The sequence below is a fragment of the Pongo abelii genome, chromosome 13 (assembly GCF_028885655.2).
Source record: "Pongo abelii isolate AG06213 chromosome 13, NHGRI_mPonAbe1-v2.0_pri, whole genome shotgun sequence".
NCBI classification, from domain to species: Eukaryota; Metazoa; Chordata; class Mammalia; order Primates; family Hominidae; genus Pongo; species Pongo abelii.
This window is the reverse complement of record NC_071998.2, coordinates 127,565,252-127,687,147: the sequence shown is the minus strand read 5'-3', so window position 1 is coordinate 127,687,147 and position 121,896 is coordinate 127,565,252. Positions and strand designations below refer to the sequence as shown.

General features: G+C 58.3%; 3 protein-coding genes across 21 annotated transcripts; all 3 read left to right on the top strand.

Annotated features, from left to right (window-relative positions):
• The first annotated feature begins 3,519 nt into the window (after nucleotides 1–3,519).
• On the top strand, nucleotides 3,520–56,676 carry CCDC187 (coiled-coil domain containing 187). Of its 16 annotated transcripts, none has more exons than XM_054520913.2 (27): nucleotides 3,526–3,957; nucleotides 4,352–4,833; nucleotides 7,542–7,640; nucleotides 10,040–10,147; nucleotides 15,055–15,189; nucleotides 15,710–16,869; nucleotides 17,302–17,396; nucleotides 20,921–21,546; nucleotides 22,028–22,121; nucleotides 25,909–26,021; nucleotides 30,654–30,730; nucleotides 31,081–31,188; nucleotides 32,361–32,482; nucleotides 32,616–32,707; nucleotides 39,160–39,236; nucleotides 39,768–39,901; nucleotides 41,196–41,283; nucleotides 43,377–43,553; nucleotides 44,795–44,946; nucleotides 47,266–47,411; nucleotides 48,081–48,166; nucleotides 48,457–48,526; nucleotides 50,610–50,746; nucleotides 51,128–51,240; nucleotides 51,716–51,792; nucleotides 52,316–52,684; nucleotides 53,222–56,676. In XM_054520913.2, the coding sequence occupies exons 1-27, from the start codon at nucleotides 3,815–3,817 to the stop codon at nucleotides 54,637–54,639; spliced, it is 6,498 nt and encodes a 2,165-aa protein (XP_054376888.2). In that variant the 5' UTR covers nucleotides 3,526–3,814; the 3' UTR covers nucleotides 54,640–56,676. The 16 variants fall into 16 exon arrangements, with proteins under 16 accessions (XP_054376895.2, XP_054376888.2, XP_054376894.2 ...); XM_054520919.2 differs by having other exon boundaries at nucleotides 32,358–32,482; nucleotides 39,774–39,901; nucleotides 51,131–51,240; XM_054520917.2 differs by having other exon boundaries at nucleotides 32,358–32,482; nucleotides 39,774–39,901.
• A 4,113-nt stretch (nucleotides 56,677–60,789) lies between these two features.
• Nucleotides 60,790–100,458, top strand: QSOX2 (quiescin sulfhydryl oxidase 2). 2 transcript variants are annotated; one of them, XM_009245029.4, is made up of 12 exons: nucleotides 60,790–61,156; nucleotides 79,740–79,840; nucleotides 81,739–81,787; nucleotides 82,525–82,630; nucleotides 82,784–82,874; nucleotides 84,705–84,850; nucleotides 87,308–87,442; nucleotides 87,664–87,793; nucleotides 89,732–89,854; nucleotides 91,166–91,316; nucleotides 95,010–95,198; nucleotides 97,183–100,458. In XM_009245029.4, exons 1-12 carry the CDS (start codon nucleotides 60,829–60,831, stop codon nucleotides 97,728–97,730), a joined length of 2,097 nt encoding a protein of 698 aa, XP_009243304.2. In that variant the 5' UTR covers nucleotides 60,790–60,828; the 3' UTR covers nucleotides 97,731–100,458. The 2 variants fall into 2 exon arrangements, with proteins under 2 accessions (XP_009243304.2, XP_054376886.2); XM_054520911.2 differs by lacking the exon at nucleotides 60,790–61,156 and adding an exon at nucleotides 70,536–71,359.
• A 1,172-nt stretch (nucleotides 100,459–101,630) lies between these two features.
• Nucleotides 101,631–110,624, top strand: LHX3 (LIM homeobox 3). Of its 3 annotated transcripts, none has more exons than XM_024252750.3 (6): nucleotides 101,631–101,874; nucleotides 106,045–106,216; nucleotides 106,987–107,189; nucleotides 107,811–107,962; nucleotides 108,050–108,218; nucleotides 109,135–110,624. In XM_024252750.3, the coding sequence occupies exons 1-6, from the start codon at nucleotides 101,796–101,798 to the stop codon at nucleotides 109,551–109,553; spliced, it is 1,194 nt and encodes a 397-aa protein (XP_024108518.1). In that variant the 5' UTR covers nucleotides 101,631–101,795; the 3' UTR covers nucleotides 109,554–110,624. The 3 variants fall into 3 exon arrangements, with proteins under 3 accessions (XP_024108518.1, XP_054376885.1, XP_002820429.1); XM_054520910.2 differs by lacking the exon at nucleotides 101,631–101,874 and adding an exon at nucleotides 102,321–102,912; XM_002820383.4 differs by lacking the exon at nucleotides 101,631–101,874 and adding an exon at nucleotides 103,743–103,836 and having other exon boundaries at nucleotides 109,135–110,616.
• The last annotated feature ends 11,272 nt before the right edge of the window (nucleotides 110,625–121,896 follow it).

The window sequence follows — 121,896 nt, the reverse complement described above, 5'->3', positions numbered from 1 at the left end:
CTGTGTGTGTTGTGTGATCTGTGTGGTATGTCTGTGTGTTGTGTGTGGTGTATGTCTGTGTGGTGTGTGTAAGATGTGTGTGTTGTGCATTGTGTATGGCATGTGGTGTGTGTGTTGTGTGTCTCTGTGTGTGATGTGTGTTTGTGTGTTGTGTGTGTTGTGTGGTGTGGTGTGTGTCTGGTGTGTGTTGTATGTCTGTATTGTGTGTGCTGTGTGTATGGTGTGTGTTGTGTGTGGTGCATGCAGTGTGTGTGTGCTTTGTGTGTGGTGTGCATGTTGTGTGTGCTTTGTTGTGTGTGGTGTGTGTGTGCATGTGTATTGTGTGTGGTGCATGTAGTATGTGTGGTGTGTGTGTACTTTTATGTGTTGTGTGTGTGTCGTGTGTGTGTGTGCTGTGTGTTGTGTATCATGGGGAGGCATGTGCTTTTGGGTGTGCGGAGCCCACAGTGCCCAGGCATCCTCAACCCCTGCACGTCATTTCCCTGTACCTGGGTCACCCCTGGGAGCTGGTGCTGCTGGGAGGGCTTCTCCTGGGCCCTGGAAACCTGCCCTTTTCCTTTCCTGGGCGCCGAGCTGCCCTTTGAGAACAGAGGTGCCGTCTTGGTCCCTCCCTGGCCTCCTTTCTTCCCCCGCCCCAGCCCCAGGGTGAGCACTGCGTACTCCACATGTCTTCTGACCCCCAGGAGCCCTAGCAGCCAGGGCTGACTCTCCGCCCACTTTACAGAGGGGAGGACTCGTGCCCAGAGGGTTGAACGACTGGCCCGCCATCACCGGCCTCGGAGACAGCCGCGTGTCTGGGCCAGTCACAGCTCTTGGCCTCTGGGCCCCACCGTCGCTGGGAAGGGGAGGTGTGTGGCTGTGGGGGGTTTTCATCCCAGCCCCTCCCGGCCGCGGAGCCACCCCCATGCAGTGGCTCTGCGTGATGCTGGGACCCCAGGTGGCTGCTGCTCTTTTCTGGTCTTGGGGACATGGAGGGTGTGGGACGGCTTGGCACGCCCGGCCTTCTGACCCTGCTGGGACCCTGGACACATGACTTAGGCTGAGCCTCATCCCCTGGTTAAGTGGGGGTAGCACCTGCTTTTCTCTGGTGGGATTGCCCTGAGACGACGTAAGATAAGTCATCAAGCATTTGCCACGGCGCCCAGTGCACTGGGGGCCCTGGAACGCTCTTCCAGCGATAAGCATCTGCACGCCAGTGTGTGCCACGGGCAAGGCTACTTCCTGCCCCCAGGGGACCGTCCCCCCAGGGAGGGAGGCTCAGGAGGGGTGGCAGAGGTCCCAGGAGGGGAACTGCATGTGCCTCACTGAGCCGGACTGGAGCATGGTGGGCGGAGGTGGAGGGAGCAGTGTGGCTGCGGAGGGGCCAGGAGCCGAGGTGCAGGGTCTGAATGGGTACGGATCCAGTTAGGCCCGGAGTGGGGTGCGGATGTGGCTGGCTGGGCCTGGCTGCAGGGCTCCCGTGCTGCTGGGGACAGGGCGGGCCTGGCCTGCCCAGGGGATACCCCTTGACTCATGCTGCAGCCTCTGCCCAGTGGCCTTCTCGGAGCCTTGCTGCTCCTGCCCACCCCATGCAGAGTAGCCCCAAGCCTCATACCCCAGCAGGCGTGAGTCTCCTGGGGGCAGGGCAGGGGCGCCAGCCGGTGCAGGCTGTGAGCAGTCCCTGTGGCACGGACAACATCCGCAGAGGGTCCTGGACAGGTGGACCCGCCTTCGGGAGCTGACGTGTGTCTCCTGATTCAGAGCTGCGTCTAGAAGCCTCAGCTGGTGACCAGGCCAGGAAGGCAGACGCTCCACTGTGCCCCAGGGCGGGTGGGGAGGAGCAGGAAGGAAGCCGGTGGTGGGGGCGACTCGCAGGACGTCGCGATGCTCTGCTCACTGGGTTTGCTTTTCTGCTCCCAGGCATTTGCTGTCATGATCTTGTTCCTAGTCACAGCAATGCATTTCCATGGCTGTGCCGCTGCATTTATGATGCAGCTTCTTCCAGAGCCTCCAGGCAGCTGCTGAGTGGCTGGGTGGTTTTCCTGCTCATGGGAAAAAGGGAGCCACCAGACTTGGCCTCTTCTGCTCAGGAGGACCCTGCCCCTGTCCCTTTATGGGAGCAGGGCTGAGAGCCCAGGGCCACAGCTGATTTGGGAGCCTAAAGGCCTGGCAGGCAGGTGGCAACCCATCGGCAGGGGGGCGGCAACCCATCGGCAGGGGGGCCAGGCCTGTGCACCACTTGGATGGCCCTGGGGTGCAGAGGCTGCAGAGGAGTCCCCGGGCAGGGCGAGGCTCTGTAGGAATGGAAGGAGGCTGGAAGTGGAGCTGCCTTCTGGGTGCCTGAGAGCCGTCCAGGCTCCGAGGGTAGGGGGACCCTGTGGTCACACCACTGGTTCCCTGAAGCTTCCTGTAACATCCCAGACATGCTCCCCAGGGTGTAACAGCCCGAGGCTCATCCTTGTCCCTGCCTCATCACAGGAACGGGCTCATGCCCTGGCGCTAGGAGGGTGCAGACAGGCCAGGTGGGGTTGGAGGTGCCCACACCTCACATTACACGCAGGGCCTGCCTGTCCTTGGATGACTCCTCTCTGCTTCCCCTCCGAGGCTGCCGGCGACCAGGGCCCCGTTCGGCTTGGAACCTCCCCTGGGCCCCGTGCCTATGTGGGGCTGGGCTTGGGCGGCGTCTCCAGGCGTTTCCCTGGCGGTTCCAGAGGACAGGTTCCATAGAGTGAGCCTGGAGGAGAGCCCTCCATCCTTCAGGCCTTCCTAGATTTAAGAGGTCTTTTGCCGCAGACCCCCCTTCTCTGGGGCCACTTGGGAAGGGGCACCTTAAGGGACATTCCTGGAACAAATCTGTGCTCATGATCACTGCAGCTCCGTGCCACGGCCACCTCCCTCAGGGATGGACTCACCAGGGGCTCACAATGGTGAGCAGTGGGGAAGGGTCCCCAGGCTCCGAGGTGGCACTGCCAGTGGGGGTGGGGAAGGAGCTGGGAGGGAACTGGGATCTGAGTCCGAGTTCCCCCTCAGGGACTGCAGAGCCATGTCCTCCCCACTACACTGCCCTGTCACGGCCCCACTAGGATGTGCAGGGGCCGAGGAGGCCAGCGGGGGCTCCTGACCTGGGGCAGCACCTGGCATCTCTGCCACTGTCACTGTGGGCAAAGGGTGTCTTCTGGCCTGCACCAGGGTGAGCCCAGAAGCCAGCGCCCCTTCCCCTGCCCAGCCCCATGGAACTGAGAGATGGTGGCTGATGTGTTTCTGTTGGGATGTCTGGGCTGGGCCCCACAGCTGCTGGGACCTCTGTGCCTCAGACTGAATTGAGCCTGACCCTGACCTGGGGTTAGGCCCCGCCCCCACCAACCAGAAACTTGCCCAACACTGACCCCACAAGCCCAGTCCGGCCCCATTCCCTCCCTGCATGTCATTCTGGGCCTGGGCGGACTGGGTGGGGCGCCACTGAGAGCCCCATCAGGAGCTGAAGGCCAGAGGCTCTGTCGCTGAGTGACAAGGTTATTATGCTGTCACGGGGCCAGCCGGAACTCTCCCCCACCCCACCAAGAGACAGCTCATTAGGAAGGCTCCCAGCTGTGGCCAGCCCAGGGCCGGGCTGCCCACCGTGCCAGCCCAGTTTCAATGACCCACCTGAAGGTTTCCATCGTGGGCCACGGGACCTGCACAGGCGGGCATCCGGAGCCAGGCAGTGGCCAGCCCATCCCGGGCAGGGTCATAGGCGGGGCTGCAGGCCTCGAGGCTGTCATGTGAAGGCAGCAGCGACCCCAGGCAGGGCGGGCCAGGTTGGCCTTGCACCTGCTCTCCCCTCGGCCCTGCGGCCATGCCAACCCTGGTCGTGGGCACGCTGCCCACCTGCCTGGGGGACACACCTCAGCCCGGCCACAAGAACAGCCAGAGGCAGGGCCCCTTCTCCCATGGGGCCCCAGGGAGAGCAGCCGACTGGGAGGCTGTTGCCAAGCCCAGGTAGCATCTTCGTGGACTCAGGTGGGGGGCTGCACTGCTGACAGGTGCCATGCCTGCCCCTGGAGGCAGCGGCTCTGTGTGAGGTACAAGGGCGTGGGGTCAGAGTGCCGTACCTGCCTCTGCGCATGCCTTTGGGCAGGCAGCCCGGCCTCTCTGAGACTCAGTTTCTCCGTCTGTAAATCGGGCCGATCACATTACCTACCTCAGAGGGGTGTGGTCAGGGCTCGAGAGAGAATGCTGGGGCTGTCCTCAAGGTGGGGTGTATTCCAGGCCCTCCTCTCCACCTCCAGTCTGTGGAGCAGGAATGCCCGGGGAGGTGAGGCCAGTCTGAGCGGCTCTGCTCGGCACCTCTGCGCCTGCATGTCTGACCAGCATGTCTGCTGTTCCCTCCCAGGCTCCACGCACCTGCAGCTGAGGATGACGTGGCAGCCCTGAGGTGGCCCGGGCCCTCCCAGCAGCCGGACCCACCCTGGGCAGCTCCCCACGTGGTCGGGTCTGACGACCTCGAGGAGCCAGGCCCCTGCGGGAAGGCCTGTAGCCTGCCCATGTGGTCCACAGGCCCAGAGGCCAGGGATGGGGACAGCTCGGTGTCATCGGGCCGCCTCTCGTGCTCTTCGGGGGGCTACGAAGTGTGTGTGTCCTGGAAGGAGAGGCCGCCCCAGGTGTTGGGGCCCCAGCGGAGGCCCAGAAAGAGTGACCCGCGGCTGGAGCAGCTGAGAGACAAGATCCGGGCCCAGGCGTGGCAGCAGGGGAGCTGTGCGTCCCTGGGCACCTCAGCCCCCTCCAGCGCCTCCAGACTCCATAAAGCCTCCGCGCTGGCGCTTAGGAGGAAAACCCAAGAGGCAAAAAATCCCTCTCCAGCCCCTGAATGCTCAGGTCAGTGGCCGCTTTGCCAGAGAGGGGCAGGAGGGCTGCGAGGCTGTCGGGAGGGTGGAGAGCGGGCAGGATCGGGCTGTGCTGGACACGTGGTGGGGGCCAGCCGGGTGTATGCAGCGTGCCCCCGGGGTGAGGATTAGGAGTCATGAAGGGGTGCTTCTGAGCTGGGTCCATGATGAGTATCCCTCCCTGGAGACTGCAGGGGAGCGGTGGAGATGCTAGCGCCCAGGAGGGAGGGGCACACAGGGCCTGTGGCGCTGGAAGAGGGAGCCTGGTCCCTGGACCTAGAGTCTGTGCCTTTGTCCCTGTAGCCCTGGGGGGCTGCATGGTCGATTTGTGGGGACTTAGGTCAGGAGCACCCTAAAAAGTCAGCCTGGGATTTGGAAAGTCTGGCAGCTTCCCTCCTGCAGGGACACGGGGTAGGAGTGTCGTGGGGGGTCTTGTCCTTGGGAGGGTCAGGGGTGGGAGGGGTAACTAAAGAAGTTTGGAAACGGCTTCCCTGTTGGAGTGATGTTGAGAGCCAGTCCTGTGGATTCTCTGTGTCCAGGTATTTAACTCTTTTCCTAAGAAAACAGGGAAGATGTTTTCCTCCTTTATTTTATTTTATATTTATTTTTTATTTTTTTGAGATGGAGTCTCTCTCTGTCACCCAGGCTGGAGTGCAATGGTGCAATCTCATTGCAGGTTCAAGCAATTCTCCTGCCTCAGCCTCCTGAGTAGCTGGGATTACAGGCACCCGTCACCATGCCTGGCTAATTTTCGTATTTTTAGTAGAGATGGGGTTTCACCATGTTGGCCAGGCTGGCCTTGAAATCCTGACCTCGTGATCTGCCCGCCTTGGCCTCTCAAAGTGCTGGGATTATAGGTGTGAGCCACGGTGTCCAGCCTCCTCTATTTTTAAGATAACTTCTGATTAAAAAAATATGTAGTCCAGGAGCGGTGGCTGATGCCTGTAATCCCAGCACTTTGTGAAGCCGAGGCGGGCAGATCACAAGGTCAGGAGATCAAGACCATCCTGGCTAACACGGTAAAACCCCGTCTCTACTAAAAATACAAAAAAAAAACTAGCTGGGCATGGTGGCAAGCCCCTGTAGTCCCAGCTACTTGGGAGGCTGAAGCAGGAGAATGGAGTGAATCCAGGAGGCGGAGCTTGCAGTGAGCCGAGATTGCGCCACTGCACTCCAGCCTGGGTGACAGAGCCAGACTCCGTCTCAAAAAAAAAAAAAAAAAAAGTAACGTATGCATAACATAAAATGTACCATCTTAACCATTTTAAAGTGCACGATTCCGTGTCACTGAGCACATTCACAGTCCTGCAGCCACCACCCTCCGTCTCCAGAACTCTCCATCTTCCCAAACTGAAGCTCTGTGCCCATGAAACACTCACCCCCGTCCCCTCCCAGCCCCAGGACCCTTCGTCCTACTTCCTGTCTCTGTAGCTCTGACGACTCTGGGGACCTCATATCAGTGGAATCACATAGAATTTGTCCTTTTGTGACTTTGTTTTTTTAAGGTAGTGCATGTTTTCGTTGCGGGGAGAGGTATAATAAGCACAAAGAATGAATAAGATGGAATAAAAATCATTCCAATTCCCCATGTACCTTCCTCCCCCAAACTGCCTGAGCGAATACTTTGGGGTGCACCCCTCTAAGTCATTTGCAAGAACAGGAGTTGAAGCCCATACTGTGCAAGAACAGGAGTTGAAGCCCATACTGTGGTACCTCCTTCCTGGTGCTACGTGGTCCAGATCCCACCCAGGGCACAGCACGAGGGCGCGTAGGGACTGGCTCACCGCTGGTGGCTCAGTGGAGCCACTGCCAGAGGCGTTTCTGTGCGAGATGCCTGCGTCATGCCAAGCGCTGGTGCAGGTCCTGATGGGCCCCATTGGACGCATTCTCAGGCCTGGAACATTGGTCAGATGTGCTATTCAAAGGTTTTTGAGGCTGGGCATGGTGGCTCACGCCTGTAATCCCAGCACTTTGGGAGGCTGAGGTGGGCAGATCACCTGAGGTCAGGAGTTCGAGACCAGCCTGGCCAACATGGTGAAACCCCGTCTCTACTAAAAATACAAAAATTAGCCATGGGGCTGGGCGCAGTGGCTCACACCTGTAATCCCAGCACTTTGGGAGGCAGAGGTGGGCAGATCACTTAAGGTCAGGAGTTCAAGACCAGCCTGGCCAACATGGTGAAACCCCATCTCTACTAAAAATACAAAACATTAGCCAGGTGTTGTGGCAGGCGTCTGTAATCCCAGCTACTCGGGAGGCTGAGGTAGGAGAATCGCTTGAATCTGGGAGGTGGAGGTTGCAGTGAGCTGAGATCACACCACTGCACTCCAGCCTGGGTGACAGAGCTAGTTTCTGCCTCAGAAAAAAAAAAAAAAAAAAAGTATTTTGAAATACAAAAATTAGCCAAGCGTGGTGGCCGGCACCTGTAGGCCCAGCTACTCGGGAGGCTGAGGCAGGAGACTCTCTTGAACCCAGGAGGCAGAGGTTGCAGTGAACTAAGATCACGCCATTGCACTCCAGCTTGGGTGACAGAGTGAGACCCTGTCTGAAAGAAAAAAAGAAAGAAAGAAAGGAAAGAAAAAGAAAGAAAGAAAGAAAGAAAGAAAGGCACATGAGCTGCTGCCAAACTGGAACCTTTTCTTGGAAATTCTTTGTGGATCTCTCTTTTCACTCTGCCTTCTTCTTTTCACCCTGTTCCAGGTTTCAGCATCTTGAGTGCAGCTAAGCGCAAAGTTGAAGCCAAGGCATCCCGTGGCCAGGGGCGCAAGCTCTCCAGGGTCTCCCAGCACCAGGTTCCTGGTGAGCGGCTCTGTGGCCGGCTGCCCTGGTGCTCCGGGTTAGATGCTCAGGCCATGATGTGGGCAGCACATGCTGGGCCACCCTCACAGACAAAGACACTGAGGGTCAGGGAGGACCCCAACTAGAAAGAGGCCAAGGGGGGATTTGGAGCCAGACTGCCATTCTCTGGAGCCTGTGTTCTAACCCTCTGCCTCTCCAGTGGGGCAGGATCCAGGCAGGCCCTGCAGGGGAGGGGAGCTGAGCAGGGGCGTTTTTTGTTGTTGTTGTTGTTGTTGTTTGTTTGTTGTTTGTTTTTGCTGAGAGATCTCCTGCACAAAATAGGCAAGGAGTTTTCTGTGTGGCTGCATGCCAGCCACAGGGAGTGGGTCTGGGGCCCTCCAGGTCCCTGCCAGCTCCTGGGCTCGCTTTTCCGTCTTGTAGATGGGAGGCACTGCCCCCGCAGCCCACAGATGGGGAGACGCTGAACCGTTGGCGGGCTCCCAGGCCCGTGAGGAAGCGGCCGGGGCCAAGGCCCCACCAGGATTTTGCTCACTCATTTGCTCAACAAATAGGAGGAGTAGGATGGAGGGGGCAGGAGCTGCTGCTGGGGGCTGGAGGATGTGGCCTTCATCCCGGGCAATGGAAGCCATTAAGGTCTAGGCGGGGAATGGCTGTGAGCTGGGCTTGGGCAGACTCACTCTGCTGCCAGGGCAAAATGGATGCAGGAGGCTCTCTTGAGTCCGGAGAGAGGCAGACGCCAGCAAGATTCCTGAGGCCCAGAATGAAGGATGGGGAGCTTGGGAGCAGAGGCATTTCGGGCTCAGCACGGGGAATCATGTGCGTTTTCGTGGGGACAGTTGTTGCCCATGCCAGCGGTGCAGTGCCGGCCGGGTGGGTCCAGGTTGGTGGTTTCTCCATGAGGTCTGGTTGGGCAGCAGCCATAGGCAGGCATTTGGGTGTGTCCTTCCCATGTGGTGTGTGAGCCAGTGCAGATGAGGGCGGGGTCCAGGGCTGGTCCCTTGGAGAGCAGGGGACGGAGCCATCTCCCTGACCCCACAGTTGCCGGGGAACTCCTGTCCGTCCAGATCCGGTTCCGCCTGAGCCCTGTCGTCAGAGCCACTTTGTTCCTCCCTCCTCCGCCTTCCAGGGGGACCCCAAAGGCATCAGCTTGGTGACCACTCTCCCTGCCCCTGCCCCAGGTCAAGTTCAGGGTCCAGCAATGGGTCACTCAGGGACCTCAGCCACCCCATCCTATCGGTCACCAGCTCCTGGCAGCCTCGTTTTCATGCTCCGAGTTTGAGAACTCTCCAGAAGAAGGCATGGAGGAGGCCTTTTTTTAAGTGCCGAGTTCAGTGGGGCTAAGCACATTCATAGCACTGTGCAGCCATTGCCAGCCTCCATCTCTAGAACTTTCCATCTTCCCAAACTGAAGCTCTGTCCCCACTTACTCTCCATCCCTCTCCCCCAGCCCCTGGCACCTACCTTCCTACTTCCTGTCTCTAAGGACCTAGTGACTCTGGGGACCACATAGAGTGGGATCACAGTCCATGTCCCTTGCAGAGGCCCTGGCTCTTGAGGATCCTCCTGTCAGCAGAGTTGGGGCCTGGAAAACCAAGAGACAGGCCCAGCCTGGACCAAGTGGCGTTTGGAGGCCCAGACGCCTTTGGGCCAGGGTCCTCTTCTGTGGGTCCCCACCCATGGGGACAAGGCAGGTTCTCACATGGCGGCTTCCCAGATACGCCCCCACCCCAGCTGTGCAGAGACTAAAGGAAGTCAGAGGCAGGGAAAGATGACCAGCCAGCCTCCGGAGGCGGGCCCTCTCGGTGGCCGCTGCACTCGCTGCGGGACTTTGAACAAACTCCGCCCGCTCGGGCTCTCCATCTCCTCCCCATCAGCAGAGGGGTCCACCCCGTGCTGCCAAGGCACCCCAGGTCTTGCCCTCACTCCTCCTGGCCCTGGTCCCAGAGATGTTCAGTCCGGTCGCTGCCACTCTGTGCATTCACTTGGGGCCTGGCCTGTCCAGTCATTCATTCAGTCAGCGAACAGTCCTGAGTGCCCATGGCCCGGGCCCCCAGCTGGGTGCTGGATTCAGGGATGAGAAACTGGTTCATGTCCTCAGGACCTCTGGGCCTAGAGGGGAGGCCGCCAGACACTCGGGAGGGAATTTGAATAGGTATGCCTGCCTCTCTAGGGAGGAGTCCCCAGGCAGAGCACTGCAGGGGACGTGACAGTCAGACTGTGCCCTGTCCCCAGCGTTAGCTGCCCACCCTGGCTCTCGCCAACCAGGGAGCAGGACTGGCAATGTTTATGGCTCTAGGAACTGTGTTTGCACAGGACTCCAGGGTAGCCTCGTGGGGGGCCTGTGTGTCATTTTACTGCTCACCCTCCCTCCCTTCCTTCCTTTCTCTTCCTCACTGAAGTTCTAAGGGAAAAACCCAAAAGGGTCAAGAGCAGTTCTTGCAAAAGAGAGAAGACCCCCAAGTCGCCCTCCCCTGGAAGAGCGGCCAAAGACAAACACAAAGACGAAGGTAAGGTTTGCTATTTTGGGGCCCTGGCACACTAGGTGCATATGATCCTGGCACACTAGGTAGGCAGATGGCTTTCATTTCTGGGGCTGGGGCTGGGGCTGGGGCTGGGGCTGGGGCTGGGGCTGGCCAGCCGGACTGCCATGTGCACAGGGTCCTGCAGGGCACCTGGGATTGGCAGGCCCGGCTGGAGCGTCAGGGCTGGTGTCCCAGGCAACTGGTGACCTTGGCCACCACTGGAGCAGCAGGCGGTTCCTGTCTGGGCAGGGGCGTGTCCCTTGAGACAAAGTGAAAGTCCACCAAACACCAGGCACTATTGTCCTCTCAACACCCGGAGACTGGGCAAGTCTAAAAAAACCGAGCTGTTCAACCACACTGTAGCATGCACTGGCAGCTCACGGTACCCGCAGCTCACACCACCCGCAGCTCATGGCACCCATAGCTCAGGGCACACACACCCCATGGCACCCGCAGCTCAGGACACCCGCAGCTCACAGCACCTGCAGCCCAGGGCACCTGCAACTCATGGCACCCACAGCCTACGCCACCCACAGCTCACGCCACCTGCAGCTCACAGCTCTTCAGAGCAGTAACAGATACTGGCATGTGTGCACATGCAGTGGGCAGCTCAGGGCACGCTTGGCCGAGGGAGCCGTGCTTGCTTTCTTTCTCACACGGTCACATTTAATGAGCAAGCCCAGGGCATCTCCTTCCATCTACACACTTGGGGGTGGGAAAGGGTCTTCCGCAGACCCCACTCCCTCCAGTAGCTTGGGGACTTTGCGCAGGCACAGGGGGTGTGTGAGTCAGCCATGTGCTTGCGTTACGATTAATTTCATGCATGTTTCCCGGAGAGTCCAGTCAGGTAATCCTATGGGTGGATCCCAGTGGTCACAGAGGAATTTCTGATCCAGGCATCTCCCCACTGAGGACTGGGCAGAGGTGTCAGTGCCCTGCAGAGACCCAGCGGCCCAGCCCGGGCGTGGGTTTCAGAGCTTGCAGGGCGAACCTGACAGCGGCCCCTGCCCTTGAGCGGGTGGGTGGCAGGCAGAGTCCCTCCGGGGCTTCCTTCTGGGGCGTCTTCGAGGTCAGGGGAATGGCCAGTGCCTGCACTCTGTGGGCTCACTGCAGCCTCCTGGTTCCCCGCCGAGGTTGGCAGTCTTGCTCCCATTTTGTAGATGAGGCAACCAAGGTTCACAGAGTTTCCACAGCCTGCCCGGGGCTGCACAGAGGCAGAGCCTCCCACCCGTTCAGCCCGAGGCCGGTGCTCCTAACCTGGAAGCCCAGCCGTGTGCACCTGGGGCCACGCCTGGGCAGCTTGTCAAGGCCACCCTCCAGGCGTGGATTCTGGGGCCACCGAACCACGGGGTTTTGGAGACACCAGCAAGAGCCCCCCGGTGGAGTGAACGCCACCCACTAGGCCGAGATTGGCTTTGTGGGACCCTCACTCCAAGTGTGAGCAGTGCCAGCTCACCAGCCACTCCTGTGATGCTCCATGCCTCAGTTTCTCCACACTGCGTGCAATCACAGACCTGGGGCCGCGGGGAGGGGCACTGTGTGGCATGTGTTCTGTCCGTGCCCAGGTGCCTGAGCATCTGTCCCGTGTCATCAGTCGCCGGCCCCTCTGCTCCTAGGCAGAGCAGCAGCTTCCAGCCGAGAGTAAACGCCTCTGTGCCCACACCCAGGGAGGACACGCGGGCGAGGTGGGAGCTCAGCGGGGCCGTGGGGCCACCGTGTGCATTTAGCAGGGCCAGAGGCCGAGCAGGAGGGGAAGGCGATCTAGGGACCTGGGCACCAAGAAGGTTCCGGAAGGCCGTGGAAACATGCGTACAATATAACAATTTTCTGCATGATCACCCCCTCCCTCCCCCAGGTCTTTGGTTTGTCTTATTTTAATGGCTCAGTTGAAAAATGACCTGCTTTCTGCCTGACACTGGGTCAGAGGGCATGCCACCGGCCGCATTCATCATCGTAAGCACCGTGTCACCCTGACAGTGTTGACCATTAGTTTCTGTCAGTGACGAAGTCACAGCTGGGCTAAGGAGAGATGAGTTTCGGTTCAGAGGTCAGAGCCACAGGACTTGGGAATTGGATGAATTAGAAATTTGCTGTAGTTAACAAAAAATTAAATCACAATAGTTATAAAATATTCATCCATCCGGGCCAAAGGAAAATGAAGCCTGATATTTAATTTCAGATTATATCACCTCACTTTGCATTTTTTATCATAGATTAGGTCGGCCCCGGAACTTTGACAGGGCACTTGGGGACTTCATCCATTTCCACAGATTAAAAATCCTCTCGTAAAAAAATTAATTGCCATTAAACTGCTCAGCAGAAGAAAAAATGTGCCCATCAGGACCCATTTATCGAGCGGGACCCTCTGGCGGGCTAATGGGGAAGTGAGCGGCCAGCGATGGTGGGGCTGGGCAGGCAGGCAGGCAGCCCCTCCCCAGGCGGGTCCCTGGCCCAGCACCCCAGCGAGGGAGAGCAGCTGTAGGGACTAGGATGGAGAAACCCCACCGGGGCTCCCCTCCACACTGGGTCCCCCAAAACCCAGCTGTGGCCAGTTGGGTCACGCTGGCCTCAACTCCGGCCTTTGACACCACCCTGAGCCAGCGGAATCCTGACCCCCTTCCAGGCCTAACTCCCGCAATGATCGTGACTGCCCTTTCGTTCTTGTGGCCCTGTGGGAGGTGCTGTGAGATATGCACCCCATTTTACGGAGGGGGAAACTGAGGCATGGATAAGTGAATCACTTGCCTGAGGCCCATGGCTGGTGAGTGGCAGAGCCAGACTTAAACCCAGGTCTGAGACTCCTGAGACCACGCCCTAAACCTTCCTCTACCTCGGGGTCCTGTTCTAAACAGGGTGTGGCCTTAAGGGGTTCTGCCCTAAAGTGGGTGTGGGGCATGGCCTGGGTCCTGTCCTGGAGAGGCCATGGCTGTGGGAAGTCTGTCCTTGGGGACGTGGCTTTGGGAGGGCATGGCCTGGTGAGTGTGACCGTGTAGCCCATTCACCTTCCTGGAGAGGTAGCTTCAGGCCTGTGGCTGATGGCCAGGGGTCAGGGCAGTGTGAGGAGGGTGCCGTGTCTGGGGGGTGCTAGGGAAGTCCCTGACTCAGTCCACGAGCCTGCCCCTGGGTGCTCAGCTCTCTGGATGGTCCCTGCCCAAGGCACTCTCATTTGGCAGAAAGTCCCCCTTCATGGGGGCCAGGGTGAGCCCTGGCTGAGACACCACAGTGGCCTTGACCCCAGGCCACGGGGTGGAACCGCCCTGGGCTGGGCCTAAGGAAGGGGTGTAGGGGCCAGGGACCCATGGCATGTGTGGTGTTGGCCCTGCAGAGCCAGGTGGAATCAGCAGTGTGTGTGAGTGAATGTGAGACAGCACATAAGGGCGTGTGTATATGAGCATGTGAGTGTGTGAGAGCACATGTGAAGGTGTGTGTATTTGAGCGTGTGAGTGAATGTGTGTGTGAGAGCACATGAGGGAGTGTGTATATGAGCGTGTGAGACTGTGAGAGCACGTGAGGGCACGTGTATATGAGCGTGTGAGTGAATGTGTGTGAGAGCATGTGAGGGTGTGTGTGTATATGAGTGTGTGAGAGTGTGTGAGAGCACGTGAGGGCGTGTGTATATGAGTGTGAGTGTGTGTGCGAGAGCATGTGGGGGCGTATGTATATGAGCATATGAGTGTGAGTGTGTGGGAGAACACGTGAGGGAGTGTGTACGTGAGCATGTGAGTGTGTGTGGTTGTGTGTGAGCATGTAAGAGAGCATATGAGACTGTATGAATGTGTGTGAGAACATGAGTGTGTGGTAGTGTGTGTGAGTGTGAGAGCATGTATGTCTGTGTGAAAGTGTGTGAGAGGATGAGACCATGTGTGAGCACGTGTCAGTGTGAAGTGTGTGTGCATGTGTGAATGCATGAGTGAGCATGTGAGCATGTGAATGTGTGAGTATGTGTGACAGCACGTGCGAAGGCATGCGTGTGACAGTCTGTGAGCATGTGAGCGTGCAAGTGCCTGTCAGCATTGGAGTGCATGTGTGTGAGCCTGTGAGCACGTGAGGGAGTTGTGAGCATGTGTGTGGGAGCGTGTGTGTGGGCAAGTGTGTGACAGTGTGTGAGCATGTGAGTGTTTGTGAGTGAGCATGTGACCCCAGGGCTGGCCCTGCTTCTGGCCTTTGCCAGGGCCCTCACAGCTGGGCCCACGGGGCTGGCGGGGCTGGTGTTGGCATCGGTGGCCGTGAGCTGGGCTGTGAAGTGCCACCTGGATGAGCGCCACTCACTGTGTGATGCCGTTTGCACACGAAGGCTCGTTTGTACTCGGGACGTGGGGCCGTCTGCTGCCGCGATGCCCGGGACTCCCTGTCCTGCCAGCCGGGGAGCCTTCAGCTCTGCCCACCCATGTGACTGCTGGCTCTGCTGGCTTAAAAGCAGGTTAATCTCCTGTGGCTCTGCACACGTGGCCAGCGGTGACAGGACCTCCCGTGCTGCATGGAGCCCGATGTGCAGCGCAGAGCGGAGGACGCGGCTGCTGGCTCGCGGTTGTCACTCCAGCTGCTGCTGCTGCTCGGTGTTTCTTTCGCATGGGCTGTGTGCCCGGCCTGTGCTGAGAGCTTCACCGGCAGAGCTGTGGGGCAGGTCCTGTTGTCCACACTTTCCTGAAGAGGACTCTGAGGGTCAGGGAAGCCACCTGCCCATGGCCGCCCTGAGACTCGGCCTTGCCCTGTGCAGGCTGAGGGTCCCGCTCTGCCCAACACGGGCCTGGACGTGAGGGATACCTCCCGGTGCCTTCTGGGAGTGTTGAGGTGGCCTCCTGGAGCTGTGCAGAGCCACCAACCTCCCCGTCCGGGCCAGTGCCCAGAGGGCCATGGGGCGCCTGGCTGTGTGTATGTTTTCTCTGTTTAAGATTCGGAGCTGGTTGGTGTTTACGCCTGGAGAAAGGGACAAGCTCTGGTGAGGTCGCTGCTTGGGCCCCCTCCCGTCCTCCACAGGCACCATAGCAAGGATCCCTCGAGAGACCTGGCTCCCACCGTGGACTTAGGTACCTGTGCCTCTGCTATGGGCTCTGTCCTGCTCTGCTGTGGCATCTGGGGGCAGGCGCAGAGGAGGAGATACCCAGGCTCCAGGCCACCTGGAAGGAGGAGGTGTTGGCGCCTCTCACAGCAGCCTGCAAACATCCTCCAAACCTGCCACCCATTCAACTGGGGACTTCAGGCAATAAGTGTTTTCAAAGCCTAAGAAAAGGGTTTCTGTCCCTGGGAGGCTCCATCGCCAGTTCCCGGGGCAGGCAGGCTGCCAAGGCTCTCTCCTGGCAGGAAAGCAGGATGGGAGCCGGCAGGGGCTCCCCAGACACAGGCACCCTCCACCTGTGCTTGGCTACTGTGTGCAGAGCAGCGGCTCATCACACAGGCATGGTGCCCACCCTCAGAGGGCTTCTGCCCAGCAGGGACCTGAGGGCCTCCTTGCCGCCCCCACGCTCCTTGCCTCCAGCCCGGATGGAGGAGCTGGCTTTGCTCTCCCCTCCGCTCCCCTCCTCACCCCTGACCTTCCTGTCTTTGCAGGAGACAGCAAGAAAGTCATAGCTGCCGAGTGCTCACCGGTTTGTGCCCAGTTGCCCGATGCCACCTCTGCCCACAGTGACCAGCAGGTGTCTGGGAACACACCCAACCTGGCTTCCTTTGACCAGCCGGCGACCATCCAGACGGCCATGGCCATCCTACAAGACCTGCGCCAGCAAATCCAGGCTGGGCTGGAGCTGGCCCAGGCCCGCAAGGGAGGGCAAGAGCTCGGGCCGTCAAAGCGGAGGCTGCAGGACGTGGCAGGGAGGGGCCCCTGCAGGGACCCCAGTGCCCAGGGCTCCTTCTCTAAGAGTCCCTGGGCCGTGACGGAGAGGAAGCACTCCTCTTTAGAGAGGGCTAGGAGTTTCCACACCTGGGAGCCCTGGAGCTCCTCCACTGCACGGGAGTCCTGTCCGCAGACGGCCTGGGGGGCCCAAGGACAGGACCGCTCCTTCCAGAGGCCAGAGAGCCCCCATGAGAGGTTGGGCCACTTCTCCCAGCGGCCCTGGAGCGCATTGGCTGGGCAGGCCTGCAATCCACAGAGGGCCTCGGGGGCCCAAAGACAGGGCTCCTCCTCTCAGAGGCCTGGGAGCCCCCCTGAAAAGCGGAGCCCCCTCCCCCAGCAGCCCCGGAGTGCTGCAGCCACACAGCCCTGTCCACGGAGGGCCTGGACTGCCTGTGAAGACTCGGAGGCCCCTGGCCCCAGACTGTGGAACCCTCTGGAAAGGCCCAGTCCTCCAGCCCAGCGGCCCTGGAGCAGCTCCGGTGTGCAGAGGGCCGGCCCCCAGGGCAAGGGCAGAGGCATCGGCCCCCCTGCCTCGGCTGCCAAGCATGCCCTGCCAAGGCCCACCGGGAGCTTCCCTCAGAACCCACTTGGGAAGGTGAAAGACGCGCTGCGGCCCTGCCCCAAGTCCCGGGGGCTCCTGGGACCCTCGCACAGCTCCGAGTCCTTGCGGGAGTTCATGCGCCAGAAGGCGCAGGCCCGGCGGCGGCAGGCCCTGGAGGAGAAGGCCTCGGCCCTGCGCACACGGGAGCTGAGGAGCCGGAGGCTGCAGGAGGTCTACCGGCAGCAGAGGGAGGCCGTCCTCGGCAGGGCGGTCCCCGTGGTCTCCCGGACCACCCCTGGCATCGTGACCTTTGTCCCCAGTTCTGCACAGTCCGGGGTACGTGCCGGGGGTGGGTTGGGGGGACTCAGCTCAGCCATGGGCCCAAGGCTTAGGCGCTCAGGTGCTGCCTCCAGCCCCCTGGTGTCCTCCAAGGAGTGGGCGAGCAAGGGCTGCAGCTGGGGGCTGGGGACTTTGTGGTGTCGCTGCCACTGCCTGTAGAAAGCCAGCACTTCTGAGGATGCCTCCCTGGGGGAGGCCTTGGTGAGGTGCAGGGTCAGACCCAGGCGCCTTTTTCCCTGGGTGCAACGGGGCTCCGGAGGGACCCCCTTGCCTCTCACAGCCCCTGAATTGGGACCCCGATTCCTGCAAGGCTCTGGGGAAGCAGCCTGAGACCCCCAAGGGAGGTCAGGGCCTAGCTCTGAGGCTGACAGAATGCGGCGTGTGGTCTTCCCGAGCGGGGGGCTCTGATGGCATTGCCCTCTACTTTAGGGCCTGGAAGCCTCCGGAAGCCTGGAGTCCCCAGTGCTGGAGTGGAGCAAAGTGACCTCTGGCATGGTGCTGGGGGGCCAGGAAGCCCCAGGCAGGTGGGTGTGAAGGTGCGGGTGCTGCACGTGCCAGGTGGGGCCTTGGGTGGGGGGGGCCAAGAACAGTTCTGGATGCGTTCTTGGGTCCTCGTGACATTGCCTCATGACTGAGAGGCTCCTCAGGTGGGGCAGGCTCTGCCCTGCCCGCCACAGTGCCACCTGGCTGTTTGGAGGAGGCGGTCACCACTGTGCTTGTTCTCATGGAGCCAAGAGTCGCATCAAACTGAAATCCACCACGTTAAAGTGCACGTTCTGTGGCATTGAGCACCTTCACCGTGTGCTGTGCAACCATCACTTCTACTGAGTTCCGGAACATTCCATCTCCCCATGAGCCCCCACCCTCAGGAGGCAGCCCCTCTTGCAGCCCTTGTGGGGGGGCCATGGGGGTCTCCTTTCTGCCTCGACAGATTTGCCTATTCTTTTTTTTTTTTTTTGAGATGGAGTTTTGCTCTATTGCCCAGGCTAGAGTGCAATGGCACAATCTTGGCTCACTGCAACCTCCATCTCCCAGGTTCAAGTGATTCTCCTGCCTCAGCCTCCTGAGTAGCTGGCATTACAGGCACCTGCCACAACACCCGGCTAATTTTTTGTATTTTTAGTAGAGACGGGGTTTCACCACATTGGCCAGGCTAGTCTCGAACTCCCAACCTCAGGTGATCCACCTGCTTTGGCCTCCCAAAGTGCTGGGATTACAGGAGTGAGCCACTGCACCCCGCCCGGATTTGCCTATTCTTGACATTTTATCTAAATGGGATCACCAGGTACGGGTCTGGCTTCTCTCACTGAGGATAACGTTTTCCAGGCTCATCCATGTTGCAGCTTGAGTCAGAACTTCATTGAGTCTGTGGCTGAATAATGCCCGGCTGTGGGCAGGTGACCTTTTCTTCACAACCTCGTGGCCGATGGGTGCCCGGGCTCCACCTGCCGCTGCCGTGAACGGGTGCTGGCGCCTGCTTTGGCCCTTGAGCCGTTTCTCTTGGGTGCACGCCTGGGAGCGAATTGCATGGGCACGTGCACCTCTGTGTGCAGCTTTCTTGGGAACTTGCACCCTGTTATCCACAGCAGCCGCCCTGGTTCCCATCCCCCGGCCGGCGCAAGGGTCCCCATCTCCCCACTTCTTCGCAGCGCTTACTTTTCGGTTCTTTTCTGTGTTTCTGTTTTGCTTTGACTACCGTGTATTTTAATTTCTGGAGGCCCCTTCCCCAGGGGCATCGTGAATCACACTTGGGGTCTGAAGACCTCCCCCCACTTTGCTTGGGGGAGTTGCGCCTGGGTCTCACTACAGTTTCCAGCCTGGCTCTCGCCCAGGAAGGGCTGTGGAAGGCCCCAGCTTCAGGCCAGTGGCAAACACTCTCTGGCCTGGCCTCACGCTAGGCACCTGTGAGGAGCTCACGGCCAGGCCTCCTGCATGCCCTGGGTTCCAGTGGGCAGGGGGAGCTGTCTCAGAGGACAGGGAGGGGCTCCCACCCACCACAGCAACCCACCCTGGACTCCCTCAGGGCTGCCCCTGGCGTATCTTTGGCAGCTGGTGTTGGGGGCTTCAGGCTGGCCCCTGGGAGCTCAGCTCCCACCCCTCTCTGCAGGACCCGACCCCTCCCTCTGGCTCCTTTTAGCTCCATTTTGTCTTGAAGGCGCTCGTTTTGGGATTCCTTCCCAGGAGTCTGGGTCACAGGGCAGCCCAGGGGCTGCATCTGTCAATGTCCAGCAAGACAAGGACACAGGCCCCGAGTATGCCGCTGGGTGAGCCGTCCCATGCTGGCCCCACCGGGCCACCCCCTCCCCGAGGGCAGCCCCTCCCCCACTGGCCACCATCGGGCTCCGTTTGCTCGACAGCCTCCCGAGTAGCTGGCACTCGTCGTCTCAGGCAGCTGCAGGGCCTCATCTCACTTCATCATGTCCTTGTCCTTTTTTTTCCCCACCTAAAAAATTGTAGCCAGGCATGGTGGCTCCCACCTGTAATCCCAGCACTTTGGGAGGCTGAGGTGGGAGGATTGCTTGAGGCCAGGAGTTTGAGACCGGCCTGGACAACATAGTGAGACCCTATCTCTATTTTCTCCAGAACTCTTCATCTTCCCAAACTGAGACTCTGTCCCCATAAAACACTAACTCTCCATCTCCTCCCCAGCCCTTGGCAGCCACCGTTCTACTTCCTGTCTCTATGCATTTGCCTGTCCCAGGCCCTCATGTGAGCAGGAACACACCGTGTTTGTCCTTTTTGTTACGGAAACACCAGGGGTTTGGTCTCAGTCTTGCTGCTTGCCACACAGAAGGCCAATCGCGGAGACAATGAGTATTGTCAGGGAAGAGGCTTTAATTGGGTGCCGCAGCCGAGGAGATGGGGGCTCGGTCTCAAATCCAACTCCCTGACTGACTAAAGTTGGGGTCTTGCGTATCAGGGAAAGAATGCAGCTCTGTGCAGGAAACGGGAACTAGGGAAGGGTAAGGAAGCAAGCGTGATGAACGAGGAGTCTGGCGTCTCATTGTCCAGATGCGGTGATCTGGTGCGTTTCAGCTTCTTGATTCTATGTGGGAGGCCTGATGGTAGGTTTCCTGAGAAAGGAACTTAGGTAAGACAAATGAAACTTTCTCACGTGTTAAGACGGGCCAGGCTCATTTCTAAGTTTATTCAAAAGAAACCATGAAAACGTGAGTTCCAGGGGACCATTGGGCCAGTTTCATTTTGTGGCTTATTCTACCAAGGGTGATGTTGTAGCCTGCGTCGGAACGTCCTTCCTTTTGAGGGCTGAATACTATTCTGCCATGTCGGTGGACCTCATTTTGCTTCTCCGTTCGTCCCTCGATGGACACTGGGTGGTTTCCACCTTTTGGCTGTTGTGAATAAGGCTGCTGTGAACATGGGTGACGTCTTTGAGACTCTGACTTCAGCTCTTCTGGGTGTGTGGCCAGAGGCAGACTTGCCAGACCCGTGGTTGTTCTATGTTTGACCAAACTGCCTCTCGCTGTGGCAGCACTGTTTTACACCCCACCGGCAGTGCCCGGGATCCAATTCCTCTGTCCTCTCACTCACGCCTGGCCCTGTTCTTTGCGGCAGCTGTGTGGTCTGTTGTGTGGTTACCGTCACCGCTTCCCTGGTCCCTGCGGACAGACACTGGGTCGGTCACAGACGCTGCTGTGATGTTCAGTCCCTGAGGACAGACAGTAGGTCGGTCACAGACGCTGCTGTGATGCTCAGTCCCTGCGGACAGACAGTGGGTCGGTCACAGACGCTGCTGTGATGCTCAGTCCCTGAGGACAGACAGTAGGTCGGTCAGAGACGCTGCTGTGATGCTCAGTCCCTGCGGACAGACACTGGGTCGGTCACAGACGCTGCTGTGATGCTCAGTCCCTGAGGACAGACAGTGGGTCGGTCACAGATGCTGCTGTGATGCTCAGTCCCTGAGGACAGACAGTAGGTCGGTCACAGACGCTGCTGTGATGCTCACACCTGCAAAACACACGTGCTTTCCATGCCCTGCTGGGGCGACCAAGCCTGAGCTGATCTGTCCGTGTTTCTCTTCCTGCAGCTTCTGCCTGTGTTTGAACAGAGCCTGGAACCATGCTGAGACCCTAGAGTTCCCAGGGAAAGGGGGCCCCCAAGATGGCCGGGATGCCCCCGTGCTGCTGTCAGCCTCACCCTCTCTGGGATCCCTGGAGCTCCAGGACCTGACCACCCGTTACCTACCCCGGGGGCTGTGCATCTACCTGGACCCGAAGGAGGCTGAGCACCTGGGAACTTCCAGCTCCCTGCACCTCCAGCATAAGCAGGCACGGCTGCAGGCACTAGAGACCACAGCCAAAGTCCTCAAGCAGCGGGTCGATAGCCTCACCGCCAAGCTGCAGGGTGCTGAGGCGCCAGACACCGTCAGGGACCCAGCTGTGGGCCTGCTGCGCTCGCACCCCCACAGCCTACCTGCTGCCCCCACGCTCGCCGCCCCCACGCTCGCCGCCCCCACGCTCGCTGCCCAAGCCTGCCCTGGAGCCTTGGGGCCCAACGGGGACAGAGGGGCACCTGGGGAATGGGTGAGCGTGCAGCCCCAGCCCCTTCTCCCCCCAACCTACTTCCTGGATGGCGAGACACTGCCATGGGGCCCCAGCTGGGAGCAACAGCAGAGTGTGAGCCCGAGGGCCCGCCGCGAGAGCAAGCCCCGAGGTAGGCCGGCACCCGGGCCACGGTGACCACTGGGTGGCCAGGGGGTCCTGTGGGCTGGGAGGAAGGGGGACCCCATTTTCTCCCTGAGCCTTGGTTTCCTTCCTGGAAAGGGGGCTAGGAGGACAACAGTCCAGGGGGTCTGAGCAGCATAGTATACGTGGGCTTTCCCGCGTGGCGTGCGGTGTGTGTGGGCTCTTCCTTGTGGGACGTGTGAGCTCTCCTGTGTGGCACGTGGCACCCGCAGCAGCTGTTGCTCCTGTCTTGTTCTCTGGCCAGAGGAAGGGTGAGGCTGCTCCCGTGGCTCCTTCCCCGCTGCCTCCCTGCCGTTCCTCCAGCAGAGGGGCCTGAGGGCCCGGGAGGCTCCCACACCCCCACCCCTGTCAGGTGTGGCTCAGGCGCCTCTCCTGCTGTGGTGGCTTGGGTCCCCCGTCCCATGCTCCCAGCTGACCAGGGAGTGAAGCCAGGTGCCCCCTTCCCCAAGGTTTCCCAGAGGAGGAACACGTGGACGTGAAACTGGACAAAAGGCTGCAGAGAGGCGTGGCCCCCTTCCAGGCCCTCAGCCCCTCTGTGAGGAGGTAAGACCACCTGCCCGCCCGCCCGCCCGCCCACACTCAGGGGCTGCCTCTCACTTCACCCCCATGTGTCCCTGTCATGCTGGTCCAGAGGCTGTGGCCAGGGACCCGGAGCAGGTGGTGCTGGCCAGGGCGGGGAAGCCCCACGTCAGACACTCCCCCCACAAATGCCCCCTGAACTGGCTGCAGGCCTCGGGAAGGCCACTGGTGTAGCTCCCTCTCGCCTGCTGCTCCAGACTGAGTGCAGGGACAGTGACTCGGGCGGTCCTTGCCATCCGGGCCCGGTGACCCCACCTGAGCTCTCAGGGCCGCCCGTCCGTGGAGCCTCACACACCTTCTGGCTCCCATCCCCAGCACGGGCTGCAGCCTCCTCTGGGGCCATGTCACACAGGTACATCTGAAGCCCCTTCCCGGGGACACTGTGCCTGCCCCGCGCCCCCAGGCCCCTCTCAGCCCCAACTCCCTCCTCTCAGGGGAGCATCTGCCCTACCCCAGCGCCTGCAGCCCCAGTGAGCCCCAGGCTGAAGCAGAGCCCAGCAGGCTCGGTCCATGGGGCTTTGCAGGTGGAAACTGAGTTAGATGCTCGTGACAGAGGTTGCAGTGCACGAGGCGGTGGCTCCATCCCGAGCACCTAAGCCTCAGCAGCAGCTGTGGCCTTGAGTCCCTCCTGGGGATTTGTGAACACGTTTGGATCTCCTCTCCTGAAAAACCCCCCTCCACACCTGCCCCCCACCAAAAATCTTCCTCTGAGCCCACCACCTGCCCAGCCGGCCTCTCGCTCTTGCTGGGATGGGCCGGGATCCCTGTCCAGGGCCTCCTGGCCAGCAGTGCCTTCCTGGTCCCCACACCTCCCTGCACACTGCATACTGCCAGGCGTTCTTGGGCCACTCCCGGCCACTCTCACCCCTCTGTCCTTGACGGAAGCACCCTGGGTGAGGGACCCTGGCCTGACCTGAGCAACTGCTTCCCAGGCAGCCCCGGAACCCAGGCTCAAAAACTCGGCACCACGGGCGGGGCAGGCAGGAGGCCAGGCTGGCGGCCGTCTCTCGGGAAAGCCTCTGTGCATCCTCAACGCGTGGCCAGGTCCACTAGGGACACCTAGACATTGGCTCCCCGGATGCCAGGGCCTGGGTCATGCCACCCACCTCCACCAAGCTGTCCTCTGCTGGGTGGCCGAGGGCATGAGGGCAGACGCCACATGTAGCCCTAGGGTGGCAGTGGGCACCGCCGCAGAGGGGCTGTTGCTCAGAGTCCACGTGTTGGGGAAGGGGGTGCCCCTCCCCAAGCCCAACCTTCCCTCCTTTCCCCGCCCCTCCCCTCCCCTCCTGCTGGGACATTTCCTGGCCCAAGGTCTCCCCTGCCTATCCTTCCTAGGAAACCCCACCAGCTTCCTCTCCTGAAGCCCCCCCTTGCCCTCAGGGGATGGCGGGCTTGGTGCCTGTGCCAGGGCCTTTGGGTTGTGCCCCATCTCACTCCCAACCCCACCCGCTGCCCAGGCCCAGTCCAGCCCATGGAACTGAGCCATTGTGACCAGCAGAGGGCAGCATCGGGCCAGACCTCGCCTCTGTCACTGGCAATGCCCGGGACAACTTCTGCCCAGCCCTTGAGAAGGGGTGGGAAGGCGAAGGCGGTGAGAATTTTTGAAAAGGTTAATTTCAGTGCCCCAGGCTCCCGGGGGACCAGCTAGATCTGCCCCCGGGGCCAGACCCAGGCTGAGGTCTCAGCGTTCCTGGCACAGCCTGGGTCCAGCCAGAGGGGCAGAGGTGCGGCCCGGGCTCCCTGTGGCAATGGCACCCAGACATTCTCATCAGGGCCGGGCACTGGGCTGTGCCCTCCACCCCCACAGCCCTGCCGAGGCGGCGGAGCGACAGCAGGAGGCAGAATCATATTCATGAACCGTGGCCCGGAGGGACCCGGGCTGGTGGAGAGCAGGGATTAGGGAGAGGCTCAGAGGCTCGCTGGGCCCTCCCAAGGCTTCCGCCCCTGCTCGGGCAGCCAGGAAAGGGGCCTGTCCTGTCCATTGCCACTCACCACTTGAGGGGCTGGAACTTCAGGGCAGGCGCACACAGCCTCTGCTGGTTCCACCTGCTGCCATCTGGTGCGTTTCCCACGCTGAGCCTCTCGGGTGCCCCAGATCCCGGCTGGCTCTCAGACTGGTTTCTTTTTTGTTTGGTTTTGTTTTTATTTTTGAGATGGAGTCTTGCTCTGTCGCCCAGGCTGGAGTGCAATGGCTTGATCTCAGCTCGCTGCAACCTCCGCCTCCCAAGTTCAAGCGATTCTCCCACCTCAGCCTCCCCAGCAGCTGGGATTACAGGCACCCGCAACCATGCCCAGCTAATTTTTGTATTTTTAGTAGAGACGGGGTTTCACCATATTGGCCAGGCTGCTCTCGAACTCCTGACCTTGTGATCTGCCCACCTCAGCCTCCCAAAGTGCTGGGATTACAGGCATGAGCCACTGTGCCCGGCCTCAGACTGATTTCTGAGTTGGGGTGAGTCTGTCCCCTCTGTCCCATGGGAGCCCGGCACTCAGTGGTGGAGGCACTAGGGCTTCTAGCCACCCAGCCCGGGTTCCAGAACACTTCTCCAGGCCTGTGCTCCCAGGTGCCATGCAGCCTCTCACGGCCTGGACACACGTCCAGCTCCCCTGCAGCACCGGGAATGCGGGCGGGGGTTGGGAGGTGGGTCACCACCATCACCAGACCCTGCACAGCCCCTGCCCACAGCAGGTGTGAGACAAACACCTGTGGGCCCTGCGGGCTGCTGAGGGAGGGCGTGTCTACTCCCTGCCTGACAACCCCTGGGCCACAGGTGTGGGCAGCATCTTCAGCCACTCCAGTGGGTTCTGGGTCACTGTGTACCAGGAAGCACAGATGGGGGCCCTGATGACAAATGCAAAGTGAGGTGAGCCGTGATCACAGATGCAGGCTCAGCACACGCCCTGGATTCAGGCTCAGCACATGCCCCACCCACATGCCCCGGATGCAGCACAGGCTCCACCCACAAACCCGTCTCTCTGTGCACCCCAAAGACCCCTCATCCCAGTAGCGCTGCCTCCCCGTGCCTGGCAGCTCTCCCTCACCACTTGGCCACCTCTGGGAGAAAGGCCAGCGGCCACACCTGGCTCCTGGCTGTCAGCCTTGCGTGCTGGCCAGCCTGAGTGGGGGCAGGTGTGTGGGTCCAGCTGTACTTGCCTCCATGGTCACAGCCCGGGTGCTCCCCAGATAGGTTGCCCAGCAGTCTCCAGTGCCAGGCTTGAGCAGTGGGGTGAGGGTCACAGCTGATGCGTGACCCCGTTCTGCTCTGGGCCTGGTGGGCAGTGCCCTTAGTAGATGGCAGAGATGGTCCCGATGACCACGCCGGCTGGGGAGACTCTGATCTTGGCCCTGGGGACCAACGGTGGCCACGGAAGCTGACCGTGCACACCCCTGTTCCCCCTGGGGTCTGAGTGCAGAGCTCTGAGCAGCCAGGCTTGGCGCCAATGCTTCCCAGATGTGGGCTGGTGGCCTTACCTCAGCCCACGCCACCACACCGGGACACATGCTCAGGCCCCACCCGCTCACCCCTGCCTCCCGCTCACCCCTGCCTCCCAGCTCCCAGGCCTCAGGCCCTTCCCCTGCCAGGCTTTTGGCCCTTGGGTCCCACCCTGGGCACACTGTTGGGGGTCTGAGAGCTGCTCCAGGCCACAAGAGCCCAGGTTCCTGCTCAATGAGGGGCTGTCCCCCGGATCTCCCTGCCTCCTGTCTCCTCCACGGGCCTGGCCCTGCCACACGTCTGCCTGTGTCTTCTAGCTCACATGCGGGCCCAGCCACGCTGCACCCTATCTGGGGCTCCCTGCGACTGGAGGAGACGCCGTCGGTTGGAGGGGCAGACTCTGTGGCGCCCTGCACCCCCCGGAGCTGCGGTAAGGGCGACCCTGCGGACAGGCCCTGGGCTGGCTGGTCGGGTGGCCAGGGCATCTGCCGAGAACCCCTTCCACTGCCTAGCACTCAAGCTTGGCCCTACGGGGTAGAGAAATCCTTCTCCACGTGGAGAGCATCCACGCCTCGTTATTAAAGGTTTTGGAGGCTTTCGGGACCCTCTGCGTGCTCTGTGCTCACCACACCTGCGGTGATGGGCGCTTGGTGGATGAGACCCACGTGCTTATTTCACGACAGCCATGCCCTGTGCCGCTGTGCCCAGCCCACCTCCTAGGGCGCTTCCTTACAGTCCCATCAGCCCAGATTCGACTTTTTCTTCTGCTACTGAGGGTTTTCATCCTGGGTTTCCAACGAGCAGTGCCCACTGCCTGGTGCCCAAGGGACCCAGCAGCTGCTGAAGCCCTGGGCTTGAGGGCCTCGTGCTGGCGTGGGCTGCGCTGTGGGACCCTCCTGGCTGGGGGGCTTGGCAGGGCAGCTGGAGGGGCTGGTGCAGCCATGGGAACTGAGTGTGGGCTCAGAAGTGGGGGGCCCCCATTTGCTGCTTCATCGTTGTCTGTTGATTTTCTTCAGAAGAACAGGTTTTGAGCATTGGAGTAAAACACATTCATGTCTGGCTGGGGGAGAGATGGTGGGAGGGTGCATTCTGAGTGAATGGGGGCCCCATCCAACCCCTAACCCTGGATCACCACCCCAGAGCAGCCCCAGATACAACCTGCATCCTCCTTGGCTGGCAGCGGGGAGGCCTGAGGAAGGCCTGGGGGAGTGGGTGGAGCCCCAGGCGTTCCTGCTCTAGGGCCAGTGCCAGGGGAGGAGGAGGGTTCCAGTCCTGGGCTGTGGATGCCCATGGGCTGGGTTCAAAGCCTTGGGCTGCAGCCCTCCTGGAGGCTGCTTCCCTGCTGCAGGGGTGGGGGGCGGGCTCATCAAGTCCTCCCCAACTGACAGCGTCCTCCCAGGGCCCTGGAGCCACACCTTGCAGCTTCAGGGAAGCTGTTCTCTGTGGACCAGCAGAGAGGGTCCTGTGTGTGTGTGCACGTGCACGTGTGTGTGCATGCTTGCTTGTGTGTATGAAGGGGAGGGCCTGTTGGGCTCACACCTGGAGCCCTCTGAGGGAGGAAGGGTCTGCGTCTTCCCCACCCTGGCCCCTCCCCTGGGAGACTCTCCCAGTCTCCAGGGTGTGGGAGCCTCTGCAGCCCTGGTATGCACCTGCCCCTTCCTTCCACACACACCCTCTGAGCATCACTGCCTGCCTGGCACTGAGAGAGCAGGCCCCGGCCCTTACAGTGCCTGTGTTTCAGGGAAAGCGGGCAGTAAGAAGATGAGCAGGTGAGGATACACAGTGTGTGGGATCTGAGGCATGAGTGCCAAGGGGAGAATTCAACAGGAAGAGGCAGAAAGCGCATATGCCAGGGGGTGGGGTGGGGGGGCAGTTCAGAGCCAGGAAGGCCCCCGTGGGCCTCTGGCCTTGGTTGTTTATGCTGTCGTAACAGAATCCCAGAGATTGGATGATTTATAATGACCAGAAATGTATTGGCTCACAGTTCTGGAGTCTGGGAAGTCCAAGAACAAGATGCCAGTGTCTGGCGAGGGCCTTCTTGCTGCATCAACACAGAGAGAAAGGCAGGAGGGCAAGAGGGGGAGAGGGTGAGAAGGAGAGAGGATGAGAGGGGGTGGGACTCTTCCTTTTATAATGAACCTGCACCCACAATGATGGCACTCATCCATTCACGAGGGTGGAACCCTCATGGCTGAATCACCTCGTGGCTGAATTGCCGCCTCATGGCTGAATTGCCTTGTATTTCAACATGAGGAGGGACAAACGTTCAAACCATAGCACCACCTTTCCTCTCCCCAGAAAGTGCAGCCCAGGGAGGTGCAGCAAGCTTCCCAGGGTGCCCAGGGATGGGCTGGGATGGGGCTCTGTTCTCCCACTGCTGGATTTGCTGACCGCCCTTCCTGAAGGCTGGATGGGCAGGGGCTGGCTGCTGTGAGTCACAGACAGTTCCAATTGCTGCAGGACAGCCACCTCTTGGCCAGGATCTCCCCAGGAGGTGAGGTCAGAGTCAGGCTCTGCCTCATCCTTGGAAGGGGCAGCCTGAAGGGGCAGTTTTTACCCCTATACCTCATTCACCATCGTATGAGTGGAAGGTGCAGTAGCCCCAGGGGGACAGGCAACAGGAGTCTATTGGGTCTAGCTTTTATGACTGGAGGCAGCACTGTCTGAGAGAATCTTCTAGACATAAACACTTCCACCAGAGCTGTCCAATGGAACCTTCTAGACTTAAACACCCAGACCAGAGCTGTCCGGTGGAATCTTCTAGACTTAAACACCTAGACCAGAGCTGTCCAATGGTACCTTCTAGACTGAAACATGTAGACTAGCTCTGTCCAGTGGAACCTTCTAGACTTAAACAGACCAGAGCGGTCCAATGGAACCTTCTAGATTTAAACACCTAGACCAGAACTGTCCAATGGAAGCTTCTAGACTTAAATATATAGACTAGCTCTGTCCAGTGGAACTTTCTAGACTTAAACATGTACACCACACTGTCCACTAGAACCTTCTGCAATGACAGAAATGTTCCAGATTCTGAGTTGTACAATATGGTAGCCACCAGCCACATGTGGCTGTCAAGCCATGAAATGTGGCCAGTGTGACTGAAGAGTGGCATTTTATGTTTTATTTTCTGTTAATTTAAGTTTAAATGTAAACGGTGGGTGTGGCTGCCAGCCGCCATGTTGGACAGCAGGGCCCTGGCTCTCAAACTCCACAGCCCCCACCGAGGGCAGGGGTCCCGTCAGCCTCATTCTGGTTTGAGGCTGTGACTCCCCGGGACCCAAGCCACATGACTGAGAACGTAGCTAGTTAACATCATCACCACCAGCAGTGACCCCAGCTGCCATGTGCCAAGATCTGTCAAACTGTCCCATTGCATCCTCACAGCTACCAGGAACTTTGGGGTGGCACGTGGGGCTAGACTTTTGGGGCTCCTCACCCATTGCTAGAGGAGTCAGGGCACTCACTGGGATGACTCCTGCAGTCTCTGTCCAGCCAGGGCTGTGCCCAGCTCAGGTACAGCTCGCTTCCTCCTGGGTCACAGCTCAGAGCTCAGGAACAAACAGCTCATGTCCCCCCATGTCCCCTGATCTGTTGGGTGCTGACATGGCCGGTGATGACCAGGACTCCCCCTCCTCAGGCCACAGCTGGGAGATCTGTGGGGGCCGCAGGACTGTGGGGCTCCCAGGAGCCGGAGGGGCGTTTGGTGGGGCTGGGGCCCCTTCTCTGGCTTCAGCCTCTCTCAGGGCCATGAAACAAAAGCAAAGGATGGTTTCTTCCCTTTGCAAAAAAGGAATTTCAGCTCAGAACAGACGCCTGAACCCAAACCAAGAAGTGTAAGAGTGTCTTCACTTCCCATCATCACCAGTTAGATGGGGGCCACGGGGGTGACCCCGAATGCTCAGTGCACGCCAGGTGGCCAGGCGCCCCTGCTGCTCACCCTGTCTCGGTGCTTTGGGGCATCCTCTGCTGCTGTGGAAACGCCCAGGAACCGGCTTAGCTGTGGTTCATGGCTGAGCTGCTCCGTTCCGGGAAGGGGAGCAGTCCACTGGAGGAGCTGCTGGTTCTGGGACAGTCGGAGTGGGGATCCTGGTCTTGGCTCCGTCCATACACCAGCCAACAGTGACCAAGGCGCTCATCCACAAGCCATCACGAGGGCCCCACCATCTGCAGACCCCATTGCATGCAGCACCTCCTGGTGGCAGCCTCTGTGGGGCCAGGAGCTCCAACAGCGTTCAGAGTCAGAGCTGGGACTTGGGGCCACCAAGGAGAAAGGGAAGCCCCCTCCGCTGCTACTGGGGACTTCACTATCCAAGGAAGAGGCTGAGGTTTTCATACCCATGCTCTAGACCAATCCCAGAAATTCTAAGGAGAGCCCTGGACTTGTGCCATGTGCTTACGTCAGCACCCACTTACCCTATGAGCACCCATCCACCCCCTCAGCACCTGCCCGCCCCCTCAGCACCCACCCACCCCGTTCACACCCACCCCGTCATCACCCACCCACCCTGTCCACACCATCAGCAGCAGCTTCTGCCTGCTGAGTGCACAGCCAGCCTGTACCAAACTATCTCCTTGGACCCTCACACAAGGGAAGGAGGAACCTCTGTGTCCCCACTGGGTTCTGACTAACAAGTGATTTGTTCAAGGTCACATGGCAAATGCATGACAGACCCGGTCTGTCTGGAGGCAAAGCCCATGTCCTGGGCCTCCGCCCTCCCCACAGACTCCTGCCATCCATCCTGGAGTTGATCCTGGCCGGGGTCAGGCAGAGCCAGCCTTAGCGGGGATGAGGAGATGCAGCGGGTCTCCGTGTCCTTCTGTGGGGCTGCAGCCCTCCCAGCCCTTCCTCGACGTGCAGGGCAGGGGCTCTTGTTGATGGAGTTGATGCCAGCTGGGCTCAGGACTCAGGCCACCTGCACTCCTGGCGTCTGTGCCTCAGTTTCCCTGCTGGTGGAGAGGCTGTATTAACCCATCGTGCCATGGTGCACCAAGGCAGCGGCGAGGGGAGGCCAGGAGAGCGGCCTGGACCACTCAGCTGCCCCCCTCCATGGTTCCACAGGTCAGCAGGAGGACCCATGTGTGAGACGCCTTCCCAACACCCAGCAGAAGACCTCCAGCTTTCTGGATTCTCTGAAGGTTTGCCCAAGGCCGATGACAGCTGGGTCCCCTTTCTGCTAGGTGGTGAGCTGGGAGCAGCCTCTGTCTCCCAGAGGCCAAGCAGAAGTGGCACTAATGTGCAGGCTACAGAATTTAGAAACACGGTGGCCGGGTGAAGAGGGAGGGGAGCACGCAGGTGGGAGGAACAGACAGAGGGCACCTGGCCTTCCCGGGCTGATGGGGAAGCCCCTGGCAGGGAGAGAAAGTCGGTGGGCTGGAGGGAGGGGCCCTGCCCAGACATAGGATCCCTTGGAGTGACCCCCGAGGAAGGGGCCCACCCTCCCTGGCTGTGGGCAGCAGGAACCGTGAGCGGTGGGCTCTCCCTGCAGCTGGACCAGCAGAAGCGGGCGTTGGCCCTCCTTCGGCAGCAGGCGGAGCTGGAGGCCTGGGAGACGCAGCAGACCCTGGATGGGCTGCTCTTCAGGAGGCGGCTGGAGGTAGCGGCTGCTTGCCATAGGGGGAGCCCCTGTCTCTGCAGGAAGTTGGGTGGGAAGGTCAGTCACACTGGGCAGGAGTGCGGAGACTTCCATAGGAACAGTGGGCGCCCCTCGCCAAGAGGAGGCAAGCCAGAGGCTAGAGCTCCCTTTAAAGCAAAGTCTCTGTGCAGAAACAGGAGGTTTCAGCTACTTGTGTCCTGGGGACGCCGGCACTGGGGAGTGCCCCAGCGGGAATCAGAGCTGGGTCACAGATGGCCATTGGAGCCTCCCACCTGTCCGCTTCCCAGGCTTGGTAGGCCCCTGAGCCCTGGGCTCTCCATGGGAGCATGCGACCCAAAATGCATGTGGTGCTTACAACCCCGGCAGGTCTCTTGCCAGACGGGAAGGAGTTTAGTGTCTCCTGAGCCACCTCTGCCGGGCCATCCCGCGCCAACAGCGTCCCCTCCGATAGGCAGCTCCCACTGCCCGGGGTGGCTCAGCACCTGCCCCATGAGGGGACAATGTCACCCAGGCCTAGGAGTGGTGACCCTGGCAGGGGATTGATTGGGCGGCTGACGGCTGTGACCTGGCTGGAGGGGATAAACCTTCTGGAAGGTGGACCTTTCTTCCGTGTTTGGTTCAGGGGTCGATGGTGGGAAGTACATCCATGGTACATGTTGGGGGGCATCTCCAGGAGAGTGATGGAAGTGTGTGCGTGCGCGTGTGCACCTGTGTGTGCATATGGGAGTACACATACAGGCAGCCTCAGACCGACAGCAACACAGACATCCTGCCCCGCGTCCCTGCCTGTTCCCTCCCTGTTCCCTCCCTGCTCCCCGCATCACAGGCTTTGCTCCCCTCCTGTGCCTGCCCTCCCAGCACCCCTAGCCGGGACTGGAGCTGGGGTTTCCTTCCCACCTGTCTCCGTGCAGCTGGCCCCCCAGCTCCCACACCCTCCAGCCCTGGCTGGGCACTGGCCACCCCTGCTTCCTTGCAGTGGCCTCTCTGGGAGGCAGAAGGGGGCTGTCAGCCCCATTTGCAAGATGGACAGAGAGGCCCCTGAGGTTGGAGACTTGCCCAGCTTCAGGCTTCTCCCTGGGACTGGGCTTGGCCTGACCGCCCCGACCCAATGCCCACAGTTGTGGAGCCGCCTCCTGCGTTCTCTGCAACACACCTCCCACTCCTCACAGCAGCTGATAGAGAGACACTCGACCCAGGCCAGGCCAGAGGAGGCGTTGAAGCTGGAGCAGCCTCCGATTTGCAAGGACCGAGAGCCGACCACAGCCTCTCAGAGCACAGGGACGGCCACACCCAGGTGAGGTCGGGGGCTGGGGCTGGCCACCCCCTCCCAATGTGGAAATGCAGGTTGCGGAGTCTCTGGGCACAGGCAGTGGGGTGGGCACTGTGGGCACTGGTGCCGAGTCTCCCTGGCATGTCCTCATCTGTAGGTCACACCCGCCTCTGGACACAGATGCTGCCACGTCCTCCCAGGGTCCCGAGGACAGACCAGAGAGTGTGGTGGCCAAGCCAGCCTCTGCAGGTGACAGTGTCTTCAAAACCCCACCCAGGCCTGGAGGCAGGCAAAGCCCTCGGCCAGTGTGAACCCAAGAGGGGGGAACCGAGGCAGGTGCACAACAGGGAGGCCCAGAGGGCTACAGTGGCTGCCTAAGGCCATGCAGAGCGGAGCTGGGATCTGCAGCCAGGTCTGTCTGACTCTAGCACTCCCGTGACTGACCCTCGGGCAGCCCTAGCCCCTGGTATTCCTTGAGCCCGGGGAACTGGGTTAGACAGCTGGCGGACGCCATCTCCACCCACCCAGCCTGGGGGAGCTGAGTTGGGATCTCAGCAGGAAAGCTTCCCTAGAGCTGGGGGACCAGCCTGACACGAAGGGAGGTCCGCAGCCCAGGGAGGGTGAGCGCGGCAGCTCGGCCAGGTGAGCACAGGCTGCTGTCAGCCTTGCTCTGGGACAGAGGGTCTCAGCTCCTCTGAGCTGGCGTGACCCCAAGGCTGGCCTCCAGGTGGCTGCCATCTCCTGGAAGCCTGGGTACAACCTGTCTCAGCATCTTCGGGAACAGGAACCCTTCCCTGGTTCCAGGCCCGTTGATACGCCCACATCCACTCCTTTGAGTGGCTTTCCCTGGTGGGACAGCTCTCTGCACAGCCTCCCCAGCGTGGGCTGTGCAGAAACCTGGTCCAGACTCCCCTCCCGTGTGATGTGTGTCAGCAAACAAGGAAGGGTCTGCGTGCAGGTTGTAGAGATGGTGAGGCGAGACCACCACAAGGTGATTTTAGCCCTCAGTGTGATCATGGCAGATGCGGTGACTTCCCAGCTGGCCACAGTCGCCCCATCTCCAGGCTTGGCACCTGGTGTGCATTCCTAGTTTAACTTCATTGTGTTCACAAAACACATTTATGTGAACCTCATAATGTCCAGACTTGGGTTTTAGCCTGGAAGACAGTCTACGTCAGTGGGTGCTCCTTGAAAACAATGTCTATTCTGTTGTTGCTGGGGGCAGTGTCCTGTAGTATCACTTAGATCAAGTTGGTGGATCATGCTCTTCAAATATACTGCATCTTGGATTTTCTGCCTAACATTCCTATCGATGAATAAGAGACGGGTATTGAAATATCACATTGCAATTTGCCGAGTTCTCCTTGCAGTTCTATCCGGTTTTGCTTCATGTATTCTGAAGCTCTGACATCAGGCCCATAAACACTCAGGATTATTATGTGCTCTTGATGAACTGACCCCTCTATCATTATGCGATAATCCTCTTATCCGCAGCAGTATCCTTCACTTCAAAGGCTATTTTGTCTGATATTAATACAGCCACTCTGGCTCTCCTTCAACGGGTGTTTCATGGTATCTCCACTGCCATCCTTTTACTTTCCGTTTATTTGCATCTTTGTATTTGAAGTGTGTTTCTTACAGGCAGCATAGAGTTGGATCTTGCTTTAAAAAATCAATCTGGCAATCTCTGCCTTTTAATTGAGGTGCTTACACTATTCACATTGAACGTGACGACAGATGTGGTTAGGTTTGAGTCTCACCTGGTTATTTTTCTTTTGTTCTATCTGTCCTTTATTTTCTTCTTCCACTTAGTTTCTGCATCCCTTTGGATTAAGCAATGTTTTTTGTGATTCCATTTTATCTCCATTGTTGGCTCACTCTATTATTTTAGTGGCTGCTTTAGGATTTATAATAGTATATACAGTCAACCACTTCAGTTCTTCTTTCCTGGCCTTTAGGTTATTATTGTCACGAATTTTATTTTAAATGTTTTGTTTGTTTTTTGAGATGGGGGTCTCACTGTGTCACCCATGCTGGAGTACAGCGGTGAAATCTTGGCTCACTGCAACCTCTGCCTTCTGGGCTCAAGCAATCCTCCTTCCTCAGCCTCCCAAGTTGCTGGGACCACAGGCATGCACCACCACCCCAAGCTAATTTTTTTTTTTTTTTTTTTGAGGCGGAGTTTGCTCTTGTTGCCCAGGCTGGAGTGCAATGGTGCGATCTCGGCTCATTGCAACCTCCACCTCGCAGGTTCAAGCGATTCTCCTGCCTCAGCCTCCTGAGTAGCTGGGATTACAGGTGTGCACCACCATGCTCAACTAATTTTTGTATTTTTAGTAGAGACGCGGTTTCACCATGTTGGCTAGGCTGATCTCGAACTCCTGACCTCAGGTGATCCACCTGCCTCGATCTCCCAAAGTGCTGGGATTACAGGCGTGAGCCACCACACCCAGCCATTTTTGTATTTTTTGAAGAGATGGGGTTTTGCCATGTTTCCCAGGCTTATTTTAAATGTTTTATAAACTCTGTGATACATTGTTATCATTTTGTTTAAACAGCCAATTATCTTGTTAAAAGTTTTAAATAATATATGTGTTTATATTTACATCTGCACATAGTCGTCATTTCACCATTTCTGGTGCTCTCCATTGCTTCGGGTAGATGTAGATCTCTAACCCGCATCCTTTTCCTTCTGCTGGAAGGACTTCCCTTAGTATTTCTGGTGGTGCGTGTCTGCTGGTGTCTTTAGCTTTTGGATGTCTAAGGACACCTTCATCTCATCTCTGTTTTTGACTCTTTCCTGGACGTAGAATTCTAGGTGCGGTTTTTCCCTTTCAGTACTTTGAAGACATTGTTCCATTGTCTTCTTGCTTGCATTGTTTGTGACAAGAAATTGATTGCCATTCTTCCTGGTTCATCGGTACATCACCGTGTCTTTGTTTCTCTGGCTGCTTTTGACTTTCTCGGCCAGGCGCGGTGGCTCACGCCTGGAATCCCAGCACTTTGGGAGGCTGAGGCAGGCGGATCACGAGGTCAGGAGATCAAGACCATCCTGGCTAACATGGTGAAACCCCGTCTCTACTAAAAATACAAAAAATTAGCCGGATGCGGTGGCGGGCGCCTGTAGTCCCAGCTACTCGGGAGGCTGAGGCAGGAGAATGGCGTGAACCCAGGAGGCGGAGCTTGCAGTGAGCCGAGATCGCGCCACTGCGATAAAGAGAAAAAAAAAAAGACTTTCTCTTTGTTACTGGTTTTGAGCAATTTTATTATGATGTCCTGTGTTATTGTTATTCTTCATTTTTTTATTTTTGTTTTTTGAGACAGAGTCTTGCTCTGTCACCCAAGCTGGAGTGCAATGGCGCAATCTCGGCTCACTGCAACCTCTGTCTCTCAGGTTCAAGCGGTTCTTGTGCCTCAGCCTCCCAAGTATCTGGGATTACAGGCACCCGCCACCACACCTGGCTAATTTTTGTATTTTTGTAGAGACAGGATTTCACCATGTTGGCCAGGCTGGTCTTGAACTCCTGACCTGAGGTGATTTGCCCGCCTCAGCCTCCCAAAGTGCTGAGATTATAGGCAGAAGCCACTGCGCCCAGCCCATATTTCTTGTCTTTGGGGTTTGTTGAGATTCTTCGACCTGTGGATTTTTCATTTGCTTTATATTTGGAAATAGTTCAGCCACTATTTGTTCAAATATCTTTTTGCTCTCTTTCTCTCACCTCTCCTTCAGGGACTCCAATTATGTGGGCAGAAGATTACCCAGGTGCCGAGGCAAGAGACTGAAGGCACAAACTGTTTCAGTATAATAAAGAAAATGGCTAGAATAAGAATAGTTATAATACAAATTAGATATAGAGATGATCATGGACAATTATCAATTATCAGTATAAACATTATTAATCATTAGCTTTTAATATTACTCTGTTGCATTACAAATATAACCTAGGGATAACCGGCGGGTATAGCATCAGGTGCTGAAGGGACATTGTGAGAAGTGACCTAGAAGGCAAGAGGTGAGCCCTCTATCATGCCTGCATAAGGGCTGCTTGAGGGCGCCTTGGTCAAGCGGTAACGCCAGTGCCTGGGAAGGCACCCGTTACTTAGCAGACCGTGAAAGGGAGTCTCCTTTCCTTGCAGGAGTCAGGGAATGCTCTGCTCAACCAGCTTCTTGTGGAAGGCTGGATATTACCCAGGCCGGCCCGCAGTCATCCAGAGGCCTAAACCCCTCCCTGTGGTGCTTCAATAGTCACACTCCTCGTCCACTTTCGTGCTCCTCCCGTACTCCTGGTTCCTCTTTGGAGTTCGTAGTAGATAGCAGTAGAAGAAATAGTGAAAGTCTTAAAGTCTTTGATCTTTCTTACAGTGCATAGAAGAAAACGCTGACATATGCTGCCTTCCCTCTCTGCTTCGGCTACCTAAAAGAGAAGGGCCCCTGTCCCATGATCACGTGACTTGCCTGACCTTATCAATCACTTGGACGACTCAGCCTCCTTACCCTGACCCCTTGTCTTGTATACAATAAATATGAGCGTGCCCAGCCATTGGGGGCCACTACCTGTCTCTGCTTCTTGATGGTAGTGGTCCCCCGGGCCCAGCTGTTTTCTCTTTATCTCTTTGCCTTGTTTCTTTATTTCTTACGATCTTTCATCTCCGCATATGGGGAGAACACACGCTAAGCCCGGTAGGGCTGGACCTTACACAATTACACATGTATTAGGCCACTTGAAGTTGTGAGCTTACTAAAGCTCTTTGTATTCTTTTATTCTTTTTTCCTCTCTGTTTCCTTTTGGATAGTTTCTATTGCTATATCTTCCAGTTCGTTCATCTCTCCTTCTGCAGTGTCTAGTCTGCCCTTCATCCCATCCAGTGTGTTTTTCATCTCAAGTGTTTTAATTTTCATCAGTTTACACATTCCATTTGGATCTTGTCGTTTTATATCATCTGCGGCTCTACGTAACATCTTAAACATATGGGATACAGTTATGAAACTTACAATGTCCTTCTCTGCCAATCCTCACACCCACGTCAAGCCTGGGATAGTGTTAATAAATTATCCTGCTCATTATGGGTTGTGTTTTCTGGTTTTTTTGCATATCTTCTGGGCGCTGTGAATTTTACCTTGCTGAGTGCTAGATATTTTTGTATTCTTGTAAACATTCCTTTTTTTTTTTTTTTTTTCCTTTTGAGACAGTCTCACTCTGTTGCCAGGCTGGAGTGCAGTGGTGCAATCTCAGCTCACTGCAACCTCCACCACCCAGGTTCAAGCAATTCCCCTGCCTCAGCCTCCCGAGTAGCTGGGACTACAGGGGCCCGCCACCACGCCCAGCTAATTTTTTGTATTTTAGTAGAGACGGGGCTTCACCATGTTGGCCAGGATGGTCTCCATCTCCTGACCTCGTGATCCACCCACCTTGGCCTCCCAAAGTGCTGGGATTACAGGCATGAGCCGCCCTATAAACATTCTTAAGCTTTCTTTGGGACTGCAGTTATTTGGAAGTAATTTGGTCCTTTCAGATTTTGCGTTAATAGTGTGTTAGGCCGATCTGGATCAGTGCTCAGCCTGGGGCTAATCATTTCCGACAGTCAAGGCAAGAATGTTCTGTGTACACTGCCTGCCCAGTGACCTGGGAGTCCTGAGGTCCTCCAACCTGACTACTGGAAACAGGTGTCATTCCCAGGCTTCCAGTCCCCCGGAACGCTTCTGTCCCAGCATCTGGTAGCTTCTTGACACGCATTCATCCATCAGTTCTCTACTGAATACTCCAGGGGGACACTTCATAGATCTCAGAGGTCCTCTCTCTGTGCGACTCTCTCCTCTCTGACACTCTGCACCCACAAACTCCAGCTGCCTTGGTCCCCCCAGACTCTCTGCTGTCTCCTCTACCCAGAGAGTCCTCCAGCTCAGCCAGCTTCCCCTCCCTCACCATAGCCTGGCAACTCTCTCAGGCAGTGAGTGGTGAGCATCGCAGGTCTCACCTCCTTTGTTTTCTGTCTCTCAGGGATCACTGTGCTATGTTGCCTCAAGTCCAGTGTCTGGAAAACTGTTATTTCATATGTGTGTGTGAAAAAAAAAAAAAAATATATATATATATATATATGTATACACACACATATCTTTATATAAACACACATATGTGTGTGTGTATTTATGTGATTTTTTTAGTTGTTGCAGATGGGATGGTAAAGCCAAAATCCAGTCCCTTTTGCTCTGTCTTTGTGGGGAGGGAAAGTCCTTAAGGATCATTTTAAGTACAGGCTCCTTTTTCCATCACTCAGGAACAGAAGCATGGCCAGCAGAAGTCGGCAGCAGGTCAGCTACTTCAGCTGGGGATCTGGGCTCTGCTGTCACCTGCCAGCTCCTTGGTGCTAGACCCAGAACAGCCCTTTTCCCTCTCTGGGCCTCAGTCTCCCCTCCTGTAGAAGCGGAGCAGCTGGGCTGTCTCCCTGAGCTCCCTCTACTTTTGGTCTGGTCTTTCCCACGATCAGTAAGGTCACACACCAGAACTTCACATCAGGAGACTGCCTGTCCCTTCCCACGTGGTCTTGTGGAGTCTGCGTGAAGCCCTGTGTGTCCAGGATGGGATGGGGGCACTAAACTGCCCTAGACCTCCTACTTTTATGAGGCCCTCCGGTAGAAATGGCCCCTGACACGGGGCACTTAGACCCCCTACATGACCCAACCATGTCGTTTCCTTCCTCAGAGGTGGTGGGCCCTGACAGAGCCCTCTCCCAGCTGCCCCTGGCCAAGCTCTTCCCTCCGGACAACCCCATCCACCAGGTACGTGGAGAGGTCCCCTGGGGGAGAGGCACAATTTCAGGGCCCAGCACGGCCCTGGTAGTGGGCCCTGGACCCAACTGCCCCTCCACTAAGAAGGGCCAAGGCAGGTCCTGGGTTGGGAGGTTCTTCCGGCCATCGCATCACCCGGTCTTCCAGCTGACAGCTACCCAAGCCCGTTCCTCCCGCCCTGGGTGACAGAGGGGGGCAGGCATTTCAACATGGTGCTTTGGGCAGGGTTAGCCCCCGCCCAGGTTGTATATTTTAGGGCAGGTGGCCTGGGCTTCCTGGATCAGGGCTGGTCGTGAGGCCGAGATGACGAAGATCCTGCCCCCCCCGCCAGCTCACAGTCGGGGAAGCGGGGGCGGCATAGAGGGATGGGCGAGGCGGGCAGTCCAAGAGGGCTTCTCGGAGGCGGTGGCCTGTGCCAGGAGCGGACTAGAAGCTAGGCGGTGACGCGGCTCACCCTAGTGGAGCCCCGCGAGGCCCGAAAGCACCGAACCCAGAGCTTTAGGAGCCTTGGGCCGCTTCAAGCTGCAGATGCTGGAGCGGAGCCTGCGGGAGGAGGAGCTGCGAGCACAGCACCAGGCCGCGCTGCTGCGCCTGCGAGAGATGGCGCTCCAGGAGAAAACGCTCGCCGAGCTGGCCTGGCTGGAGCATCGACGAGGGTGAGCGCATGCGCCTGGAGCCTGCCCCGCCCTGTCGTAGCCCCGCCCCCTCCCCGGCGTCCGGGTCCCGCCCGTGGCCCCGACGGCGTTTTGAGAAACAAAAGGTACTGGTCCAAATAGTAGTAGGTGTTTGCTGAAACTTAGATAAGGCAGTAAAGTACCCAATACGCAAATAAGAAAATACCCCCATCGTTCCAAAGGTGACCTCTGAGATCATCTTTGTGCATCCTTTTTTTTGTTTTGTTTTGGTTTTTTTGAGACCGAGTTTCGCTCTTGTTGCCCAGGCTGGAGTGTAGTGGCGCGTGGCGCGATCTAGGCTCACTGCAACCTCCGCCTCCCAGTTTCAAGAGATTCTCCTGCCTCAGCCTCCCGAGTAGCTGGGACTACAGGCGTGCGCCACTAAGCCCAGCTAATTTTGTATTTTTGGTAGAGACGGGGTTTCTCCATGTTGGTCAGGCTGGTCTCGAACTCCCTACCTCAGGTGATCCGCCCGCCTCGGCCTCTCAAAGTGCCGGGATTACAGGCGTGAGCCACTACGCCCAGTTGCGGATACTCTGTTTTGGGGAGAAACACACATGGCTATTTCAACGTTGCAAATGGGCGGCACGTGCTGTTTTGTAACTTGCGTTTTCAATTTAAATGTCAGGAAAACCTTTCTGTGCCGTTGCCTAACCGTTATAACACACAGGGCGCACCGGCGTAGAGACAGGGCTGTAACTGCCTTCGCTTGTCCCGGATCTCCGGGCCTCTAGGTTGTCTCCAACGTTTTGCCATTATTAATGAAGATAGATCATTTCCTTAAGGTAAAACCTTAGAAGTGAATGACCGGGTCAGTGAGAATGCATTTGGAAGCCACATTGGTCTCGGGAAAGGTGATTCCAGTTAACATCCTCACCCGGTGTCTGAGCGGGCCAGGCTGAGCGTGTTTATTCCATGATGGGTGGGGGGGGGGGTGGTGGATGTGGATGACCCCCACCTCCCTCCCCAGAGGACCCACTGGCCTGGGCTGGGTCTTCAGGGTGGCAGGGGTGGCTCTCGGCCAGGCTTTATCTCTTTAGACCCAAAAATCAAAAGTGGCTGTGAGGGGTGGAAGAGTGACAGCTGGGGTTGGGGCCATCTGGCTACCCCAAGGCTGCCGAGCCTGTCCACGCACGGCTGCGTCCTCCCTGGTGCCCACACCTTGGGAGGGCATTCCAGGTTGATGTGGCCGACCAGGGCTGGCTGTGTCTGTGACTTTCTATATCTACTTGCACGGGCTGTCAAGATTGGCGGTGATGTTGCCACCTCCCCCCAGGTGCCTGGACAGCAAGAGGGACAGAGCTGTGCTGGCCGCGCTGGTGGAGAAGCAGCAGCAAGCCCTCAGCAGATTCGAGAAGGAGCAGGTGGGGCCAGCACAGGCCTGGTGGGTCGGGGTGGGTGGCTCACAGAGGCAGTCCTGTCATTTTCTTGCCTGGAATCTGAACATTCCCCAGCACCAGAGCTAAAGAATTCCCAAGCCCTTGCCACCCTCCAGGGCCATACAGGACCCTGCAGTATAGAAGGAGCGTCCACGGCCCAAGGGGGCATCACGGCCAGGGTGGAGCGTGGCCCTGTGGCCCTGGCTCCAGGCCAGGCTCAGCCTTTTGCTGGATGTCACCTCAAGCAAGTGGCTCTGTCTCTTGGAGCCTCGGTTTCCTCCTTGGAACTGGAGAATAATTGTGGTCTCTGTAAGCAGGGGGTTGGGAGAGTTTAGCGCAGCCAGCACTTACCAGGGGGGACGTGTGCCATGTACGACCTCAGAGGACTTTCCCGGCTGCCCCGAGCCCAGTTCCCTCATCTGAAAAATGAGAAGACTGATGTGCGCATGCATGGGGGCTGGGAGGGTGGCGCAGGTGAATCCCCAGCCGCGCTTGGCAGGGAGGGGTCTCCATCCATGGCTGCTCCTGCCTTCCTGCCATTGTTGTCACCAGGGCCTGGAAGAAGCAGACACCCAGGGAGAGTCGGTGCTGGGGGCACATGTGGAGGGGGGAAAAGCTGCCAGAGTCAGGGCTTTGCCTGAGGCAGAGAGCGAGGCTGAGGGGCAAGCCTGAGAGCCAGGACGAGGACCCTTGCCAGCCCCCACCCAGGTCACAGGCTCAAGGGCCCCACACAGGTCACGGCTGCTGTGCCCACATCCTCGCTTTAGTGCCCCCATGCTGTGGGGCAGGGGCTGGCGCTGACACCCTTGGTACAGATAAAGGAACCCCGGCTGGGCGAGGCGGTTCACACCTGTAATTCCAGCACTTTGGGAGGCCAAGATGGGAGGATCGCTTGAGCCCAGGAACGTGAGACAGGCCTGGACAACATAGCAAGACCCCGTCTCTACAAAAAATAAATCTGCCACTATAGGTGGCCAACGCCTGTAGTCCCAGCTATTTGGTGGACTGAGGTGGGAGGATTGCTTGAGCTCGGGAGGTCGAGGCTGCAGTGAGCTGAGATTGCACCACTGCACTCCAGCCTGGGCAATAGAGACCTTGTTTCAAAAAAAAAAAAAAAAAGCTGAGCTGTGGTGGGGGACTTACTTCGCCCAGGACCCTCTGCTGGGAAATGGGATCAGTGCAGAATCTTATATTGACTGGAAAGCCCCGGGATCCCCACCCCTGCCCTGGATGCCCTGTACATACTGCGACCTGGGGTGTCAGGCGTGGGGCATTCCAGGCAAGGGAGCTGGGGGCAGAGACCCAGGCTGCAGACCCACGCATGGGCCCTCTCGGATATGGAGAAACAGGAAAAGGCAGGTACCACAGAGAACAATGCAAGCCGGGGAAACAGAAGGGGCTTAGAAGAGGTCTGCTTGTCACACAGCAACGATGGGGCCTGGCAGAACAGGCCCTGCCCAGGGAGCCCAGGCGGGAGGAGCTGGAGCTGGCCGGGGTCAGGGACTCCCAGCCATAGCCAGGCTGCATGTCGTAGACAGAGACGCCGTGGTGGAGGTGGGGTCTGGGACCCCCCCCAGTGGGGCCATGGACCAGACACCCACTCGGCAGAGCCTCAGTTTCCCGTCTCACCAGTGAAGCTGCTGTCTCCCAGGGCGAGTGTGCAACGGTCCGGGCCTGGGCTCCGTGCAAGGTGGTTCCGAGGGTGCGTCCACCAGGGACGCTGTGGGGAACAGAGAGAATAGTCGTAAAGGAGTGACGGGGTGGGGGCACTGCTTGGAGCCTGGAGAGAGGGACGGCGAGGCCCAGCCAGCCTGTGCCAGCCCTGCATGGGCCCCAGGGAATGAGTACCTGCCTCCCTCCTGCCGCCTGCAGCTACCTCCTCCACCAAGCCCAGGGAAGCCCAAGGCCATGGGGGTATCCTGCCTGACAGGAGGGGCGGGCAAAGGCCAATTGGAGGGAAAGGGAGGCCTCCCAGTGCGAGGGCCAAGGCGTCCCCCCAGACACCCCTTCCCTTTTGTTGGCCTTTTCCCCTGCTGGCTCCGGGGTTATGCTGGCATCTGCTTCTTTGGCCTGCTCAGAGGGAAATCCAATACCTGAGACACACGCAGCTGTTCAGGCACCGAGACAGGAAGCTGCTTCTGCAGCGTCAGAGGGACGTCATCTCCATGCCAGGGCCTGCGGACACCCTCCCCATCCCGGGGCCCACAGACGATGTCCCAGTGCCTGAGCTGCAGGCCCGGGCCAAGCTGCAGCAGGTGGGTGCTCTCGCCTGGGCTGGGACTCAGCTGCAGAAATGTTGTCCCCTGGCCGCTTCCTGTGATCGTGCAAGTCCCTTGTAAAAATGCCTGTGGGCCGGGCGTGGTGGCTCACGCCTATAATCCCAGCACTTTGGGAGGCCGAGGCGGGTGGATCACGAGGTCAGGAGATCGAGACCATCCTGGCTAATACGGTGAAACCCCGTCTCTACTAAAAATGCAAAAAATTAGCCGGGCAAGGTGGCGGGCGCCCGTAGTCCCAGCTACTCGGGAGGCTGAGGCAGGAGAATGGCATGAACCCCAGGGGGGCGGAGACTGCAGTGAGCCGAGATTGTGCCACTGCACTCCAGCCTGGGCGACAGGGAGACTCTGTCTCAAAAAAAAAAATGCCTGTGGCCCCAGGCAGACTTGCTGGGGGGTGGGGTGGGTGGGGCAGATGGAGGGAGGGAGGGGCCACTGCTGGGGGGCTGAGGACGCTTCCTGGATGGGGTGGTCCTGGCCAGGCCCTAGAGCAGAGCCAGACTTCAGGTGGGGACAGCAGTGGATGGGGTGGGGAGGATAAGCAGGACTGGGGATCTCATGGGACCCAGGCAGGAAGAAGAGTGTGGCTGGGAGCTCCTTGGGGAGGCCAGCCCCTCGGGGACCCCAAGCAGCAGCTGCATAGTTGGAGGGAGGCTCCTGGCCCCCATGTCCACCAGCAGACGGAGTGAGGAAGCTGTGTGGACAAGGGGTGGGGGTCTGTCCCCAGGCAAGCCGTGTGCCTTCCCCACCTGCACGTCTCCTCTGTAAGGCAGGGACGGCCGCGGGTTCACCTGGAGGGCGGGGATGAGGACTGAATGATCTGAGCTCTCTGAAGCACCTGTGCGTCTCCTCTGTAAGGCAGGGACGGCAGCGGGTTCACCTGGAGGGCGGGGATGAGGACTGAATGATCTGAGCTCTCTGAAGCTGCAGGAGAGGGGACACCAGCAACCTGATTCCAGAGCTGGGCATGGGGGTCTCTGGCCAGCCTTGGGCAAAAACTCCTCATTCTGGGCCTCCCATCCATACCTCTCAGTGGAGGTGCAGGACCCCTGCTCAAATGAGAGGTCCTGTCTCAGCCTGGCACCCAGTGGGGAGCAAGCAGCCCCGGCACTGCACCAGCCCTGCCACAGCCACAGCCACGTGAAGCCCGGCACCAGCTTTTCTGAGGAGGAAATGGGCAGAGGCGGCCATGCCAGGCTCTCCTGCACCATTTCTCACAGGGTTCCAGCCCCAAAGTCAAGGCCACCTGGGAAGGAGGCTCAGAGACAAGCCAGCAGCCAGAGGCCTCCCTGTGTCCCCTGACCCCACGCAGGCCCAGCAGCCCCACCAGCCATCGTCCCCGGAGCAGCCCTGCAAGCTCGAAGGCCACGCGGTCAGTTGGTTGGTCTTACGGGGTTGGGGGTCGGGGTCCGGACCCTGATGTTCCTTTCCTGCCCCGGGCGGCCGGCGCTCACTCAGCCCCATCCCCACCTCTGCCTAGGAGGATGGAAGGGGGTGGGCATTGAGGGCACTGAGCGGGGGGGCCTGCTGGCCCAGTGGGTCTGGGCAGAAGCCGGAGCTGCCCGGGACCCATGGGAGGAGCCCCAGGAGCTGGCTGCACCTTCCCGGCTCTGCGGCGGCCGGAGTATGGCCACGGGGAGGGTCCCCTCTCAGTCTGTTTCCTCACCTGGGAAATAGGGACGGGGTACTCTCCCCCCCACAGCTACTGCAGGACGCGCAGTGGGGCATAGCCAGTGGATGGGCCTGGCTCAGGGGCCAGGGGTGGCACGTGTAGCCCTGGGAACCCACTCCCAGGGTGGCTGGGGGCTGTTCTGCCTGCTGGTGGCAGCTCAGCCTTCTCTGAGGCCTGGCCATGTGGCCGTTGGCTTTGGTTTGCAACAAAAGCGCCTCATTAAAGGGCACCAGGGCTCTGCCTGGACTGTCCCCATGGGGCAGGGGAGGGGGTGTGATGACCAGGGTCACCTGCCCGAGAGCCTGGCCGCTGCCCGAGAGCCTTGCCATGGGAGGAGCAGCTGTGTTTCCCATCAAGAGCCTCCGGGCTTCCTCATGCTAGGAACAGCTCTTCTTTCCGGGCTCAAAATGGCCCTGGAGGGCCAAGGAGGCCTTCTCTCCTTTGAGCTCAGGCCCCCGGGGCCGGCAGCCCTCAAGACTCTCATCACAGAACCCCTTGAAGCAGCAAGCGGGGGGCAGCGCAGACCCAGGGGAGCAGCCTTTGGAGGCCCCTGTCTGCCTGGGGGAGCGTCCTGTGGCTCTTTCCCAGCCCAGAGGGGCCTCTGCAGTGAGGGGAGTTGCTGACCACTTAGGCTCAGCCATTGGCTCTGTGGCTTCTCCTGAAGCTTTCAAATAAACTTAGGCACAGACTGATCTGTCATTCACATTGCTACCAATTGCCAGTCCCAGGAATCTCTGAAGAGGCTTCCAGGCCAAATACCGCCCCTTGGTCCCCAGGGTTTGCTTATAGGGCTGGAGGGGAGGGGCCGGTACACGTATGGTTGCAGACCTGGACCCCGGCATGGGGGTCAGCCCACCCTTCTGGCGGAGCGGTACACCCTATGCTCGGCTTGTCACACCAGCGATGTGTAGCCCTGTCCACAGCTAGAAAATAGAGAAAAGTGAGGTATTCACAGAGAAAACTTTGGCTCCCTGGGACCCCACCCATGAGAAGCTCGCCTGTGGTGTTTTGCTGGGGGTCCTGCCACACAGGAGCAGGTGCGCTTCCCTCCTTCATTGGTCGTGCGAGAGAAGCTCAGCTGCGAGCTGGGCGCCTTGGGGTCGGGGTGTGTCTGTGAGCTCCCAGGGGAGTGAGGGAGAAGCTGGACAGAGCAGATGGAGCTGCTGCGGGGTCCTGGCCTGAGACGCCGCGTGCCGAGGAGGGTGTAGGGGAGGAGAATGAATCCTTTAGGACATGGGAGTTCCTGTTCCCATTTTTATTCAGCCTCTTCTGTTTCTGGGGCGGCTGTGAGAGCACAGGGCCTTGGTCTGCTTTGCGGGCTGAGTGCTGGGCCCTGGGGGCACTGCCCTGTCTCCCTCCAGAGCCTGAGTGGGGCACACACTGGTGTCAAGGTGCCCTCCCAGTCCTGCCCCAGCGAGAGTGCGGGCTGCAGCCCCTCAGCCGCGTCTACCTTGGGATACAGGGTTTCCAGGCCCTTAGGGCCACCCTCCTCTGAACTTTCTGCTCACCCCTGACCATTTGTAAATCCGGGGGGAAATGCTCAGGGGCACCCTTGGGTGGGGGCAACAAGCTGTGCCCAGATGTGGCAGGTGCCCAGGGGAGAAAGGGAGGCAGACGACGTGTCGCCGGGCAGGCACCTGAGACAGCAGGAGTTTCCTTGCCACCCCAGCAGTGTGACCCAGGCAGAGTCAGATGGGGAGTGCCTGGAGGTCAGTGCAGGCCTGGGGTGGCACCGTGCTTCTCGGGGGCCCAGCATGTGCACCTGGGAGGGACAGTCCATCTCCAGGCAGAAGTCTCAAGGGGCCACACGCTGGGGAGACACAGGCCTCTCCCACCCACCTTGCCTGGGTGAGGGGGTCACAGTCCCGTCTTCTGCTTGGCCACCGACCACAGCCACCCCTGGATGTGACATGAGGTTGTTCCCAGGGAGAGGGTGCTGGTGGAGGTTGTGGCCAGGGCTGGACACCTGGGAAGGGGCAGCCGGGCGGGCGGTCACCTCCACTCTGCATGGCCGTGCAGCCCTCCCGCTGAGCAGCAGGATGTGATGCCGCTCCAGACAACCTCCGATGCAGATGGTCACCAGCATCCTCTGAGGCCAGCGTGGGGCGAGGACACACACGACCCCCGGGGCCCGCTGGTGAAGAGTGGCAGCCACGTCAGCCAAGGTAATGAGCAGCTGCGGCGACTGCCCAGGGTCAGACGGACGCTCATTCAGTGGGCCCTGGGCAGTGTGTGGTGGCATTAGGCCCAGGGTTAGGCAGGCCTGTGTTCTGGCCTGCTGTGCCCCCCCGTGACCGGGCCACCCCGGCCTCCCCGTGTCTGCGTCTCAGCGCAGCAGAGCACACAGTGGGTTTGCCAGCAGGTGGGCCACCCCGTGCACAGGCAGCCAGCATTCCCAAGATACAGAGCAAGGGGTGTGCCGGCCAGGAAACCACTCAGACAGGTTCTGTCTGGGAAGGGCTCCTCATGGGGTGGCTGCTCAGAGCCCCTGGGCCACGTGCAGGCCTCAGACTGTTGCCAGGCAGGTCCCAGAAACACAGGCCCACAGAGAGCCCCTGGCCAGGGCAGAAGGAGGATTCGGCAGGGCCTACCCTGTGCTTGTCTCAGAGGCTGCCTTTCCCAGGCTGGGGCTGAGCAGACCCTCAGGCCTCCAGGCAGCGGACAAGCAGGGCAGAGAGCTGGATGTGCCCCTAGGCCGTCCCTGTCTCCCTCGAGGTTAGCTTGTCCCCCCCTCGCCCCCACCCGGCAGCTCCATTCTGCCCCTGCCTCCTTCCTTCTCTTCCCTGTCTCAGTCTGTGGTTGCCGCTGGTGACTCCTGGGACTGTGTCTTTCAGAGCCTGGGGAGCAGCCTCGGGCCCCTCTGCTGGGCCTGCAGCATGTGAGCCCCCCGGATGGACAGCGGCTGGGCCCAGCCTTTCCCGTACGCACACTCCCTGGAAGCCCTTTCCCCAGCACCGCCTGTTTCAGGGACTGCCCCCTCTCTGTGACTTGATCTTCATCTTGGTTGGGGCCCCTTGGTTCCTGTGGCCGGTCCTTGGTTCCTGCAGTGGGTCCCTGTCTGTCCCCGCCTGTCCCCATCTGTCCCTGTCCGCCCCCGTCTGTCCCCATCCACCCCAGTCTGTCCCCATCTGTCCCCATCCATCCTGGTCTATCCCTTGGTGCCCTCCCTGCAGGGCCCTGTGCCATGTCCACTCCTGTCTCACCCCCCAGGCCGAGGAGGCGGAAGGGCACCTCCCCACAGCTCAGCGCAGGTCACGGGAGGCAAAGGAGCAGCCCCCAGGTAAGCACCCTGGAAACAGCACATGGGCCTCCACAGGGCTGGACGCTTCCCCCACATCCGGCAGAGCCTGTCCGAGGCTGGAGCTCAGCCACTGGACAAGGACGGAAAGCAAAGAAGATGGGCCCTGGTGGCCCCCTACCCTGGCCTCGGACCCCTTCACTGCAAGAAGAGTGGCCGGCTCCATCTCCTATCGGAGGTGACGCAGCGGCTCTTCTGGAGAAATTAAAAGTCATAACTGGCTGGGGTTGTTTTAATCGCAACTTCGTTCATCTAGGGCGGATTTTTAAGCGTTTGGAAGCCAGCACTGCCTGAGCGTCTTCAGCTGACAGAGGTTTTTGCACCGATAACATTTTTCTCTTTCCGAACCTTACACTTGGCTGGGGGCCTCCCCGAGAGCCAAGTCCCCAATTTGCAGGTGGGGCGGGAGCGGATGCACTCACAGTGTCAGGGAGCCCTGGTGGTGGATCTGATAGCCGCCGGCTGAAGAGTGGGGGGTTGTGTGCCCTGCGATGCCACCTCGGAGCTCCCTGGGTGCTGAATTCAGAAGGCCCCCACCCAGTGTCCATCCTCGGAAGCAGGGAGACTATGCCACCCAAGGGTCTGCCAGACTCGGGGGGTCCCTGCAGTTGGGGCCAGGGAGAGCAAACCTCAGGACAGACAGGTTGAGATGGGAAGAGATTAGAAGCACTTGTGGGGCTGCCCAGGAGAGCGTGGCTGGTGGGGCTCCCTGGAGAGGCCAGTGGCACTGGGAGGCAAAGTGAATACAGAGCGCTTTCCCTCTGCGTCCTGTGTCACCCCCGGGCCTGCACTGTTCAGGCTTCTGCGGCCACCGTGAAGCTTGCTTAGCCTGAAGCCTCCCTCGCCGCATGGCCACATGTACCAGCTGTCACCATTCGGGGGGCCAGCCAGGGGCCTGTACCCACCATGGGTCCTCGTTGCCTCTGGAGGTGGACTCGCTCGTTATGCCCACGCTGCAGAGGAGGAGCCTGAGGCCTGACTTATGTTCTCACGTGGTCTAGGGTTCACCCTGAGTCTGCCTGACTGCGGTGCCGGCCGCTCTCTGATCAAAAGACTGCGCTTGCAGGGGCTCCCTGGGTGACGCCCCACTGTGGTCACTGGGGTCGCCCAGGGCCATGGACAAGAGGGCAGGTGTTCCCATTGATGGAGCTTCCCCCTCCTTGGGCTTTAGCCAAACAGCTCTGGTTCCCTTAGCCAGGTGGCCTTGGCCCTCAGAGTCCCCTGACCCCACAGAACGAAAGTCTAGGCAGATGGAGGTGCGATGTGGGGGGGGCCTGGTGCTCCTGGGGAGGGCTCTGTGGTGGCCCCACCCGCCCCTTTGTCCCCCTTTGCGATCCCCTGGCAGTGCACTGGTGACCTTGCTGTGTCCGAGGCCTGCCCCCCACCGGCCCTCTGCGCCACCCCTGCCTCGCACCAGTGTCTGTTGGATGGCACCGAGGGGGAAGAACAAACTCTGGCAAAGGGTTTCCCCCAAGGGAGGGAAAGAGGCCTCTAAATTATTATTATTATTATTATTATTATTATTATTATTATTTTGAGACAAAGTCTCACGCTCTCCCAGGCTGGAGTGCAGTAGCGTGATCTTGGCTCACTGCGACCTCCACCTCCCGGGTTCAAGCAATTCTTTTGCCTCAGCCTCCTGAGTAGCTGGGATTATAGGCATCCACCACCACGCCCACCTAATTTTTGTATTTTTAGTAGAGATGGGGCTTCACTACATTGGCCAGGCTGGTCTCAAACTCCTGACCTTGTGATCCACCCACCTCGGCCTCCCAAAGTGCTGGGATTATAGGCGTGAGCCATCGCGCCCGGCCGGCTTCTGAATTCTAAACGAATTTTCTCTAAACTTTTGGCTGGGACTTCAATCACTAACTGTCCAATAACAGGATCATTTTAGGAGCAAACTACCATGTACGTTTCCGCCCTCATACTAACCAAGCACTGCAGAAAAGTGTACACCACTGTGAATTTTAAAATTTGTTTCATGTGGCTTCGGAATTCCTGGGAGCTGCTCCTGCTCCCTGCATCTGTCCCCACCAGTGCTGACAGTCCCTTTGCCCTCCAGGAGACCCTCAGACCAAGCCCGGCCCTTCCTTAGTGGGGAAGCCCCGGGCTCCGACAGACAGCCATGTGGGGAGCTTCGGGGAACGCAGCCGACGCTCCTGGGGCAGAGAAGGTCCTTGTGGCCCACAGGAAGCCAGCGTGAGTCGGGTGTGGCCGTGCACTTCCTGTGGGCTGTGTGGGGCCTGGCCTTGCTGTGTGGCCCTGAGGGGTCTCCTGGTCCGTCCCATGAGTGCCCCGGGGCCCTTCCCCCCAGATGCCTTCAGTTCTGAGGTTTGCCCGTTCTCTGGGTCTCACCTTAAGACTCAAGACCTGGGCAGAAAAACAGACTTTTTTCCCATGATGGCAGGGCCCAATGGGAGGAGGGGAATCTGGCGAGTGGGGGTCTCCACGGCCTTCTTTTGGGTGGTATTTGTTCCTTAACTGTGGTCACTGGAAGCACAGGGGCTCCATGCAGCTACGGGAGGTGGACAGAGACAGCGGCCACACCCCAACAGTGTCATTTCTGCAACGTGTCTCCAGCAGGTGGCTGAGGACAGCATGAATGAAGAGGGCTCAGAATTGGGGCTGGATTTTGCTGAGAACCCCGTGGAGGAGTCCCAGGAAACTGAGAGCTGGCGATCGGGGGAGCAGAGGTGTGGGGCTGAGCTCCCTGGAGCAGGGGTGGAGCCTGAGGCATGGAGATGGGTTCAGCCAGCACTCCCTGTCCCCCTGCTATAGGGACCCTCACTCTCTCCTGGCACACCTGTGCTGCCAGGGCACAGCTCTGCACCCACCCTGAGCCCTCCTGGGTCTGACCCACTTTGGGAAATAAAAATGTCACCCATGAATCAGCCCAAGGTCAGCAGAGGGGCTTCAAACCCCCTGGGAGTGGCAGCCCCACCCCTCTCTGCCACCTGATCCAGTGGGACTGAGACTGGATGCCCCCAAAGACAAGCCCTCGGGGAGCCCTTGCCCTCAGGGTCACTCAGGTGGTGGCAGAGGACTGGCTGGGATGTTTTTTGAGTGTGGGCTGTAGACTGAGCCAGGTGGGGTCGCCGACAGTGGGCCCTGGGGAAGAGGCCAGGAGGACCAGGATCCCCACAGGGTTCTCCACGAATGTGCTTGCAGGACGGAGGCCTGTCGGCAGGAGGTCCCCGGCGTCTCCTCCACCTGGCTGGAAGCTGCCCAGGCCGCTGCCTCCCCAGGTAATGCCCCAGATCCCAGCCCCTCCCTCAGCCATCGAGTCCCCACTAAGGGTCCCCCAAGGCCATTTCTACGTCAGAGCCAGCTTCTCCCCACAATACGCAGCCCCTGCCTTCCCCACTGCCTAGCTGGGGGGCTCTGCCCACGCACCTCCCCATCACAGGGTTGCCGGGGGAGGTGAGTGACGGTCAGGGATCCTCTGTCTGGATCCACCCACATCCCTAATGAAAATAAAACAAGGCAGAGCCAACCAGTCAGTCCTTGAACCACAGCTGCGGTGCTATGAGGCCGGGTGCCCGAGGCTCGGCAAGGTCCCTGGGCATGACTCATTGCGTGTGGGTGGGGGTAGGCGTGGTGAACCCCTGGGTTGGAATCACAAGGGTCGAACACGCTGGCACCCTCGACGCTTTTCCTGCCTCTGTTCAGGGTGTTTCTCTGTTCTGACCTCCTGGCTTTGGGGGTCGTGGGATATGCATGGGGTCCAGGGTGCAGAGGGTGACCACTGTTGATTGTCCCCTCTCTCAGCAGCTCCTGTGGTCCCTGAGGAGGCGGCGCCCCCGATCCTGCACCAGGGCAGTCCCCTTCTCCCCACCACCTCCTCCTGCAGTCCAGGCTCTGAGTCTGCTTCTGGAACCTGCTGGGGGCCTTCGGAAGAAGCCACGGTGTCATCCCACACCTCCCCAGCAGGCTCTGTGAGCAGCCTGTCATGTCCCTCTCTCTGGGAGTTCCAGAAAGCAGCGGCTACCCTGATCCAGCTTTCTGGGAGCTCCAGCTCTCTTCCCGGCTTGGAAGCTGAAGACTCCCCATACGAAGGTTTTAGCTGGCCTGGAGAGCTCTCTGCCCGACACTCCTCGGAGGAAGCTGGCCTGCCTTTGTCCTGGCGGCCAAACCAGGGTGAGCCTCGGCCTGGCAGTGCTCCTGGGGGTGGAGGACGGGTGACCTGGCAGAGGCCCCAGGGCCGCGGGACCGGCCCCCTGCGTGGCTCCTCCTTGGACAAGGCCGTGGCAGAAGGTTCAGTGCCAGAGCAAAGCCCAAAGGCAGGCTGGCTACTGCCTTTCCCAGACATCCCCTCTCCAAGGTCAGGGTCAGAGCTGTCAGAGGCCTCCAGCAAAGTTTGGGAGGAGGACAGCGAGGAGGATCTGCCAGAACCCTGTACCGGGGCCGAGCCAGCCTCGGGGAGCTCCCTGCCTGCAGGTGGCTCATTGGGCCTTGGAAGCCGCGTGGAGCCCCAGGTGGCTCCTCCCTCCCCACAGCCCGGGGAGGGGCGGGAAGCTTCTGGGACCAGCGAGAGCCTGAAGGGGGTGTCAGACAGAGGAGAAGCCCTCCAGGCACCCCCTGAGGCCGCCGGTGTGGTGTTCCCGCCCCAAATCTCTTCTGCCGGTGACTCGGACTCACTGCTGGTCTTTCCTTCGGGGACCTCTTCGAGTGAAGGGGCAGATTTCAGCAAAGGAGGAGAGACTTCTGGCTACCAGGAGGGAACCCGGGATGCTGACCTGCGTCCGTCCACCAAGAGCAAACTCCCGCACCTCATGCCAGAGCCTGAGACCCCGGTGACCCTGCAGGCTCCTCCCGGGGACCCGGGCAGGCTGGCACCCCCAGTAGCTGAAAGCCAGGCGCCTGGGCCTGGTGGGAATGGGGCCCCCACCGTCCTGGAGGAAGCCTGTCCTCCACTTGCCAGTGACGTCTTGACTGAGATCCTGTCTCCCGTGGACGAGTTGCTGTCCTACGGCAGTGCTGACCTCCCGTCCTCCATCCACAGGGAGGCCCCCCTACCCCCACCTCCTCCCACTCCCCAAGCACAGAGTGATGGCGAAGACACCAACCCATGCTCAGATGCCTTCCCTTCCCCGCCCTCGGGGCCCCTCGGGGAGGACACCGCCATCACCACCCAGGATTTGTCCTCCTTGTCTGAGGATAGTCTGCCGGAGGAACTGTTTCCTGGGCCCCAGGGGTCCGCGGGAACCCAGGAGTCAGGGCTCTGCCCAGGGGTGCCTGGACCAGGTGGAAGCCTTCAGGACCAGTTGGGTAGATGCAGTTCTGCAGCAGGGAATGAGACCGGAGGCAGCCAGTGGCCTGAACCTGTCAGCTGGCCAGGGCACCCGTCATGTGAGGGGTCAGGCAGTGCCCCTGGAGGGCTCCCAGGGCCATCAGTGCAGCCCCCAGCTCCATCCAGAGTGGACTCTGTGGCCAGGGAAGGTCTGTCAGGGCTGTTGGCAGCTGGTGATGCAGACATCATGATTGGCAGTCCATCGGAGGACCGGGCTCCTGTTTTGGGCACAGGGTTCTGGGCTGATGTCGCCTTTGAGGAGGTCTTGGGCAGTCGGGGAGAGCCCTGGGAAGGAGCACAGAGCTCTGGGTGTGCAGAGAGCCAGGGAGGGGCGGGGCAGCTCTTAGTGGGTCTGGATGAGCTCCTAGACACTGCTTCATCTGCGGCAGGGTCCCTGGGCAGCCGAGCCTGCTTGGCCAAGACCCCCACCAGGGGCCAAGACCCCAAAGAAATGCTGGGTAAAAGCAGGAAGGCAGCCACACCTCCATGTCCCTGGCTGGCAGCCCCGGCAGCCTCTCCCCCAGGCCAAGTGCCCTTGGCCGCCAGTGGAAAGTCTGGGTCCCTTGAGCATGCCGGTGAGGACGTCGAGGGAGGCCTGAGCTGCCAGCTAGAGGACCCACCCAGGCCCGAGGGCTCACTGGGCAGAAAGCCACTCCTGGAGACAGACTCAGGCCGCTGTACCCATCTCCCAGGTGTGGAGAGAGACCAGGCAGTGGACTTGGCCTCCAGGCGGCTCACCAGGAGGGTCCTGCGCGACTCCTTAGCAGCTGTCTCCACACGGGCCCCCAGGTGCAGCCCCTAGGGAGTGTTTTCTGGAACTACAGAGATGCACAGGCGTCCACGATGTCATTGTGAGCTGTGTGTGGCACACACATGCACACGTGGGAGTAAGAACCTAGAGGCCTGGACTTACCCAGGGTGGACCGGCCAGGCGGCCAGCTGTGCGGGACGGTCCCCTGGACCTTCCCAGGGTGGGCCGGGTGGGCGGCCGGCTCTGCGGGACGGTCACCTGAAGCCGGGCCCGGACTGCACACCTGCTTCTTCGCATCAAAGCCACGAAGAGGCATCCAAGAAAAGGCGTTGCAGCCCAGAGGCAAGAACAGTCGGAGTTGCCAAGAGCAGGAACCAGGACGGGGCAGAGCAGCGCCTATGCCAGGAACGGGGTCATGGGGATCGGCAAAGGCCAAGAGAGGAAGAGAGAACATTTGGGGGAAAGAAGAGCTGGGGTGGGCCCGGCTGGTGCTGACTCACACCCCTGAACCCTGCTTAGAAGTCAGGGGCATCTGCCTGCTTTGACTTTGGAGGCTCCCCCCCAACACCCAAACTGCCGGCACATGACGTGCAGCTGGGTGGACTGGGCATGGGTGTCTCACACCTAAGCTGCACAGACCAGAGGAAGCCGTAGCTCAAGGGCCCAAGGTCATTTCCCCACAGCCCGCACAGCCAGGGGCTTGTCCTTTGGGGGTCAGTGGCCCAAGGTCTCTTCTGGAACGTGCTCAGGACTTGCTGTGCCTGGAAGGTCAGGGCAGCCGATTTCTCCTGGTGCCATGGGCTTTTCTTTGCTTCCAGAGGATTCGCTGGGACCCCTGTAATTTCTCTGGGACCCTTTTGAATTTGAGGGTCTCTTCTTGAATGGGGAGTTGATGAGCAGCGTGTTGGCCTTAGGGACATCTGTGTCCCTGCACTGATCCCTCCAGGATGTGGCTTCTCCTGTCCAGGGCCTCAGGCCTCCTCCACTTTAAGAGAGGAGCACACTCCAGACTTTATGCATGCAGTCTGGTGGGCGGCATCACAAAGCTGGCCTGGCAAAGCCCTAAGATGCCAGGTCACAGGACACACGGAGCTGCCAGGGCCCTCTACCCCATAGCTCTGGTGAGAGACCCCAGGCCCCTTAGAACCTCTTTGGGCCCCCTGCCGTGAGGCAAGAGCCCCTCTCCAGACACCCCTTGCCGGGCAGCAGCTGGACCCAGCCTGCCTTCTCCAGCCCCGGGGCGGCTGCTCAGCCCCAGGTGCCGTTAACAATGGCCGGCCTGTGTCAGGGTCCCCATTCACCGTGTGCACAGGAAGCCCAGCTCGGGCCACGCATCTGATTTTGGGCCGGCTCCTGCCCAGCCCGCCTGAGAATGCAGAGGTTTGGATCCAGTGGGGAATGTGTTCCTGCTCCGTGCTCTCAATTTCAGAACAAACTTTGAGCTGAGCTACAGCTTTCTCATTGATCCCCTTCTAGTCCTCTGAACACATTAGTCTGTGATTTTTTATTTTTTTCCATTTATTGCTGACCCTTTTGGATTTATGAGGCTGTGTGAGAGGAATTACGTATTTCACACACACGCATCTGGCATGACGATAAATCTCCCCCACCGAAGCCCCGCAGATTTGCAGCGAATCTGATGGCTCCCCAGCTCGCCGCCACATGGTTGGTGCTGACGTGCGGTGCGATGCGGTGGCAGCTGCAGTCACAGCTGGAACCAGAGTGACTTTCCCTGGGAGCCCAGAAGGTGCCTCGCGTCGCTGGCAGGTGGCAGGGTGCCCTTGAAGGGGGCTGGTCGTGAGGAACGAAGGAAAACCTGGGCCAGGGCTTCCAAGGACAGCGGCCCTGGAGGGGGCTGGAGCCATCAGGTTACTCTGACTGCCGGAGAAAAAGCCGCTCCACCAGAGGTGTAAACACATTTAATCTCCCAACACGATGTATACAGAGTGGAGGGCTTTGGCATTCAGATATATTGACCGGGCGAGATGGTAATCCAAGGTTCCTCCCCTTCAAGGTCTCCTGCTGTACTTGCCTGGGCTCTGATCTGTCGTCACCGCTTGGGCCAATAAATCTTGATACCAGCCTCCAGAGAAGTCATTATCTTTCATAGAAAATGATTATTTCTCAGTTAAACCCTACATTTAATTTTCCCGTGATCTGTCTCTTTCAGCTTCCCTGCTTAACGGTTCCCTCCCGCATAAAATGCCCATGAATGTGTCCGCAGTGCTCCGAGTCCCAAATCATCAGAGAAACTTTACGAGTCCCTTTGATTCCCTGCCCTGCGTGGCCATCATGGCCACCCTCATAAAACACACATGAAGGCCGGGGGCCCTTTATGAAAGGTGGCGGCCACACACACTCTTGGGAAGCACAGCCTCCCTGCACCCAGGGGGCTGGGAGAGCTCACTCACTGCCCAGGAGGAGCAGGGTCCCTGCGGGTCATTTTCTCTGTACCCAGGGTCAAGCCTGGCCCGTTCATGCCCAGCAAAGCTCAGGCAGCTTTGGGGTCCTGGAAGAGTGTTGGCAGGTCCCACAGCCATCCCATGGCGCCTTGTCCCCTCATGGGAGCATCAGAGCTGGGAGCGGAGGATGGGATCACACACACCCCCTGACCCTGGCCCTGGCCCTGCCCCGGGGCTCCCAGCCGCCCTACCCCTGCCCGCCACTCACCATGTTCATCAGGCTGCAGCTGATACAGCACTGGCCACACTGGTGCTGGGAGCCAGCTCGGGCTCTGAGGCTGCCTGGGCCCTGCTCCACCTCTCCCTAGGGGTCTGGCAGGGAGCCCCTGCCCCCAGAGGTGCCTCCGTGTCCACAGTCCCTGGAGGGTGGCCACCCACCTCCTCATGGTATCCTAGTGAGGACATGGAGAATTGTTCCCTCAGGCACTGTCCCTGGCACATCGCCAGTGCTCAGGGGCTGGCACAGGTGTGCAGAATTTTTCCTCAGAAGTTTTCCCAAAATGGGTGGTGGTCGTAAGCAGCTGAGCCCTCCATGCCAAACTCCTGCTAAAGGGGGGAGACGTGGACGGCAGGGCCAGTCCTGGAGCCGGGGCCATTGAAATCCATCGGGCCTCATCTCTGCTCTCCTCATGTGGAAAGGGAGGCGGCTCAGAGCTGGGGTTCTGCCTTTGTCTCCAACGCAAGCATCGGAGTGGGCCCTCCTGGGTTCTGGGAGGCACGTGGGCCTGAGACCCTCCTCTCTGTCACATACATGCCATGTGCCCTTCACCTCACACAGTAGTCAGCCCTCTGAGCCTCAGTTTCTCCCTCTGTAAAACAGGAATATCAATACCTGTTCCACGATGGGCAGGCCTGGGCAAACCTGCCCCAAAGATGGAGGAGGCTGAGAGGCGGAAGAAAGAGGCTGACAAGTCCAGTTTCTCAGGAAGAAACATTTAGTAGGGACTTACAAATGGAAGCCACATCCGTGTCTCTGGAGGCACAGACAGACGGGATCCCGCCATCACCCCCAGGCCCAGGGCTTATCTGCCATAGGGGAGGCTGGTTTAGAAGCCACTTGCAGAAACCTGAAGCAGATAGCATCAGGGCTTTGTGCCCTAAGGGTGGGATTTACGGCAAGTACCTGCTCTACACAGGGAACAACAGATCAACTGGAAATCTTGGAGGCCTTCCCGGAATCAGGCTCATCAGGATCCAACACAGCAGATTAGGTCCAAGATGCTGCTGCCTCAGCCTGCACAGTGCCTTATCTCATCAGGTCTAAGATGTGATCTCCCTACATTTTGATCTCTTTGAAGCCAGAGCTATCTCTGTCAGGGCACCTGAAAATGGCCGCTGGCCGCGTGTGTTCTTGTTCCGTGGCACGCACGCTAACCGCGCCTGCGGTCACCTGGCCTTTGCCACAGCGACGTGCGATGCCTCTCCTGCAGGTCGGGGAGGGGGGCAGATTTCACGCAGGCTTTGGGCAGGATCTGGCTCAGCACAGACAGCGCTTACCTAGACTCCGAGATTCAATCCCAATCCCTTCCCCTCCCCCGCCCTGCCTTGGATAGGAGAAACTCTGGTTGTTTTGGGGTGTGGCCTCTAAGTGCTGGGCTGAGCTTGGTCCCAGGGGTGGCTCCGTTTCACCGAGCAGGTTTGGGGTGAAGTGTTGCCCCGATGTTCCGAATGTGCCCTTCCAGTTGGGCTCATGACGTCCTCTGTCTCAGCCAGATCAGGCTCCTTTCCTCCACTCCTTGTTCCCCTGCCACCTCGCTGCTGCTCCTTCTGGAGGCCTGGGGCTCGGCGTGTGGCCCTCCCCTCTGTCCCACAGCCTCCCCAGGGGACCTCAAGCAGCCTCAAGCTCTGAGCTCCAGACTCGACTCCCACTTCTAAACCCTGACCTGATACCTCCCTTAGAGGTTGAAAAGGCTGCTCAGATGTAACAGGTCCAAAGCAAACTCATGGCATCCTCCCCAGCATAGCTCTCCCATCTCGCCGCTGCAGGATTTAGTCTCAGCCGTAAGCAACCCCATTCCTCCGGTTGCTTTGGCCCAAACTCTGCGAATGTGACACCCTCTGCCTCCACCTAGGCTCGGCAGACCCCTCCACCAGCACTGCCTCTCACCCCTCCCCCAGAGTCCCTCTAGCTTGTGGAAGGAGGCGGCGGCCCCTCCCAGGTCCCCTGCTTCCCCTCCTGCCTCTCCTACTCTGCAACTAGAAGGGCAGAGCTGCATCCTTGCACCCATCCTCCTGTGGTCACCCCCACATTCAGCGTCAAAGTCCGAGTCTGAGGCCCAGGTTGTGAGAGCTCGGGCTCTCAGCTTTTCTTCCCTCCCACGCTTCCCCCAGCTTGCTCCGCTCCCACAAGGTCCGGCTCCTTGCTCTTCCTCCAGCATGCTCAGCACCCTTGTGCCCCAGGGCCTTTGCATGTGTGCCTCCTCCCTCACCTCCTTCTCCATTCGGGTCACCTTCTCAAAGACCTCCCCACCCTCCTGTGTACGGCAGCCCTGCTGGCACCTGCCTCCATGTCCGGCTTCATTGCTTTTCATAGCATGCGTTGGCTGCTTTACGTGTTGGTTTGTTTTGGGTCTGCCCAAATGCAGGCCAGGGGCACTGGGGGCTCGGTTTTGTTCTCGCTTTGTCTCCAGGGCTTGGCACAGAGCAGAAGCCAGGAAACGTGAGTGATGGAAGGAAACGTGAACGGAGGACGCAGGACGTGAGGAAAAGGGAGCAGATGCCTTGGCCAGGGGCCCTCTGGGGAGAATCCTCTGATCTGGGGTTAACCGTTGTTAGCAGCAAAACCTTTTAAACAAAATCTTACACAGAACCCCACAATACAGTTATCTATTTATTTTGAGACAAGGTCTCGCTCTGTCATCCAGGCTGGAGTGCAGTGGCAGAGTCACGGCTCACTGCAGCCTTGAGCTCCCAGGCTCAAGCCATCCTCCACCTTAGCCCCTCAAGTAGCTGGGACCACAGGTGTGCACCACCATGTCTGGCTTTTTTCTTTTTTTTAAGAGATGGGCTCTCGCTATGTTGCCCAGGCTCGCCCATTCCCTTGTTTTGTTTTGGTCACACAGTTCAGAGAAAATCTTGACATGTGTAAAAATTAGGAATAGGAACAAAAAAAAAATCAGGTGTCCTGTTCAATGAAGCAAAAAAGTCATATGATTTCATTTCCAAACAGTGAAGCTGCATTAGACTGGAACACCCTAAAAGGTAGCACACAACACATCTGACTTTGAGTGGATGTTTTGCTGCATTTTCTAAGCGTTCAAATATCATATTAAAAAGTCGAGGCTGGCTTGCAGACCCTCTGAAGCCCCAGGTGGGGTTGCCAAGTAAAAGAACCCCGGAATAGTTTTTTACGTCTAAGAATGTCTTGTTAAATTTGTATTTCAGGCATGGCACAGACCTAGGCTGAAAAACCAACTCACTGTTTGTCTGAAATTCACGTTGAACCTGGCGTCTTGGACTTCCATTTGCTAAACGTGGCCACCTGGCCCGGTTCAGGGAAGGGGTTTAGGGAACGCTTGGCGGGGCGGGGCGGGGCCTGGGCGGAGCCTGCCACGCCTGGGCGGGGAGATGGCGTCATCAGACCCTTGGGGGCGGGGCTGCCACGCATGGGCGCGGGCGGGGCCATACCGGCGGGGGCGGGGAGAGAGGGCGGGGTCAGATTGCGGGGGCGGGGCGGAACAGAGCTGGGCGCGCGGGGGCGGGGCCGGGGCCGGGCGCGCCGGCGCACGTGACGGTGGTTGCCAGGGTGAAAGTTCAGCGCGCTGGCGGCACTTCCAATATGGCGGCGGCCGGGGCGGAGGTGGCGCGCAGCCCGGGAATCGGAGCGGGACCTGCGCTGAGAGCCCGGCGCTCGCCCCCGCCGCGGGCCGCACGGCTGCCGCGGCTGCTAGTGCTGCTAGCGGCGGCGGCGGTGGGGCAGGGCGCGGGCGGTGCGGCGCGGCTGTACCGCGCGGGCGAGGACGCCGTGTGGGTGCTGGACAGCGGCAGCGTGCGCGGGGCCACCGCCAACAGCTCGGCCGCGTGGCTCGTGCAGTTCTACTCGTCGTGGTGTGGCCACTGCATCGGCTACGCGCCCACCTGGCGGGCCCTGGCCGGGGATGTGCGAGGTGAGGCGCGCCCCCGCGCGGGGACCCCCGACCCCTGGACCGCGGCCTTCCGGGACCCCTTGCGACCGCCCCAGAAGGCGGGTCCCGGGGCCCCTCCCCCGTTTTTCTTTCCTTACCGCAGAGCCAGCCCCTGCCCCACAGAGGCACCCGACTCGGACCAACCCTGGCCTTTCCAGGGGCAGGGGACTAAGCCAGCTGCTCCCCGTGTCTCCCCCAGTTAATCCCCGTTAGATCCTGACGAGTTGGGCTGTCCCAAGTCAAAATGAAACCATTCTCCCGCAGTCCTCACCGCACACTTGGGGATAGGGAAGCCCTCCCGTATCCCAGCTCTCAAAATACCTATGTTTTGAGCCCCAAGAACTTCAGTGACCTTCCAGGCCTCCTACCCTAGCTGTTTCCTGGCGTCCACACACCCCATCCCCAGTGCCCAGAATTCCTGTTCTCTGAGGATCCCTCATTCCTATTCCACACTCGTAGCCACCCCATTCCCTTTAAACCTTCATCATTAACTTTCTGGTTCGGATAGCTGGCCATATAGTGGGTGCTCAAAGTGAACCCACAACTTAGAAATCCAAATACTCTGGAGACTTCTCTATAATACCCCAAAACAACCTATAAAGCAATTTTTTTTAACTCTATAAAGCATTTCATTGGTGGGCTCCTTGATCACAGATGCACAGCCTTTGAGAAATCTTTCACCAAACTGCTGGTAGTGTTCCGCACTTTATTGTTTAGTGCTTTCATCTGGTCGCACGTTGTTAACCAGTCACTCGCGTGCTCTACAGGTCAGAGTTGGCGTGGGAGGGGGCATTCACAACACCCTTCCCTTAAAATGGTATTTAAATCACTGAAGTAGGAGGTCCTCCCGACCCAGTGAGGTTTGGCAGGACTTCCTGTGTTGTGCTAACCTCAAATTACATGTTTCAGTGGGCAAGATCTGTAACAAATTGCTCCTCTTTCTTCCTGCACCTTTGTTTTTATGTCTTACACCCAATCCTGCTGTATTTTTCTCATCGCCAAACAGATTTGTAAAGAAACTTTTTTTTTCAAGTCTAAGTAGGGCTTTTGTATGTCATTGTAAATGGTTATCTTTAAAATGCATTCTCCTCTTAGAGAGCTGGGGCCTTTTGATTCTGATGGATTCCTCCTCTTTGATCTCATGTTTTCTTATGTCCCTGCTGACCTGAGTCAGAACTGAGGTCAGAGACTGGAAGAGATGGACAGAAAAACTGTTCAGTGGGGTTTTTAGACACTGCTTTTAGGAAAACAAACAAGTAATTCAATCATGTAGGGAACTCTTCAGTTCTTGTGTGTTATTCAGTGGCAGAAACAGATATGTTCATTAAAATGCAGGTGGCCCTGGCAGGACTTGGTCACTTTTTTTGTGGGTTTTGGTTTTGATTTTTTTTTTTTCAGTTGAGTCGCTGAAGTCTAAAGATTGTACCAGATTCAAATATTGCAAATTCTGTAACTGAAGCAGCAAATAGGCAGCCTTGAGAACTGTCCCTGGAGCTCACAAGGAAGGCCACTCCTGAGAGCCACATAGTAAAATCCATACCCAGTGGTGTGATTAACTCAACTCAGTAAGCCTTACCTTTAGTGGGTCTGACTGTGTTCCCAGTCACGGCGGGAAGACCAGGCTTGGGCCTGAGACTGAGACTGGAGGAGGATATGGCTGAAAGTGAAAGACAGCGGTGGCCTGAGCAGGCAGCAGGGAGAGGGCTTCAGGGAGCCCAGGCAGAGGGTCTTGTTGGCTAAAAAGCCAAACTATAAAATATTGAAAGAGGTTTGTTCTGAGCCAATAAGTGTAGTGGCCATGGCCTGGGGAACAGTGTCAAGAGGTCCTAAGAAAGTGTGCTCTAGGCAGTCACGTTAATTTGATTTTATACATTTTAGGGAGACAGAAGTTATAGGCAGAGAGATGTAAATCAGTACATGTAAGGTATAGGAAGGGGTAGGTTTACAGATCATAGGTGGATTCTGATTGGCAATTGATTGAAAGAGTTAAGCTTTGTCTAAAGACTTGAAGTCAGCAAAGAGAAATGCTTGAGTTAAGCTAAAGGGGCTGTGGAGGCCAAGGTTAAGTAGATGAAGCCTCACAGGCAGCAGCCTTGGGGAGAATAGAGGATAAATGTCTCTTTTCAGACCTGAATGCTGTCAGACTCGTTAAATGTCTCCTAGATCCAGGAAAGACCTAGAAAGGGAGGGAGATTCTCTACAGATGCAAACTTCCCTCACAAAAGACAGCTTTGCAGGACCATTTCAAATATGTCAAGGAAATAAATGTATTTGGGGGTGAAATATTTTGATTTCCTGCAGGGTGTGCTGTCTGTCATGCGGTGCTGTACCCGAGTCAGGCTGGAGCTTGGTGTCGTTGCTGCTGAGGCTGTGCTATCTGTCTGTGACCTCTGTTTCATTCACGCTGGTCAGCTCTGCCTAAACTCCAAAGGGAGGTGGTATAACCAGGCGTGTCTGACCTCCCTTGCCGTCAGGGCTTGGAATTTCTTTCCTCAGGTTGCCCTGGGGTCTCCTTAGCCAAGAGGGGGTTCAGTTCAGTCAGTTAGGGGACTCAGGATTTTCTTTTTGGTTTACAGTCCTGAGAGCCAAGCTGTGCCCATGAGGCTTGTGGGAGGTGGAGGCCGGGTAGAAAGGGATGAAAAGCCCTCGGCACTGAGGAGTCCCCGGAGCTGTTCTAAGGCTGCGACTCTCAAAGTAGGGCCACTTGGGGACTTGTTAGAAATGCCTGCTTCTCAACAGCCCCAGCCCAGACCTGCCAGGTCAGAACTGTCTGCTTGGCGCCTGGCTCCCTGTCTGTCATCCCTGCATGGAGGTGTCCCACAGGGATAGGGCGCCCATTGCCCGTGGCAGTGCAGGGGTCTGGCTGCATGCAGTCATTCCCGTTGTCAACATTCTCATGTTTTCTTATGTCCCTGTTTACCTGACTCAGATCAGTCACCTATGGCCCTGATCAATCACCTGTGACTTAGGTCATCCTGCTGATCCCCTGGGGGCACACAGGCCATGGCCTGGGCCCCTACTTCTACCTAGAGTGTCCAGCCACCTTCTCCCACCAGTCCCCCTGGCCAGCACCCGCCACGCCCTGCGTTCTCCATGCCTGTGGCTGCTGGAGGGGATGGTTAGGTGCGGGCTCTGCTTCCCAGGAGCCTCCAGCTGGACGGAGCAGGACAGGCCAGGGCACCTTTGTTTTCCTCAGAAATTTGGATTGAACTTTAGCTCTTGACTGGCTTTTTCAAGGTTGGGAAAATAAATGTTTTTTCTTATAAGAAGGTGGCTTAAGAAACAAAAGGTGTACTGTTTGGTGTGACCAAGTGTCATTCTAGTGTTTGTGGAGATTTGGCTTAAGCCTGTCACTTCTAAGTACTTTGCAGAACAAAACCTTGTTGAGTTCCTGGAGATCTGTCTGGCAGTGATGGTTGCTGGGTTTGTGATGGAAGATGAGGCACCGGGGCCTGGGGCTACACTTTGGCCCGTCTGACCGGTGAGATCTCCGAAATGCCTCTGCAGTCTTGAGTGGACAAGAGGGTGCACCCTAAAGGCAAGGCCTGTGTCCCCGTGCGCCCTCTGTGGCCCTGGTGCCTGTTCCCTCCTATCTCCTTCACTTGGTCAGCCTGAGAAAACAGGGCAGGCCGCCACCCACAACAGGCTGAGTCCTCCCACACCTGCCCTCAGGAGGGCGGGAACGCTTATGTTGCAGGTGATAGCAAGTGAGGTTGCGTGGGACAGGCCGAGTCCTCCCACACCTGTCCTCAGGAGGGCGGGGGCGCTCATGTTGCAGGTGATAGCACATGAGGTTGCGTGGGATAGTCACGGTCACGCAGCTGAGTGACAGGCCGGGATGGGTGTCCAGGTGTGGGTGACCTGGAGCTATGGCAGTTCATTCCTTTGTCTTTGTAGAGGACAGGTGGGGGTTGGGAGCCGGACACATCCGACATCTCCTGAAGGAAGGGTAGGACACTCTGTGATTGCTGCCAGCTCCTCTGTCCCACTTGGTCTGGTTTCTTGTCTACTTGACTAGGCTGCAGGCTTCTTGGAGATGAATTAGAACTTGGTGTTCCCCACAGGCTCATTATCTGTTTACTGGAAAAAGAAACAATAAGGGCCAGAGGGAGGGGGACATGCAGGTGTCAGCGGGCATCTGGCGGGGCTGACGGCCCATGAGAGCCGCCAGGTGCTCACTGGACTCTGGAGGAGTGGAAGGAGGAAGAATTGGGCAGTGAAGGCCTCCTGTCTCCTTATGGGCCCAGAAATGGCTTAATGCAGCCCCGCTGTGGCGACCACATGAGTATTTTACAGAAAGGATGGTGCATCGGAGCAGCCGGGCTCCACACTGGCCTCCCCAGTGGCTGTGGTTGGTGCGTCTGAGACTACACCGAGAGACCCAGGCCACTTACTTGTTGTTGAAGTAAGATGGGATGGTTCACTAAGAGGGCCTTACGGCCACGTCCAGGGAGCCGTCTCCGCTGTGTCATGCCGGTCGTCGTGCCATGGAGTGACCCAGGTGACCCAGGTCGTAAGCACTGCTTGGGCTTCCCTGATGGAGGACGGGCTGAGGGACTGTCATTTCCTCCCAAGAGATAAACAGCATTGGAATTGCTGTCACCTCGGAGCACCCTTCGAGGCTGAAGAACGTGTAGTTTTGGTTTACCAGAATTGAGTTAAATGCTGGGGATCAAGAGTCCATGGGACCCAGCCCTGCCCTCAGTCCCCAGATGAGGCGACCGTAGCGTGTGCCCGGGTTTTCTCAGACCAGCCCTTGGCAACTTCTAGGTGATTTGTGTTAGGCTCTCTTGGTTGCTAGGTGGGTTTCATTTCTACCCAGGCCTGTTATTCCAAACTTGTGCCTTGAACTTCGAGCTTAGCTAAGAAGAGCTTTGCTCAGCCAAGAGGGGGCTCCACCCAGAGAGGGTCTTCTCCAGGGACTGGTCTGCGGAGTTCGAGACCCCAGCATGGCCCTGACTCAGGAAGGAGAGGCTGCAGTGGAGCTCTGTCCCTTAAACACAGCTCTCTAGTTGCATTTAAACTTGGGAGATTATTTTATCTTTACTGTAATCATTTTCTAGAACTAATTGATACTTGACTATACATTAGACTTCTGTAGGCTTTTTCATTAGAACGTGACAAGCAGCAAAGAGTTAATCTTGTTAGATTCAGTATTAGAGTTATTTGACAAGCACACTTGAAATAAATGTTAGTCTACTATATATAGAAGCTTAATTATTTCCCAAGTATTTTTAAGACTGGAGTCCTAAAATAGCCAGGCTCTTGAGCAGAAGTGAGAATAGGCCTGCGGTCTCATTTCTGCCTCCCTTTGGAACCCCCTGGCTGTGCTGGTTGGGCACCCCCGCCCCTGCCCACACCCTGTGCCTCTCAGCTGGCTCTAACCCCAGAGGCCCAATGAAAGCAGGCCATTTGCATTCTGCTTTAGAGGTTCGGAGCTAGACAGGTGGGCAGAGCAGGAGAAGGGTAGGGTACCCGTTGAATGAGGCCCATGCCCTGAAGCTGAGCCTATTACGTGTTTTGTATTTGATTGGATAAGATGGACTACCAGATCTTTTGTGTTGCCGTGAATACTGCCCATCTGCCGGGTCCTTGCCGGGACTCCTGGCGCCTGTTCAGCTGCTGAGGGCGGCCTGTGTAACGGAAATTCTCCCTCATCTGCTCCGCCTTCCCTGAGCACACGGCCTGGCATTCTTTCAAGGACAGACAAAGGCGTCGTGGGGTGCCCGCATGCCCCTTCACCAGGACCGACCCTGAGTGGGGTGGTGTTGTCGGGAGCGTAGCTCTGCTGAGGCAGGTCGAGGTGCTGCCCCTGCGGACTGGTGGAGCTGGACTTCCCTCGCCCTGCAGTGTGTGCGGGGCCTCTGCGTGAATTCACGCTCCGGGATGAATTTGCGCTGGAAATTCATCTGTTGGGGGAACAAAGCAGGGAGGTCCCCGCCTGAGGAAGCCTGTGCTTTAGAGGGAGCAGCGGACAGTCAACAGGAAGACAAATAAAACAAGGAAGTGGCCGGGGCAGTGGCTCCCGCCTATAATCCCGGTACTTTGAAAGGTGGGAGGATCACTTGAGCCCAGGAGTTCAAGACCAGCCTGGGCAACATAGCAAGATCCCCACTCCTGTGGCCCCAGCCACTTGGGAGGCTGAGATGGGAAGATCACTCGAGCCCAGGAGGTTGAGGCTGCAGTGAGCTGTGATCACCCTCCTATACTCCAGCCTGGGTGACGGAGTGAGACCTGTCTCAAAATAAATAAGTTACCTATAGGTTGTAAGTCCTAGAAAAATGAGCAGACCGATTAGAAAGAAACTGGAGTGGCCCTGGGTGGTAGAGCAAGGCGTCAGAGGGCAGTGACTGGGGAGAGGAGCCGCGAGGTGAAGGCCCTGCCAGGGGCATGGCCAGCACAGAGGACCCGAGAAAGCCAAGACTGCAGTGTCCAGGGGACCTTTTGTTTTAGAGACCAGTCTCTTTGTGTGGTCCGGGTTGGCTTTGAACTCCTGGGCTCAAGGGGCCTTCCTGCCTCAGCGTCCTGAGTAGCTGGGACGATGGGCAGGTACCACCGTGCCCGGCTAAAAGGACTTTGATAGGGCCTTGGTCGCTCAAGGGGGCAACCACGAGGTCCCTGAGGGCCCGGCAGCAGGCAGATGCAGGCTCAGTAAACAGTGCTTGTCTTCTTCCTGAGCAACAGAATGCCAAAGAACGATTTTAAGCAGGGAAACCTGGTTTCTAGGTAAAAATCTCTGGCTGCTCTCTGGAGAACTGAAGGCCAGAAACCAGCGGAGCACAGTGGGATGTGTGGGAGAGGCCAGGCTGCGCGTGGCAGCTGGGGCCTGAGGGGCAGAGGGAGGGTTGGCACAGCCAGGTGGGAGGGGCTGCCCGCTGGGCTTGCTCAGGGCCCGGATTGCGAGGCAGGAAGGAGGCCCGGAGGCCCGGAGAGCATTGTCTTTGGAAGGCCAGCGCAGGGTTCCCTGAAGTGTGAGGGATCCTCAGGGAACAAAGGGGAAGTCTGTGCCTTCCTGGTGGAATTGTGGTTTCAGGTCATGTAGACAGTGTTTGGGCAAAAGTTACCTAAGGCCATGTCTTGTCTTCTTGGAGCGTGAGAGGGTGCAGGGAGGTGGGCACGCACCCGAGATGCGGAGCAGCACGTTTCGCTCCTGCCCAGGGCACGGCTCTTGTTCCTGCCCCCTGGCTGGTCAGTTTCCCCATCTGGCTAGTTTTCTGCATCCTGTTGCTAAGGAAATATTAGGTAAAACCTGGAAATAGGACAAAAAGCTGAGTCTTGTGTCCTCTCAACATCATGTTGGGGTATTGCACAGGCTCACCCAAGGGCTGTGACCTGGGGGACGGACGTCTGTGTGTTTACCCTGCTGTTCACTGCTGATTAAGGGCCCAGTCTCTGGGGTTACTCGTGAGCTCGCCGACCTCGTCTGTCTGGTAGACAAGGAAAGCCCAAAGGTTGTGGTTTTGTTGCCCCATAGGACAGTTTCTTTGCGCACTGTCCCTGGGGGCAGGTGGCAGTATTCTCTGTGCTCCTCACCTGGCCTCACCCTTTCCTTCAGCAGTCCCAGTGGAAGAACATCGTCGACGCACGTTCACTCTGCGTTCGTGTGAGAATCGTGTGTTTAGCTTTTGGAAAATTCTACTTGGACACTGGCACAGGACGGGCTCCAGGTGACACTGGCCCAGGACGGGCTCCAGGTGTCGCCGGCACAGGATGGGCTCCAGGTGTGGCACAGGACGGGTTCCAGGTGACGCCGGCCCAGGCCAAGCTCCAGGTGTGGCACAGGACGGGCTCCAGGTGTGGCACAGGACGGGCTCCAGGTGTGGCACAGGATGGGCTCCAGGTGATGCCGGCCCAGGACGGGCTCCAGGTGTGGCACAGGACGGGCTCCAGGTGTGGCACAGGATGGGCTCCAGGTGACGCTGGCCCAGGAAAGGCTCCAGGTGTGGCACAAGACAGGCTCCAGGTGTGGCACAGGACGGGCACCAGGTGTGGCACAGGACGGGCTCCAGGTGACGCTGGCTCAGGACAGGCTCCAGGTGTGGCACAGAACGGGCTCCAGGTGACGCCGGCCCAGGAAGGGCTCCAGGTGTGGCCCAGGACAGGCTCCAGGTGACACCGGCCCAGGAAGGGCTCCAGGTGTGGCCCAGGACAGGCTCCAGGTGACATCAGCCCAGGACGGGCTCCAGGTGTGGCACAGGACAGGCTCCAGGTGTGGCACAGGATGGGCTCCAGGTGATGCAGGCCCAGGACAGGCTCCAGGTGTGGCACAGGACGGGCACCAGGTGATGCAGGCCCAGGACAGGCTCCAGGTGTGGCACAGGACGGGCTCCAGGTGATGCAGGCCCAGGACAGGCTCCAGGTGACGCCGGCCCAGGACGGGCTCCAGGTGTGGCACAGGACGGGCACCAGGTGATGCAGGCCCAGGACAGGCTCCAGGTGTGGCACAGGATGGGCTCCAGGTGATGCAGGCCCAGGACGGGCTCCAGGTGTGGCACAGGATGGGCTCCAGGTGACGCCGGCCCAGGACAGGCTCCAGGTGTGGCACAGGATGGGCTCCAGGTGACGCAGGCCCAGGACGGGCTCCAGGTGTGGCACAGGATGGGCTCCAGGTGACACCGGCCCAGGACAGGCTCCAGGTGTGGCATAAGATGGGCTCCAGGTGACGCCGGCCCAGGACAGGCTCCAGGTGTGGCACAGGATGGGCACCAGATGATGCAGGCCCAGGAGGGGCTCCAGGTGTTGCCGGCACAGGACGGACACCAGGTGATGCAGGCCCAGGACGGGCTCCAGGTGTTGCCGGCACAGGACGGGCACCAGGTGACTCAGGCCCAGGAGGGGCTCCAGGTGACGCAGACCCAGGACGGGCTCCAGGTGACACTGGCACAGGACGGGCTTCAGATGTGCACTCCTGATGCTGGGAATTCACCCGTTATTTTATTTATCAGAGGTGTCAAGGTGGAGTGTACCCATGTAAGTCTCGGGGCGCACGCTGGGTTTTGCAGCACCCGTTTGGCCAGGAGTCCTGTGGTTCAGGTGATGCTGCAGCGCTGGCTCTTCCTGCTGTCGTGAGGAAAGCCTCAGATTGGCCAAAACTCGAGGGAAAGCAAGGTGGGTTTTTTTTGTCTTCTTTATTTAAGCTGGTAGCTGCGGCCTGTTTCAGAGGGCGGGTTCCACCTGTGGATGTCCATCCAGTCCGGCTGAAGGAGAAGCATCACCATTGCCACCTAGCATCTGCCCCATCTCCGCACACTGCGCATCTCCCCAGGGGCCGGCGCACAGCCCTCTGTCCTTGGGTGGCAGCCAGTCCTGTCTCCGGGTGCCCCATGGAGGAGAGCTGTCTACGTGGCTCTCTGTGCGGAGCAGGGAGTGGGGAGGAGGTGGGGAAGGTCAGGAGCATTGTGACGACACCTGGGACAGCTGAGTGGAGGTGGTGGGTGGCAGGTGGTTTGCAGAGTCTAGACTGGGAGAGGTCCAGGTTGACTTGGGGTGCAGCCCCCCTCCCGGCCCTGACCCTGACTGCCGGTGACTTCGGACCCAGAGGGAGACTGGCTGCTCCCTCAGCTAAGGTGGCTGTGAAGTTCCATACATGATCCTTACGATGGAAACTGCTCTCCACAGCCCAGTTCCTCCCGAAGCTGAGGCCAGAGAGCGTCGCTGGTGAAAATGTTTGTAGAGCAAGTGCCTGCGGGTGCTGAGCTGGAGAGACCCATGCCCTTCTGTGTGCACAGAGTCCGTGGCCTTGGATGTGGAGAAGAGACAGCTCAGCCTTGGCCCCCACTGGGCCATGCTGCCTCTGTAGCCACCAGAGCTTCACGGGTCGCCTGGGTGTGACCCAGCCCGAGGGTGAGGGGAGCAGGTGGTCTTCAGGGCTCTGGCTGATGCCAACGCTCTATGCTTGCTGGCCACCCAGCTCACTGGCCACCCGTCTTCCTTCACTCGGACGTCGTGGTGTTTATGAGTTCTCCACGCACATCAGTGGCTGCCCATGGCTGTTGAGACAAAGAACAAAGTCTGCACCAAGATCTGCAGCCTTGTGTGAACCGGCCCGAGCCCCACTCAGGGCTTCCCCTCGTCTTCTGTATGACGATGCCCCTGACTCCAGATGCTCCCGCGGCCGCCTGCCCTTCTGCTCTGCCAGCCTGAGTTGTCTTCTCTCCTTCTCTCCTTCCTTGGTCGTCACTCCCGGTAAGGGCCCGGCAGTGTCCCTGGTCCCGCATCCCCAGCACACGCTTGTCAGTCCCTTCAGGTGTGGCCGTCGCGGGGGCATGGCCTTCGAGTGGGCATGTTGGTCCCGGCCCTGCTCTGGGGGGTGTGCTGTGCCAGCACTCGTGCCTTTGACCCGGCCGATCCTCACGCTGCCCTTGGGAGATGGGTCTTCCTTGGCCTCTCCATTTAACAGATGGAGCAACTGAGGCAAGAAGAGATTGTGACTTGCCCCAATTCTCAAAACCCAGTAAGCAGCAGAGCCGGCTGTGAAGCTGGACCGCCTGGCTGGGTCTCCACCTGGAAGGGAGGGTCTGCTGAGCACGGGCCGTGGGTCAGGGTAGACTCCCAGATGAAGTGGCATTCGGATGGAGACCTGGAAGGCAAATAGGAACAAGCCTGGTAAAGGGAGCGGGGGTCACACAGTCCAGGTGTGTGGGGACACGACAGAGCAAGACTCGCCTGTGGTCGCTGGGGTGTGGCGCGATGAGGCTGGGGCGGGCGCAGTGGAGCTGGGGGCCTCGTGGAGACCAGCCTTGCTCCCAAGCCGGGGGTGGCCATCGGGGCTTCCTCCAGGGCCCTGCTTCCGTCTCCGCCTGCTGGTGCGAGGTCCACAGGAAAGGTCTTAGTGACAGCAGCCTCACGCCCAGGAAGGCTCCTGGGTGCCAACGTGCTAGCCCTGAAGGGGCTACGTGAACTCGTGTCACCTTTTTCTCCACTAAGTGTCTCTGTCAGGCCAAAAAGAATTTGCCACCGTTGCTCTAGGTTGGTGCGTTGTCAACGCTGAGCTGGAGAAGGTGTGGGACGTCTGCCGGACGTCTGGGCAGCCCTCCAGGGGGTCAGTTAGAAGGGTAGCACTCCTGTTACGTGTGCAGTTGACCCTCAGACAACTTTGGGGCTGGGGGTGCCAGCTCCTGTACAGTCAAAAATGTGTATATAACCTGCGACTCTCCAAAAACGGAGCTCATAGCCCACCGTCGACTGCAAGCCTTACCAGTAACAAACGGTCGATTGACACAAACTCTGTGTGTTACACGTGTTCTGTACTGTGTTCTTACAGTAAAGGAAGCTAGAGAAGATGGTCGCACAAAAGAGAAGTAGGCCTTCTGCTCAGGAAATGTCCCAGGTGGAGCCTCATAAAGACCTTTGTCCTGCCCAGGCTGCCCCAGGTGGAGCCTCATGAAGGCCTTTGTCCTGGCCAGGCTGCCCCAGGTGGCAGCGGCAGAGGAGGTAGAGGCAGTAGAGGGGAGGCAGGCGTGTTGTGTGTCACTTCATGGAGGTACGTCGTGCCTTCTGTCTGGCTTTTTTGCTTTTTATTTCTCTAAACTGTTTCCGTGTGGTCCCAGTCCTCCTTCCACTGTTTGCTGTAGTTTTAGTGCCTGTTTTAGAAAAGGGTCCATGTCATAGAAGAAACCAAAAGCCGTCTTGAGTGATGAGAGCCCTGCCAGGTGATGTGGTGCGTTTGTGTTTGGCACTGGTTAGGAGGCACTTGGCTCCACAGCGTCGTCTTCTGTTCTCTTGAGTTTCTCCACAATTCGTCTCATGGAACCCTTCTTCCCTACCTTTTTGGCCACATCCACAACCTCTCATGGTTTCCTTGATTGGCTCTGTCATAAATCCTGTGAGGTCAGGCACAGCCTGTGGACAGTTTTCTCCAGCGGAAGTTTGTTTGGGCTCGACAGCCTTCACGGCTCTTCCTGTAACAACGATGGCGTCTTCAGTGGTGCAGTCCTTCCAGCTGTCATGATGCTCCCTCTGTGAGGTTCTCTGCCACCGCGTTGGCCATCCTGAGAGGACTGTATAATGAGCCCTAAAGGGCCTTAGGACCCCAGATCTAGAGTAAGGCCCATTGTGTTTGGGGAGCAGGTAGACTGATGAAGCCAGCCTTCGTTGTTGAACTCATGAGTTCTTCGTGGCCAGGGGCATTCAGCAAGATCAAATCACTGTAAAAGGCAGTCCCTTACTGGAAGGTACTTCCTGGCTTCAGGGACAAAGATCCGTGGAACCACTCCGGAAAAGTGTTTCTCGTTGCCCGGGCCTTCTCGTGCAACCAGAAGACTGGCAGCTGCTGTTTGTCTTTCTTGTTCGAGGCTCAGGGTTAGCGGCTTTATAGCTAAGGGCAGTCCTGCCGATACACCCGGCAGCATGTGCACAAACAGCAGAGTCGGCCTCTCCCGGCCGGTGCTCGCTCCTCTTCCTTCCTAATTCATGTCCTTTGTGGCATTTTTTTCCCGAATAGGGCACTTTTCGCCTGCATCAAAATACCTGTTCAGGCAGATGTCCTTTCTCCTCCATGATTTTTTTTTCTTTTTTTTTTTCTTTGAGACAGGGTCTCACTCTACCCAGGCTGGAGTGCAGTGGTGCAATCTCGGCTCACCGCAGCCTTGACCTCCCGAGCTCAAGTAGTTCTCCCATCTCAACCTGCTGAGTAGCTGGGACCACCGTGCCTGGCTAATTTTAAAATTTTTTGCAGAGACAGGGTCTCCCTATGTTGCCCAGGCTGGTCGTAAACTCCTGGGCTCAACTGACCCACCGGCCTCAGCCTCCCAAAGTGCGAGCATACAGCTAAGTCGGAGCCTCCAGGCCCCGACTTAGCTGTATCCTGACAGTGGTTTACCTTTCTCTCTACTGTGAATGGTGCTGTGTGTGGTCTGTAAGTTTTGTGTGTGTGGGTTTTGATGCATTGTAACTTTTTATAATAGATTTGTATATATTTTGTGGTAGTAATTGATAAAACAGCATCTACATATGGTCTCTGCATTCACGACATGCCTTTTCTTAATTTTTTGGATTTTTTTAGGCCATGTGGCTCATCCGCAAGTTTTTTCAAATTGTCGCATATCTCCAAAAAATTTCCCAGTACATTTGTTGAAAAAATGTGCGTATTTAAGTGGACACACGCAGTTTAAAGACATATTGGTCAAGGTGACCCCTTCCCGTGTGTCACGAAGAGGAGGGGACAGGAGGTGAGGGAGGCTGCCCGCCCTGTGCGGAAAGCGCTCACTGCACAGCCTCAACGGTTCCTGCAAACTGCCACGCGAAGCGCAGGGGAGACGGCAGGTCCTCAGATAACGACATTTCTGTCAACATCATTTCCTTATAACATGGATGAGAGAAAAAAACTGGTTTTGTTATGTGTCTTTCTGCTTCAAGCCACCGTTTCCAGGAGCCTGTCAGTGACATGAAGTGAGGACTTCTGTAGTTCCTCTGCCTCCCTTTTTATGTGTCTGAGGGTCAGTGGGTGGGACAGTTCCAGAGCAGAGGTTCCTCTTCGCTGGGAGAGCCTGGCAGACGGGACCCGCAAAGGAGGCGGAGAGGGTGGAGGGGGTGGAAGGGGCGGAGTGCCGGCCCTGAGGCTCACTCTCCCTCTCTCGGCCTCTGAGGGCTTGGAGCTCGGTGTCCTCATCTGCCAAGTAGGGGCGATGACGTTCACACCACAGCCTTTGATGGAAGCTCAAAAGGAATGAGGTGGGTCCGAGTGCTTCTAAAGCGTTAAGGGCTGAAGAAACCTCACAGAGGCCGTGGTAGCGGGCTGGGTAAGGAGCGGTCACTGTGGGGCTGTGAGGGGCAGTGCCCTTCTGCCGCGTCGTTTCGCGCAACCCCCTGAGCACTGGCCAGGGCCCTCCTGTGTGTGGGGATGGGCTGCCAGGCTGATTGGACACGGATCCCTGCCTTCCAAGGGCAGAGCCCTCTGGTCTAGTGGAGAGACAGTGTGAAATATGTTGGGGAGATGATAATTTGCTTCTGCAAAGCCTTGGTTTTCTACATGTTGAAGGAGGCAGCGTGTCCTGCGGGAGCCTTTGTAAGGGAATTGGTGGAATGATTACTCCACAGGTGTTTGTCTCAGGGTGTAGCGAGTGCATGTTTGGGCTGCAGCATCTGACCTGCGTGACGGGGAGTCTTCATTCACCACGGTAGGATGGGGGCGTATTCTGGTCACACGCTAGTTGGAGTCGGGCACGCCTGTTAGGACGTTTGCCCTCCACGCTCGAGGTGTGCGCTCTGTGGACCTGACGGACTTTGGAGCCTTCCTCGGCCTCTGCGAGCATCAGCTTCCCCCTCTGTAGGATCCTGCATTTGTCACCAGGCCACTCCCATGGTAGATAATTTGGTCAGAAAGCTTTGTCAACTGTAAAGGGCTGTGTAAATTTACTTCCCATGGAAACAAGGCTGGTTGGAGGCTTTTCCTGCCAGTGAAACTAGGCCTGAGCAGGGGGTCAGGGAAGGCCTTGCTGAGGTGTTACCTGTGTTCAAATTGTGAAATAGATGGGAAAGCAACCAGGAACAGATCAGTGGAAAGAGTTCCACCAGGGAGGAGACGGGGCAGAGGCCCCGGGGTGGTGGGACAGAGGTCAGGCCCGTGCATGGCTGGAGGGGAGAGGAGACGACAAGTGAGTGGAGCAGTGCTGGGTCTGGCGGATCCTCCGGAGGCCGGGACTCTCCCAGGCGCCTTCCAGCTTGGTTCAGAATGTTAGAATTATGTACTTAAGTCTTGATTTGAATGTTTACTTTCTTATCATGGAAGACTAACAGGTAGAAACAACCAGCAGACGTTTGGTCTTGGGAATCTGAAGCCTCATTGGAGAGAGACAGAGCCTGTGAAGAGCCAGTGACGGGGTGGATTTGTGGCCCGACGTGATGAGGATGCCGTCACGGATGCCGACTACTGAGGCTCACGTGTTTTTGGGCAGCGCCCTGCGGTGGATGAGCTGGATGGGAGTGGGGCACAGGAATCAGGGAGCAGTTGTGAGGCCTGGATCGGATCGTGCCTCCGTTCCTCATGGGCTCAGCCCTTTGGCACCTGGGATTCTGCATTCCAGGTGTTACAGAGTTGTTTACTGCAGGGCTGACAGCCATTCCCACCAGCCACATTTGAACTGTTCACATTCTCTCTAGCGCTGCCTGAGATTCAGGAGTTATTTAATTTTAGGTTTTTTTGAGACAGAGTCTCACTCTGACGCCAGGCTGGAGTGCAGTGGCGCTATCTTGGCTCACTGCAGCCTCCTCCTCCCAGGTTCACGCCATTCTCTTGCCTCAGCCTCCCGAGTAGCTGGGACTACAGGCGCGCACCACCACGCCCAGCTAATTTTTGTATTTTTAGTAGAGACGGGGTTTTACCATATTGGCCAGGATGGTCTCTATCTCTTGACCTCGTGATCCGCCCGCCTCAACCTCCCAGAGTGCTGGGATTACAGGCATGAGCCACCGTGCCCGGCCAGGAGGGTTATTTAAAAAGAGCAGCACCACCTGGCCTGGGCCCAGACTGTCCAAATGGCCTTTGCCTCAGGTGCTGGGAGAGTTCCACGGCCGCTGTGCAGGGCACTGTGCTGCCACCTTGTACCAGGATCCGCAGGAAGATAGAAACTAGGAAAAATGCAGGAGAGGTGGCCAGAGGAGAGCAGGGTGTGATGCGGCCAGTGAGTGCCTGAGGCAGTGGGGATGTGCTGTGTGTTTGTGTAGGTAACATGCCCTAAGACAAATCTGAGAAACCACAGATGGGACCAGACCCCACCGTGAAAACCAAATCCTGGCGAACATCTTGGAACGTTTTCTTCTTCCTGTCTTTTGTTTTTGCCGTTTCTAGGCCGGCTTGATCATGTCACACGGCCGTGATTCTGTTGTGTGTGCTGCAGTCTGGGCTCTCAGAGCAACTTTTTGTTTTCTTACGTGTTCTTTCTGGGCACAAAGGTGCTTTTTTTAAAAAAAGTGTGGAATAAAAATGTGTTATAGAAATTCCCAAAAACAGAATGAAACCATGTGGAATTGTGAGCCAGATAAAAGGCCACAGAAATGAGACACTTTGCCAGGATGCACACGGGCTAAGGAGCTGGGGCTGAGAAGGGGTCCGCCCATGAGCTGCCCACGGCGGGGCTGCTGGGAGCACCTTCTGTTTCCGCATCCCCTGCCGTCTGCTGCGCTCACTGGGTGAGAGCATGAACCCTTCTTCCTCAGTTCCATGAGGAAGGTGTGGCCAGGGATGCAGAGAGCTCGTGTGGCTTCTCCCTCATCCACTGAAAGTGGCCTCAAAACATGAATTGGTTTCACTTAGCCAGTGTAAGCAGGAACGGTATTTGGTCATTGTTTCTGAAAGAGGCTTCTTTTTTTTTTTTTAATTACAGAGAGAAAAGGCCAGTATCTTAAACAAAGCTGTGGTATATTACGTAGAAAAATAGCAATCTGAACCGCTAACACACACAAGCCTTCATATTTGTATGGAGTCTGGTAATATGTTCCGTCTCTTCCAGGCATGCTTTTAACAGAACCTCTGAAGTTTGAGATCATAGCTTGCTCTCAGAAAAGACTTCTTACTCTTTTTTACATGATTTATAGTCGAATCATTGATTTAGACAAGTAGTCAGAATCAGAATACAAGGCAACAGAGAGCTTCATCAGTATCTCAGTGACAGGCAGACATAACGTTCCCTCCCGTTCAGAAATCACTGGGCTTCCGGTCACAAGGCTGTGCCAGAGCAGCACCCCACGTGGCTGGCTCCATTCCTCCAGGCAGGTCCATTTGCTGGGCGCCTGCGTCTCGCCTCTGCATCTGCCCCTCCCATGGTGTGGCGTGCCCTGCCACACTGCCGAATGTCGAGGCTTCCAGGCTCCAGGATAGCCAGCGCCCTTGACCCAGTGGTACCCCTTTAGGCTGTCCCCTCAAAGTCTCAGGGCCTGGAAGGACCCCTACAGGGTGAGGAGCCAGGAAATATTTGTGAATTGTTGGCAGTGCAATTTTTACATCCCAGAGGAAGAACACAAATCTTTTAAAAAGAAAACCTCGCTGGTCAGCTTCGGAAACCATGACTTTGACACTGGTGACTGAAGCACGAGCCGGACACTCCCCTTCCTCTTGTGAGTCGTTCCTCTGGGTTGCAGTGAGGGCAGGTCTCTCTTTACAGAATTGTTCCAGCTCATCATAAGCAAACGGTGAGAGATGACACGTCACCATTTCGCTGCAGCCCTAGTGCATTAATGCATTTAGGTCGTGATCACTAAGGAGAGAGGCGTCGCTTGCCTACGGGTGGAAGCACGTTCCACTACCTACTAAGTAATCTCACCAAACAAATCAGACAAGAATCTAGATCTGAGTGCCCTGTTACAGAAAAGCCAGGAGTCCGGGGTGTTGTCATTCAAACCCAGAGAAGGAAAGTGCCAGGACCCACCAGGAGTAACCGACAAGCCTCGCTGGGATCTTGATTCAAACAAACTTTAAACAAACGAACAAATAGGGACTTTTTTTTTTTTTTTTTTTTTTTAAGGTGGAGCCTCCCCCTGTCGCCGGCTCACTGCAGCCTCTGCCTTCCGGGCTCAAGCAGTCCTCCCACCTCAGCCTCTCGAGTAGCTGGGACCGCATGTGTGCGCCACCAACGCCCAGCTAATTTTTTGTATTTTTTTTTTTAGAGACAGGGTTTTACCATGTTGCCCAGGCTGGTCTCAAACTCCTGAGCTTAAACGATCTGCCTGCCTTGGCCTCCCAAAGTGCTGGGATTCCAGGCGTGAGCCACCATGCCCAGTGGAGAGCCTTCATCTTTCAGAGGCAAAGCCTGGTGGATTTTGTGTGGAAATGACGTGCTGAGATTTGTTGTGGGACAGTTCTGGAAGTGGGTGGAGACTTTGACAAAAGAGGATTCACCTTGAGCTGATAATTATTGATCCAAGAGGTAGAATGTGTGAGATTTGTTACATTTTTATCTCTATTTTATTTGCATGTTGCAAAAACTTTAGAGATAGGAACAAAAAAATGTATGGCTCCTTTTAGCCCCCGCAAAATGGCATAGGTGTTCCGGGGTTTGCAGGCAGTGTCTGGGATGGTGTTGGAAACCACTTCTTATGTGTCTGTGCACGCGTCCTTGCCTTGAAAGACCCTGCTCACACATGTGTCTGTGCACGCGTCCTTGCCTTGGAAGACCCTGCTTAGATGCTGCCAGTACTCGCTGGAGTGAGAACACGGGAATGTTTTTGCCAAACAGCCTGGACCGTATCTGATTAATCTGTACATACTTGCTTGCTGTCCTGACTGAGTGCCGGCCGCTGACAGCTGCTTCTGTTACCAGCGCTTTCATCCATCAGAGTGTCATTTAATTAGGGGACCACAGCCTTGTCCCTGCTCTGTGATGTGCAAGTTCCGCACAAATCCGCTTGTTCTGTGACCATCTGTGGTAGGAGAGGCATCGTGCTGTTGGTGGAAGTTCTCTTTCCTAGCTCCACATAGAAGCTCTGTGTGGTGAGGGCCTAACTGATGACCTAGAGGGGGCAGGTGGGCTGGTCTCTCAGGTGGCCGCAGCCTGGAGTGGGGACTGCTGGGTCCTGGGCTTCCTGGGAGTCCAGTGCTCACCCCACTGAAGGTCGTGCTCCTGCTTTTCAGACTGGGCCAGCGCCATCCGCGTCGCAGCTCTGGACTGCATGGAAGAGAAGAACCAGGCCGTATGCCATGACTATGACATCCACTTCTACCCCACCTTCCGGGTGAGTATCACGCGGCTGCTTGTATGTTGAAATTCACCTTCTACCGCACCTTCCGGGTGAGTATCACGGGGCTGCTTGTCTGTTGAAATTCACCACATCATAGTGCCTGTGTTTTTTGGCTTCTCTGGCTCTCTCCTTGAAACTTCATAGGAATTGTAGGAGCTGATGTTTGCTGGGGGCAGCTCTTGTTCCACCCTGTTGTGCTGTGGAAGTGTCTGTGGGACTGTCCATGCTCACACAGCCCCGGTCACATGGAGGGGATGCGTGAAAAGACCTCCTGCAGCCTGCATGGCCAGAGGGCACAAGGCCAGGAGCGCGAGGGCTGGCACCCCAGCCTGAAGCCACGCGTGTGGTCTGTGTACCACGGGGGTCCCCTTGGTGGAACACACACACACATGCTCACTCACACATGCACACTCACATGCACTCACACGCACGCACACACACGCACAGGGCCTCTGCCTTCCCGAGCCAAGGTCAGCCCTGCAGACAAGGCTGTGCCCATTGCTCCCACTAGGGGGCAGAAGTACCTGTGACCCTGTTGTGGGCCCGTGCATAGCACGTGTGTATACGCGGGTGCCGCTGCCTCCTGCGTGCCTTGACATGGACATCTCCAGACATGTGGGCGCCTTGGGCCCATTTCCCGGGAAGCTTTGTCAATTTGAGTTAAACTCCGTCCTTGTCAGCCCTGGTGCCTTGCTGTGTGGTGTGGTGTCACGTCATGGTGGCTTCCCTTGTGTTTTGGGGGCTGTTGTTTTCACTGTGCTGGCAGCACCTGTGGTCCTGCCCCAACAGGTGCCATGCTGGGTGGCACTGTTGTCAGCCCTGCCCCAGGGCCTCTCAGGGCCTGTGTCACACGCTTGCTTGCCTGCCCCTGCGTGTGATTACGTCAGGATGGCTTCCTGTTTTATTTTGTTTTAGCTTCAGACACAGGTCACACTGTTCTGTACGTAAACTTTCGGGCCCTCTTTCTGTTACTTAAATGGGTCATTGCCCAGATCCACTACGATGCTCATTGGATGGGATTGTCCAGTGACGTCACTCTGAGAACCAGAACCCTCCTTTGCCAGGCGTGTGGGCTCTTCCAGGCTTTGGTGGCTTTGAACAGCGTTGCTGTGCACATTCCCGGGCACGGGGAGAGCTGAGGCTGGGAGAGAAGCCACTGGGCCGCGAACCGGGTCTGTGCACAACAGACCTGCAGGGCCAGCAGCGTCAGGCAGTTTTGTGCTCGCCCAGGGAGCGGTGCAGCAGGAAGCACTGGCGGCTTCATTTACATTTCCCTGGGGGCTGCGGTGCCAGCACATCTGGCTTTGTGGGCCATGGGTGTCACGGGTGAAGTGTCTTCCTGTTGTCTGCACATTTCCCTCTTAGCTGGCCAGTGCTTTTCTTACCAACCTCATCTTCACCATTCTGTAACCTTGTCTCATCACTGTCTTTAATGTACCCTTTGATGAAGAAAGTTTTTAATATTAACATAAGAACCTTATCATCCACTCAGAGATACTGTGTGGTGTCTCCTCCTCCTGCAGATCCTCTGTGTGGTTATAGCTAACGTTACAGCTAACCATTAAGACACACGCTCACTACCAAGTCCCGGAGAGCAGTGTCTTTTATGATTCCAGCCCAGTTGAACTGTCTTGCTTCTAGCCCTGTTGGGTCAGAAAATGTAAATGATAGGAATGCTGATTAGAGCTAACCTTGGCCCCCTCGTAAATCTGACAGGAAACACTAATATGCACAGAGACACGGAGAAGCATGTAGTTTGTCATCCATTTATGAAAACTTTCTGAAGGAAATTGAGTAAAGCTTCCTCTAAGGTGACGGGCGTTTTGTTTCTTAAACACATGCAGATGCCCTAGCAAGGCTGCCTCTTACTTGTTCTGTGTTTTTCCTCTTAGTACTTTAAAGCATTTACAAAGGAGTTTACAACTGGAGAAAATTTTAAAGGTAAGGACATAAGCATTGTATTTTAGTCCCTGAGATTCCCGTCATAACCTGCTAAAGACACACGGTCCCAGAGCCTGGGGAGCTCCCAGCCCGGGTCAGCACCTTTCCCTCTGCTGACCTTCCTGCCTGCTTTCCCTTAAGAGTTCAGACATTAATAGTTTCAAAGAGAAATTTTCGTTTTGTGCTTTGCCTTGCTTGGCAAATATTGTAGTAAAAACTTTTTCAGAGTAAATTTTTTATTGTAAAAATATTTGGAGATGTGCACAGATCACATGTACCCACCCGATGAATTTTTACAAATGATCCCACCCAGGCGAGCATCACCCAGAGTGTGATCAGACCCCGCAGGCCGCACCCTGGGGGGCTCTGCTTGTGAGTGACCCGGTAGAGCTGCCTGGCCTGCCGCACCCTGGTGGGGCTCTGCCTGTGAGTGACCCGGTGGAGCCGCCTGGCCTGCTCCTTGCAGCACCGTGTCTTGCATCTGCCTCTGTAGCCTGTCCCTGTGGCCCACCCATGCTTGTCTCATTGCCATGTGCTCTCCAGTTGTGTGAATCCAGCACTGTCTGTACCACGCCTGTGGGTGACATTGGCCACACCCACTGGGATTGCACATGTTGCTGCCACCTGCACCCTTGTCTTTGGGCCCCAGGCTGGGACGGGGCTGCTGTCCCTGGGTGTATGCCTGCCCCGCGAGGACAGCCGCACGCACAGCTCTGACCCTGGTGTGCTTCCGGCAGGACCTGACCGAGAGCTGCGAACAGTCAGACAGACGATGATTGACTTTCTGCAGAACCACACGGAAGGAAGCCGGCCCCCTGCCTGCCCGCCCCTGGACCCCATTCAGTGAGTAGCTCCATGAAGAAGGCAGCCGTTAGACTCATGTTGAACTGTGCAAGAAACGTAATAGGTTTCTATTAAGTGTTGTGGCCACTGGGATGTGGTGGCCAACTCGCTGCTGTTGACAGCACTAAAAGCCTCCTTTTTTTGTCTTGAAAGGCCCAGTGATGTTCTTTCCCTTCTTGACAACCGTGGCAGCCGTTACGTGGCTATTGTCTTTGAAAGCAACAGCTCCTACCTTGGACGGGAGGTACGGCCTCTGCGTGGGCTCCAGGTGTCACATGTGGTGTGATTGGGGTTGGCGGTGCATCTGTGATGAGATTTGCAGGTGCTGGTCACTGCGTCGGCATCTCATGTCCTGTCCGTGGCTTTAGGTCTTGTTCATTACCAGAAGCTTAGTTAATGTTACTCGGCAGAGTCACTGGTGTCTGGAGAAGACTGTTAGGATGAATGAGCTTGGTGGTGGGAGGGGTTCAGAAGGTGGCCTAACCCTGGGTTTGAAACTAAGAGATGGCTTTGCAGAAGATCTCATTTTTATGACATGCCCAGCTCACCTTGAGGTCATTCTGTATTTCGTATGCATTATTACTGAGATTTTTTTCGTTGCCATATTCTGAACTCTCAACATTTTTGCCAAATCCAAGATTCTGTAAAACGTCGTTTTTATCATTGTCATACTTTGATTTCACACGTACAGTTCTGAAGCCTTGCTTTTGGCCAAGTCTAAATAAGGTCCAGGGACCAGGTGCAGGGGCAGCTCACAGAGAGTCATTATTGCTGACAGTCTTCCTGGAGACGAGACAAAGGCCTCACCGCACATGCGTTCGCCCAGCACTCACCCTGAGCTTCTCCTCCTTCTCCTTGCAACTTGATAGGCGACTGTTTTTCTGTCCACTGGCGGCAGGGGGGGCGCTTGCGGTGAACGTAGGGAACAGCTTTGCCGCTGCGAGGGCTTTTGGAGACGCACTTGGGAAGGAAGCTGCAGACACCTGCACTGTGACCATCTGGCTTCGTGCCCTGGCTGCCCTCCTGGCACCCCAGCACCGCCCCCTCCAGGTTTGATGGTGATGCCAGGCTGCCTTCACATGGTTGGCCAGGATTCTCTGTGGAGGGCTGAGGAACTGCTAAGTGGTGTGTGACTCTCCCAGACCCCTCACCCCGTCCCAAGGCCCCTCGTGCCCTTGCTGTCTTCGGCGGGGCCTCCACACACACAGACCAGAGGCAAGTGTTCCCCCAAGAAGAGGTGGGTGTGGGCCCGTCTTGGCGCCGGGCACGCTCCCCTACCTCCCTGGCATGCTGGTGCGTTCGGGGCAGCCAGGCTCCACCCGTGCAGGAGGAGTGCTCTTCGGCACAGAATCACGGCATGGCCCAGACCAGAGACCAATGTGGCCCAGAGTAGCGATCAGCTCTTCGCAGACACACCCAGCTCAGGAGAGGCACGGCCACTCAGGGGGCGCCCAGTTCACACCTTTAGCCAGGGCCCTTGGTTTGAGGAGCAGCTGGTTTTGTTGCTCTGTTAAGAGAAGGGAAGACGTACGCCCGATGTGGTGGTGACGCACACGAGGTTTCTTCCGAAATCCTGAGATGCCACTCGTGTGGTCTCTCTGCCACCGAGACCCTGTTGCTGCCCCTTCAGTCTGAGCAGAACCAGGCAGGAGCACGGTGGCTGGGGAGGAGCGGCAGCGCAAGGCCTGCTGCCCTGGCCACGAAGCTTCCACACGCGGGACAGGAGTGCGAGGCCATGGGGTGTGGCTGCTGTGTGCAGGGACTCACTTGACCAGTATCAGTGTTGCGGGGGCGCACTGGTTTTAGAAAGTCAAGTGCAAATTCGTAGATAAGTGTTTTCTTTGATGGGTTTGTAAAATTGCCGAATAAGACCGTGGTTTCTGCTCATGGCATGTGTGCCGTCGGTTGCCTTAAAGTGCGATGAGAATGAAGATTTGAGTGAGGGTCTTGCCTGCAGGGGGACAGACTTCGTGCCCTTTTGTGAAAGTTTCCCTACAAGGCCGTGTATCTGCATGTCGTGTTTTCTGAGAAACCGCCAGCCCCTGTGGAAGTGTCATGTGTTCTCATCCCCCAGGTGATCTTAGACCTGATCCCGTATGAAAGCATCGTGGTGACCCGAGCGCTGGACGGGGACAAAGCATTTCTGGAGAAACTTGGTGTTTCTTCAGTCCCTTCGTGTTACCTGATCTACCCAAATGGGTCGCATGGATTGATTAACGTGTGAGTGCCCGGGTGGGATCTGGGAACCCCGTACCGTGTGGAGTTACAGGACAGAGGCTCCGAGTAGACAGTGCAAGTCTGGTGTGAGATCCGGGGAGCCCTGGCCCCTCCACCCCGCTTCCCTGGGCAGATTTGGGCCCTGGCTCTCAGCCCTTGGGTATTGCTGATCTGTGCTGTGTTTTCATGGATTTCTGTTTTCTCACTGCTGTGTCCCCGCACCTAGGAGGAGCCTGGCGTGGGGACTTACTAAGAGCCTCAGAGGAAACCGTGGCTAAACCAGCATGAGGGTTGCTGGGCCAGGGCTTCGGGAGCAGCAGATGCTCCTCAAACCCTGCTCTGGGTGGACTCTTGGGATGCAGTTTGGTCTGTGTCTGGGGCTGGCAGGCGAGCCCACATGCCCGCCTCTGCAGAATGAGAAGTTGGGGTGGGCGCCAGGCCCTGCCCCTCACGTTCTGCTCTTTCTGTAAGAACCGCAGAACCTTGGCAAGCCCTTCGCCTCTGCGAGGAGTGCCTGTGTGCCCTTCGGATAAGCCCTTCGCCTCTGCGCAGAGTGCCCTTGTGCCTCTCAGATAAGCCTAATGAAAAAGTAAACAACTTGAATAAGGTTAGAGAAAGAACAGTGAGAAAAATGAGGCTGGGCACAGATGAATCATTTGAGTCTAGGAGTTCAAGACCAGCCTGGGCAACATAGTAAGACCCCATCTATACCAAAAAAAAGACTAGCCGAGCCTGGTGGTCTGCCACTGTAGTCCCAGCTACTCAGGAGGCTGGGGTGGGAGGATCGCTTAAGCCTCAGAGGTCAAGGCTGCAGTGAGCTAAGATCCTGCCACCGCACTCCATCCTGGGCGACAGAGCCAGACTCCGTCTCAAAAAAAAGAAAGGAAACGAAAAATGGTTGAGAAAGTTAAGTAATGTCCTGAGGCTGGAGGGGCCCCGGTCTCCTCCTCACCTTGGGTAGAAGGACAGCGTGAGGCCAGCCTGCCCTACACTGGGTGGCCCCTTCCCCTGGCCTGAAGCCGCAGCACCTGCAGCCTTCCAGCATGTGCTGGTTTAGCCACGGTTGACTCTGCGGCTCTTGGTGACTCACCACGCCGGGCTCCTAGGTGCAGGGACACAGCAGTGAGAAGACAGGACATGTTTCCTGTCTCTTGGGGCTTCCAGTTTAGCCTCCTCAAAGATCAACTGGGGCATAGAGGGCGCCTTACAGAAGCCCCAAACACCGCAGCTTCTTAGGTATTTTTCTGTCCTTTTGAAAAAGAGGCCAGGCTCACACCTGTAATCCCAGCACTTTCGGAGGCTGAGATGAGAGGATTACTTGAGCCCAGGAGTCTGAGACCAGCCCAGGTTGACAGTGAGACTCCAGCCTATGAAAAATAAAACATTAGCCGGGTATGGTGGAGTGTGTCTGTGGTCACAGCTACTCAGGGGGCTGAGGTGGGAGGATCATTTGAGCCCAGGAGGTTGAGGCTGCAGTGAGCTGAGATTGCACCACTGCACTCCAGCCTGGGCAACAGAGCAAGATCCTGTCTCAAAAATAGATAAATGAGTGAAAATAAAAAAGATAAAGCTGGAATTCAGGGTAACCACAGAGGCCATTGAGCTTGTTGGGAGATGCTCTGAGTGCTTGGGGGCCCGGCTCTGCCGACGAGGTGGCCCATTCCAGGCCTGGGGCACAGCACTGCCCTTGGCAGAGCAGCCTGAACCACTGCCAGATGTTTGTTTAGTGTTAAAAGTATCATCTAGACAACTTCTTAGTGTCAAATAATGTTAATATTTTTATAGATATTTAAATATTTTTGCAAATATCACTGCTACATTCTATCTTTGGAAAGAAGCTCCACGTCACACTGAAGTGCTCGATAATGGCATTGAGGGTGTCCTCAGAAGGCAGCTCCACCCTATCCACACAGCGTGGGCACACAGGGGGCTCAGCTCCACCCTGTCCCCACAGGGCGGGCACGCAGGGAGCTCAGGGGCCTGACATCAGGGAGGGGCTAACGTCCACCCTGGGCCCCGACTTCCAGATGCCCCACTCAGGGCTGGCAGATTGTGGGCGCGTCGGTGAAGGCTCTTAGGCATGTTGGAAATCGCAGTCAGAATAAAGCTGATCTTGGCAGATGCTCAACCCAGCTTTACAAAACGCCTTAAGGTCCCCACAAACATAAATGAGTCATAGTACTTATTACAACTGGAGCTGGTTGTAAATCTGTGGATTTGGTGTGTCTCCTTTCATCCCCCAGGTGGAAGCTCAGCCGGAGCCCAGGCGGGGTGTCGGCTGTTCCCACTGGCCCCCATGCCCCAGTAAATGCCCGAAGGGTGAAAGGGGTGGCCCAGAGCTGTCCCGAATGCCGGGGCTCCTACTTTAGGATTTTATAAAGGAGGCTCTTCTCACCTTTGCCCTCCCCTTTCTCACAGCGTGAAGGGCTCTTCTCACCTTTGCCCTCCCCTTTCTCACAGCGTGAAGCCTCTGCGGACCTTCTTTTCCTCTTATTTGAAGTCGTTGCCGGATGTGAGGAAGAAATCGCTTCCCTTGCCTGAAAAGCCAAACAAAGAAGAAAATTCAGAAATCGTGGTTTGGAGAGAATTTGACAAGCAAGTGTTCCTCTTGAACTGAAGCCCCCGGAGACAGTGCGTGTAGACTGAAGGCTGCGTGCTTGCAGGGCGGGTTCACTCAGAAACCCACCCCAGCCGCTGAGGGCCGCTCAGGAGCCCTCCCGGGGGCCCTGGGAGTCCATGGGGAGGAGCCAGGACAGGGAAACTTACTGTGGAGGGAAAGAGTGGGCATTCCCTGACGCTGCCATATCCCGTCCTAGGTCGAAGCTGTACACGGTGGACCTGGAATCAGGGCTGCACTACCTCCTGCGAGTGGAGCTGGCAGCCCACAAGTCCCTGGCCGGAGCAAAGCTGAAGACGCTCAAGGACTTTGTGACTGTCTTGGCCAAGGTTTGGGACGGTGCTGGTCTGGGCTGCGTGTGGGAATTTGGCCCTGCACAGGGTGGGCCCTGGGGGGCGTCGGACACTGCGGGGGCTCTGCCAGCTCCGCTGAGGTGCTCTCCACCTTGCTTTGTCTGCCCAGGCCCGCGCCCCAACTCATTCCACCCGTTTCCCGAGTGCCTCCTGCGTCCAATGCTGTTCCCAGCACTGGGGCTGGGGCAGTGGATGTAGAGAGGGGCGGGGGCGTGAGCCAAGCACCTGTTGGAAAAGCCCAGCTCTGGCTGCCTGGAGAGTAGATGGAGGAGGGACCGGAGGCCCACACCTCAGCTGGCTCTCAGAGGAGCAGTGCACAGGGGCTGGAGGGAGAGGGAGAGGCAGGGGCTGTGCAGATCCAGGTGGGGTGTGCATCTGCTGTGCCAGCCAAGTTCAGGGAGGGGTCCTGGGGGCTTCACGCTCAGCACCATCACCAGCACAGATGTGGTGTCTGAGACCACTGAGGGGGTCGCCAGGAGCGGGCGGAGATGCAATCAGAGCTCAGGCCTGTCTGTGCCCAGGGTCAGGCTGAAGAGCACCAGCCGGGGAGGTGGCCAGGGGTAACTCCATGAGCTCAGTTGCTTGTTATTGTCTAAATGACAAGGAGGCTTAGGCTTAAAATATTTCTTTTGCCAAAAATAAGATGCATGATAGAATAATTGATAGCACTTTGGATAGAGTTTACTTACAAAATGATTTGTGAAAAGTACAGGAAACCTTGAAGGACTGGAGGTGCCTCAGATGAATGTATGAACATTGCCCAGGCAGGTTTTTACCCCACGGTGCCATCCAGAGTTCAGAAATCTCTAGCTGGCCTCATTTCCTTTAAGAAAGTGTCCTGCTAATCTGTCCATCATATTAGTGGAGGACAGTGTGGCTCTTAGTGGTGGTGGCCGCCGGCCAGCTAATTCGCTGGAGTCGCACAGCTGTCGCTAGGCAGACCTGCTCTCCTCTCCCCACTTCTCCATCTTCCCCTTAGTCTAGTTAGGCTTGGAGCTTTTACACTTGTGCTCTAGGTAACCCCTGAGGCCAGGGTATTGATAAGTTATTCTTAATATTTTTCTGAAGTTTGCTTGGATGTCCAAAATAAATTTGATTCTGGTAAATTAATCACGGCACTTTTTAACCTACGTGGGAGAAAATATATTGGACTGAGCTGAAGATGCCGGTGTTTCTGGTCTGGCATTGCCACCCATGAGCTTCAGCTCAGGTTTGAGGAGCTCTTTTGGTGGCCGGTGTTTCTGGTCTGGCATTGCCACCCGTGAGATTTCAGCTCGGGTTTTCAGAGCTCTTTTGGCAGCCTATGTTTTGCACAGTTTGTGGTACAGCAGCTGATCAGAGTTTCTCCTAAAAAGACAGAGCCCTGGGATCTTCTCAGCCAGACGCCTCCCCAAGCTGTGTTGATGTCGGCCAGCCTCACGGCCCACACGAGCCCATAGGCAGTTAGCCCCGGCTGCCGGCGCGTGTGCACTGCTGCGCGCCCTTCACACAGTTGGTGACGGCAGAGGGGAAGCCCAGCGGGCGGGCAGGTGGGGTCAGCACAGCTCCTCGTGAGGAAGGCAGAATACATCAGCAACCCCCACCAGCTCCATGATGAGTCACACACCGTGACCTTGCCTGTCACCTGGCGGGAGCGAGGCCGTGGGCACAGGTGGGTGAGCTGCAGGCACGGGCTAGAGAAAGGCATGGCCATGGGCGCAGGCTGTCCTGAGGAGAGGCGCTGGCTAGATGCCCACCCCATGGCCCCTTGGGTTTCCCGCCTCCCATCAGAGAAACCCGAGTTCTGAGAGGCCCCGTCCTAGGTTCAGCCCCTCTGCGGATGGAGTGCTTGTCTTCGGAGGTGCTATGCCCCCAGCGGTGGGGGCGGGCCCGGGTTTGAGTCTGTAGCTCTCAGGTGGCTCCTTCCTCATACAGCTGTTCCCTGGACGGCTGCCAGTCAAGAAGCTGTTGGAGATGCTGCAGGAATGGCTGGCCAGCCTTCCCCTGGACAGGATCCCCTACAACGCCGTGCTCGACCTGGTCAACAACAAGATGCGGGTGAGCCCCAGAACCCTCGCCAGCCACGCTGCGCCCTCCTTCCCTCGCCTTCCTTCCCTCGCCCTTAGCTGGTGCATCTCCCTGCTGGGGGCCCAGACTCTGCTGTGAGGAAGGGGAGCAGCGACTTGCTGTCTCCATGACAGCATCGTGGCCATGGCCTCCTGTCTGCCTTGGCAGCGTCATGCTGGGGCTTCAGTTTAAGGACAGCTCACCAAAAGTGCACTGTGACCACCTGTCCTTTGGACAAAATGGGGTTTTCTCAAGCAACGTAGTACTTGGGCTTTTTAAATTTTTAGTAAGCCAATCTGACAAAAACTGATGTATTCAGTTAAGTGTGGCAGCCCTGCCAGAGCTTTCCCCAAGACCAGGTGCCAGCAGGTGCCAGTCTTCGCTCAGGGGACCAGCACCCCAAGAGGGAGGTACTCCCTCCTGCCGTTCCCTCCTTAGTCCAGATCAGCAGCTTCTCTGTGGCCCCCAGAGCATTTAGTCGCAGGCAGTAAACCCAGCGTGCTGCTTGTCCGATGCCCGCATGGCCGGCGTGGTCAGCGGCGCACAGCACATCCTCTGGGAACCCTATAAGGTGCACTTGTCGTGCCGTGATTTTGCCAGCTTTGTCATTTGCTGGCTGCAGCTGAGAAGCAGACGGTGCCGGGCTTCTTGCCTGAGTCTGTCTTCCACCTTGACTCCACTCCGAGCTCGCAGTCATGGGAGCACTCTCACGTGACTGCGACGTGTGACATCTCCCTCGAGAACACATCCTGGGCTCAGGAGTCCTTAGGGAGGAAAAGGGTGATGAGACACGAAACCAAACCGAACGGAATCTGTCCGGGGCTCACAGCCCTCCCGGGCCAGCAGTCACCTGCTCCAATGGCCACCCTGTTGCTTCTTCAAAGTGAACGCACCTTGTTTGTTCTGGCCGAGAATGATTTGACGGTTGAGCTTTTTTATGTTGTTAGTTGCCTTTTCTCTTAATATTGTCCTTACAACTAATTCTAATTTAAAAGAAAAGGTGGATACATTTTATGCTTAATCTTACTGGTTTATCAAGATACAGAAGAACTCTCTCTTCTCTTCAGAGATTGGCTTGAGAGCTCCTTTAGTAAAGGAGACCATTTCCTCTCTTTTGTTTTATTGAATTTAAATTTGCATACAGTAGGAGGCACAGATCTTATGTGTACAGTTGATACAGCTTCAGTAAACCACACCCCCATTATCTACCCCCCTAGTCAAGAAGGCAGCTGTCGACTGTTTTTAATTTCAACAATTATCTTTTATGCTTTGGGTTTTTTTTTTTTTTTTTTTTTTTTTCAGATTTCTGGAATATTCCTTACTAATCACATAAAGTGGGTTGGATGTCAAGGAAGCCGATCTGAGTTGAGGGGTTACCCGTGTTCTCTCTGGAAACTGTTCCACACTTTGACTATTGAAGCCTCGACCCACCCAGATGCACTGGTTGGCACAGGTAAGCTGTCCCTGTACGGGCCAGAGGGGCCGATGGTCTGCCTAACACGTTAACCCAGCTGGTGTGTGTGAAGGCGCGTACTGCTGTTTGTGAGGCAGCATGTCGCCAGGGCACTGAGGCAGGGGAACGGCACTTCGGACTCCTCCCACACGGGCAGCTCACCCAGGGCTGTGGCTGCGGGGGCACGAGTTCCCCTTGTCAGAACTCACAAGGATGTGCATGGCTAACGTGCAGGAAATAAACCATAAGGAAGAAAAAGAATGCTGGCTGGGAATTTCCCTGCAGTGTAAACTCCCTGTTTTTTGCTTTAAAAAGACACAATAAGTGAAATCTGTTTGGAGAGGTGTTTTCATTATCAGCTGTTGTATAACAAATCACCCCGAAATTTAGCAGCCAGAACCACGGGAACCACTCATGGTTATGAGCTCACGGTATCTGAGGGTCGGGCATGGCCTCATCTGGGTCCTCTTCTTCAGGATTGGTCAGGCTGCAATCGGAGTGTCAGCTGGGCCTGGGGGGTCACCCGAGGCCCACCTGGGGAGAGTGGCTTCCCAGCACCCTCACGGGGCAGAGAGCAGAGCATGCCTCCTTGCACGTGGCTTGCCTAAGGCCCTGAGCTCCATGCTGGCTGTTGACTGCAGGCCACTCTCAGGGCCTCTCTGTAGGGCGGCTCACATCATGGCAGCAAGCCTCATCAGCGAGCCAGTGAGAGGGTGCCCATCCAAGGATGACATTCCGTCACCTCTGTCAGATTCTGCTTACTAGTCAGTCACCAGGCCCAGGCCACTCGCAAGGGGAGGACATTACAGGGGGGGTGAGTATAGGTGGTGTGATCTGTGGGGACCGTCACAGAGGCTGCCCACCATAAGGGGTTAAAACCTATAAAACTTTGAAGTTGGATTTAATAATCTTCAATTACTAGGAAATAGATAAAAAGAAATTTTCTGTCCTTCACAGAACACAAAAGTATGTATTGGATTTTTTATCCCCCCTGAATTTTGTTGTGTGTGTGCTTCCTAGTTGAAGCAGTGATTCAGGTTCATTAATGTTTAAAGCCAAAGTGGAGTCTTGACTCACACAGTTCAGTACTCTTTCCAGTAAGATTCTCAAATTCTTTTACAGTTATTTTTTGCCACATAACAAACTAACCTAAAATGCTGGGGCTTAAAGCACCCACCATTGTGTTTGCTTATCATGCTGTGGATCAGCAGTTTGGGCTAGGCTCGGTTGGGCGGTTCTTCTGTGAGTTGCTGCTTGGGCTCACTCGTGTGTCTGCCTTCATCTGGTGGCAGCTGGTCAGTCCAGGGGACCTTGGAATGCCTCGTACTCCTGAACGTGACTTCCCCACCAAGTAGCACCAGGTTCAGGCAGGACCCCCTGAGAGGCCTCAGTGTGGAGTCACATAGTATCACTTCCGCCACATCCTGTTGATCCAGCCTAAATTCGTGGTGAGAGAAATAGATTCCACCTGTTAATGGGAGAAGCAGCGAAGTCACATTGCAGGAGAGTATCCCAGGATGGGGGCACTATAGCAGCCGTCTGAAAATCTGTTTTGGCCCTCCTCAAGGTGACATTGGATTACTGCTTCTTGGGGGTCTGGTTGGGGGAGAGGGTGGGTTTTAACCTCAAATCCTTTTCATAATCATACAGGAAAAAAGAGTAGTATGTTTTTGGGGAGAAACCTTGGGAGCTGTCCAAACAGAAATTGAAATCACAACATCCACACTGCCTGATCTAATGCCCAGCTAGACCATGTAAACCTGATTCTGAGCTGTGCACAAGGCTCACACCTGTAATCCCAGCACTGGAGGTTGCAGTGAGCCAAGATCATGCCACTGCACTCCAGCCTGGGCAATAGCAAGACTATCTCAAAAAAAAAACAAAACAACAACAACAAAAAAACTGCTTCTGAAACGTGAGCCTGAGTTAGGAAACCTCACGTTTACACGCGGAAAATTCTGGTGAGGAGATGAGCTGACATGCCGTCCCTCTTTCCGTCTGCTCTGATCACACGGGCACACGCGGGCATGAGGAACAGCTCATTGAAGGCAGTGTGGGTACAGTGTTGGCTGAGGGAAGAAGCTGAGTGACCAGGGTATTTGATTTTAAACTCTTCTAGGACCAGCCCTAGTGTAGTAGAATTGTAAGAGCAGCGTGATGGCAAAGCATACTGCTAGCAAGACCCTCAGCGCTCCTTCCTCCCATCAGCATATTGGAAGCAGCCTCCAGGAGTAGCCTCCTGCCAAGAGAATTGGGTCAGAGGCAACCACGGGATTAAGTCTTGGAAGGTTTTTCTTCTCTTTACTCTATGTTTAAGCCCCATCTAGTAAAATGCCTGCGAAGGCCACTAATCCCCCCACAGGTAGAGGTTTATGGTTCTTGTCCACTTTAAAGATTAGGGTGGCCCTGCGCCTGCGGTGATGTGGGGAAGAGGAGGGGGATTACATGGAGATGCAAGGCAGATGTCTGTGGAGCCCTCCCGGCAGGAGAGCAGGGCAGACGGGCTGGGTCACAGGGCCAGCGCCTGCGGTCCCATCTGAGACACCACCTAGCTGCCCGTGGACACGCTCAAGGCTGAGGAGGAGGTGGTCTGCTCTGCTCTGCTCTCACCTTTCTGAGTGAAATAAACAAGAAGTGTCGGGATTCGGGATCGACCAGGACGCTGAGGTCAGGGCCTGCACGCAGCTGTGCTTTGCAGGGAGCCACGACAAGCGTCAGGCCTGTGCTCGCGCAGGAAGCTCCCCCAGGGCCTGCTGTCGATGAAAACGGATTCATTCGCGAAAGCATGTCTTTTTTTAATGCTGACATGTAATCTGTTTTAATCTCATGGGTCTCCTATCTGTGCGTTCAAGCTCCTGTGTCAGTCGTCTGAGCGGGGATTGCCGAGCCCCGACCCGCCCCGCCCCGTGCTGCCCCCTTGGTTTTTTTAGGGGTTCCCCTTGGGTGCGGTGCTGGCTGCTTCCTGCCACCTGTGGGCAGGCGTTGCTTTCTTGAGATGTGTGTTGTTCATTCACAGTATCTGCGCAGGCGCCCCGGCCTGTCCATGTCTGTTTATACGTTCGGTGGCACAAACTCTGGCTGTGGGTGCACCCGTCCCTGTGCCTGCCCACCTGCTCCACATCCTCACGCCTGTGGCTGGTGGCAGCTTAGAGTCACTTCCTAAGGCCGTGTCCCCACTTGGGCTGGTGTCCTGCAGGGCTTTCAAACACGACAGCTGCAGGTTTAGAATGAGCAGCGTCATTGCCCTGGCAGCAGCCTCTGAGAGTTGCTTGTAAGGCAAGAGAGACTGCACCCAGCTGGCAAATCCCAGGGAAGAACGGCACTCCGGGCGTTCTGGCACAGGCGGCCAGAAGACTGGTGGGAGGTGTGAGGCGCCCCTGGAAGGGCTGCTTTGGGTCCTGGTGGCCAAGTCCCGTGGCTCATCCTCCTGGCACCGGGGCATCTGGGGAGCGCGTCCGCCCTCTGGGCTGTCCACAGTCATTGTGTCTCCAGAGCCTGCAGCACCCGTGGGCGTGTTGGACATCTTGGCAGGTGCTGGCTTCTGGTCTGTGCCCACAGCCTGAGGCCCCTGGGGAGACATGAGGTGGCTTCCCGACGTGTCAGGAGCGGTTTCCCTCCAGGCTCTCTGGACAAGCGTGGGGTCAGGTGATCCCCACGCACCTGCCGTTGTCAGCAGTGTTTCTTCCCCTGCAGGCTTTGAAGACGACCCCCAGGCTGTGCTGCAGACGATGAGGAGGTACATTCGCACCTTCTTTGGGTGTAAGGAATGTGGTGAGCACTTTGAGGAAATGGCTAAAGAATCCATGGACTCGGTGAAAACCCCAGACCAAGCCATCCTCTGGCTGTGGAAGAAGCATAATGTGGTGAACGGCCGCCTGGCAGGTGAGAAGCCCCTGGGCATGGGGGGCTCAGCATGGGCGGAGGGAGGCCCTGGTGCTGGGACAGCAAGGACGGCACGGCTGCGGTGGGGCTTGTCCCTGAGCTTTGCGGCCTCGTGCCACCTACTGTGCTGACGGGATCAGGACTTGGGTGGCTGGGAGCTGCCAGAGCCACAGCCTTTCCCAAGCTGCTTCTGTCCCTGGCTTTCTAGATGGTTCTCTCACTCCGGGGGCTCTTGGACCCTCGTGGAAATGGGTGTGGCTCTTTCTTCCCCCATCGGTACCCACTGGTAGCCCGTTAGACTCTGAAGATGTTTTTGACTCTGGAAAGCTTGGAACATAATTAATTTTTGATGAGGAATTTTAGTGGTCTGAAAATCTGTTGTCCAAATGTAAACCAAACCTCTCAAAGTGCTTTGTTTTGTTAAAAAAAAATAATTAAATAGGGCACATGTATTTTCTCAGAGTTAAGTACTTCAAACTGTTCCTAAATCAGTGGCAGATTAAAATTAGACTTAAAAATAATTCCACTGAGAAATCTTAATAGAGATGAATAGAAAATGCCACTAAACTGTTGGTTTTTATTTAATCCACTGTATTAGAAAAACATATTACAGCTGAAGCACTAAAGAAATTGGTTTTTCTTTGCCCTGAGCCTGACTGCCGGGGCCGGGGTCATGTGACGAAGGCGCTGCGTGTCTGCGGGGTTTGTTCCCTCGGTCAGCGCAGCTTCTCCGTCTCTCCGCCCTGGCAGCCTCTGCATCGCCGCCGCCCACAGGGCTCCCTGTGCTTTCCCTGAGCGCTCGGCTCTGAGGCAGTGGGACCAGGACCCTCGCCAGGCCTGCCTGGACCTGGAGCCCCTGCTGCTACCTGTGGCCCCAGCCCGCATGTGCCCCCACTACCCCAGTCATGAGACTGCAACAGAAAGGGGCCTTACAGCCCAGTGTGATTGTCACTCCTGAGATTCCCACTCCAGTCCTACCTCCAGCCTGTGCATTGAGACCCAAGCTCCTGGGAGGCCCCTCGGAGATGTGCCTGGGGTCTTCTGCCCAGGGCTGGCGCCTTATTTGACAGTCCTACATGAGGCTCTGGCAGCTTCTGACCAAGCGCCACTGGTCAGTGCTTGTCCCTTCTGGCTTCACGTGCAGCACCTGGCGCCGGTTAGCAGGATAAGCGCGCAGTCAGTGACTGGCCCGAGTAGGGCATCTCGATTTCAGGCACGTCTCAAGTCCCCCAGACAAACGTGGTTGTGTTTACATTCACTTCTGGAAGCTCTGTGAGGGTGGCCAGGTGTCAGCAAGTCGGGTCGCAGGGGCTCCGAGAGCTGGGAGGCGCCGTGTGCCGCGGCTTCTGCATGGTGGATGCCTGTTGGGCCCGGAAGTGAGCACATGTCACTTCGGAAACGAGTTTTGGAGATCTTGAAGGGATTTGTAGTCCGGAAAGGGTGAATGTACCTGAAGTGCAGTGGAAATTCATTGCCGCCCCTCTGCCCTTTCCTGAAGGTGCACCTAAGGCCCACTGTCCATAGATCCCAGGTGGCCAGGGCACCGTGGGTAGTGGGCCTCAGGGCACCCTCAGGAAAGGGCAGAAGGACAGCAATGGGGGGAGGGGCACACAGGCAGCACTGTGCGGACAAAGGCCTCGAGGTGAGAGCTGCATGCTCCGTTTTGGAAGTGGAGTGCTGGATGGTTTGGGACAGGTGTGGTCTGGGAAGTGGTGGAGGCAGAGCGTGCAGCGTCTCCTTACTTGCAGGCATGGGAACCGGCAGAGGGGAACACGTGTGCAGGGGTCTGCAGAAGCAGGATGTTATCTGGGCCACACTGCAAGGGACGGGTGGTGGGAAGGGCAGGGAGGGAGGCCTGGCAGGACCCTGAGCCGGGGCAGCGGAGGCCTGTTGTGGATGGGAGTGGGAGTCCGGTTGCCCTACACTGCACATGGCTTCACAAAGCCGCCTTCCCTCTGGCTCTCCCACTTCCTTTTCTTCCTAGGCCATCTGAGTGAGGATCCCCGGTTTCCAAAGCTTCAGTGGCCCACTCCGGACCTCTGCCCAGCCTGCCATGAGGAAATTAAGGGCCTGGCCAGCTGGGATGAAGGCCACGTGCTCACATTCTTGAAGCAGCACTACGGCCGCGACAACCTCTTAGACACGTATTCTGCAGACCAGGGGGATTCCAGTGAAGGAGGAACCCTGGCCAGGGGTGAGGAAGAGGAGAAAAGACTCACTCCCCCAGAGGTGTCCCATGGAGACCGAGACACCCAGAGCGTCCGTCCACCCGCTGCACTGGGCCCCAGGCCTGCCCTTCCAGAGAGCTTGCATCACAGCTTGGACGGGAAACTCCAGAGTCTGGATGGGCCCGGGGCCCACAAGGAGATGGGCGGGACCGCACCCTTCCTCGGGGTTGACTTCTCCAGCCTGGACATGAGTCTCTGTGTCGTGCTGTACGTGGCCTCATCCCTGTTCCTCATGGTGATGTACTTCTTCTTCCGGGTGAGGTCCAGGCGGTGGAAGGTCAAGCACCACCACCCAGCCGTGTGAGTGCCCGGGTGCTGCCAGCCACGGCGGAAGCTCCCTCGGAGGCAGCCCTGCCCCATGCCACCTGCAGCTTTAATATTTATGATCAGGGATTTTATAAACATGCGGGCCTGGTTTCACATCGCATGGCACCTTTTGGCTTCAATGTCCTGGTTTTACAAACGCTCTTCTAACAAGGGAAGAACACGGGGTAATTTTGTGGGGATATTTGCATTCCTGGCGTACTCAAGTCTGTTCGTGCTCCTTTTGCAGGTCTTACAGCAAAAAGACTTCTGTATTTTTACTCTTCTAGATGTGAAAAGAGGGTGCAGAGTCCAGGCCAGATAGTATTCCCCACACACTTTCATCTCGTTTCCTGGACTCTGCCCCATCCTGCAAGGCCTTGTTTTTTTATTTGGAGAACCGCGCCCCCCGCGGCTCCCGGCTCCACTCCGTGATCCCCACTCCCCCCAGTGGCCTTCCTTGCACTCTCTATTCCCCTCACTCCTCCTCCCCCCGCACCCCCTCCCCCTCCCCCCGCACCCCCTCCCCCCACACCCCCGCTCCCCCTCCCCCTGCACCCCCTCCCCTCCCCCCACTCCCCCTCCCCCTCCACCCGCACCCCCGCTCCCCCTGCACCCTCACTCCCCCTCCCCCCACACCTCCGCTCCCCCTGCACCCTCACTCCCCCTCCCCCCGCACCCCCGCTCCCCCTGCACCCTCACTCCCCCTCCCCCCGCACCCCCGCTCCCCCTGCACCCTCACTCCCCCTTCCCCCGCACCCCCGCTCCCCCTGCACCCTTACTCCCCCTCCCCCCGCACCCCCGCTCCCCCACGCCCCCTGCTCCAGGCTGCCAAGTGTTTTCCTTTAGCCGGGCGGAGACAGAGCAGAGCCGGACAGAGCCGGACAGAGCCGGAAGCACAGTCAGCCTCTGCAGCCCCCCCAAGCAAGTGCTCCAGGGACTATCCTGTGCTTGCAGCTGCTTCCCTAGGGCAGGTTCCTGAGGGTTCTCCGTGCTCCTCCAGGTGTTTCACACCAGACGTGGGGATTTCAACAGGGGAGGAGCCAAGGAATCTGTGGCTGTGCTGCGTTTCAGAAATAACCCCCAGAGGCCTCGGGCTGTGGACTTGGGGTTTGGAAGGATGGGGGCTCATTTAACCCTCAGAGGCAGCACCTTTGTCTATCTGGTGATGAGAGAGACAAGTAAATGGGGGCCATTGGGCTGGCGGGTCACTGGAGGGCAGCTGTGGGCTCAGCCGGCAGTGCTTAGAGCAGAGGCCCCTGTGTTGGGGGTTGGGGAGGAGAGCGGTCTGCCCTTGGGAGCATGGGCCCCGGGGAGACTTCTAAAGCCCCCTCTGTCGTCTGCTCTGCACCCAACACCACAGAGGCACCTGCCACACACATAAGCATCTCACTCTGGGCCCATGGAGGGGCAGGGGTGGCAGGGGCCTGCGCCAGGCTTCCTTTGCCTGAAGCTGTTTTGGGAAGGGTCTCCACACAGGCACTGATCTCCCAAGCTTTAGTCATGATTTCTTTTACCATTTAATAATCTTAAACATTGTTTTTAAGCCCAAAACATTTAGTGGTCAGTTGCCTCTGAAGATTTAAACAAACAAATACACAATTTCAGGGAACATTTATGTTGAGATTCTTTGTGGCTATTGGTGTGTCTCACAGGCAAAATTTGATTTGGTTAAAATAGGTTCAGATGTATTTGTGTGCCCGTGTGTGTGTGTGTGTGTGTGAGAGAGAAAGAGACTTTGACAGTTGTAGATATTTTTTCCGCTTTGCCTACTTTATGTTGTATACTCATTTGTTTACTAACGAGTTGATCACATGGATGTATTCATAAGACCATGTAGTATTGATGTGATCGTTGCCGCTTGAGAAAAAAAGGCAACAACTGATTCCTTAAACAACTGTCACAGAACGGCTGGGCTGAGAACACTGCCCAGGGCCCTGCAGCTGGCGGGAGAGGTGTCTGGTGGGAGCGGTGTCTGGTGCCTCGGCCTCCTGCTTCATGTCTCTCACTCAAGAGTTGCTTCTGGTTTCACACTTTTTAACCCCTCTGTGCTTTAGCAGCCGTGACCTTGCCTTCATTGCTTCATCCAGTGCGGGCCTGGGTTATTGAAGACACCAAAGTATTTCTCTTTCAGTTTGAAAACCAGGCAGGTTTACACATGGGTTTCAGTGTGTTTGCCTTTGAACCCTTCAAACTAAACTTCAGCCTTTTGGCTGGTGTTGAATGTCTTTAGCTGGGGTGACCTGGAGTGACCTGGGACGGTGTGGTTTACCGTCTCCAGCTTCAGCCTTTCCAGAAACCCTTGTGGAGGGCAGTGTTGGCGGCAGATTTCATCATATTGCAGTTTGAGGTCACCACTATTTGGGGAACAAGCTTGCGTCCTGCTGAGGGGCAGGATTTTCAGCAGAGCGTCAGTGGTGGGGCTGGGCCATCGTGGAGGTGCCCGCAGGAGTCGTATGGCCTGCTCAGAGCTGGATGCCACCTTTAGGCAATGTTCAGAGTCTATTTTCTAAAGTTTTAAGTATTTTAAGAGGTATTGAGACTAATGAATATAATAGTTCAGTAATTTAAATTCTTATTTATTTTCAGTGGAAGGATTTTTATTAAAAAGAAGCTAATTGACATGGAAATGTTAGTGAAATTTCTTACCTGCAGGGAAAGTGAACATTTTGTATTTAAGTAAACTATAATGTGCACATTTTAATAAAGAAATCTGACATTCGAAAAAATGGTGATTCTTTTGAAATGTGAACCAGCTCTACCAATGGGAGTTGTGGTAGAGGCAGTGGGTGCAGAATGGACCCCTCTTTCTGTTCACGTACTGGACATCTGAAATCCTAGAATTTCTCCTGTTGAACCATTGGCTTTTGGGACACAGCCCAAGGGTCGGATGGAAAGTGAAAGATGGAAAGCAGTGATAGATCATCTCCCTGGAGCTGATCTGGACGAGACTCACAGGACAAGACCCTTGATTTTACACAGATTAAAGGGCAGCTGAGATGCATGTCAACTACACACTTCAAAGTGCACGCGTGGCAGCCCAGCCTGAGGGCACCTCAGAGGACCCCCAGCTTGCGTGAGCGGCCATCCCTCTGCTTCCTGGGTGTGAGTGTCCTGCTAAGGCTGTTTGTGGTGTTCTGTGGGGTGCCCTTGACCCCTTGTTGTCTTCTGCCCCTCCCCTTCTTTTGTTGTGCCAGTGGGGGAGTGGTCTCTAACAGTCTTGCCTGTGGCTTTGGAGGAGTCCGGTTGGCACCTCCCTGGCCAGGCTGTGCAGAGGCTGGCAGTAACTCAGTCACTCATCAGGCACCGAGCAGACGCCAGCCTGGATGTGTACTGGGCGATTCCTTCAGGCCCTGCCTATGCCCAAGGTCTTGAGTCCTCAGCAGTGCTTTTGTTATGGGGGACTGCAGGTGCCTCTCCTCCTGGCAGCCTGGGGGTGTGCGGGCTGAGCTCCTCCCACAAGTTGGGGGTTGAGTCCAAGGAGGTTAAGAGTGGAAAGTTCCCTGACCAGCGAAACACCTGCAGGAGGGTGCCCCAGTGAGCGCTGGGCTGGAGGTGATCAGGCATGGGGCCGCCCCGGGGCACGGCCTGGGCACTGCCTTCCAGAGGCTGCACGCCAGAAGGGTAGGGTCAGTGTCCTCCTGCCCTGCGGCTGGACGACCCGCTTGCTGCGAAACTCGGCGAATCCCAGCGCCTCAGCGGGGCTTGGAGCTTAGGGAGGAGCGGGAGCGGCCACCCTGGGTCTCAGCCGAGGGCGGGTGCTGCCCCGAGTGCGGCCCAACCCAGCCAGGGAGGGAGGTACGCCTGACGCTGCCCGCCTGAGCACTGGGGAGGGGGGCAGAGGCGGGGGTGGGGACCGGGGCGGCGAGAGGGGCCCCGGGAGGTGGGTGGACGCGCGGGCGGGGCGGGCAGCGGGCGCCTCCTTCAGCACCGCGGACAGCGCCCGGCCCTGTGGCTCCCGGGCTCCCTGCTCCGCACCACCCGGCGGGACTTGGGAGCCGCGAGCCCTCCGGGGGACGCTGACCTAGGAGGAGCGCGGCTCGCGCCACTCGGCCTGGTGGCCGCGATGCTGCTGGAAACGGGGCTCGAGCGCGACCGAGAGAGGCCCGGGGCCGCCGCCGTCTGCACCTTGGGCGGGACTCGGGGTAAGCCCCAGCAGGACACCGAGGACAGAAACGGCAAGGGCAGCAGAGGCGCGAGGAAGGGGGTGCGTGCAGGGCCAGCGGCCAGGCAAAGAAAGTCCCGCCGCTCTGCAGGCGGGACACAGAGATGGGAACAGTGCAGAGTGAGTTTCCAGATCCCAGGGTGGCGGGGAGGGCCTGAGGCTGGCCTGCAAGAGTGCGGGACAGCGGTTGGAGTGGAGGCCCCTAGAAAAAAAGGGGGCATCGCAGGCACCGCTGGGGGACGATAGGGCCGACCAAGGGGTGCCAGGTTCCCCCGGTGACCAGTGCCCGTCAGCTCTTACACACAGCCCGGCCCAGGCCTCTGGACCCCACAGCAGGGGACCCAAGCCTGGGTCTCCCGCCTGAACCACCCTCCCCAAGGGCCATTCCATCACCACGGACGCTGGGAAATAATGGAGGCATTGTTGGAGGGCTGGCCAGATGCCAGCAGGGTGGGCCGCCTCCTTGACCTGCCGCCGCCCCTTCCCCAGTCCAACCACAAACGACCCCTGATCCCTTCGGCAGCAGCTGACACTCAGCCACCTGCACCCAGCACAGCCCCCACACACTTGGCTTTGCACCCGCGTGTCCTTGCCCTGGCCCTTCTCGGGTAACAAGTGCTGTGCAAAGTGAAGGGGCAGAAAGCTGGCTGCACGGGCCACTGCTCAAAACGGACACATCGGACGTGCTGGGAGCTGGGAGGGAGGGACTGTGGTTTCTTGTACCCATCCTTCTGGGCCTGGGCCCTTAAAGCTCACAGTGCAGAAGCCATAGGCAGAGTGGACAGAGTATTGCTGTGAGACCCACAGGGAGAGGGACCTGGAGGATGTCATCAGCCCCTGGTCCCCCAACACTTCCTGTGTGTTTCTGCGCGCTGCCAGAGCCCCCCTGCCTTTGCCATGTCCTGTGCTGCTGAGGGCCACCCACTGCTGTGTTCTTCCCGGGGTGGCTGCCCAGGGCTGGTGCTGGCCCAGGGCCCTCTGGGCAGGGGTGGGTGCATCCCTCTGCCTGCAAGGACAGGTAGGTTCTGGAGAGCTCACCTGTGTGGACTGGGGCAAGGGGCTGAAATATCAGGTATGGGACCGTGTTCCGATGGAGCCAGAGTGCTGGGGGCTGGAAATGGAAGGTGTGCCCTGGGGCTTCCCCAGCTCGGCCCCCCACGACCCGAGGTCTTGGCTGCGTGTCCAGGACACAGAGCCTGTTCTCTCTCAAGGATTGCCCTTCCTCCCTGAGCCCAATCCGGGGCCGCAGTTCCAGGGGTGGAGCCCAGAAGCCTGTTAGCATCTGGGATCGGTCTGGCACCTTGCGGTTCCGGTACGCAGCCTTCGGCGCCACACTCACCCCTTCTGCGTTTCGGGTTGAGCTCCTGCCGACCATCTGCTGCTCCCGAGGCCAAACCTCAGCGACGGGAGGACCCGGCTGCCTTCTCGACCGCTCTCCCGGGAACCTTAGCCCTCCCGGCGTGTGCTCCAGCTCAGGCCTCTGCCTCCGGCCCGCTCCGGCGCAGGAAGCTGCGGGGCCGGGACGAAAGCTGGCGGGAAGCCCGTCCTCGGGCCGGGCACGCGGGGCGGCCTCTGGGCACCGCAGGTCCGGGCGCAAAGGCGCGCAGAGTCCGCAGTGGCCCTGGCTGGTCTCCGCGACCCCCAGCCCCGCCCCGCCCCGCGGCCCCGCCCCCCGGCCGCTCCGCCCTCCGCTTGGCCAGAGGCTCCGGGCCCCAGGGCGGCCCGTGGGCGCAGCGCCCAGCAGCACCCGGAGTCGCTTGGACGCTGGTTCGGGGCTATTGCGGGGTGGCGTCGCTGGGCCCGGGAAAGTTCGGGACCGGAGAGTGGCGACGCCGGGCGGCGGGACCCATGGAGGCGCGCGGGGAGCTGGGCCCGGCCCGGGAGTCGGCGGGAGGCGACCTGCTGCTAGCGCTGCTGGCGCGGAGGGCGGACCTGCGCCGAGGTGGGTGCCCGGGCCCAGCGGCTGCACCGGGGAGACCCGGAGATCCTCAGGCTTTTCCGGGCCTGGCCGCGGAGGCTGGCAGGAGCTAGAGGATCTGGGCGGGAGTGGGTGCGACGACCCCGGAACGTCCGCGCCTGGGCGCCTCAGCCTGTATTTGTTTCGGGGCCCCTGGCCTGGGTTCTCAGGTAGTGAGTGAGGTTGTGGCACTGCGCTGCTCCGGCCGGGGAGCTCTCGGGGGTCCAGGGTGGGCTTAGGAGACCTCTGCAGCCCTGAGCCAGCTCCCTGGGCTGGAAGAGGCGCAGGGAGCAGTGGCGGGGCAGTGACCACGGGACAGGAGGGTCCCCAAAGCCGCCCCACCCGGATTCTTTCCACGTTCCAGCGGAACAGAGTCAGATGCAGGGGCCAAGGTCGAGCTGAACTCCGACCGTCGGTCTCCCTGAAGTCAGGTTTCAACGTCTGCGCCCACAGACACCTGCTCGGTTTATCCCCGCTCAGGGCCCGTCTGTAGGAAAAAGCCTCTCTTCTCCAGGCCCCCCAATTTCCTGGTGGCACCCCTCTAGCTCCCAGCACTTTGGTTCTTAGAGAACCTGGGCAGTTCTCCTCGACTCCCGGGCCAGCTGGAGCCGCAGGATGGGGAAGGAGGCCCCGGAGCCAGTGGGGAGTGACAGGGACCGACCAGCGGGAAGGGGGTTACATCCAGGCTGTGGGGGCTTGCAGTTCCCTACTTATTTATTTATTTATTTATTTATTTTTCGACGGTTCCTGGGAGGGGTTGGCCGCGGGGGCTAGGAGGCGGAGAGAGGGAGGGAGGAAAGAGGACTGCGCACCCGCGCTCAGGAGAGCTGGCCGGAGCGGGCGGGCTGGCGTCCAGGCTCCGCCGACCCCGCCATCCTTGACACAGGAGACCCCGCCGGGGCTGGAGTCGCCATGCAGCGTAAGGCTGGGGTCGCGGGCGCGGCGCGGGGTGGGCTGGGGCCGCTTTTGCCCGACGTGGGCTCCGGCGGCGCGCTGCGGCCGAGGAGCTGTCCGGTCCGCCGTGCTGAATCCGCTCTGTGTCGGCCTGTCGGGCCGCCCCTCTCCATGCCGGGTCCTCGCCGCCCTGCGATCGCTGCCCACGATGGGGACCCCGGGCGCGCAGCGGGTCCTCAACGCTCCGCACCCGGAGCTGTGGTTTTGCCGGATGCGGGGCGCATTCATCGCCAGTTTCCCGCCACTGCGGGGGGAGGCGGAGCCCAGTTTTTTCCGCCGGAGGTCGAGGGAACCCCTTTCTGGTGTCTCTCACCCACTGGGAGATGGGCTGGAGCCGGCGGGGTCCACAGCCAGGGAGGCGGGTGCAATATGTCAGTAGATCCCGGTCCCTTCAGCGGGCACTCCTCTCTTCCAGAGACTCTTTCTAAGTGAAGAGGGAGTCCTCAGCCCTTGACACCTGGAAAACCCACTCACAGACTCAAGGCTCCCACAGGGCACCCTTGGACCTCCCCAGCGTGGTTCCTCCAGGGGGCCTGCAGTCCCGAAGTGGGGTGTGGGGGGCAGAAGCAGCGGGAAGCCAGACGTTTGAGTAACTCTGACGGTGTTGGGGGCACCCATGCCTGACACAAAGGCAGTGGATCGGCTTGTCCAGTCCACTCATAAGTATTTTTGCGGCTGCCCAATGATGGGGAAGGCATTGATGTTTACCCCGGAGGCCTGCAGACAGGGCCACCAGGCGGGGCAGCCACATTTGCGAGGAGTCCCTAGAAAGAGTGGCCATGACGCTTAACATGAAGGAGACACCTATGGGGTGCCCCAGCTCCGGGTGATGGTGAAGACCCGTTTCCCTATGTTTCCTGCCCGGCTTCAGTGAGCAGATCCCCCTGGGGTGGGGTTTTCATTTGAGCTCCACATGCACCCTTCTTGGCACTGGCAACATTTGTAATTGAGTATTCAGCCTCGTGAAATGGCCCGGGCTGCTTTCCTGCTCACACACACATTTTTAGACCGATGTCAGTTCCCCCTTGGCTCCTGCCATAGAATGCGGTGCCTGTGCACCCCCGGAACTTGCAGGGCCACTTAAGCTGGCTGGGGAAGAGAGTGTGTAGGGAAAGGAGGACCCCTCAGCAGCCCTGAGTCCTGCGGGGCTGGAGGGGAGGCTGGCTTGCTTTGGGGTGGGAAGGTGGCTTCACTGCCTCCTGGTCTACAAGGTAACCCAGAGCTTCCTCGTGCCCACAGAGATCCCGCTGTGCGCTGGCTGTGACCAGCACATCCTGGACCGCTTCATCCTCAAGGCTCTGGACCGCCACTGGCATAGCAAGTGCCTCAAGTGCAGCGACTGCCACACGCCACTGGCCGAGCGCTGCTTCAGCCGAGGGGAGAGCGTTTACTGCAAGGACGACTTTTTCAAGTGAGCCCCGAAACCTCGCCTCGGTGTGGGAGCGGAGGGCACGCCCGCCCCAGGGAAAGGCGGCCTGGAGTTCCGCCACCCCAGGGCCTCGGTGTGTGAGCAGAGGACACACCTGCCCCAGGGACTCCTCCCCTCACAGTCACCGAGGCCGGGCCCTCGAAGCCCGCGTCTCTCGCAATCCCAGCCCTCTCCTGTCACCCAGGCAGGGCACCCTGCGGCCTGGCCAAATTAAGGGTGGGGCCTCTCCATGGGTGCTCCCTGGGTGGCTGGGCCTGGCTGGGACATCAGCAAGTATTATTTGGAAAAAAAAAGCAATTTATTACCTAAATCACAGAAGCAGTCATTAGAGAAGATACACCCATATTTGTAGGATTCTACCGGACTTAGTCCCTCCGAAATTGGTGATGTTTTAGTTCCTAACGCTGGCACCCGGGGGCTCCAGCCCAGAGACCCTCATGGCTCCAGCTGTGGGGTGTGAGAGACTGGCCCCAGATAGGTCCTCTCCCTCCGGATTCACCTTCCCAGATCCAGCATGGGTCCTGCAGGCAGTGGCGGCCGGGCTCCCCGAGGTCTTTCTGAGGTTGAGGTTCCCTTCTCAGTGGGAGTGGGCAGCTCTGCCCTGGCGTCCAGGCTGGCGACCACCCTGCAGGGCCCGACAGAGCCTTCCTCCGGGGCTGCCTTCCTAGGCAGCCGCTTGCCGCTCTCTGACCCGCTCGGGGCGAAATGAGCCTTGCGCTTCCGCGCTGAGCCCGGCCCTGTGCGTCCCGCAGGCGCTTCGGGACCAAGTGCGCCGCGTGCCAGCTGGGCATCCCGCCCACGCAGGTGGTGCGCCGCGCCCAGGACTTCGTGTACCACCTGCACTGCTTTGCCTGCGTCGTGTGCAAGCGGCAGCTGGCCACGGGCGACGAGTTCTACCTCATGGAGGACAGCCGGCTCGTGTGCAAGGCGGACTACGAAACCGCCAAGCAGCGAGGTCAGCCGAGGGGACGACGCTCCCACCTTTCCTGGTCTGAAAAAATGGGGCTGAGGCCAGGCCCGGGGGGGCGTCCGGGGAAATTCTTTCCCCAAGCGCTCACTAAGGGGGCCTGGGCTAGGGCGACGTGGGCAGCGGGAAGCCGAGGCCGGGAGCGGCGGAGTCAGGGACCGACCCGCGCTCCGAACCGCTTCGTTCGGTCCGAAGGGTGCGGCTTTTCACCCCTGGTCGGAATTATTGCCCTAAATTCTTGGCCGCGAAGACTGGGCCATACCCACACCCTTGGAATAAAGGGGAGCCCGCGGGGAAATCAGGGTGCTTGGAGTAGGGAGCCAAGGCTGAAGGCGGGGGCGCCATGGAGAGTGGTGTGATTTTAGGGAAGACGCCTTCCCCACCCCCGCAGCAGAACCCGCCCCCCGCCGGCGCCCCCTCCACCCCGGCCCGGGTGCTGCCCGTTTTTGCCAATCGCTCCCAGCGCCCGCGCGTTCCGAGAAGCCTGTGGGGCGGGCTGGGGGTGGGCCCCTGGGGCCCCGACGTCCCCGCGCCGGCCGGGGTGGGAGGGCTGGGGATCCGGCTGGGGCCGGAGGGGCGGCCGCGCCTCACCGCTCGCCCGCCGCGCAGAGGCCGAGGCCACGGCCAAGCGGCCGCGCACGACCATCACGGCCAAGCAGCTGGAGACGCTGAAGAGCGCCTACAACACTTCGCCCAAGCCGGCGCGCCACGTGCGCGAGCAGCTCTCGTCCGAGACCGGCCTGGACATGCGCGTGGTGCAGGTCAGCGCTCGCCCCTGCTTCCCTCCCGCCCGCCGCCTTGGGGGTCCCCCCAGAGCCGGGCGGCCGCTCACCCCGCCCCGCCCCCAGGTTTGGTTCCAGAACCGCCGGGCCAAGGAGAAGAGGCTGAAGAAGGACGCCGGCCGGCAGCGCTGGGGGCAGTATTTCCGCAACATGAAGCGCTCCCGCGGCGGCTCCAAGTCGGACAAGGACAGCGTTCAGGAGGGGCAGGACAGCGACGCCGAGGTCTCCTTCCCCGGTAGGCGGAGGGATCGCGGAGCTCGGGGAGGGACGAGCGCGCATCGGAGGGGTCGCAGGGGTCGCAGGGGTCGCAGGGAACCTGCGGATCTGAATTTCCCATGGAGTTAGTGGACTCCTTAAGTTCTACTTTCAAAAGCATTTCACTTACAGAACCTGCTCCCCCAGCACCCTCCCCGCCCTGGGTGGCCTGCGGACCACTGCTTTTCCCCTGGTGGGGACACAATCCCTGTGGCCCGACCTGTCCCCAAGCTGGGCGCCTACGGGCTTTCTCATGGGGGGGTGGGCGTGTCCAGGCCGTCTCTCTGGTTCCTAGCCCTTGCAGTGATTTTTTAGGAGAATGGGCAGCGCATTTCTGGAAAGACTGAGTCAAAGTCCCAGCTGCTTGGAGTTGGGGGAGGGGGCTACCTGGGGTCAGGGAGAGAAGGTTCCATACCCTTCTGTGGGGCCTGGATTATTTATTTCATTCTCCCGGCACCGGCGATGCTGCGTCCCCATCCGTTGATGCCCATCCTCAGAATGTAGACAAGACACTCTTTTGGGCTGCCTTGTGACTTGGGCTACTCACTCAGCCACTCTGGAACTAAATATCCTTGTCTGCAAAATGTGGGTGGTGGTATCTGTGCCCCCTTCCTAGGCTGCTGTGGGGCTGGTCCTGAAAGCCTGGGCCCTGGCTGGGCTGTTCCTGACTCTGATCCCACCAGGCCTGAGACACCCGGGCTGAATCAGGGGTGAGGGCAGTGCAGGGACAGGGGCAGCCATGCCTTCCAACAGCAGAAGGGGCTTGTGCTGACCTGTCATGTGGTGTGGGGCAGCCACTCCTTCTCCGGCCCAGGGGTGCCTCCGCCTGCAGGATGGGACTCTGAGGGGCCGCAGGTGGAGGGCAGGCGCTGACTGAACCTCTGCTTCTGTTGCAGATGAGCCTTCCTTGGCGGAAATGGGCCCGGCCAATGGCCTCTACGGGAGCTTGGGGGAACCCACTCAGGCCTTGGGCCGGCCGTCGGGAGCCCTGGGCAACTTCTCCCTGGAGCATGGAGGCCTGGCAGGCCCAGAGCAGTACCGAGATCTGCGTCCTGGCAGCCCCTACGGTGTCCCCCCATCCCCCGCCGCCCCGCAGAGCCTCCCTGGCCCCCAGCCCCTCCTCTCCAGCCTGGTGTACCCAGACACCAGCTTGGGTCTTGTGCCCCCGGGAGCCCCCGGTGGGCCCCCACCCATGAGGGTGCTGGCAGGGAACGGACCCAGTTCTGACCTATCCACAGGGAGCAGCGGGGGTTACCCCGACTTCCCTGCCAGCCCCGCCTCCTGGCTGGATGAGGTGGACCATGCTCAGTTCTGACCCAGGCCCGGCTCCACCCTGCACCGGACACGAGGGAGCTGCCCCTGAGTGGGTGGCTCGGGGCTGCTGGAGTTTCCGAGGAAGTGGGGCCAGGGTGTCAAGGGAGGGCTGGTGCCTTCGGAGCCTCCCACTGCCGACCGCACAGCTCCCTCCCTGGGGGCTGAGGGATCCACCTGGCCCCTTCTCTGACACAGGGCTGGCCCGCCAGGTGGCCTCCCAGCAAGCCGGCCTTTTTTGTAAGCAAATTTCTCCCCTTTATTGACCAATTAACTGAGCACTTGCTGCTATTTCTAGACATAAAATGTCACCTTGCTGAGGCGCAGCCCAGCCCAGCATAGCCTGAGGGCTGGAAAAACACTTTCATCTCTAAAACTGAGAAATCATAATCGTGCTTTCACTTCCCAGGGTCTGTGTGTCTCGGAGCCGTCATCCTGAGGCTCCCTCTTTAGGTCGGAGATTGGCCTTGCCTGTTGAGGCAGGAGGCTGCAGAGGCGGGGACACACCTGTGTTCTCTGGGAGAGGCCTCCTCCCTCCCCAGACCACGGGGGGCCTCCCTGCCTCCAGCCCCGCCTTCCCCGGGAGCAGCTTTCCCCAATCCCCAGGTCTTTAGATCTTTCTGTTCTCGAGTATCCTGTGGAGGAGGCAAAAATGTCTGGGGCCCCTTCTCTCCAAGCTCAATTCTCTAAGCCCCTCAGGGTCTCCTCCTCACCCCACCCCAGACCCTTGGTGTCCAGGCTGCACCCACAGATGTCCGTTGCCAAACAGCCTGCCCGCCCTGCCGGAGCTGGCTCTCCCAGCCCCAGATTGGGAAGTCTCCCCGCTGGAGAAGGGTGGGGCTCCTCTGAGCCTGCCCTGCCTCCTCCATCAGATCCTTTGGGAAGAAGTTTCTGGGAGACGCCTGCAGCTGTGCGTGTCCCAGACACAAAGGCTGGCCTGTGTGTAAGTCAAAGTCACTCCCGCAAACCTGAATCTCGAGCTACCTATTGGTTCTGTGAATGTTCTGTGTCTTTTATTTATTCTCGGGTGATCAGCTCTTTCCAAGACTTCAATAAATTTGTCAGTTACAGTCAATGGAAGGCCCGTGTTTTTTTGAGGCTGTGGGGGTTGGGGAGTGTTGGGTGTGGGGAACATTTTGTGAATGTTGAGAGGCAGCCCTGGAGGGGCCCTGGGTCCCCCTAGTTCGTTGCTTGGGCTGACACCTAGTATGAATTTGGGCTCTCTTTACCCCTGGATTTTGGCCATGCTCATGAGCACTGGAAGGAGGTGGGGGGAACAGCCCGTCCATTCCTGATGGAGGGGAGGGGTTGGGGGTCTCCACACCCTGTCCCTGGGAGAGGCAGGGGTTGGGATGTCCAGAGAGCATGATGGGGGTGGGGGGTGGGCCATGTTTACCACTCACAGCTTGCAGCTGGCACCAACCCCAGGACATAGGCTGGTAGAGTGACCAGGCTCATGGTCATGGACGTCTCTCCAGCTTGGATTCCAATCCTGGCTCTTCTAACTTGCTGTGTCACCCTGGGCTGGGGGCTCGACCCCTCTGAGCCCTGCTTCCCCGTCCCCACCCCCGCCGTAAAGAGAAAAGAGTGATGACAGTCCCCTCAGAGGGCAGAAAGAAGTTGTATGCGCCCCACCCCCACCCCCAGGTGAGTGCTCCTATAGGGGTAGTGGTAGAAGCAGGCAGGGTTGGCCCTTCCACCTCGGCCTTTCCTCCTGCAGGATGGGAGGGCTGGGCCTCCTTCCTGAGGGTCTCTTCCTGTGAGGGTCTCCCTGGAGCAGAGTGGGGGCTGAAGGAAGGAGCCCCCTTGGAGCCTGGGCTCCCTATTTCTCAGTGGAGGGGGAGGGAAGGTGGAGGAGCCGGGGAGTGCCTTTCATGGGGACCTTTGCACTGGCCTCAGTTCCCCCAGTAAGGGTGGGGAGGCCCCTCCAGAATGTGGCCAAGGGAAGCTGCTCTGAGCTGCAGACCCCCAAGTCTCTCCAGGACCAGCCATCTTCTGGGGGGAACTGGTTGGGACCAGTTGTGTGTGTGTGTGTGTGTGTGTGTGTGTGTGTGCGTGTGTGTTTTTAATGGAGTTTTGCTCTTGTTGCCCAGGCTGGAGTGCAATGGCGTGATCTCGGCTCACCACAACCTCCGCCTTCTGGATTCAAGCGATTCTCTTGCCTTAGCTTCCCAAGTAGCTGGGATTACAGGCTCGCAGCACCATTCCCGGTTTTGTATTTTTAGTAGAGACAGGGTTTCACCATGTTGGCCAGGCTAGCCTCGAACTCCAGACCTCAGGTGATCCACCCGCCTTGGCCTCTAAAAGTGCTGGGATTACAGGCGTGAGCCACCGCACCTGGCCAAGGGAACAGTTGTCTTTTAAGGGACGTCCTTTTCATCGTTTTGGGATGTGTGTCAGGCACATCCTCTTCTGAGTCCCACAGCGGCCTCTCCCCTCAATCTCACAGAAGAGAAAGCTAAGGCCCGGGAAAGGGGAGGGAAGGGAGGAGAGGGGAGGGAAGAGGGAGAAGGGGAGGGGAGGAAAAAGTGGGGAGGGAGGAGAGAGGAGGGAAGAAGGGGAAGGGGAGGGAAGAAGGGGAAGGGGAGGGAAGGGGGGAAGAGGGGAGGGAAGTTTGGGAGGAAAGAGCGGGAGACTGTCCTCAGCCATGCAGGCTTGGGCAACCCTGGGGTCTGGGAGTGATGGGGCTGGGGCAAAGGAGCTCTGAGAGACATCGCAGGGAGAGGGTCTGATGTCCAGTCTGCCCTGACCCTGACCTCTGCTGACCTCTAGGTGCCCACAGACCCCAGGTCTGCAGGGCTAAAACGGGCAGGGGCTCTGGCAGGCTCCTGGATCTGTTCATTCCATAAACATTTCTAGAATTGGCTGTGCTCCGCCCAGCGGCCTCTGCCTGTGGGGAGACTGAGGCCCAGAGGGGGAAAGGGCCTGTCCTGGCCTGGGTCCCCCCCCACCCCCCCCAACCCTGCTGTGGGGAAGGAGGGTTGCTGCCCAGGCGGTCAACGGGGTTTCTGTCGGGTCCTCCCAAGCCCCACCTGCCCCAGCACCACCCCCACTCCCTCCCTCCCTGTGGCGCATGGCTTTCGACCCCCAGGCTCTGGCAGCCACTCTGTGTCTAAGGAGGCACCGGGCACCCCTGGGAAGCGCAGAGACGCGCGGATCACCAGGGCGGTCCTGGGAAGGGAGAAGGGCCCCGACGGCCACTGGGAATGGAGGCAACACTGGAGCCGAGCGCGGAAGCAGATGGGGTTGGACGCGAGGATGGCGCGTGGGGACGGCGACCAGTGCGAGCAAAGGCGCGCCGGCGGGAAAGTGCGAGGTTCGGGGCCGGCCTGCGGCGGCGGTGTCCCCAGGGCAGAGACTCCAGCCAGCGGCCCCACGGCCAGGGACGGGCGCTGGAGGGACGACCCCGAACTCTCCGGGGGCAACGGGCAGCCCGCGGGGGAAAGCGGCTCCGGGCCCAGGTCGAAGGCGGAATTCAGGGAGGGGGCGCGGCCGCCGGGGTGCAGCGCGGGCTGGCGGGGGGCAGCCCCAAGGAGGGGGCGCAAATCCCCCAGCCGCGCCCCCACCCCGCCCCGGCCTCCGGCCCCTCCCCCAGGCCGCCCGGGACCTTTTAGGCGCTGACAGGTTAATAAAGTGCCGACTGTTCCCGCGGGGACCCCGCCCGCAGCAGCCCCCGCCCGGGCCCGCTCCAGCTGGCGGCGCGTCGATAATCCCGGAGCCCGTGGCCGCCCCCGCTTTGAGTGGGGGCGGGGCTGCTCCCGACACCGCCCTGGGAGCCGCGGGGAGGGGGGCGCGGCGGGATCAGCGCGGGGAGCGGGGCCTGCGGGGGCGGCCTCCGCGATGGGAGACCCGCGGTGCCCTGGAGAGCTTGTCTGCGTGACCTCGCTGGCCTCAGGTTCCCGATCGGAACACAGCGCGCGCCGCTCCGGCCGTACCCGGTTCCGCCCCGCGCGGGCCTGGGGGGAGCCCTGTGACCTCCCCGCGCCCCAGGGACAGAAACGCGGGCTCCGACCTCCTCCGGCTCCTGCTCCGTACCCACGAGGGCGAACCCAGAATCAGACTTAGGGCCGCGGCCCCCACCTGGACCCCCGCCAGGCCGGGGGGCGCCCAGCTAGAGCTGCAGACCTCAGGCGGAGAGAGACCTTGGGCCGCGGGGCTGTCTGCGGGCTCTGGGCTGTAGCGAGGTGAGGGGAAGGAGAAGGCGACCCCTCATCCTCCCTGGGTCCGGCCCCCTTCCTTCCAGGGTGGAGACGCCTTCTCGCGGACGGTGGAAGCTTTAGCTGCGCGCCTTCGGGTTGTCAGCCCCGAATTCGGGGTTCCTGGCGCCCAGTCTCCCCGCGGAGCGGGAGGTGCGGGGGCAGGTCGAAGGCTGATGTGCCGCCCGCGGCTGGGGTCTCCCGGTCTCGGACCCTGGTGGGGCGGCGGGTGAGGCAGGGACGGGGCCGCAGTGGGAGAGGGGTCGTCCGGGCGCGGGGAAACCCCGAGATGGGACCTGCCCGGCTCTGCTGGCGTCACTGGCAGAGGGAACCCGGAGGGCGAGGGCTCTGTGCAGCCGGGGGTGCAGGGAGCCGGGGCCGGGGTCGTGCTTCCCGGCACGCGTTTTGCCATTTTTTTTTTCCCCGCTCGTTGGGGTCCCGACCCGAGAGGCAGCGGGGGTCCCTGACCAGAGGGGACCGACCCTTGCCCAGGACCCCATCCCCCTTGCAGCGGGGGCGGGGGGTGGGGGGGACACAGGGCTCTGGGTAGCGTCCTCTTGGCGGGACGGGGGAGGGGCTTGCTAACTTTGAATCTGGCAACTGTATTATATCATCCAACTTAAATATCTGAATAATAAAATAATTTCAACCAACACATTAAAAGGGATTCTTTTCTCTTAAATATGAAATTCACACGAAGAGCTGCTTTTAGCCCAAAGGACCTTCCCGCATCAGGGGATGCCTTAGAAGTCACAGAGGCACCCCTCCCTCTCCCTAAGAGCAGGGACACCCCCTGCCCTCCCCTCCTCTCCCTCCTCACCATCTGCCGGCAGGTCCAGCCCCCTCCCCAAGGGTGGACAGGAGCGGGTGGGGGCCCAAATCCCCCGGCTTGCCTGGTCGAGTAGCAGCCCTGATAAATCAGAGGTTTTTCAGGGGAATCAGCCTGCAGCGCTAAATCCCACGGGCTGTAATGATCAATTCTTTAAGCCCATAATTGTTTAAATTACTCTGAGCAACATAAAACATTAATTTTAAGAAATTTAATAGAAAAAAGCTCTTTAAATCCACAACGAGATAAATGACACCCAGTATGGCGACCTTTTTCCATACCTTGGTGACATTGAATAATCTGAAAGTTATTTACATTTTCATTCTTCGTGGAAAATGTTGACAAGCTTTTGGCCGTGGGCGAAGTGTGCGGTGGCGCCGGAGGGCCCCTCCCCCCTAATTAATGGGGGAGCAGCGACTTCATAAGCAGAATTTTCATCAGTCTGCCTGTGCGACCTCGGGTGACGGCTCCCACCCTCCTGGAGCTGATGCAACTGCCGGTCATTTTTTACCATAAAAATATTCCGTCCTGACCAGCGGAGCCCCCTCTTGGCATTCAAAAGTAGGTATGAGACGAAGATGCAGCTGTCACGTTCAGGGTGTAGGATGGAGCCCAAGGCCAAACCTAGGAGAAGACTCCGGATTCTGCAGCCCCCAGGCAGAGTCTGCCCTGCCGGTGCATGAGAGGATGCAGCGCTGTGGGGGGCGGCCCTGCCTGGGAGCCACAGGCCCCAGCTGCCACACAGCCCTCCAAACCCAATTCCACACACTTCCCCCTACACTATCCTGGGGTGCCATCTCAGGAGGGCTGGGGTCCCCAGGTCACATCGTCGGGGCTGGGTGGGTCCAGGAGCTGGGGAGCCATGGTGGGACGCCCTGGGCAGAAAAGGCCCCAGAGCACTGGCTCGGGAGAACTGGCCCCCCCATCTTTCTTATCCATGCTACTCACCGGCCACACTGTGTGACCGTGGACGAGCCGCTCAGCCTCTCTGAGTCTGTGAAGAGCAAGTACAATCTCCTTCCCAGGGTTACCGTGGGGCTCGCCGAGGCAAAGCCTGGGATGGGTGGGTGAAGGGCACACCCACTGCGACCTGCACACCCACATCTGCTCATCCACACACTCATCACTCTCCAAGAGGTCACACACCCACTGCACAGTACACACACAAACATCCCCCACGCTCTCCCAGAGCATAGGTGCGGGAGGTTGTGGCTGGACTGGAACGAGACCGTGGTGATGGTTGCACAGGGCTCACTTTAAAGTGGTTCATTTTACGTGATGTGAACTTTACCTCAATTAAAATTAAAATTACTCCCTCCCAGGCCGCCCTGGAGGATGAGCCTGCCTCCCAGTGGGAGAGGCAGACGGGAAGTCTTGTGGTTAGCCTGGTGCGGGCCACATCCCACCTGGCTCCAAAAGCTGCCATCTCTGGGAGCCGCTCCCCGCCTCACCCCTCCGAAAAGTCTTGGCCCAGGGCAGCAGGACTGAGCCTCGCTAGCCTCTCCGGCACAGGTCAACCACGTGGGTTTGGCCTGTGCACAGGGCTGAGCCGTGGGCAGCAGCGTGTCTGTGCCCAGCACCTGATCACGGCCGGCCTGTGTCAGACAGGATGTCCTTACCCACCTCCCGCAGCCCCTGGGCTTCCCCGGAAGGCTTGTGTCTCCACAGGTTTGCCTTGACTTGGGAGAGCCCAGCCAGGTGGGCAGGGAACTGGGGTCCTTGGGGCCCAGCAGGGATGTGCTTCTCCAGTGCCCCCAAACCCACTGACTGCCTGTGCCTGGTGGTCATTTATAGAGTGGCTCTGTCCTGTCCTCAGCCAAAAGCTCTGCAAGAGCTTGGTCCTCAGGCTGGCCCGCCCTGACTGCCGGCTTTGTCAGACCTTCAGAGAGGTCAGAAGTTGAGACCTGTGATGTTCTAGGGGTGACACCATGACTCACGCCACCCTCCCCATTTTCTTCCTCTGCTTGGGGAACAACGCTGGCTGCAGATATGGTGGGTGGCTGAGCGTTAGGGATGGCCACACTTGAAGGCTCAGCTAGGTCTCCCAGAGGAGAGGGGTGGCAGGACCAGCCAGACGCCACCGGCTCTGAGCCCGAGAGGGCTAACCCTGGGATGAGGCAGGGGGAGGGGGAGGACGGCAGAAAGGGCGGTGGGTCATCCGGGAGCCCCACCTCAGGCGGTTCCTTACAGCACTTACTCCCCTGGGTCTGTCCCTGGGAGACGGCCACCCCACTCCCCGTTCAGCACCCTAGAGGGGTGTGGCCAGAGGGCCCTTGAAGTCACCTCTTCAGGGCAAAGGCCCTGGAGCCAGGCCCCTCCTGGGGGCTGCCTGGGGATCTAGGGCCCTGAGACTCCTAGGCCTGACGAAAGCTCCTTTTTGGCTGTGGCAGCGAGGCCCGTCGTGGTTTGTGCCCAAGGCACCCAACGCGTCCTGCGGGGCAGACAGCAGCTGACACCAGGGAGCTCCGGGCCTCTCCTAGGGTGGGGCTCGCTCCTCTTCCTGGCGAACACTTTGTTCAGAGCTCAGTAATCCTCGGAATGACAAGGTTTAAAATTTAATTAGCAGGCTCCTCTTATGCAAATTCTCCTCATTAAACTAAGTGTCCCATTAGTCAAAATGAAACTTGATGGTGATGGGATTGGGATCGTGCTGGAGATGGATAAGGCAGCCGGGAATTTTATGGGCGGGCGGGCGCCTTTCCTGCCGCCCAGGCTGGCGTCAGAACACGGGCAGGCGGGGTCCCCCTAGTCCTTCAGGTGACACGGCCTCAGAACCGAGGGAGGGCTGGGCTGGCTGTGGCAAGGCTCTCAGGGGGCTGAGACATTCAGGCCTGGGACCTCTGCAGCAACGGTGTGTGGAGAGGCCACCGCCTGCAGAGATGATGTCGCCAGTGGGCACACCGAGCCCTGACCCCACCAGGCATTTGAAAGGCAGCATGGCTGGCAGGGGCTGCCTCCTTCCCCACCGGGGCTCGGGACAGAGAGACCCGGGTGGCCGCTGGGTTCCTCCAGTCCCATCTCCCAGGGTCCTGGCTGGCCTTGCTCAGTGTGTATAAACTCACGCGCATGGCTGATTTTTTGTTACGAAGATAACATATGCTTATTGTGGAGAATTTGGAAAACAGAACCCCGACACGGCCACGCAGGTCCTCTATCCAGACCCCATTTGCTGATGCTCCTTCCAGGCTTTTCCTACGTGGTGTACACGCATATTTTGCCCAGGGTGGGTTTATCTTTTTAATTAAAAAATAATTTTTTATTTTATTTTGAGACGGAGTCTGGCTCTGCCCCCCTTGCTGGAGTGCAGTGGCGGGATCTCGGCTCACTGCAACCTCTGCCGCCTGGGTTCAAGCGATTCTCCTGCCCTACCAAGGCCTCCCGAGTAGCTGAGACTTACACCCGCCAGCCTTCCAAAGTGCTGGGATTACAGGTGTGAGCCACCGAACCCGGCCCAAAATTTTATTTTTATTTGCTTATTCTGAGACAAGGTTTCACTCAGTTGCCCAGGCTGGGGTGCAGTGGTGCCATCATAGCTCACTGCAGCCTCCAACTCCTGGACTCAAGTGAAACTCCTGTCTCAGCCTCCTGAGTCACTGGGACTTCAGCAACCACAGCTGGAACCACATCCGGCTTTTTTTTTTTTTTTTTGGGTGGGGGTAGAGACGGGGTCTTCCTTTGGTGCCCCGGCTGGTGTCCAACTCCTGGCTTCAAGCAATCCTCCCACTTTAGTCTCTCAAAGTGTTGAGATTACAGGCAGGAAACACCACGCCCCGCCCCCACCTCCCCTGCCCCCAGGGTTGGGTTTCTAGGAGATGTATTGCTTTGTTTTGAGACAGGGTCCTTTGTCACCCAGGCTTAAGTGCAGTGGCACGATCTGGGCTCACTGCAGCCTCCACTTCCCAGCCTCAAGCCACCCTCCCAGTTCAGCCCCTCCTTCCCTCCAGTAGCTGCAACCACAGGCACACGACATCACACCCAGCTCATGTTTTAAACGTTTTGGAGAGACAGGGACTCATTATGTTGCCCAGGCCAATCTTGAACTTCTGGCCTCAAGCGATCCTCCTGCCTCAGCCTCCAAAAGTGCTGGGATTCCAGGCGTGAGCCACTGGGCCCGTCCAAGATGTACGGCCTTGAAACCTACCTCTTGGCTTGATTGTCACACTATGACCATTTCCCGGGCCATCGGTGACCCTCCAGAGATGGGGTGGCAGAGCCTTCTGAGGTCAGGTTGGCCCTTTAGGCCTCTCTCATTGTTTCTACTGGACAGTCATGGTCCACGTCCAAGCTGGGCGGAGCAGGGGCAGCTCGTCAGGCCAACAGGGCCATGTTGGCAGCACCTGAGCTCACGAGTCCCCCACCAGCACACACAGACCCAGACACACACAGCCTAGAGTCTGGACGGACGAGTCCCCACCAGCACACACAGACCCAGACACACACAGCCCAGAGTCTGGACGGACGAGTCCCCCACCAGCACACACAGACCCAGACACACACAGCCTAGAGTCTGGACGGCCCAGGACTCACCCCAGGGAATCAGCATCTCCCCTCCCCAAGGGCACCTCCCTGACCAAAGGAGCAACCCCTCGGGGAGGACTCTTCACATTGCAGCCTTCTTCTTCATTTCTAGAATGTTCCCGTGCCCAGGCCTCTCCCCCTCCCCATCTGTAATCCCCCCTGTCACTGAGGGGGCCTCTGAGCATGTGGGGACCCTGTTCACGGTTGCCACTGTGGCTCTACCCGGCCCCCGCTCTCCCTCCATCCCTGTCCTGGTTGGGTGACTTTGAGTTTCTCACGCTGTAGTGAAGGGGCCGTCGTTCTCAGCGCATCCTGCGTGCTTTGCCAGAATCTTTAAAATTTTGTGTTTTGGAGTTGACCCTGCCTGTGCGTTTAGAAGCACTTGAGGGGCCAGAAACAAATCGCGTGGCGGCGGGGACCCTCCCCCAAGAGCCCCAGGTTTGAGACCTGGTACCCGGGGTTCCTACAGCTCCCAGGTGCCAAGAACCCCAGGTTTGAGGCCCGGTACCCAGGGTTCCTACAGCTCCTAGGTGGCAATGAGGGTGGGCTGGACGCTGGACAGCGCGACGGGCATGGACTTCTCGGGTGCAACGATGACACGGTTGGTGGAGGAAGGAGCCTTCTTGTCACTGAAATGAACGGTTAGTTGGAATGCAGTGTTCTGAATTTTAGCCAAAGCTGTTTTGATTTTATCATTACCGAAGGCCACAGGCCCGGGGATGTTCACCTGCCTTCTGATTTTCACATATTGAAATTATAATAAAGACAGCTGAGGTCAGCTTGGAGGACCTGAGAAAAGTTTCCCTCTGAAACACTGTCCCCACCCCCATTTCCGGGAGAGTCGAGTGGGCCTGGAGCCCTCATGATTTATGGATGCACCGCAGAGCAGCTGACCGGCTTCCATCAGCACCAGAACTCTCTGAAGCCCCATTCTCTCACCTGCAGTGTGGGGTCGGGAATACATTTATCTCGTGGGCCTGTCCTTAGGGTTAAGGGAACAAATGCTGTTCCCAGCCTAGGGATTGACCTTGAACGAGGCAGCAGGGTCCCTTCCAGTGTCAGAGGTCAGGAAGGAGTTGAGCTGCAGTGGCAGCGGTGACCGAGGAAGGCTCCTCTGAGAGGCCGTGCTCCCACAAGGTCTGAGGCATCCCCACCTGGGAAGGGCATCCCAGCGAGGGCTGATGTGGGAAGAGCTCAGGTCCAAAGAGGCTGAGCCAGGGCTGGGTGGGGGCCCTTGGGTTGCCCAGAGGGCTGCCTGCCTCCCTCAGGGGGCTCAGTCCAGGGCAGCAATATGATTAGGGACCAGCCGATGTCCCTGGCGGAGGCGGTGGTGGTCGGGGCCCGGGGTTAGGTGCGGAGGTAGAGATGTGGGAGGATGTGGTCACGAGCTTTTGAAGGCTTTGGGGGGCAATGAGAGAAAGTGAGGGTCTCTCTCGGGGAGGGAGCAACTGAAGGAAGCCCCTTTTACCCATCGTGGGATGGGGGACTGGGAGGGGGGTGTGGCGTGAAGAGGTGCCCCGGGAGGGGGGTGTGGCGTGAAGAGGTGCCCCGGGAGGGGGTGTGGCGTGAAGAGGTGCCCTGGGAGGGGGGAGGAGGGGTGGGGAGGAGGGTTGGGCAAAAGGCAAGTCCCAGAGAAGGAGGAGAACCACGTTGTGTGTCCCAGCAACCCAGAGAGGAAGCTTGGAAAGGCTGAGGCCTAAAACCGTTTCCCGCAGTAACGGCTGGAACAGCGGCAGCTGCTGTCCATTGTTGCTACCGATCCTATTCACAGCGCCAGCGCCACCGCCACCACCGTGCAGTGCCAGAGCCCACTTGTCCTCCTGCCGTGCAGAGCTCACCTCCAGGCTCTGGGGCCCTTGCTCCGTCCCCTCCACCCCAGGAGCCACCCTGGGTGGCGCCTCTGCCATTGGCCCCGTTCCCCCTCCTACCCTGAGGCAGGTGTGTGGCTGCCCTGTGGCACCCTCGGGCAGCAGGCCAGGGAGGGCACCCAGTGGGCCTGAGGAGCTGGCTCTGGAGGTGGGGCTCAGTCACCTGCGGGGCAGGTGCCGCCTGGGTGGCCCAGGGACGTGGCCGGCCACTGCGAAGAAGGAAGGCCCCTGGTGGCCGCCTGGACCATCCAACCCCACGCCCATCCCTGCCGCCTGCGCCCCCATGCCTGCATCTGGCCATCCATCTGTCCCTTTGTGTGCAGGCCCCGGGCAGGCGGGCACTACACGAGGATCTAGAAGGGTCGGACCCCCAAGGCCTGCCCAGACCCGCCCCCTGTCACTGTTCCTTAACAAACCCTTTGAGGAATTTTTAAACGGAACTGTCGCCTTTGACTCCCGCAGTCATGGGGCGGCAACAGGAGGTGTTAATGGGCCCAGGGTCGACGGGGACAGCTGTGAGGGATTGGGGAGCTGAGACAGCCGGCGAGACCCTGCCACCCCTTCCTCCTGTTCCCGGGGATACCTCAGCTGCCCCCAGAACACTGGGGCACTCGGCTTGTCCTCCACTGAGCTCCCACCGAGCTGACATCTAGCGTCAGGAGTGCCGAGTGCCGTGCAGGGGTAAGGAGGGGCCGGGAGATGACCAGGGTGGGGGGGTCAGGCTTTCCAGATGGGGGAGATGTTGACAGAGGTCAGGGCTCAGGCAGCAGCAGCTCGAGTGGGGAGGTGGCGTTAGGAGATGGCCAGGCCTCGCACAGGCTGTTACTTCTCACAGGCTGTGACTCTGCATCTGGCCTGGGGGTTGGGGCCACATGGTCCCCCCTAAAACAACTCCTCATTGTTTCATTTGGAGTAGGCATAATTTAACTCAACAAA

Bases quoted from the DNA above. Each gene is read 5' to 3' on its own strand.
- CCDC187 (XM_054520912.2), top strand. From the start codon at position 3,815: ATGCCAACCCTGGTCGTGGGCACGCTGCCCACCTGCCTGGGGGACACA. The intron at 26,022-30,653 runs GTAAGGGCGACC...ATGGTTCCACAG, and splicing joins CTGCACCCCCCGGAGCTGCG to GTCAGCAGGAGGACCCATGT. The intron at 51,241-51,715 runs GTGTGGGGCTGA...ATGTGCTTGCAG, and splicing joins TGGCGATCGGGGGAGCAGAG to GACGGAGGCCTGTCGGCAGG.
- LHX3 (XM_054520910.2), top strand. From the start codon at position 102,792: ATGTCCTGTGCTGCTGAGGGCCACCCACTGCTGTGTTCTTCCCGGGGT. The intron at 106,217-106,986 runs GTGAGCCCCGAA...TGCGTCCCGCAG, and splicing joins TGCAAGGACGACTTTTTCAA to GCGCTTCGGGACCAAGTGCG. The intron at 108,219-109,134 runs GTAGGCGGAGGG...CTTCTGTTGCAG, and splicing joins CGCCGAGGTCTCCTTCCCCG to ATGAGCCTTCCTTGGCGGAA.
- QSOX2 (XM_054520911.2), top strand. From the start codon at position 70,918: ATGTGGAGAAGAGACAGCTCAGCCTTGGCCCCCACTGGGCCATGCTGC. The intron at 71,360-79,739 runs GTAAGGGCCCGG...CCTGCTTTTCAG, and splicing joins TTCCTTGGTCGTCACTCCCG to ACTGGGCCAGCGCCATCCGC. The intron at 81,788-82,524 runs GTAAGGACATAA...TGCTTCCGGCAG, and splicing joins AACTGGAGAAAATTTTAAAG to GACCTGACCGAGAGCTGCGA.